This window comes from Impatiens glandulifera, chromosome 8 (assembly GCF_907164915.1).
Source record: "Impatiens glandulifera chromosome 8, dImpGla2.1, whole genome shotgun sequence".
Taxonomy (NCBI): Eukaryota; Viridiplantae; Streptophyta; class Magnoliopsida; order Ericales; family Balsaminaceae; genus Impatiens; species Impatiens glandulifera.
The window spans coordinates 9,191,544-9,335,722 of NC_061869.1; the positions used below are offsets into that span (position 1 = coordinate 9,191,544).

The 144,179-nt window shown below is 29.6% G+C and overlaps 15 protein-coding genes and 2 long non-coding RNA genes across 22 annotated transcripts; 14 read left to right on the forward strand and 3 right to left on the reverse strand.

The window, feature by feature from the left end:
- The first annotated feature begins 8,640 nt into the window (after window positions 1-8,640).
- On the forward strand, window positions 8,641-20,010 carry LOC124911177 (GDSL esterase/lipase At1g28600-like). 3 transcript variants are annotated; one of them, XM_047451626.1, is made up of 5 exons: window positions 8,641-8,982; window positions 10,355-10,582; window positions 10,664-10,815; window positions 10,909-11,188; window positions 11,261-11,643. In XM_047451626.1, the coding sequence occupies exons 1-5, from the start codon at window positions 8,727-8,729 to the stop codon at window positions 11,488-11,490; spliced, it is 1,146 nt and encodes a 381-aa protein (XP_047307582.1). In that variant the 5' UTR covers window positions 8,641-8,726; the 3' UTR covers window positions 11,491-11,643. The 3 variants fall into 3 exon arrangements, with proteins under 3 accessions (XP_047307582.1, XP_047307580.1, XP_047307583.1); XM_047451624.1 differs by lacking the exons at window positions 10,355-10,582; window positions 10,664-10,815; window positions 10,909-11,188; window positions 11,261-11,643 and adding exons at window positions 18,738-18,965; window positions 19,049-19,200; window positions 19,282-19,561; window positions 19,636-20,010 and having other exon boundaries at window positions 8,648-8,982; XM_047451627.1 differs by lacking the exons at window positions 8,641-8,982; window positions 10,355-10,582; window positions 10,664-10,815; window positions 10,909-11,188; window positions 11,261-11,643 and adding exons at window positions 16,318-16,613; window positions 18,738-18,965; window positions 19,049-19,200; window positions 19,282-19,561; window positions 19,636-20,010.
- A 1,071-nt stretch (window positions 20,011-21,081) lies between these two features.
- On the reverse strand, window positions 21,082-22,808 carry LOC124912561 (adenylate-forming reductase 06235-like). The gene is made up of 2 exons (XM_047453202.1): window positions 21,477-22,808; window positions 21,082-21,422 (listed from the first exon to the last, which is right to left on the reverse strand). Exons 1-2 carry the CDS (start codon window positions 22,806-22,808, stop codon window positions 21,186-21,188), a joined length of 1,569 nt encoding a protein of 522 aa, XP_047309158.1. The 3' UTR covers window positions 21,082-21,185.
- A 15,429-nt stretch (window positions 22,809-38,237) lies between these two features.
- LOC124911443 (chlorophyll a-b binding protein of LHCII type 1-like) lies at window positions 38,238-39,148 on the forward strand. The gene has a single exon (XM_047451925.1). It carries the CDS (start codon window positions 38,266-38,268, stop codon window positions 39,061-39,063), a length of 798 nt encoding a protein of 265 aa, XP_047307881.1. The 5' UTR covers window positions 38,238-38,265; the 3' UTR covers window positions 39,064-39,148.
- Window positions 39,149-41,151: 2,003 nt separating this feature from the next.
- On the forward strand, window positions 41,152-42,102 carry LOC124911444 (chlorophyll a-b binding protein 1B, chloroplastic-like). The gene has a single exon (XM_047451927.1). The coding sequence runs from the start codon at window positions 41,228-41,230 to the stop codon at window positions 42,008-42,010; it is 783 nt and encodes a 260-aa protein (XP_047307883.1). The 5' UTR covers window positions 41,152-41,227; the 3' UTR covers window positions 42,011-42,102.
- Window positions 42,103-43,411: 1,309 nt separating this feature from the next.
- Window positions 43,412-44,387, forward strand: LOC124911417 (chlorophyll a-b binding protein of LHCII type 1-like). Its single transcript, XM_047451896.1, has one exon. The coding sequence runs from the start codon at window positions 43,485-43,487 to the stop codon at window positions 44,280-44,282; it is 798 nt and encodes a 265-aa protein (XP_047307852.1). The 5' UTR covers window positions 43,412-43,484; the 3' UTR covers window positions 44,283-44,387.
- A 2,022-nt stretch (window positions 44,388-46,409) lies between these two features.
- LOC124912910 (agamous-like MADS-box protein AGL29) lies at window positions 46,410-47,033 on the reverse strand. Its single transcript, XM_047453547.1, has one exon. The coding sequence runs from the start codon at window positions 47,031-47,033 to the stop codon at window positions 46,410-46,412; it is 624 nt and encodes a 207-aa protein (XP_047309503.1).
- A 2,059-nt stretch (window positions 47,034-49,092) lies between these two features.
- On the forward strand, window positions 49,093-50,073 carry LOC124911418 (chlorophyll a-b binding protein of LHCII type 1). The gene has a single exon (XM_047451897.1). The coding sequence runs from the start codon at window positions 49,150-49,152 to the stop codon at window positions 49,942-49,944; it is 795 nt and encodes a 264-aa protein (XP_047307853.1). The 5' UTR covers window positions 49,093-49,149; the 3' UTR covers window positions 49,945-50,073.
- A 2,047-nt stretch (window positions 50,074-52,120) lies between these two features.
- LOC124911391 (chlorophyll a-b binding protein of LHCII type 1-like) lies at window positions 52,121-53,092 on the forward strand. The gene has a single exon (XM_047451867.1). The coding sequence runs from the start codon at window positions 52,193-52,195 to the stop codon at window positions 52,991-52,993; it is 801 nt and encodes a 266-aa protein (XP_047307823.1). The 5' UTR covers window positions 52,121-52,192; the 3' UTR covers window positions 52,994-53,092.
- A 6,851-nt stretch (window positions 53,093-59,943) lies between these two features.
- LOC124911390 (chlorophyll a-b binding protein of LHCII type 1-like) lies at window positions 59,944-60,988 on the forward strand. The gene has a single exon (XM_047451866.1). It carries the CDS (start codon window positions 59,993-59,995, stop codon window positions 60,791-60,793), a length of 801 nt encoding a protein of 266 aa, XP_047307822.1. The 5' UTR covers window positions 59,944-59,992; the 3' UTR covers window positions 60,794-60,988.
- Window positions 60,989-62,248: 1,260 nt separating this feature from the next.
- Window positions 62,249-63,250, forward strand: LOC124912013 (chlorophyll a-b binding protein of LHCII type 1-like). The gene has a single exon (XM_047452567.1). The coding sequence runs from the start codon at window positions 62,317-62,319 to the stop codon at window positions 63,115-63,117; it is 801 nt and encodes a 266-aa protein (XP_047308523.1). The 5' UTR covers window positions 62,249-62,316; the 3' UTR covers window positions 63,118-63,250.
- Window positions 63,251-65,441: 2,191 nt separating this feature from the next.
- Window positions 65,442-66,433, forward strand: LOC124912012 (chlorophyll a-b binding protein of LHCII type 1-like). The gene has a single exon (XM_047452566.1). The coding sequence runs from the start codon at window positions 65,513-65,515 to the stop codon at window positions 66,311-66,313; it is 801 nt and encodes a 266-aa protein (XP_047308522.1). The 5' UTR covers window positions 65,442-65,512; the 3' UTR covers window positions 66,314-66,433.
- Window positions 66,434-67,927: 1,494 nt separating this feature from the next.
- On the forward strand, window positions 67,928-70,408 carry LOC124912531. 2 transcript variants are annotated; one of them, XR_007096682.1, is made up of 7 exons: window positions 67,928-68,077; window positions 68,608-68,912; window positions 68,995-69,084; window positions 69,166-69,228; window positions 69,301-69,536; window positions 69,594-69,748; window positions 69,867-70,408. It is a non-coding gene; the product is annotated as an uncharacterized LOC124912531 (long non-coding RNA). The 2 variants fall into 2 exon arrangements; XR_007096681.1 differs by having other exon boundaries at window positions 69,594-70,408.
- An 8,115-nt stretch (window positions 70,409-78,523) lies between these two features.
- Window positions 78,524-82,318, forward strand: LOC124912163 (carboxyl-terminal-processing peptidase 1, chloroplastic). Of its 2 annotated transcripts, XM_047452725.1 has the most exons (12): window positions 78,524-78,920; window positions 79,039-79,158; window positions 79,240-79,377; window positions 79,473-79,577; window positions 79,658-79,826; window positions 80,800-80,876; window positions 81,051-81,095; window positions 81,186-81,269; window positions 81,361-81,399; window positions 81,498-81,560; window positions 81,633-81,762; window positions 81,946-82,318. In XM_047452725.1, exons 1-12 carry the CDS (start codon window positions 78,543-78,545, stop codon window positions 81,999-82,001), a joined length of 1,404 nt encoding a protein of 467 aa, XP_047308681.1. In that variant the 5' UTR covers window positions 78,524-78,542; the 3' UTR covers window positions 82,002-82,318. The 2 variants fall into 2 exon arrangements, 1 of the variants encoding a protein (XP_047308681.1); XR_007096638.1 differs by lacking the exon at window positions 81,946-82,318 and having other exon boundaries at window positions 81,472-81,560; window positions 81,633-81,682.
- Window positions 82,319-83,545: 1,227 nt separating this feature from the next.
- On the forward strand, window positions 83,546-90,992 carry LOC124911494 (pre-mRNA-processing factor 39-2). Its single transcript, XM_047451990.1, has 12 exons — window positions 83,546-83,670; window positions 83,990-84,087; window positions 84,183-84,412; window positions 84,741-84,908; window positions 85,461-85,821; window positions 85,893-86,036; window positions 86,118-86,270; window positions 86,347-86,463; window positions 86,560-86,640; window positions 87,187-87,336; window positions 87,607-88,920; window positions 90,656-90,992. Exons 1-12 carry the CDS (start codon window positions 83,613-83,615, stop codon window positions 90,827-90,829), a joined length of 3,048 nt encoding a protein of 1,015 aa, XP_047307946.1. The 5' UTR covers window positions 83,546-83,612; the 3' UTR covers window positions 90,830-90,992.
- A 4,506-nt stretch (window positions 90,993-95,498) lies between these two features.
- Window positions 95,499-97,690, reverse strand: LOC124911126 (nucleolar transcription factor 1-B-like). The gene is made up of 4 exons (XM_047451569.1): window positions 97,353-97,690; window positions 96,023-96,981; window positions 95,848-95,953; window positions 95,499-95,757 (listed from the first exon to the last, which is right to left on the reverse strand). Exons 1-2 carry the CDS (start codon window positions 97,420-97,422, stop codon window positions 96,371-96,373), a joined length of 681 nt encoding a protein of 226 aa, XP_047307525.1. The 5' UTR covers window positions 97,423-97,690; the 3' UTR covers window positions 95,499-95,757; window positions 95,848-95,953; window positions 96,023-96,370.
- Window positions 97,691-105,577: 7,887 nt separating this feature from the next.
- On the forward strand, window positions 105,578-108,690 carry LOC124911611 (SH3 domain-containing protein 3-like). Of its 2 annotated transcripts, none has more exons than XM_047452114.1 (10): window positions 105,578-105,801; window positions 106,202-106,330; window positions 106,426-106,495; window positions 106,583-106,728; window positions 106,819-106,920; window positions 107,042-107,239; window positions 107,325-107,387; window positions 108,048-108,137; window positions 108,218-108,292; window positions 108,383-108,690. In XM_047452114.1, the coding sequence occupies exons 1-10, from the start codon at window positions 105,742-105,744 to the stop codon at window positions 108,506-108,508; spliced, it is 1,059 nt and encodes a 352-aa protein (XP_047308070.1). In that variant the 5' UTR covers window positions 105,578-105,741; the 3' UTR covers window positions 108,509-108,690. The 2 variants fall into 2 exon arrangements, with proteins under 2 accessions (XP_047308070.1, XP_047308071.1); XM_047452115.1 differs by having other exon boundaries at window positions 105,579-105,801; window positions 106,208-106,330.
- Window positions 108,691-140,066: 31,376 nt separating this feature from the next.
- Window positions 140,067-141,053, forward strand: LOC124912649. The gene is made up of 3 exons (XR_007096704.1): window positions 140,067-140,142; window positions 140,807-140,896; window positions 140,977-141,053. It is a non-coding gene; the product is annotated as an uncharacterized LOC124912649 (long non-coding RNA).
- Window positions 141,054-144,179: the final 3,126 nt, after the last annotated feature.

The window sequence follows — 144,179 nt, forward strand, 5'->3', positions numbered from 1 at the left end:
TATATATATATAATATATATATATATATATATAATGATGCTTAATTTTTAAAGTGTCCGGATTGCCGGGTCGAGAGCTATAATTAATTTGGATATATATGTGAGAGTAAATAGATACTTGGGTCGGATTGTGGGTTGACCCACCCATAAACTTAAAACGGTTAAAAATAAAAAAAATATTACAGGTATGGTTCGAATTGCAACCTAACAAAACAAGTATAACCCTTTAACCAAATAGGCTAATAACATTTTATATTTTAAATTCAACACCAAATTTGATGAACGCGGGACATTTTAACAATATAAGTTAAACTTTTTAACTAACTAATTTCTCTATATATAATGATGCTTAATTTTTAAAGTGTCTGAATTATCGGGTCAAGAACAATAATTAATTTGGATATATGTGAGAGTAAATAAACTAATGTAATTATAATTTATTTTTGTATTGTCACTCATTTTCCTTTTAAAAAAGCAAACAATTTTCATAATTTCATAAAATCCTACAAATATGGTGAATCCTATAGTCAAAACAATTAAAATTACACCTGACATAATTTGTCATAAATTATAAAAATTATCGATAAAAAATTTCAAAACAACAAAATAATTATCACTCGTCACGTAGAGGAGTCAATGTTGACTTTCCTATTGCACTGTACATATATGTGTAACCTTTTTCCGAGAGTATAGTTTACATTGGTATGAAGTGTACAATCTTTTATATTATTTTGATGTATGAAGTTATTTATTACGTTTCAAATATAATATACTGATCACCTACCAATGTAGTTCAGTGATCAAAGTTATGTTAAGAAACTAAAAGATCACGGGTTCGTTTTCATCTAAAACACTTTGAGTTTAAGATGTCATGCAAGTTATTCTTTAATTCAAAAAATAAAATAATGATCAAACATTTCATGGTTAAAACTTGTTTAGAATCTCCAAACCACTGATACAGTCCCCTAAACGTCGCCAAACCGAGATTCTATTCAAAGACCTGGTATCGACACCATTTCGTTCCGTGTCTGCTGCCCCAAAATACAACCAGACACTCTAATCAATAATATCCTCCCCAATCCCCATAACCTACAACATCACAATGCAACACATTATATATATATATGTAAACCTTACTTCAACCATAATCATTTTGTTATTTGTTTATTAAAAAATAAATTAACTCTAATAATATACAATAAATTATCGATTTTATGAGTTTTAATCTTTTAAAAAAGTATGGATCTCAATTTTAACTATTTGTAATGACCAAATTATTATGTGAGTAAACAATTTTTTTAAGAACTCGGATCAATGCTTAGTCTTGTACAAAACTGATGAGATTTTTTTTAGGAAATGATTAAAATTATTTCAATAAAATCTCAAAAGTGAGAGTGTTAAGAATCAAAGCTAGACAAACTCTAGCTATGATTAAAAGATGACAATCAAACGACTCTAAAAAATCTGATTAGTAACAATCAAACATACGAGAAATAGAGATTACAAACAAATATTACAAACTTTATCAAATCATAATTATCCTAATCAGGATTTTTATTTCCATACTAACATGATGTTTAAATAAGTTGTCTTCCTCTTTCCATTCTCCTTCCTCTTCCAATGAAAGGGGGATGAACTGAAGAGATTGATGAATACTGTATATTCTCATTTTAATTTTTTTCTTTATATTAACCCGTTCTAATTTGATACTAATAATTATTCTTTAGGATTTTTGGGCTCTTCACCTTGTTTTTCTCAACTTGAATTTCAATATTATTGTCTTTATTTTTTCTTCCCTTCCGCTTTAATTAAAAAAAGAAGTGATATGCTATCTTTAATATATGCATTATCTAAATCCTAAGACATACCCAACTTCTTTGTGTTCAAAGGTTACCTACTACCTAATCATGTTGTAGCTCATCACACGTACATAAATCAAAAAGAATTTATTTAAGATTTAGGGTTTAGAATTTAAGATATTTTTTTTTAATGGGCTGCAAATTCCCTATCTAGTCATGATTACGAGTGTGAGATTCCATTTAAAATAAAATATATTAATTAGATGATAGATTATTGTTGACTCATTACATAATATATAAAAGGCAAGTCATATAAGAGTATTTAATCTAAAACATATTTTCATTTTCGATCTCACCATATCTACTTTATCTTAAACTAGACCTTGATCCACTATATTCGTTTGTTAGTAAACCAAACTAGGCCCACTTGGACTAATACAGTACTAATCCAAGATTCTGATTTTTAATTAAAAAAAACAAAAGGGTTGATCATGAATCATGATCATGATCATGGAATGGAAAGGTTCCTCCCAAGATAATGGTCAAAGTCAGAATGATAAGATTAATTATCTAGGGCATATCAATTCACCACATTCCCAACCTAAAAAAAAGTCAACTTATTTGGAATCAGAGATTTCGATCCATCTCCACTTCTTGACACCCAATGTAAAATATGTTAGTTATTTTCTTAGTTCAGAATCATTACAACTTGTTAGAATTTCCTTTTCCAATATCTAACCTGCATCATGAGTCATAAATAAAATCATAACTCGATCTTTAGGTTCATAAGTTGAGATTCTATCTTGTCATGAATCATAAACAAAATCATAACTCGATCTTTAAATTCATAAGTTGAGATTCTATCTTGCTTCTCTCTAACGATGGAAGTTCTCTCTAACGATGGAAGTTACGAGAATATTAAACTTACGCCTATGAATCGATGACCACAACTTATTTATAATTCCCATTTATTTATTATTTAATCCATCATAAATAATAAATAAATAACCGATTTCTATACATAACAACCTGTATAATACCAATAATCAAACGTGACTTTAACCCAATAACTAAAATACTTTAATAAACAATTGCTCAAACACATTTATATATATTAGTCCAATAAATCTAACAAAATACTCAACTTAATAACCTATGTTTGTAAATTTTATCTTATGCATGATTTAAAATAGTTTGAAATATAATTATATAAGTTTAAATGAAATAATATTTGAAATATAATTTAGTTAGACATATAATTTATAAAACGGATTAAAAAAGAAAAAGGGCAAAATTACGTATCCTAAAAGCAGGGTCGGCAAAATTTTATGTTATGGATGAGTTTTAATCCTTTTTTCTGCAACTTTTGCAACAAGGAAAAAAGATTAATAAAATTGTTTTACATTTTAAAAATATTTATACATCTGTGTGTTTAGTTTTACGTTCATACACTCATATCCAACTCTAAAGTATTTGAAATGAGTCATTCTTTTAAACCAAAAGAGAAAAGAAAAGGAAAAGTAATTAATCAATGTCATTAATTATAACTAAAAGACAAGACCGTGGCTATATATATATATATAGAGGCTGACGACCAGGGCCACGACAATGGTGGTCACATTAATTTTGCCCCCATATATGTCCTAAAGTGGAGACTAATTTAAAATAAGGGTTAAGATTATATAACAAAGATTAATTATAAAATCAATATTGCTAATGAAAAGTCACACCTTTTCAAAATAAAAATAAAAATAAAAATTGGCAAGCACCCATAAGTTAAAAAATTAGGAACGAAGGGTTGTCTGTTTGTATGTTTTATTTTTATTTTAAGGTATTAAAAAGCAAATTGATTTTAGAGACAATGACAATATTTGACAACCAACCATGTTGGAATTGTTTTTTTTAATGTAGCGCGCCACCTTAGCCATGATAGAATGTTTGACATTAATCTTTATTTTAACAATTTCTAACACCTTAGCGACAATGGTTAATTAAAATATTAAATCTTGCTTCTTTTTTGGCTCATCATTCATTTGCCTTTATATATTGACTAACTTGGATAAACATCATGTTTTCTCTTTTTCTTATCCTAATTAATCTTCTTTTGCATAATGAACAAAAATTATCTGTTAGGATCTAGGTCGCGGCTGGAGGACCGGGGTTAATCCGGTTAGAGATTAACACCGAGGTTTCAATACTACACAAACTGTCACAAACCTTTGAACTAGGTTCAAGCGCGGGAGAGGTTTGTTTCAGGTTGAAGTAGCACACTTGTATGATAGGCAGAATCGGTTTCGGATGATGAAGGTTTGAAAAATTGATGAGTCGGTTTTTGTAACCTGGCGGTCCGGTTTGAATAGAGTTAAATAGGTTAGAGCGGTGTCAATCGGTTAGAAAATGGAACCGACAGAAAGTAAGTAACAAGACAGATTTTATGGATGTTCGGAGATAAAGCTCCTACGTCACCCCTTCCTCTCGAAACCGCGAGAAGGATATTCACTAAGGAATACAAGTACAATCCGATCGAGACTTATTTTCTGCTCGATAACACTCTTACAATTTACACCAAAATTGTAAAACACACACTTCAACTTTAGCACTTAGGCTTTCTCTAGAGATAGAACACAACCTTATCACTTGTGAATTAAATGCTCGCTATATCACTTATGTCTTACTGTATATCCCTCTTAGAATCTCTTGTTGTGCCACTTATGTCACATTTACTCTTCTTCAACTGCTCCTTTTATAGGTGAAATATGCCAACGGTCATATTTCACTTCCTTGAATCTGATTGGCTGAGCAGAGGTTCAGAGGTTCAGTGGTTCAGTGATTCAGACCCTGCGGTCATCTTTTCAGACCTGACGATCAATCTCAGACCTGGCGGTCAATCTCACAGACTTGGCAGTCTGTTCTTCCGGTATGTAAGACAAACCTACTAGGTTTGTCTTTTACTCAATGTGGACACTGTCTGTTAAATAGTTGTCTGTACTTGGAAGATCTCCTTTCTGACTTATCCTGAAGTGGAAAGATCCTGTAGGACTGTCTTCTGCAGCCTGCAGACTTTCCTCAAACTTGTATGGATATGGAAGTGTTCAGTCTGTTCCTTTGGTATCATTCTCAACAGATACCCGAATTGTCTTCTTGTACTGGTCGGTCATTCGACTTAACCGGATGGCTTCCGGTGTAAGTGGTTTAACCGGACAGCTTCCGGTTATTCCTTTGCTTTGTGGTTGATCGGCTGTCTGATGTTTCCGGTTTTTAGCTTTGACCGATCCTTTCTTTGTGCGGTCATGTTCCGAATGTTCCTGGTCGGTTTAGTAGTTTGACCGGCTAGTCTTCTTAGCCGGTTTATTTGTTTGACCGATCCGGTTCCTTGTTCCTGCATGAAAGGTTTATTTAAGTTAAGTTCTGTGAACCGGTCTAATTTTATCTAACATTATCCTATTCTAAGTTTGAGAGGATAGACAGTTAAATGAATTATGCTAAGCAAAATTAAATGTTGAGTATGTGATATTGTACACAATGTCAACTCTTCTGGTTTATCGGTTTTTGAGCCAGTTGTTATCGTTAATGGACGTATACAAGACAGGGCAGTTGTAATTTTATTTGTTTACCCTAATTTTTTTTTGTCGTAAACGCCTTCCAATTGGATTACATCTATCTTCACTTCCAAGTTAAAACCAACGTGTGAAGTGTTTTTTTTTTGAGTTAAATCTTAATTGATGTGAATTATATGAGATTATTTTTAAACAACTTATAATTTTCAAAATTTAATCCAATTTTTTTTTTTAACTCATAGCATTTAAATACTTAATAGTGACTTATTTTTTACTGTGTTCATTTATCCTATAAATATCGCAGTGACAAAAAGATGTTAATATTCTCAAAGGTATATATATATATATATATATATAAATTAACGGTATGACATCTAACATTTTTATTATTTTTTCAACCTATTTATTTATCTAGTTATTAAAAATTGGGTAAAACCTACGTTTATTCACTTGTTTTATTCATAAATTTTTCGTTAGATTCTTAAACTCACCTCAAATATTTTTCAAGTCCACCCTGTTAGAATTATCCTAATTAAATCCTAATTTAATGTATGAGAAATTAAAATCTGAATGCGGCGGAAGCGTACCTTAATTAATTGCATGAATCTTTTCTTTCTTTGTAATAGAAAAAGTCATTAATCTCTCTTTCTTTAGACTTTTTTATGTGGAATGGTTCTTCCATTTGATAAGTAAGTCAATAGGTTTCTCACTCTGTTGATGGGGACGCGAAGAAGAATTGACGTTTCTTTAAATGGGAACCATTACCATTACATATAACCAACAATAAGTTAGTTATTATGGTTTGACAATTTCTAATTTAGCCCCTTCATTAAATTAGAAATGTCACTTAGGTATCCTCACTTTATATTCATGATAAATACACTCATAAGCCATAAACTTAATTTCACATTAGATCACGTTATTTTGGCTTATATTAAATATGACATATGCACAATTATTTATTATACAAGTGACCCTACAAATTCTAACACACCCAACTCAAATTTCTAGATCCGTCCCTAGTTATAGGTGAGAAAAAATCAATTCATTTTATCCATTCATATTAAATCCAAATATTTATCAAATTCGTAATCTAAACAATTATATTGATTATCCAAAATAATTTTTTTTTATCTCATTGCTTAATATGTTTATTTTATTTTATTTTGCTAGCTAATGTTTAATATGTTTATTTTTATTTTTATAAACCACTTTTCAACCCAAAAAAAATATTATTAAATTAATTTTTTTAATAATACCTTTTGTTATAATTAATTTTTATTTATTTTTAATAATAATTATAAGATGAGTATGGAATCAATCTATTTTTTTCAATAATAATTATAAATTCATTTTTTACTAAAGTAATACAATTAATGAAATATTTTTAATTTAAATTCTTTAATTCATTAAACAAAAAAATGGATGGTTATACCAAAGAAAAACTGCTTGTGTTGATATATATTTTAGTTAGCTATAATATTAAAAATAATGAAAAATATAATTTTGTTTGGATAATCCTAATTTAGTTTAACACGAACAGTGGCTTCTAAGTTTGGGATGCCCTAAACTAAAAATAAAATATTCTTATTTTTTATTTTATATTTAAACATACACTAGTATATAATAATTTTGTATTTAAATTAACAAAATATTTTAATTTAATTAGTTAAAAAAGTCTGTTAAAAAATGTTCCGATGTAGTTATTGTTATCAAACTTATATATATATTTAATTGGAAATAAATATTAAATTGCTATGGTCCCTTTATATATATAAATTTTTTTATATTTATTTTTTTCCAAATAATATTAATATTTTCAGTTAATCACTCTAATTTATTTACATATAGTTCAATAGCTCACAGTTCAGCCCACTTATTTTGGTCTGATTTGAATAACTTACCGTTGGAAATTGGAATGGAAGCAATATATTGGTCCATTTAGGCATTTATAAACAAATTTTGCATCTGAATTTATGTTATATCTAAGTTTCAATAATTTATTTTAATAAACTTATTACTTTTATATTTAATTTAATTATGCTTGAAAATATTATTTTTTAAAAATTTATCTATAATTTATCAACTGGACTCGGAAATTATTTTCAAATTGGATCCATTATAACAAGTCCAAAATCGTGTTTGACAAAAAATAAATTAACCATAATTCAGTTTGTTGTATTTGAGTTGATATGAAAGGCTTAATTTAAAAATATAAAACAATTCTCTTATATAATTAAGTTTTTAAAACAAAAATATAATACATATTATTTATTTTTACAACAAAATTTAGGTATAATTATATTAGGAATCCATTATATTATTTTAAATAATATTTTTGTATCTTAGTGCAATCATAGTCATGAGTGACCAACCCTAAGAATATGAGGCCAATTCATATAAAAATTTTGTGTCAATTTTGGGCCTATGAATACTAACTAATTCAAAATATATATTTATTAATTAAATATATATTAACATTTTGGGCCCATAAATATGGACCTATCACCTATGTAAATTTTGCATACCTTTCCTTCGATTAATTTTGGATGTTACCCATACAAGTAATGCCGATGACAACCCACATGTATAAAGTGAAAAAAATAAAAATAAAATAAAAGTGTAATGTTTTACTTTTGTGTATACGTGTCATTGTATGAGCAGAATCGAAAAAATTGTCTTCTTCCCTAAATTGGACCGGGTGAAGTGATAAGTATTTAGAGTTTTCTTTCAAAAAAACATTTTTTGGTAAATGATATTATATCTAAGTTTGTTAGGAGGATTGAATAGATACAGAAGATATGTGAAGACTAAATTATTGGGTTCTATCCAGGGACGAATCTATGTAGGGCTCGGGTGGGCTCAAGCCTACCCCAAGAAAAAAAAATTGTTTTTTTTTACGGTAGAAATATGACATCACCCTTAATTTTTAAAAAAAATTAATATAATTTATTATTATTTTTATCTAATTATTAAAAAAAATGGTAACTTTACTTTTATATACTTACTTTTTTTAAAAATTTCGTTATTATTTTAAGCCCACCTAAATTTGTTTCAAGCCTATTCCCGTTCGAAATTCTGGATCCGTCCTGGTTCTATCTATTTTATTATTTTATTAATTATATTCTACCATTTCGTTTGAAATCAAAAAATTTATTCGAGTGTGAATTTTCGAAAAAAACGATTAACATTCGTTTATCTCTAATTCAAAAATTCTTAAAGATAAGTTTACAAATGGTCACTATCTATCTCCCTTCCAGAAAAATCTTCAACAAGCTCCACTCATCCATCCCATTATACAAAAACACAACACACTATTATATTCCATTTCTTTTCTCTCATCTCTCTCACACACACGCGCACTGACATCTATGATGATTCCTTCTTTGGAGAAATCTTTATTCGTCATATTTCTACTTTTCTCAACGGCTTACAGATCTACAATCGGATGTTACACATCAATCTTCAGCTTCGGCGATTCGTTAGCTGACACCGGCAATTTGCTTAGTATCTCCCGGAGCTCCGGCGGAATAACTACTCAAATCGGCTTCCCACCGTACGGCGAAACCTATTTCCACCGCCCTACCGGCCGTTTCTCCGATGGCCGCATCATCATCGACTTCATCGGTACGATCTTTCAATCCTAACCATATATATATAGAGAGAGTTGAACCCTATTTCAAAAATGCATTAAAAAATAATCATAAAAAAATGTTTCAACATAAATACATAATGTATTGTAATAATAAAATATATTGTTTATAAATAATAAATTAAAAATAAAATTTAAAAAAAAAAATAGAATTTAGAATAATAAAATGATTGATTTAAAATTTATTAAAATTTATAATATTAAATAGTTAATAATTTCACTCAATAAGACTTTGTTTGGATTAGAATTTTTTAAAAAGTTTAAATAAAAAAATAAATAATGATTGGTGATGATTTTAAGGAAGTGATAATATTTTTAATAAAATGACTTAAAGTTATTGATATATATAAATAAAATAAAAATAAAAATTTAAAATAAAAAGTATTTTAATATTTTAATTAATAAAATGAGTAATTTAATGGTTAGAAAGTGATTGGTTAAAAAATTAATTTTTATTAAGTTTTTTTAAAAAACCAAAAGAACAAGCCTTAAAATGTTTATCAAGGCTTTTTTTTAGTTTTGACTCATGGTATGCTGCTATGTAGGCCTTGTTTGATTTGACTATCTTGGTAAAATATTTTAAAATATTTTTATTATTTAATATTTTAGATCTACTTAAATAAACTAAAGATAGTTTAATATTTTAATATTATTTGAATGTTCCTAGTTAATAAATTGAATAAAACGAGATGCTTAACCTTTTTATGTCATTTTTAAAATAAAATTTTACATTAGGCACATTGACATTAACATTTGTTTAATATGTTATATATTTTTCTTTTAAAAACATTTAAATGTGAAATCGTCAAATTATAGTTGTATTAAATATTTCTCTTTACTTTAGTGGTTAGGTGAGATCTTGTTGGATCATAAGTATTTAGTTTGTATATTTTATTAACCTAATACAAACTTGCCTTAGAAGGATTATTTAAAAATAAAATAACCACACATCTATACCAACTAAAAATGACTATTTCTTGGTAACACCGAAATAATAACAAATTTTTATTTAACAATGAAAAAAAATTGTAATATAATTTTAATAAATATGTTTTAATATATATATATATATATATATCAATTTTATTTTATCAACATTTAATGATTTTTTGGTTTAAAATTTGGTAAGTTTAACTATTTTGATCCGTTTGAATGCTTATCGAGAAACCATAATTTCAATTTATTGTGAGAACTAAAAAAATTCCTTTTGCGACTAAAGTTGAATGTAACAATTTTACAAGCCTTGGTGAATTTTGTTAGATCTTAATTGAATATCTCAATATATGTGCTTAGTCCATCATGTAGGTTAGTTTAGTCTAGCTAATAGTGTCAAGTATTTTGATGCAGCTCAACACCTAGGGCTTGATTTGATCCCACCATATTTCGGTGAACATAATGCCGAAATCTATCACGATTTTAAGCAAGGAATGAATTTTGCGGTTGGCGGTGCGACAGCATTGGAAAATGATTTCTTTGAGAAAATGGGTATTCCAGTTCCCTTCAATAATTCATCTTTGCTTGATCAGCTGTCATGGTTCAAACAAATACTACCCTCTTTTTGTGACTCAAATTTAAGTAAGTGAAGAACTAATTAACTATTAACTAGCTATATATGTTAAATGTGCATAATCTTCATTAATCTATGTCTTTCTTTAGGTTGCAAAGAATTCTTAAAGACTTGTTTGTTTTTGGTTGGAGAGATTGGAGGGAATGATTACAATAATCCACTCCTAATTGGTAATATCACCCTTGAAGAAGTAAAAACTATAGTTAATCCTGTAATCAATGTGATCGGATCTACAATAACAGTAAGCATTTTGAATGGCTAGTTTATATTGTTTTGTTTTTGTAAGTTTAACTTATCTTTTAAGTAATATTTTCTCTTTTAATTTATTAATTAGGAATTGATTGAGATTGGTGCAGTCACACTTGTAGTACCTGGAAACTTACCAATTGGGTGTGTACCCGTCTATTTGAATCACTTCAAGGACTTAGCCAAACAATCTGATTACGATCCCAAAACAGGATGCATCAATTGGCTAAACGAGTTCTCGCAATACCACAATGAGAAGTTGCTTGAGGAAATCAACAAGATTCGCGAATTTCATCCCCATGTTACTATTATCTATGCTGATTATTACAATGCTGCAATGGCGCTTTTCAAATCACCTAGCAAATACGGTTAATAAAATGGTTTTTTTTCTTTGACAACTTGTTGGGTTGTTGTTAAGTTTTATTTTGGGTGCATTTCAGGTTTAAAAGATTGGCCATTGGAAGCATGTTGTGGGGGCGAAGGACCGTATAATGTGAACTCGTTGGTTAATTGTGGTGATCCTTCGTCGAAGATTTGTGCCGACCCTTCTACATATATTAATTGGGATGGAATACATATGACTGAGGCTGCAAATAAATGGATTTCCAAAGGTTTATTAGAAGAATACACCTTTCCTCTCATTGAATCCAAATGTATTTCATCATCTTAATTTTTATTTTACAATTTTATGTCTATTATAATTAGCTCTTAACTTGTTTTATAATTAGTAATTTTAATATTGACTATGATGTTTTTTTTTATTTGGTTTGTTTTTGTTTGTAAGATTGTATATTAGAAAATGTATAAATTGGTTTTATTGTAAGTGTTTTAATTTGTTAAGCATTTAATCAGAATATAAATAAAATTTTAAACCTAATTTATTTAAATATAAAAATTATAAATTTATTATTATTTTTATATTATAACTCAGATATAAGTTAAATTCCAAAAATAATTATATATATATTATTTTATTTATATTCAATCCAAAATTTATTAGATGTAGATGATTTGATGTGAATTATTTATATATATTTTTGTTGAGGAATTATTTATAATCATTTCTAAATAAATTTTTTTAATTAATTATTAAATCATTTTTAAAAATATTTTGATCATTTTATTCCAGTAATCTTTTTCTAAAATTATATATATATATATATATATATATATATATATATAAATAATATTTGGCTTAAAGCCTTGTTAGTTACTTTAGATTCTCTATCTTAAAAATAAACTCTAAAAAAAGTTTAAACAATCAATATATTTCTTGACATTTCTCATTTGATGGCTATTTGAGCAGATGAGGTTTTTTTTCCCTTTTTTATATCAATGAGATTTGAATTGAGGTTGAGTTTGGTTGGTTGACATTTTGTTTTGTTGAAATAATTCTCTCTCGTTGGTAAGTCATTTGTTACTCATATTCTTCGATTGTGTTAGTAATCATTTTTAGAGTTTGTATGTCCCCTTTTTAACAACAACCAAAGAGATGAAATAATCGGATCTAAAGTTATTTATTATTTTTTTTTAATAAAAAATACTCATATCTTTTCTATTAGTTTATTTTTTAAGGTAAGATGTTAACATGCCTCCGCAATCATAAAAAGCAACTCTTACATATATCTTTCCATGATTTATATGAATTTTTCATTAGTGTCATATATATAGATGGCTTATTTTCACTTGACATAACATTTTCCTGCGTGTTTATCGATCAACGTTTAAGGATAATTTTAATTGTCACTTATAACATTTAGTAGTGATTTTTTCATCACCGTTTTATTGGTTCGTTCGACTTTTTTTACTTCAACACTCATGGTTCGAGAAATTAAATGAATTCGTCTTTGAAGAAATTCTCCACAAATTACATATTCGTTAGATTTTTTCTATTGGGAGTATTATTTTTATAAACTATTTTTACAATTTGATATTTAGATAATTAATTATTTATGTTGATTTTTTTAAAATATTATCTTATATTATTTTCTAATTAATTTATATATATATAACTTCTATTTGAATTTATTGAGAATTAATTCCTCTTACAAAAATTAATATTTAATATTTTAGTTCTGTAATCTCCGGCAAAATCCTTTATTTTAGTTTTGCAGAAAAACTCGAGGTTTGAGAATTTTAACCTCGCTTTGCATGTTAGAAATTCTCGGTCAAGGTAAAGATTATCCGGTTCTAAGTTTGGACCTGTCAGTCCTAGGTTAGACCTCTCGGTCTTAGATATAAAAATTCTCGGTCAGACATTTCGATTCTTGTTCAAGAATATCGATCGGACTTGTCGGTCCTATCGAATTTCTCGGTCCTAGGTCCGGACCGATGGTTGTCGGTCGGACCTGTCAGTCCTCAAGAACACCAAAGTGCAGGTTTTGTAATTTTTGTTTTAAGCTTGAATTCTTTGATCCAAAGCATGGGTAGCTTCACAAAGCTCCTAAAAATATGTTGATTATTATCACAAGGTATCAATCAACCTAGATGATGATCAAATCACTCAAAACAGTTTGTGAAAAAAAAAAATAGATTTTTGGTTTTAAAACTATTTTGAGGAGAAATGAGTTATCAGTTATCTTCCTTATATTTCATATACTTGATTGGTACTAAAACAAGAACATTGGTTGTTCGTTTTGACCAAATAAATAACTCAAAATTTTCAATTATTTTGAAAATTTTGATTTTGATCAAACATGACCGTGATGAATCTAACATGATCCAAACAGTTTTCCAACATGATTACAATCATATTGGGAAGTTTTATGGGTTGTGATTCAAATGAATTAGCCAAGAACAATAAATCTATTTTTATTTTATTTTAAAAATACAAATTTGGGTTTTTATGTTTAAGGTTGATTGATTATTTTTAACATATACAGAAAGTTTATAAATGATCCCAAGATTGATTTCCAACTATAAAACACAATAAATAACAAGCATACAAGCTTATGCAATTTGAAATATAAAAATTTCAAATTCAAACTGTAAATATGAATTAGAGGGTGATTGAACTTTACCAAGAATTGGAGAATACTCCTAGATCCTTAGGGAAGCTTTTGAGATGCTAAGATCCAAGTTTTAAAGTCTTAAATAGAAAATTCGAAAAATCCAAAAGCTTGAAGCTTTAATGGCGGATTTCTGTTTTTCTTTGATTTAGAGCTTGAGATGTTATCCAATATTGGCTTCAGAATGATTCAGGGGCTATTTATAACACCCATGAGTCAGTGGAAGCTTCAAGTGGATCGAATCAGCCAAAAGTCATTAATGGCGTTTTGGCTGTTCTTCGGGCCACTTGCTGAAATAGGGATGAATCACTATTGATGTAGGAGAAATGATCACCGTGACAGGGTTGACTGTAGGTTATATTCAATCTTTGAGAAATCAAAGATGGGACTGCATCATTATCCCTCTAGTGATCGCGACGAAGAAGATGGTGGTGATCAAAACGACGCCGTTTCAGGCGTATTTTGGCGTTCAGGGCATTCTGTCAGTGATCCGTTAAAATACGGGCATTCCGTGTTTTTATGGACGGTGCAAATGTTCGCGTTAGTGGATCAGGTGCGATGTGGGCGCGCGTTCCCTATGTTGCAGCGGGCTATGTGGTCCGCCTGGGAGCGTTGGATGACAATACATCGCTCATCCGATGACTCTAGTTTCGGCTATAGCTATTCTATAGATTTTCGGCTACACCTGAATACGAATTTTATTTTATTTTTTTATTTAAAACCTTAAGGGATTGTTTGAAATTGGTTTTCTTTTACCCTTTTGACTTTAATTTTGATATTTTTAAATATACAAAGTATTAAAATAAATATGACAAATATTTTACCATATATATATATATATATATATATATATATATATATATATATATATATATATATATATTAAGACTAAATAAATAATTTTGAGGGATGAAATGAGTAACTCATTTTATTCTAAATTATTTATTTTAATTCATTGATTTTTTCTAAAATTATCTTAAGATAAATGAGTACAATGTTTATCTCAAATAAATAATTTTTTTTTTACCATTTTCTTAATTAATTAGGTTTTAATTATTACAATAATTAATCTAATTAATTGTTTTAATTAGGTTTTGACAGGATAATTATTTTAATTTTATTTATTCAAAAATAAATTAAAATAATGATTTTAATTTTATAAATTACTAAATTTTTAGTGCTTACAATTTCATATAATCGACATAATTTTGTTATAAAATATTAATATATATATATATATTAAAACAACTAATTTAAATATTGATTTATATAAAATAATATTTAATATAAAAGTTAATTAATTAATTTCTCATAAATTTATTAAAAAAAAATTGGGAAACATTTATTAAAAATATTAATTCTGAATCATTGTCTTGCCCAACCAACAAATTTTATATCTTAAATAATAAGTTCATCTCCAACCTAAATATCTATTCTCAAACCCAAAATATAATAAACATTCCATTGTTCAGTAATTTATTTCCAACAAAAAAATAAAAAATAAAAAGAAAAACTCAAACTCAAAAGAATATTTTCAGAATATTCTTTTTTATAATAATTTTTAATTTTTTCAATATTATCTATATATTTATCTAAAATTATAAATTGAATCCATAACAACTTATTAATTACTTTTAATTTCTTATTCAATTACAGAAAATTTTAATAAAATTAATTAGAGCATTGGGAGATTCGTACTAAGAGATCTACGCAGTTCCGATTTGAAACTATCCAAAAAGCAATAAGAAGACGTCATGTATGTATAAAAGCAGTTGAAAATATGCGTCAAAGCGGTGCTTCAAATGAAGATGTTGTGAATATTAAGGCATTATTTGATTTAATTTTCAATAGTATTATTCTAACAAGTTGTAATTAATTATTTGAACTCGACATATATTCAAAGCTAAAATGTTGTTCATAAAAGATTCAAAGTTCAAAGCAGATTTGAAGTTCGATTACGTGTGGGACATCGTTAAAAATTTCGAAAAATTTAAAGATTGTTCAGCAAGGAGCAGAAGAAATCAATCTTGCTATCCCTCTTCCGAGTCTGACTATCCAACTTCTGAAACGTCGAGCAAGCATCTCCTAGGAACAAATTAAAATTATCATGAATTAAATATATAAATAATTTATATAAATAAATAAAATAGGTAAACAAATTAAAATATAAATTAATTATATAAATTAATTAAAAACAAATTAAAAGGACTGAAAATGAAAATTTTAAAAACTTTTTGAGTATATAAACCTGTTCCCACATATTTGGGTTTGAATGAGAGATTTTACAGAAAAACTAAAAGATATAATTGAGTTTAAAGTGGGTTTAAGGTTAAAAGATATAAAGGAGTTGAGTTGAGACTTGAGATAATCCAAGTCTAATAAGTAAATTACATCACTTTTTTTCATTCACTTTTTCTTTTTTTCTTTAATGCAATCAATTTTCTTTTATAAATAAAAAAAATTATAAAAATTTATATATTTCTATCTATTTTCTCTCTCGTTCACACACACTGGCGCACTAACACAATTATAATGATTCCTTCTTTGGAGAAATCTTTATTCGTCATATTTCTACTTTCCTCAACGGCATACAGATCTACAATCGGATGTTACACATCTATCTTCAGCTTCGGCGATTCGTTAGCCGACACCGGCAATTTTCTTTATATCTCCCGGAGCTCCGGCGGAAAACCTACTAATGTCGCCTTCCCACCCTACGGCGAAACCTATTTTCACCGCCCTACTGGCCGTTTCTCCGATGGCCGCATCATCATCGATTTCATCGGTACGATTTCATCTATTTATATTTATTTTTCCGAATATAATATAGTTATAATTATACATATTTTGCGTTTCATAAAACTTAATTATATCGAACTTAACTAAGAATAATGTGAATTAGTATAAGCTAATCAAACTTACTTGATAGATGTGACATTGAACCTTTCCCTAAGGCTAGTTTGATCTTTAATTATTTGGGCTTTTATTGGTTTCTTTTCTAAAAAAAATATGTATTAAATATTTTTAATAAAATTGATATTTAAATAGATAAAAGAGAGATTAGATGGTTGAAAGATTAGATGAAATGATGTTTGAATTTTAGGATAAAAAAAATACTAAAAACTTGTAACAATTAGGTTATTTAAGGATTTTTTTTTAGATTTTATTCAAAAGATCTTATTTGATGTAAAAGTAAGTTATTTGGGTTTTTTTATTTGTTAAATTATTATAACTTCTTTTTTATTTAAAATAGTTTTTTTAAAGATAAAATAAAGGTATTTTAATATTTTAATTGATGAAATTAATAATTTCATATTTATGCTATAAATATAAAATTGGTAAAAGATGAGATGAAATATATAAAAAAAAAATCCAAAATAACCAAGACCACTTCTAAGCCTTGTTTGAGGAAGTGGTTTTTTGAATTTTGTGGTTTTATCCAAAAAAAAAAAAAAAAAAAAACTCTTGTTTGATAAAAAGTAGGAAAAAATTAATTTTTAAAATTTAAAGACTAATTTGTCTTTTGACTTTGGAAAATATGGTGTAGGTGAAAGAATGATGGGTTTAGAGAGAGAAAATAAAATTAGAAGGTAGTTTTGATATTTAAATGATAAAATTATTTGATTTGATGTTTAATAAGATGTTTGGGTTTTGGGATAAAAAATGGGTTTTATTCAAAAAAAAAAAAAAAAAAAAAAAAAAAAAAAAAAAAAAAAAAAAAAAAAAAAAAAAAAAAAAAGGCCATAAAAAAAATGGTATTTGAAATTGAAAATGAAGTAGTGGATAATCGTGTGCTATGTTTAGGCCATGTTTGATACCAAAGAATCTTATTGTAGATTTATTAAAATAAAATAAAAATAGTTTAATATTATTTGAGACCTGATTTGAGTAAATATCGAATAAGGACGGAAACAGATGTTCAACATTTTTTTAAATAAAATATTTTACATTGGGCCGATAACATTATTTTATTCTATATATTTTATTTTTTTTACTTGAGTAGTTGGTGAGATCAAGTTGTAATATCATATTTAGCTTTGATGATGCATATGTATTTTATTTTATAATAATTATAATTTACCTTTTAAATTGTCAAAATATAAAGTGATATTGATTTTTTTTTTTTTAATTTGATAAAAGATATGATTGAATTAATTAATATTTTTTTAATAAAAAGTGATTTTTTTGATAAATTTTTAAATCAAATGATTAAAAAAAAGTTTAATCAACTTTTTATACCTACCAAGATTGGTTTTAATTTTTTTCTTTTTTTTTTTCACAAAAACCAAAATTTTACTTTCTCCTAATAACACAAACTTGCATTAATGAATTCTTTATAAAAAAAAACACAACCATATCTATAACAAATAAAAATGCATTTATATTTAAAATAATTGAATACTTGGTCAAATATCTAGATCTAAACCCGGATTGAGTTGGTTTTAATAATAAAATTTAGTCATTTTACTTACCCTGAATTAGTTGGATTAAATGTATCATTTGGTCGATTTGATAAAAACTTTTTTATAACATTCTCGACTTCGATTTAAAATACTCGACCCGATCATTAGATATCCAGGGTATACGAGAATTTATTGTCATTCATATCCTTATATCTACTCTTATATACATATAATAAAATAATTAATCAAATAACCTGGCCATTAGAGTAACTTAAATAACTCAAATTACAAAAATTGTGTCTAAAATAACTCAAATGATAAAAATTGTGTATAAGAAACCACACTAATTTGATTTTTAAAAGTTGGGTGCATGAGCCAAAGATGTAACAATTTTACAAACCTTTGTTTGATTTGAATTGAATATATGTGCTTAGTTCCTTCATGCAGGTTAGCTTTTTAAGGACTAACTAATATGCTAGCTAATAGTGTCAAGTATTTTGATGCAGCTCAACACCTAGGGCTTGATTTGATTCCACCATATTTCGGTGAACATAATGCCGAAATCGATCATGATCTTAAGCTTGGAATGAATTTTGCGGTGGGCGGTGCGACAGCATTGGATAATGATTTCTTAAAGAAGATGGGTATTCCAGTTTCCGTCAATAATTCATCTTTGCTTGATCAGCTGTCATGGTTCAAACAAATCCTACCCTCTTTTTGTGATTCCAATTTGAGTAAGTGAAGAACTAATTAACTATTAGCTAGCTATATATATGTTAAATGTGTAAAATCTTCATTAATCTATGTCTTTCTTTAGGCTGCAAAGAATTCTTAAAGACTTATTTGTTTTTGGTTGGAGAGATTGGAGGGAATGACTACAATAATCCACTCCTAAATGGTAATAGCAGCCTTGAAGAAGTAAAAACTCTTGTTAATCCTGTAATCGATGTGATCGGATCTACAATAACAGTAAGCATTTCGAATTGCTAGTTGATATTGTATGTTTTTGTAAGCTTAAGTAATCTTTTCACTTTTTAATTTATTAACTAGGAATTGATTGAGATTGGAGCAGTCACTCTTGTAGTACCTGGAAACTTTCCAATTGGTTGTCTACCCGTCTATTTGAATCACTTCAATGACTTAGCCAAACAATCTGATTACGATCCCAAAACAAGATGTATCAATTGGCTAAACGATTTCTCGCAATATCACAATGAGAAGTTGCTTGAGGAAATCAACAAGATTCGTAAATTGCATCCCAATGTTACTATTATCTACGCTGATTATTACAATGCTGCAATGGACCTTTTCAAATCACCTAGCAAATATGGTTAGTAAAAATGTTTGGTTTTTTCTTTGACAACTTGGGTTGTTGTTAAAAAATATTTGTTGGGTGTATTTCAGGTTTTAATGAATGGCCTTTCGAAGCATGTTGTGGGGGCGGAGGACCGTATAATGCGAACTCGTCGGTTAGATGTGGTGAACCTTCGTCGAAGATTTGTGGGGACCCTTCGACATATATTAGTTGGGATGGAATTCATATGACTGAGGCTGGATATAAATGGATTTCAAAAGGTTTATTGGAAGAATACACCTTTCCTCTCATTGAATCCAAGTGTATTTCATCAGCTTAATTCCTTTATTTTTCACAATTTGATGGGCATTATAATTAGCTCTTATCTATGTTATGTTATGTATTTCAAATCATTAAAATAATGTTCCTATTTCTATTTTTCATTTCATATTTTAAAAGGTGAGAGGAGACTTTTTATTGATCCACATTATGAAATCACTTATTATTTTTATAGTGGAAAATTATTTTGAGAATATCTAGAGTTGTTCTGCAGGAGTTTTCAGAAATCGAATTGGTACAGAAATAATAATAAAATAAATCATAATAAAACAAGACAGGAATTATAAATTACCTTCCCATCTAACACATTGTCCTGTCTCTTTGTAATTCTTGGGGATTGTTTCATTAATTATTTGGGAATTTTAAAAAAATTCAACTATCATGTCTCTTTCTGTTTAAATACTAAATTACTTTTATTTAAATATTATTATTATTATTAAATAAAATAAAGATATTTTAATATTATATATACTTAAAAATAATTTTTTATTTTTTAAATCATATCAAACTAGATTAAATAATATTCAGAACATTATTTTTTTTTTAAATTAATATTCAAATAAGATAACTGAAAAAATAGTTTTGAAATAAATAAAACTTTTATTTTTCAAAACCAGATGATTTAAATTTATCAGGTCATGTAAAGGAGAAGTTATATGTTTAAATTATTATTATAATTATTCTATATAATTTTTTTTAATAAATATATATAATTATTTGACAATTAAATAAAATTATATAAAAATATTAAAACATATATGTTTAAATTTGTTTTATTATTATAATAATTTTATATAAATAATTAAGTTACTGAATATTATAATTATTTGATAATTAATTAAAATTATTTAAAAATATAAAAGAATAATAAATTAGAAAAGAGGAGAAAAAATGAATATAAAAAATTGAGACTATAAATTTAATCGCTAGAGAAGGATTTATAAAAAAAAAATTGTGTTTAAACGCAAAATTATTTATTTAAAATTATCGATTATTTACGCAAAGGTTCGATAATCTCATCTTATAGTGTAAATCAAACGAGCTCTATATACAATAAGATTTTCTCAAATAATTATAATGTAAATGGGGCTCAAAAGTCAAAGTTCACTTATTTTAGTGTGATATTTTTTTTCCTTGTACATGATTATTAAAGTTTGACAAAAAGAAATATCATTCAAGACATGATATATATAAGATGGCAGACATACATTATTATTATCAAAGTTTCAAATTGAGAACTAACTATTTATACGAACCTAGCTAGTTGTGAATTTAAATTCTTATTGGGATATTTTAATTATGCAAATTAAGGGTTCAAGACTCAAGAGTCCCAAATTGGACCAAAAGCTGGAATTCCATGAGCCTTGCATGCATTAACCACGTCTCTACTACCTTGTGGATTGCTAGTTACTATCACCACCTCCGCCCTAAACTTCTTCGCCATCTCCACACTCATCTTCGAAACGTCGGGTCGCCCTAAAACCATCGTGTCGTGCACTATAATTCTCTCCTCGGGGAATCCACTTACCATCTCCATTATTTCCCTCCCGAAATTTTGCTCCACTCCCTTTGTCACCCACAACAAGCACACATTCGCTTTACTTGGTTGCACGAGGAATGACAAAAAGACACAAATCCCCGAGCCGGTTGCCACGAGTAGGACACGGTCGTACATGTTAGTTAAATACGGAAGGCCTGCGAAGTGGACTTTCCTTACCCAAAGGTGGCTTGGTGGGTGTGAAACTAGGGTTTTGGTGAAGTCTCCCACTGCCCCAGCCAACATCATGTGCTCGTTTATACCATCGGATATGATACCGAATGCGTGCCACTCAGAAAGTGGAGACGGGCTTATACGTCCCAATATCCCGGGCTTCACGCCACCATCGAACTTGATTAAGGTGGCGTGGCCTGAGGGAGATGATACGCGAACCGGAACCCTTCTTACGGTTATCCATGGGATAATTATTGTTATAGACACGGCTAGAGTCAGCCAGAACTCGGGTTGGTTAAACAATCTTTGTGCGATGTGATCGGAGTAACTTTTGGTTAGTGGATCGTACGAAGTGGTGAGGATGATGAAGAGCCAAAGGAGGATTAAGGCTGTCCATCCGGCTAAACGATGAGTTCTTTCGAATAAATTGTGATGAAGGTGGCGGAGGAGAGGAAAAGCAGCCAAAGAAGACATGCAAAGGAGCACGAGAATGGCGGATGCGACTATAATGGCTTCGGTCGAGGTTTTTTCTCTATTGTTTATGGTTAGGATTATTGCGTAAACAAGCCAAGCTATGGAGGAAACTCCGCAACCACTATGAATCCCACCAAGAGACTGCAAAAGAGATGTGACAGCCGTCTTGAGTCTAAGTGGAACACATGAATGGCCAAAGAGTTTCACCACTAGCCAAAAGACAACTCTAAGGAAGGCCTCACTTCTACACATAGTTAGAACAAAGATGTTGCTTATAGAAAAAAGAGTAGCTCTTTCTCTAGCATAAATAAAATGGCCAGTGGCTGCGAGGATCAAGCCGATGAGGTTCAAAGCGAAGGAGACAGCGAATAGACGTTTGTAGACCGTGAAAAGACCTTGGTCTAGTAAAATGATTGAAAGTCTCGATTCTTTAGCGATTTCGCGCTTGATTGGCTCTTCTAAGTTAACATCAATAGTAACATGTCCAAGATCATTGTCTTCATCGAGAATATCTTGATCAAGGTCAAGATCAAGATCACAGAAATGACTACTAGGCTTGCTGAGGGACCTTTGAGATAGGCTTGCTATAGAATTAGAAGCAACCTTAAAAGAAGGAACCCATGATTTCAAGCCGGTTCGACTTTTTTCATCGGCTTGAAACGGGGGAGATGTGATCGCGAACAAATTCGAATGAGATTTGATTTCGAAGGTCACCCCTCTACAACTTGTAAATTTGTCAACTTTCTCTAGACTATGCATTTTTTCTAGTCTTTTTCTCTCTTGTTAGATAAATGAAAAAGAGAGATTGGATATATAGCAATATTGGAAGAGAATGTAGTAGTTTCATCAGCTTTAATATTGGCATTTCATGTTGAAGAGAACTATGCCATTTATAGAAAAGTGAGTATAATTATTAGTTGACTTACTTAGAAGTTGCATGTCTTCTAATTTATTTATTTATTTTTAAAGTATTTCTTTTTATTGTCTTGTTTTTTTAATTTATCTTAAAACTTAATTTAATGTTTCTTAGGTTAGGAAATAAAATATCTTCAATCATATTATCTTATATGGTAGATTATATTTTCTTATTTATAATTCCTTCCTTATGACTTTAACCAAGATCTCTACATATATGGATTATAATTTATTGTAAAAAAAATTATCTTTTGTTTTTGTTAATAGTTTTCCTAAGTTTTTTTCTTTCTCATCTGATGAGTTATTATCAAATTTTCATCATTATATATACCATTTAAAAAATGGTATACAATTATGAGCTTAATTAGATGGAAACAATTAGTTGTTAATTAAAAAAAAAGATGGAAATAATTATTTTCTCTATTTTATTAAACACATATGCATATACAGGTATTTGTATGAGCTGTTTCTATGTAAATTGATTTAAATTATTACATTATAATGTGATTGTTTTTAAAATAAAAAATTTAGAAAAATAAAATAAAAATCACATGCAACAACTATAAAATATTTAAGAAAGAAATATATTATTACTATTATATATAAATGTGGTTAGGATCATAATATATTTGCATACATAGTTTTATTTTTGTACATTCCTTGCCAAATATTGTTTTTACCTTTTTTTTTTTTTTTTTTTTTGGTTATCGCGACTATGTTTCTTATTATTTAAGTTTCCTTCTTATTTTGGTTATTGCGGATATTTGTGATCTTTTAATGACTCTCAAGTTCTGTTTAATTTGGATAACTTTTACTTAATTATTTTTTATATTTATATTTTACAATTTAGTTGTAATTTTCTCGATAAAATTAATCAATAAAATGAATTTTATCATTTAAAAAACCTATGATTTTCGTGGTGATGTTTAGTTAATTCATTTAATAAAGCTGTTTATTTATGTTCCTCAATTCCGGTTAATGTTGTTACCCATAATTTCATTCTTATAACTATTTTTTTTCTCAAATAAAATGCAGATATTTATTCTAAATACAGGTAAATGAGTGAAAAAATTGATTAATATATGACTGAGAAAAAGAAGAAAGTTGATCAAAATTCTCTACAAATTTAAATGCTTATTCAAAATTAGTCTAAAATTAATGTCAATTGGCTTCTCTAGAAAGAATTCCACAACTATGAAATTTTATAGCATTAATTAATCTAATAAGTTTTTTTAGTTAATTAGGATGTAACATATCTTCTTAATTGTGAGCTAGTTATGCTTTTATTTCATACTATAATCATACCTAAATTACCTATTAGCAACTTAAAGATAGTAGGTTAGTTAAGAATCCATATTTTCATCTTTCTTTATATTTACAAGTGTTTTTACTAATTTTTCTTCAAATTTTATTCTTTTGTGTATTAACATAAATATTGGTTAATATTATTAAAATACTCACATGTATCAACACTAGTATTTTATATAAAAATAAAATTGAGCGTGAACATGACGAAAGTTTTCGTTTAATTCTAAATTAAGAATCATTTCGCATAGTTATATAACAAAATAACTCATCATGTTTATAAGTCCGTTGTCTTTGTATCTTTACTATTTAAAAGGAGAAAGATTTTGTTTAATTCAACTTAGATGTCTCTAAACGAGTATTTCATGTATTCAAAAGAAATTACCTAGGTGTATCTCGATAAGGCGGTTTAAATGTATATCATAATCATTAATATTTAAAATATTAATGTTGGCATATTCTAATCAAGTGATTAGTTTGTATGTAATCATATTTTATTTATATAGTTTCATAAAAAGAATTATTTTCTGATTTTTATTATAGTTTTTCAATAATTTTATAGAATTTTTGTTCTTACCAAATGATATTTTTAGTACTATTATTGTTTAATTGAAATTTCTTAAAAAACTTGAATAGAGTTCAATTCACATGTTCAATATTTTGTTTGAATATCATGTTATTAAAATTTGATAAGGGAGCTAGTAATATGTTTATAGAGTTTAAAATTTAAAAGATATTTTGGAGTCTATATTAGAATAATTTAAATAAGAAAAGTCCTGAAACTTTTGTTTTTAACTGATTTTGTTCGGTTCATTGGATGACTTGGGGTTGTTTTTTGGCGTGCTAGTCGAACATGAGCATATTTTATGGGTGGGGTTTGAGTTTTGTGCTTGTTCTATTGGGATTTTCAATTTTGGCTAATCGGGTGTGGAATATATGTTGAAATCAAACAACTTAAAGAATTTGAACATATTTGAAATAACTCAATTTAAACTTTTGTTTAAATTTATGAAAAATAAATTCAATTTTATTTAGTGGAAGAATTAAGTTATTTAAGCTACGGTCAATAGCCGGTGACCAAATTGCTGCGTCAACTATGCTAATGCTTGACTTGGAATTTCATTACCGATTATTTGGAAAGACCCATTTTCCTTTTGTTTTTTTTTTTTTGTTTTTTTTTTCTAAAGACTCAAAGTGAATTCACATAACTTAATTGACTATTTTTTTTATTATTTTTTTTTATAAACTCACCATACATAGTTCACTATTATATTTAAACTATTCTCACAACTAAAGAGAAAAAATTGGATTAAAGGATCAATTATCTCTCCATTTAATCAGGAGAATTATAACCAAATTGTGAAAAACTCATAAAAACAATTCAATATAAGTTATGATATAACTTATAAGTTGTCAAAAGGTTTCAAATATATAAAAAAATTCAATAATATCAAAAACAAATGTGATCATCATAAACAAATAATCGTTGTTAGAGTTATAGTTACTAAACTGTGTTTTGATCGGGTTTGTGCCTAGACTTGCTGTCCCCGATAAAAGAAATTCTAACTATTTGATATTTTGGCCACTAGGTCCAGTTATGTGACTTATAAATATAAGATCTTAGTTTGAGTTTAATACACATAATAATTATAAAGTTGGGCGCAGACCGTTGTGTTTCTGTTTCCTGCATATTGTGAGTTGGCTATTTATTTCTGTGCAATAAATATTAATTATTATTACTATCTCTAAATTGTACTATAATCTTCGCAACATATTGACAACATAGTGAAAGTTTCATCATTTATTGGTTTTCTCTCATTTTGAATTTCGACGTAAATATTGTGTACATACTACATTTAATTATTACACGCATCTTTTGTATATCTGAATATCTATTTCTTTTTAACAAGCAACTAATAATTAACCACAAATACATTAATCAAGACAACTTACTAGTCAAGATAATATCAAGGCAAACCCTTGTCACTTTTCCATGTAATACATTTTCATATTTGTAGGAAGCAAATAAACTAGCTAATTGATTAATTAGTCAAGCATTTTGATGGACATGTTTTGTCCCTAACATTATCATTTTAGTTCTAGAATCTTGAGTTTTTGTTTTCATAAAGAAAATGCTTGATCAATTTGTATTTTTTTTTTTTCACGATAAGAAGTTTCAAAATGATTTTAATATAAAAATACCATCTAAAATACACCCTCAAAAGGATGAACAAGGAAAAACTAAATCTAGAGAGCAACCAGATATGTCTTAAATAACCCACTATGATATGATTTATTTTGGTTCAATTGTGATGTATAATTAGTGTCGCTAAATCCACATATATATTAATCCCAGTGAAATAAAAATATGGAGTTTGGAATTTAAATAAGAAAAATGTTAATAAGATGATGTTAATCTAGTAGTAGGGTGGTAAACGAGTTGAGTGCAAGCCGAATAGTTTCAGGCTCGAGCTTGACCCGTTTAGCATATATTCGGCTTCGAGTTTTTATATTAGAGTTCAAGTATTTAGTTGATCTCATGTGTTGGTCGAGCTGGCTCGTTAAAAGTCGTTAAGAGCTCGTTAAGAGAGCTCATTAATTCGTTTACAACTTAGAGTTAGGTTTTACGTTAGGGTAAGAGCTTTACCTTTTATTGTTATTAAATATTAATATATTAAACGATGTTTTACTTCTAATAAAATATAGTCGTACTCCCATAAACGAACTTCTAAATGGACATTTTCACGGGCTTCTAAACGAACATGATCTAAGTCTATTAACAAGGCTCTAACCGAAAATATGTGTTGCTTGACTAACCGAATATCTAAAAGCTATACTTTGATTATTTTAAAATTTTAAGCTTCGAACCCAATTTGTTAAGACTATAATTGAGTTCAAAACCGAAATTCGAATAGCACAAACAAATCTGTTTATTTATCTTCATACCTAAATAATTTTGCAAATGTAGATATTTCTTGAAACATTAATGAATATATATTTGATCTATTAATAATAGACTATTATACCCTTTTTTATTTTATCTCCTTACATAATTGGTCATCATTAACCTCAAGTCAATAGTTGGGAGACAAATTAAATAATGCAGATAAGACAAATATATGTCACATATAAGATCCTTCTATATATATCCAAAATCTGATATGAAAATATATATTATAATTTAAGAACTTTCCATATAAAATTTATTTGAACCTACAATTTCTGACCGTCGACTTACAAAAGACTTCGACCGATCCACTCTCATGTTAAGTTGTCTTCTTCAACAAAATGGCTTGATTTGAAAGCTCAACACATTTTCTTAGTAAAATTATTAATAATGGTGGCAAAACTACAATAACAAAAACAAGTTTTATGAAGAGCACATAAGAAGATAAAAAAAATTGAGTTATAAATCGAAAATTCAACTTTAAATGAAAACATTGACGAAACGACTATCATTAATAAAAGATAATGGGTTTGATTGGTATTGAACCGATAACGATCAGTACCAATTGTCATTTTCTCGGTTGATGTAACGGTTAGTTTTTAATCCGATATTTGTGGTTGAAATTGACTATTTTTTTTTTTTTTATTAGAACGATACTTTGATTTGGCTGCAATTGATTTTAAATATACAGTTGGTATATGGGTGTCACAAATATGATTTAATAGTGCCATATAGAATGAGATGATAAAATATTTTGATTCTATTTTAGTTAGGATTTGAAAATAATTTTTGAAAACCTTGAGTAAAGAAAAGTCATTGTGAATACATTATTATATAAGGAAATAAATAATAATATGTTGTTGTCTTGGTGGTCAACTTCCAAAATTCCAATAAGTTTTTTGAAATTCTTGGAATTCTGACGCATGTCCATCGTCATCAAACAAAACTTAAAACATATTTAAAGGACATAATTAATTGGTTCTTGAAATTGAAATTATATTTATATTAATAACTTCTTGAAATAGAAAATTAATAACTAGGAGGGGTTATGCTAACTTACTTAAAATTATTATTTAAGAAAATATATATTTATTTCCAAAGAAAATTTAGGATCATATATAATTTTATTTATCAAATAGAATGTACTAAATAGCTGTGTTTTATATATGATGTGCAACCACATTAATTTTGTGGACAATTATTAAGAGAGTGACTTATGAAAATAAAATATATAACGTAATTCTTACAAAGAGGATGACTTTGAATAGGAGATGCATTATAACGATTTATATCACTTTCCCTATTTTCATATTTATTATAAAAAAAATATTATAAAATATATCACTTTCAATATTTTGGCTAAGATCTTGTTTTGGGCATTATAAGATTTATTTTCTTATGGAGGAAAGACGATAATAAAATGTTAAGATGCTTAGATTAGAACGATTATAGATACACTGAAAAATAATTGGTTATCATCGATATAATTTCTAATAAATTTTAAGCTTTTGTAACTAAATGCAGTCTTTATTATATCAATCTAAATTATCTAAATACAGACCGGAAAATTCTGGTTTGATCGTATCTTTGTTGGTTAGTAATAAATTGTTAATTAGTTTGTGAATTTTAGTTAGGAAAAACACAATTTACTAGTGAACTTGTCGAAATTTCATTTCTTAATCGAAGTTCTTACTTTACCGTGTTTTGAACGATAATCCATGTGAATCGATTATGTTACAAAACAAATATAAGTAGATTGTTCTCTCAAAAGACAATTATTGCGACGACAATTTTGATTTACATAGCCGTGTCTCTTTTAACTCATGATTAAAATCAATTCTAACCCAAATAATTTTCATTCTCTATCATTTAATGATTAATTATATAATTTCCATAAAAAAAATTAAAATGCTTCAAAATATTTACGATCATCTTGGCAAATTAAATTTATAAATATCACCTCATAATGTAGGATTCAAACAGGGAAATGACTTTTGTCTTGCACCCTGCCTCTAAATTTCGAACAATTATGCAAAATTTTACAATATTTTATCTTCTTTTCTGAGAAAAATTATTCTTCTCAGAAATAAATATATATTACATTTTTTAAATTATATCTTAACACTATAATTAAAAGGTAATATATAAATAAATAAATTATTTCTTTTTAATTCAGAATTAATTTGAAAAGGTATATATTTATAATTAATTATTTTAAAATTGAAATGATATGTTTCCATTATAATTAATTTTAATGAATATTAATAAATTGTAATGCCATTAATCTTTCTGAAAATTAAAACCTAAATTTTGTTTTTGTTGTTATTTTCTTATTTTCATTTCCACTTAATTAGAAAAAGACAAATTTGTTAACAATAATATTTTATCAATAAAATATTAATACAAACTCATTTATGTAATTATGTAAATTAATAATATTGAATACATTTAATTTGTTAATTGTCCTTTAAGTCATTAAATATTAATTATATAATTAATAAATTTAAATTAATTCAAATTATACATTTGATCAAATTTCATCATTTAATTTACGTTTAAATTTATGTAAATTTTATTTGATTTTATTACCTACATTCTCATTTTTATTAGTTAATAAAATTTATTTAATTAATTTAAAATTTAAAAAAAATCATATTAAATTGATATGTTCGACTGAGACTTAGTAAACGAACTTAATTATTATGTAAAAATAACTTTTTTGTTTTATTCCCACATCAGGTATTGCTTTATAAATATTTTTTTCAATTACGTTAAACTTTAACAACCTCATTTTATGCCTGACTAAATTTATTTTATAAAGAAAATATGTTAGGAGACCAACTAAGAGAAATAAGAAATAGAAGATATTTTCTTTTAAAAAGAAACTGAAACATCCTAAACAAATACAAATTAAAAATAAACATCTCACATTATAAAATGACAAAGCTTAACTTCTAATGTCCGAAGAGCGGGGCTTGACATCGCCGCAAAACACGTCTAAAGTCTCTTTTTGGGCATAATTCATATTGCTACGCTTTCTAAAAGCTTTCGTTTTGAAGCATTTTTCTTGATTTTTCATTCATTTTAAGAAATTTTATTTGTTCATCAATAAACTCTACTAGAACGATAATATTCCACCTTCTAACTAGACCTCGTAATTAGAAATCTTAATCTACTTCTAAACAAATGAGAATATCATTATGCGCTATCGCCAATTAAACTTGATTATTTACTTACAGTAAATATTCGTTAGTAGTTTATTTATAATTTTCTCATGTCATCTTTTATTGTGTTTTTAACAGCTTTATCAATACATGTATTCAATAATAATAATAATAAATCTTTCTTAGAGTAATTTACTAAGAGAGTTGAAACTCAAACAAGTTTACTTTTCATAACAAAATAATAATATTAATAATAATAATTGTCTTAAAAAATATGATTGTCTTATTGAGTTAGGCCAAAAACCTGTCATAACATACTAATTAAAAAATGGTTTACCTAAATGTATATTAAGTGTAACTAAATAATTTGGATAAAAAACTAACTCAGTTGGTTCAAATTTTGACCCACCACTATTAAAGCCCAACTGGTATATATATAATTTTTTTTAAAAAAAATTATATATTTGTATTAAAAAATGATAAACACACCTATAAAACATGACATAAAAGTTAAATATGTATAATATAAACCTAAATGAATTCAAAATTTTCAAGAATAAAGTTAAATTATATAATTATCTAAAAAGAATATTTTAAAAGGATAAATACTTGTTTATAATATACAATCAAAACGATATACTTATAGATGTAAAATTATTATCTATAAACAAAATGATTAATTGGTGTAAGTTAAATTATATGAAGATTAATATTTTTTATTTTAGTATTAAATTATTTATTATTTGATAAGTATAATTTGTTTTAAATTTTATTATTGAAAAATCTTAATATATATATATATATATATGGAGATGGCTATCAAATACTTTAGTAGAATAATTAGTGGAAAAATATGAATTATAAATTTGATAGAAAAAATAAATTAATGTTTGATTACACATATAAACATATAATATAGAAATAAATCTCATTTAAAATATAAACTATCAAAAGTTTATTTACATGTATTTACTATTCAAAATTGACATTTAGTCTCTCATCCGATTAGAGTTATTAAAGATGTTATTTTTTCTTACATATTAAATAAATATTATAGTCTTTCTCATATCTTCCATTTATTCTTTTCTTTTCTTTTTCTTTTTCTCTTTTCTTAATTGTTTAAATTCAATTTATTATTTATTAATAAAATAATTTTATTTTTTATTTATAATATAATCAATGTTTTATTATTATACATACAAAACAATTAAGAAAAATGACAAATTTATTATTATTTTATTATTATTATTATTATTTATTAGTTAATTTTTAATTAATTTATTTTCAGTTACATAAATCATTTACATTTATAAATATATATATATATAGGGGAATTTATTTCCATTTTCTTCCCCAATCATTTCTTATATGTAAATTATAATTATTAATATATATTTATATTTGTGAAATAATATATTATATAAGTTAGGTATATATATTATAAATTTAAATGAGCAGAGTATCACTCAACTAGGTCAAATTGATAAATCATGTCTCTTTATTTAACATTATTCTGACCATTTCTATACTACTATGATCATCAACAACAACTGTAATCAAAATTTGATTTGAGTTTTCATTTCAAATTCAAATAAACATATATGAAATGTTAATCTACTTAAGATCAATTTAACTATATAGATAAACAATATATAATCCAAAAACAGAGCATCATTGATTCATGATTAAGCACAATCTAGCTTATCACATAATACTCTTCCATTGGACTCTCTCTTAATATATAATCTCTTCTCTCATACAATGAAAATCTCATTCTTCTTATACAAAATTTTCATGTACCTTCAAGTATGAATCATTTATTCATCCTTCATTCTCCTATTAGATATGGCAACCGCAAAAGAGGAAATAGAGACATAGAGTCGATACGAGTACAATTGCTTCAAGGAACGATACGATTTTGAAGAGAATTTCGTCGACGAACCATAGTTGAAAACTCATCTTCTTCCAATTGAAACTTGAGTTCTTTAACTTCCACCATTTTCCTGAAATCTTGTTGAAGAACATTCGCGGCTTTTTATCCATTTTCTTTTTCTCTATTGAAATATAAGTGGGAATTTGAGTTAATTTGTTACCATATATATAAATAATATATATAGAGAGGTGGTATGTAGTAATATTTGGATTTGGACGAGGGTATGTTTGGAAATTTTATATTTTGTGCGCGTTTTAAGGAACAACTGCTCCAGCTATCCGTTTTAACAGACAACGTGTGGGACCACTCTCTCCATTAGCCCCTTAAATAGAAAAATCGTGTTTATTAATTAATTAATTAATAAAGCTAAATAATAGTATTAATTTTTAATAATCTATTTTATTAATGCTCTTATCTATATATATATAATGATGCTTAATTTTTAAAGTGTCCGGATTGCCGGGTCGAGAGCTGTGGTTAATTTGGATACTTGGGTCGGATTGTGGGTTTACCCGTTTTTAAATTTAAAACGGTTAAAAATAAAATTAAAAATGCTAGAGGTATGTTTCGAACTTGCAACCTAACAAAACAAGTACAACTTTTTAACCAACTAGGCTACAAAGACTTTATATTTTAAATTCAACACCAAATCTGATAAACGCGGGACGTTTTAACATTAATATAAGTTCAACTTTTTAACTAACTAATCTATATATATATAATGATGCTTAATTTTTAAAGTGTCCGGATTGCCGGGTCGAGAGCTGTGGTTAATTTGGATACTTGGGTCGGATTGTGGGTTTACCCGTTTTTAAATTTAAAACGGTTAAAAATAAAATTAAAAATGCTAGAGGTATGTTTCGAACTTGCAACCTAACAAAACAAGTATAACTCTTTAACCAACTAGGCTACAAATACTTTATATTATATATATAATGATGCTTAATTTTTAAAGTGTCCGGATTGCCGGGTCGAGAGCTGTGGTTAATTTGGATACTTGGGTCGGATTGTGGGTTTACCCGTTTTTAAATTTAAAACGGTTAAAAATAAAATTAAAAATGCTAGAGATATGTTTCGAACTTGCAACCTAACAAAACAAGTACAACTCTTTAACCAACTAGGCTACAAAGACTTTATATTTTAAATTCAACACCAAATTTGATAAACGCGGGACGTTTTAACATTAATATAAGTTCAACTTTTTAACTAACTAATCTATATATATAATGATGCTTAATTTTTAAAGTGTCCGGATTGCCGGGTCGAGAGCTGTGGTTAATTTGGATACTTGGGTCGGATTGTGGGTTTACCCGTTTTTAAATTTAAAACGGTTAAAAATAAAATTAAAAATACTAGAGGTATGTTTCGAACTTGCAACCTAACAAAACAAGTACAACTCTTTAACCAACTAGGCTACAAAGACTTTATATTTTAAATTCAACACCAAATTTGATAAACGCGGGACGTTTTAACATTAATATAAGTTCAACTTTTTAACTAACTAATCTATATATATATAATGATGCTTAATTTTTAAAGTGTCCGGATTGCCGGGTCGAGAGCTGTGGTTAATTTGGATATTTGGGTCGGATTGTGGGTTTACCCGTTTTTAAATTTAAAACGGTTAAAAATAAAATTAAAAATGCTAGAGGTATGTTTCGAACTTGCAACCTAACAAAACAAGTACAACTCTTTAACCAACTAGGCTACAAAGACTTTATATTTTAAATTCAACACCAAATTTGATAAACACGGGACGTTTTAACATTAATATAAGTTCAACTTTTTAACTAACTAATCTATATATATATAATGATGCTTAATTTTTAAAGTGTCCGGATTGCCGGGTCGAGAGCTGTGGTTAATTTGGATACTTAGGTCGGATTGTGGGTTTACCCGTTTTTAAATTTAAAACGGTTAAAAATAAAATTAAAAATGCTAGAGGTATGTTTCGAACTTGCAACCTAACAAAACAAGTACAACTCTTTAACCAACTAGGCTACAAAAACTTTATATTTTAAATTCAACACCAAATTTGATAAACGCGGGACGTTTTAACATTAATATAAGTTCAACTTTTTAACTAACTAATCTATATATATATAATGATGCTTAATTTTTAAAGTGTCCGGATTGCCGGGTCGAGAGCTGTGGTTAATTTGGATACTTGGGTCGGATTGTGGGTTTACCCGTTTTTAAATTTAAAACGGTTAAAAATAAAATTAAAAATACTAGAGGTATGTTTCGAACTTGCAACCTAACAAAACAAGTACAACTCTTTAACCAACTAGGCTACAAAGACTTTATATTTTAAATTCAACATCAAATTTGATAAACGCGGGACGTTTTAACATTAATATAAGTTCAACTTTTTAACTAACTAATCTATATATATATAATGATGCTTAATTTTTAAAGTGTCCGGATTGCCGGGTCGAGAGCTGTGGTTAATTTGGATACTTGGGTCGGATTGTGGGTTTACCCGTTTTTAAATTTAAAACGGTTAAAAATAAAATTAAAAATGCTAGAGGTATGTTTCGAACTTGCAACCTAACAAAACAAGTACAACTTTTTAACCAACTAGGCTACAAAGACTTTATATTTTAAATTCAACACCAAATCTGATAAACGCGGGACGTTTTAACATTAATATAAGTTCAACTTTTTAACTAACTAATCTATATATATATAATGATGCTTAATTTTTAAAGTGTCCGGATTGCCGGGTCGAGAGCTGTGGTTAATTTGGATACTTGGGTCGGATTGTGGGTTTACCCGTTTTTAAATTTAAAACGGTTAAAAATAAAATTAAAAATGCTAGAGGTATGTTTCGAACTTGCAACCTAACAAAACAAGTACAACTCTTTAACCAACTAGGCTACAAATACTTTATATTTTAAATTCAACACCAAATTTGATAAACGCGGGACGTTTTAACATTAATATAAGTTCAACTTTTTAACTAACTAATCTATATATATATAATGATGCTTAATTTTTAAAGTGTTCGAATTGTCGGGTCGAGAGTTGTGGTTAATTTGGATACTTGGGTCGGATTGTGGGTTTACCCGTTTTTAAATTTAAAACGGTTAAAAATAAAATTAAAAATGCTAGAGGTATGTTTCGAACTTGCAACCTAACAAAACAAGTACAACTTTTTAACTAACTAGGCTACAAAGACTTTATATTTTAAATTCAAACACCAAATTTGATAAATGCGGAACGTTTTAATATTAATATAAGTTCAACTTTTTAACTAATTAATATATAATGATGTTGAGTAAATGGATACTTGGGTCGGATTATGTGTTGACCCACATATAAACTTAAAACGGTTAAAAATAAAATTAAAAATGTTATCTGTAATTTTTTTCACGGTTTTTTATATTATTACTCGTGCAAATGCACGGGCTAAATGCTAGTTCTACTTTAAAACAATATATAGTCGATTCAAATTTTTATAATAATTTTTTTTTTTAAATTATTTGATTGTGAACCATTATAAACATGGTTAAACCCAATTATTTTTTATTTATTTTTAACATGTAGAGCTTGGTTTATGTTGATTTTTTTAATTTTTTTTTTAAAATTTTGTTAGATGAAAAAATAGTTTATTTTAGTTTTTAATAGTTTGAATTACTGTAATAATTTTTTATTTAAAATTTACAGTATTTTAATATTTTAATTTATTAAATGAGTTATTTAACTGTTAGAATAATAACAATATATGATAGAGAAATATTTATAAAAAGAGGAATGATTGGATGGATGAAAATAAAATAATTTCTCATCCTTTTTTATTTTTTTTTATCCAATGAGGAGATGCCATTTATTTCTTTTCTTGTTTCTTTCTAAATTCTCCTAATCACCCCTCCTATAAAAATTCAAGCAATTTTTTAAAAAAAATCTATCAAAAGTCACGCATCAAAATTGAATTCGAATTTTATGATAATTCTTTGAAAAAAAATGTAATTTTCATAAACATAAACATGGTCAAACCCATTCTTTTTAAAATTAAATTTGTTTGATAATGACTAAGTCAATTGGTTATTATATATATTTTTTAAAATATGTAGTTAGTTTTTAAAAATTTATTCTGATTTAGGTAAATTATAAATGAATTAAATTTGTATGATTTTAAATTTATTATATCAAGATTTTATAAGTTTATAAATAATTTATAGTTTACAATTTTATATAAATAAATTATATTTATATTTATAAATTTAAAAATTTTAAAATTTTAAAATAAATTATTAATTATTTAAATAAATAAACATGATTATTATATTTTAGTGTCATTTATTTTTCATTATTTTAAAATAAATTCTTAATTTTTATGGTCAAACAATTATTAAATAAACTTATAATTTGACTAATATTTTATCAATAATAAAATTAATATATATTTTTATCTTATTTAACAATAATTACCTAATATAATATAAATATATAATTTATAATTTCATTTATACACTAAACTAGGTGACTATATTAGACTATACAAAAATGTTGCAAAAACAATTGACTTTAAATTTGAAACTCAAACCTTTTGAAACTATTAGTCAACTTTTAGTTTTTAATACTTGATATAAATAATATTTTATTTTTAAAGTCATATTCTTAAAAATATAATAAACTGATTTTTAATGAGAATTTGTACAGCTATAGTCCAAACATCAATCATGAAATAATTAAATAAATAATGGGTTATGAGTTGGTCATTCATTTTGCAAGAACATGAATTCCTCAACTTTAGATTGCTTTAACTATCTTTATAAAAAAGTATTCTATTAAATTTTATGAACGAATTTATAATTTATTCTTATTATCTGTTATCAATGTGTCACTTTAATAACGGTGGCCCTCTTTCTTTTATTTGTTAGTATTAAAAATTTAGAATGACCTTTTATAATTTATGTTCTGCACATACAAATATTTTCTTGATTTTGTAATTGAATTTTTAAATGTTAAAATAAGTTATAGAGAATAAAATATTCATAAATATTTATTTAGATAAAATTATATTAATATTTTCTATTAAATTTTAAAATATTTATAATAATACAAATTTTAAACACATGGCCCAAACATTACCGGCGAATAAACAACTCAATAATAAAAAAATTATTTCTTATGTCTCTTGGGCCTTACTGCCTCAGTAATTATTAAATGAGTTTCCGGGATGAGTTTTCTTGGGCTTCGGAAAGGCCCAGTGGTTATATACTTTTAAATTTAGATAAATTAAATTAGTATAATGTTTTTTTATTTATTTAAAATTTAAATTTTAAAAAACAAAGTAAATATATTTTAATTAATGAAATTAGTGATTTGAGAATTAGAATATAAAATTATGATAGAGATAAATTTTTTAAAAACTGTCTAAATTAAAATAAAATCTAAAAAAAACTTATATAGCTCTAGGGACTAAGGTATATATATATATATATTTTTTTTTAAGAGTAATTTTTCAAAGATAGAAAACTAGTCTTGTAATAAATATTTGGGCCGGTTTAAAACCCCAACTCTGTAACTAAAGTTGAGTTTGAACAAAAAATTTTCATTTTTTTGTAAATTTTTTTGTTTTAAATATTAATTTAGATTAAATAATATTCTGAAATATATTTTAATTAAATATATATTAACTATTGTTTCCATATATGCCAGTATAATTCTTAATTTTGTTAGATATGTATAGTTTTTTTATTCAAATTTTCAAATTCCAGACTGTCAACTGTTATAAAAAAAAAAATATAAACTTGTGGCTTAGACATTAAATTCCAAAACAAAAATAAAATCAATGTTAACCAATAAGAAGGGAGATGGAGATATCTTGAAATATTAGATAAGGACACATTTACCCCCAAACTTTCTATTAATGCCCACCAAGTCCTCCATCAATTCCACAACTCTTTACACAACCAAAAAACCAACCTTTCTTCTCCAGCTTCCATGTCTGCTTCTACAATGGCTCTATCCTCCCCTTCCTTTGCCGGAAAGGCAGTGAAGCTCTCCCCAACAGTCTCCGAAGTGCTCGGCTCAGGCCGTGTCACAATGAGGAAAGCAACCTCCAAGGCCCCAGTGTCCTCGAGCCCGTGGTATGGCCCAGACCGTGTTAAGTACTTGGGTCCATTCTCCGGTGAGTCCCCAAACTATCTTACTGGTGAATTCCCCGGAGACTACGGGTGGGACACTGCTGGTCTCTCTGCCGACCCAGAGACATTCTCTAAGAACCGTGAGCTCGAGGTTATCCACAGCAGATGGGCCATGTTGGGCGCCCTAGGTTGTGTCTTCCCCGAGCTCTTGGCTCGCAATGGTGTTAAGTTCGGTGAGGCTGTTTGGTTCAAAGCTGGATCCCAAATCTTCAGCGAGGGTGGACTTGACTATTTGGGCAACCCAAGCTTGGTACATGCTCAAAGCATCTTAGCCATCTGGGCTACCCAAGTTGTTTTGATGGGAGCTGTCGAGGGTTACCGCATTGCTGGAGGGCCACTTGGGGAGGTTGTCGACCCATTATACCCCGGCGGTAGCTTTGATCCATTGGGTTTGGCCGAGGACCCTGAGGCCTTTGCAGAGCTTAAGGTAAAGGAACTCAAGAACGGTAGACTTGCAATGTTCTCAATGTTTGGATTCTTTGTTCAAGCTATTGTAACTGGAAAGGGACCATTGGAGAATCTTGCTGACCATCTTGCCGATCCGGTTAACAACAACGCTTGGTCATATGCTACAAACTTTGCCCCCGGAAAGTAAGAATCGATTTAACTTAGAGAGTGTAAAATTACTGATGAATGTAAATTATTTGCTAAAGGTTGGATTCATATAAAATTTCTTTGCACAATTCAAACTTTCACTATAATTAAGTAGTGATCAAGAAATTGGCTATACGTACCACATATGTTAAGAGTTTTAACGTAGAAATATAAACAAGTTAAAAACTGAAGGAAGCCCCAAGAAAAATAAATAATGAATGGTGACATAAAAATTGAAGTTGAACAAAACCAACAAAATGCACTTCTCTCAATGTAAATGTTTTTATCGACACATAAAACGTCACTAATGATTTACGACGCTTAAATCATAATTGCAAGTACAGCAGTACTCCGTAAATACTTTAGCGATGTTTAAATTAGGTCGGTGGAAATATTTTTTGATAGCTGGTTTAAGTAGTTCGTCACACGATTATCTTAATTTAGTATACATCAGTTATTTCAATCCACCAAGGTAGCTCGGTGGTATAGTTAGTTTAAGACACCAAAATTTCAGGGGTTCAATTTTATTTTGAAACACTTTGAATTAAAGTGCAGGATATGAATGTCGAGTATTATTATAGTTTTTCTTATAAAATATATATATAAGAAAAACTATAATAAAAAATTGCGTCACGCAATCTCAGCAACTGGGGCATTTTCGTCCAAAAACAGTAAAAAAGGTCACCAGCACTTTTTTTTATCCGTACTTTCTGCAATTCACCCATTTTTTAGGGTCATCTCCTCAAATTTCCAGATTAAACAACTCAATCATAAAAATATATATATATATATATATATATATATATATATATATATATATATATATATATATATATATATATATACTTGGCTCTTTCAAAGTTTAAAATTATTTTTCAATATTAAATACAAATCTATTTATATTTTTTTATAACCACTATAATAAATTAATACCACTTAAAATTTATGCTTTAAATGTTTAAATTTGTCAAAAGGTGACGCACTTATAACTTTCCTTTACCTAAATTTATAGTAAATCTCAATATATATATATATATATATATATATATATATATATATATATATATATATATATATATATATATATATATATATATATATATATATATATATATATATATATATATATATATGGAATATAATTTCTTATTAAAAAAGTATTATTTTATCATATATTCAAAGATTAAATTTACATAATAGGGTATCTCAAATGCTAAGAGCAAATGCTAAGAGCGGGTGTTTAAGAGATAAAAAAAAAATTATGAATTCAATTTTTATTTAATATGCTTTAAGTTTATTTTGAGTTCATTAATTAGGGTGCAAATGAACTGAATCGAATTAGATAATAAAATATTGATATTCGAATTCGAAAGCGAAAAATATTAATGATATTCAAATTCGAAAGCGAAAAATATGAATGATATTCAAAATCGATTTAAAACTAAAAAATTCAATAAAACATTTATTTTTTGGGAAATTTTTTTAATAAAATTTGGCTCGAGCTCAATTTGAAATAAAGTTCGAACTCGAGTTTCATTCGAATTCTTCGAACCTTGATTCAACCACTATCAAACTATACATCGAAATAATTCAATTCACAATCGCAATGATTATATTTACATTTTCATCTATTAATCGCAAATAAGAATTACTATAAACGTGAATATTAGATTCTCCTTCGATTATCAACTATTAAGCTATCAGGAATAAGAACAAATGAGTGAAGACTAAGGGAGGAAGATTAGATCATGATTTATTTACGAGAGACATTGCAGAAGCAATTAAAGAAACTATTCAAAATATTATATTTAAAAAAGGAAGTGTGATATTTTAAAATTTATTTAAAGAAAGATGGCTAGCCCTGCTCGGTTTGTTTGCTACCCTGTCATTACTATGGGTCATTTTAACTTATAAAAAAAAATCTAAGATAGTGGCTTAAAAATTTCCATGTGGACATAAATAAATAAAATCAAACAATAATAATAAAATTTATGTAGCCAATGAGAAGAGAAATGTAGATATCAATAGATAATAGATAGGGGAAGATGTGCCCCCCTATTATCTATTAAATGCTCTCTAATCCATCATTACAATTCACAACCCAATTTCCCCAACTTTCAAAGTAGTAGCCAAACTATACCCTCCCTCCAAAGGCTGCTTCTACAATGGCTCTATCCTCCCCTTCCTTTGCCGGAAAGGCAGTGAAGCTCTCCCCAACAGCCTCCGAAGTGCTTGGCTCAGGCCGTGTCACAATGAGGAAAGCAACCTCCAAGGCCCCAGTGTCCTCGAGCCCGTGGTATGGCCCAGACCGTGTTAAGTACTTGGGTCCATTCTCCGGTGAGTCCCCGAGCTATCTTACTGGTGAATTCCCCGGAGACTATGGGTGGGACACTGCTGGACTCTCTGCCGACCCAGAGACATTCTCTAAGAACCGCGAGCTTGAGGTCATCCACAGCAGATGGGCCATGTTGGGTGCCTTAGGTTGTGTCTTCCCCGAGCTCTTGGCTCGCAACGGTGTTAAGTTCAGTGAGGCAGTTTGGTTCAAGGCTGGATCTCAAATCTTCAGCGAGGGTGGGCTTGACTATTTAGGCAACCCAAGCTTGGTACATGCTCAAAGCATCTTGGCCATCTGGGCTACCCAAGTTGTTTTGATGGGAGCTGTGGAGGGTTACCGTATTGCTGGAGGGCCACTTGGGGAGGTGGTCGACCCATTATACCCTGGCGGTAGCTTTGACCCATTAGGTTTGGCCGAGGACCCGGAGGCTTTTGCAGAGCTTAAGGTAAAGGAGCTCAAGAACGGTAGGCTTGCGATGTTTTCTATGTTTGGATTCTTTGCTCAGGCTATTGTGACCGGAAAGGGACCACTAGAGAACCTTGCAGATCATCTTGCCGACCCTGTCAATAACAACGCATGGTCTTATGCTACAAACTTTGCTCCCGGAAAGTGAGAATTATTTTAGATTAGAGGGATGTAAGATTATCTATGATGGCATGTAAATTGTTTGTTAAAGTTGGGTTAATATGAAAATTCTTTACTCAATTCATCCATTTACAACTTTCACTATAATTAATAGTAATAAAAAAACTAGTTAATTGACTTAGAATCGAATATTAGATGGTTTGCTTGAATTATTATATACTATGAAATTATTTGTTTTTTTGTAAGTTAATAGAATACAATAAAATCATACAAATTTTAAAAATATTATTAATTAGTTGTTCTTCTTGTTTTAAAAAATAATAATGAAATAGACACTTTTTACCGTCGACAAGAATCTAGTGAAAAAAACAAATAATGAATAGTAAAAAAAATAGGAATATTGAAAAAAAAAAACATTTGAAAAAGGAAAAATATTACCGGCGCATAAAGTATGTCACTAATATTGTACCGATTCAATTGTAAATATTTTAGCGACGTTTAAATTAGGGTCGGTAATTAGAGTTATAAGCGCCGGTAAGTAATATGTTTTTGTAGCTGGTTTAATTATTGACAACGTTTTTCTTATTTTAGAAGCTGTTTTATTAAACCATGATTTCATCTAGTTTAATTGTTTTTTTAAGTGATCCTAGGATGTAGATTCGATAAGCTCTACCACTGAGTGAGTTATGAGTTCACAAAATTAATTAATATAAAAAAATGATTTCAATCTCTTCTCAAGGATTGATAATAATACAAACAAAATAATAATGAACAAATAAGTTTTTTTTTTTTTTTTTTTTTTTTTTTATAAATTTCAGTTATCAATAATCAAACTTATTTTATTAATTATCCACCAATACATAGTTTATATAGCTATTTAGTAAACTTAAATTTAACATAATCAAACATTAAAATTAAAATACTCAAGAAATGCATTAATTTCACTATAATTGAAGTTTCTAATCACATCATCTAACTACACACATATTTATATTTTTACACCCACTTCAATAAATATCAATTGAATGTATGCTAAAAAAAAGATTGGAAAATATTTCATATAGAAAAAATACAATAAACTGCTTCAAATATATTATTAATCAATTTAAACCAATAATAAGATACAATGTATTTAACAGTAAATCACAAATCTTATATATCAATAAGTAATTTAATTATATTTTTGCGTATTTCTTATTAGATAAAAGTATTATTGTATATGTAATTAATTTATTAGAAAATTAAATTAGTTACTATCAACAAACAATTGTATAAAAAATCTAAGTGGCTGAAACATTGCCAAATGGACATAAATATAAAAACAAAAGTAGAACCTAAGTAACCAATGAGAAGACAGATTTAGATATCATTAGATAATAGATAAGGACGCATTTGCCCCCTTATTATCTATTAATGCCCTCCAACCCCTCCAAACAATTCACAAATCACAACCCAATTTCCCCAACATTCAAGTTGTAGTACTCAAACTAACTCTCCCTTCCATGGCTGCCTCTACAATGGCCCTTTCCTCCCCTTCTTTCGCCGGAAAGGCAGTGAAGCTCTCCCCCACTGTCTCTGAGGTTCTCGGTTCAGGCCGTGTCACAATGAGGAAAGCAACCTCCAAAGCCCCGGTGTCCTCGAGCCCGTGGTATGGCCCAGACCGTGTTAAGTACTTGGGTCCATTCTCCGGTGAGTCCCCAAGCTATCTTACTGGTGAATTCCCGGGAGATTATGGGTGGGACACAGCTGGACTATCCGCCGACCCAGAGACATTCTCTAAGAACCGTGAGCTTGAGGTCATTCACAGCAGATGGGCCATGTTGGGTGCCCTAGGTTGCGTCTTCCCCGAGCTCTTGGCTCGCAATGGTGTTAAGTTCGGTGAGGCTGTTTGGTTCAAGGCTGGATCTCAAATTTTTAGCGAGGGTGGGCTTGACTATTTGGGTAACCCAAGTTTGGTACACGCTCAAAGCATCTTGGCCATATGGGCTACCCAAGTTGTTTTGATGGGCGCTGTTGAGGGTTACCGTATAGCTGGAGGGCCACTTGGGGAGGTGGTCGACCCATTATACCCTGGTGGTAGTTTTGACCCGTTGGGTTTGGCCGAGGACCCAGAGGCCTTCGCAGAGCTTAAAGTAAAGGAGCTAAAGAATGGTAGACTTGCAATGTTCTCTATGTTTGGATTCTTTGTTCAAGCTATTGTAACCGGAAAGGGACCACTTGAGAATCTTGCCGACCATCTTGCTGACCCTGTTAATAACAACGCTTGGTCTTATGCTACAAACTTTGCTCCCGGAAAATAAACGTTGTTTGAGACATTGATTTAACAGAAATGTACAATTATCGATGAAGCCTTGTAAATTGTTTTGAATTATTTATTGAGTTCATAAATATATGTTGCTAATTAATCCAACTAGTACCTCTACTTTTCTATAATATGTATATCCTTATTAAGAAAGGCTCAAATGCAATGGAATTGGTGTTGTAAATAGCGTCGTTATTGCTTTAATTAGTGTCGCTAAATATTACTAGTAACAATAGTTAGATCCTTCTATAGTTGTTGTTTAATTGTTCGTCGTTAATACTTAATTATTCGTTGTTATTCTTTCCGTCGCTAATTCTATTTCTTCTTTTTACACTAATATATATCAAGTTATTTGTTTTGAGGTTATTTTTAAGATTTATTTATTTAAAAGAGAATGTTGTATCGTAGAAATATTTTGAGTACTTTTGAAACAAGTATTTTCTCACTATTTTCTTTATCATAACATTAAATGTTTTTAGAAATTAATAAGTAAACTTAATATTTTATACATTAGTATGAAGTTTTTTTTAAGCTTTATTAGTGAAAAATGTTGTAAACTTTACTTCATTTAATAAAAAAAATATTACAAAGTTGACAAAATTTTGGATGGGGATTTTCTTAATAATACATTTTATTTCCAAAAAATAATTAATACACTCTCTACCAATTTTATTTCTCATATTTTTTTTAAAATGTGACAATATGATTTGGTCATACCAAAAGGCTCTAAATATTCATAATCATACATTCCAAATTCTCTTGAATCACTATAATTGTTAGTCAAATTCTTGAGTCAAACCTCTAAATCTAATATTTTGAACTTTTATTTATCACTTTTTGAGATTTACATGATATTTTATTTATGTTTTTGAGGTGTAATTAATATTATCCTTTTATATTTAGATATTTTGTGAACAAAATAATATTAGCAGATGCCCAAAATAGTTCACTTTTGAAGACTAATTTTTTTAATATTTTTCTTTTTAATCTAAGAACTATTTAGAGGTTGTGGGGGTATATATTGTGATGTGTTTAGATTAAAATTTATGATGAACAATAAGGTTAAATAATAAGAAAGTGAAAATTAATATTGATCAAAACTCAAAAATGTCTTTATTTTATTATATATATATATATATATATATATATATATATATATATATATATATATATATATATATATATATATATATATATTTCTCTAAGGGGTTATGAATTTGATTCTAGACCACTTACAAAAACACACCAAATTATCAATATTAGTCATTTCTTTCTAGAAAATTTAAAAAAAAAAAAAAATTGATATACACTTAATACTTATTGTGCCTAATTTTTATTTTAGGCATAATAATGTTCAATTTGAAAAATTACTATTCATATTTTTAAGAAAGATGTCAAAATTTAAAATTAAAAATAATTGTTTTCTTACATAAGATTTCTTTTAAGATATTCCTTTTATTTTTTTTTATAAAAGTAATTGGTTTTTATATAAGATTTCTTTTGGATCATCATACAAATTATAGTATTCCAATTTCTTATTTGTATACAAGTAGTTTTTATTAATCATCATTCATATTATTTTGTAAACATCATTTATTAAATAAGTACAAACATAAAAATGTAAAATTTTCAAATTGTAATTCAGATCTTAAAATGTAATAACAAATAGACCTATATTATTTTAATTTGGACAGTTGCTATTAGACTTGAAAATGGTAAAGATTTTATATTGTTTAAAATTAAAAGTACTATACTTTATTTGTATTTTTCTTTTTACTAAGAACATGCAACCTAGTTCAAACAGAAGAACTCATAAATAGAGAAAAAAAATTTGAAAAACAAACTACTATGCAAGAAACTGACCCAATACACAAAATAAATGCACTAGAGAAATATAACAAAAACAAAGATCCATATATAGTTGATTGGTATTCATTTTAACTTAAATAAAGTCTTTCTTCAACAGACACATTCCAAAAAAAAAAAAAAATACAAAGTATGACTCCTTAATTTAAACCTAATTCAATCGAAAAGGAACTACAAAAGGCACATTCATAATCTTAGTACTAGTTTAATAACTTGAACCCACATTCATTAATCAAGAAGTTTGTTTTCATTTTAAAGTTCACAACTTTAACCAGTCGAGCGGAATAGGAGATCTAGGATTCTCAATCGTTGGTGTGTTTGACGTCATTACCTCTTTGTTGTTCCGAGACGATGAAACTTCTGAGATGCCTCCGAGTTTATTAACGCGGAGCCTGACTTTCTCCCTAAGCTCCTCCATAGTAGTCTTAAGTCTCTCCATATCTCCTAGGTCAAGCTTGTTAATGTATGACCTCAAATCATCGCATTCGTGATTTGGAACAATTTCCCCAACTTTTAGGTCGCGAGACTTCTCATCATCAAGTTTTTGGCTCAACAATTGAAATTGTTGGCTGAGTTGTTTGACTTGGGACGCATGATAGTCTGCGATGTAGCGGGCAGAGTCACAACCACTAGACCCCGAGGCACAATTCAAATAATGGTTTGTGACCATATTCACACTCGGGCTTCCAAAGGAATACGCTTTTCCGCCATTGTTTAGAAGGACAACGGCCATGTTTGCACCACATAAAGTGGAAAGCTCGCTCGCCTTCTTGAAGAGGCCATTACGTCGCTTGGAGAAAGTTATCCTTCGCGAGGTCTCGTCCTCGATCATCTTGATAGCGATCTTCTTCCTCCCTTGAGTTTTCTTATGACTCCTCTCCATGACCAAAAAAAATATAATGAAGATTAAATCTTTTGCTTAGGAAATGGTTGAAGTTGAATGGGATTAAATAGATGGCTTATTACCCCCAATAGTTGTACTTTTTCTCCATGAGATCTTCTCACTAAATATTGGGATATATTATGAATTTTGCTTTATTGAATTTGCCAAAAATTTAAAAAGAAAATCTGGACTATGTTTGGTTAGACATGATTTTAAATTTAAATTTATTGTTTATTTGATGTCTTAAAATAAATAATTGAATTGAAATGTATATTATTATTTTAAAGTTTACCCTTATTTATTTTAGAACTACAATTCAAATGATTTATAATATATAAAATTTGAATTGTAATTCAATTCCAAATCACATTTAATTAGAATTAGATTTCTTTATACCAATCTGGGGGCTAAGATTAGAAAAGTTGAATTATTAAGGAAAATAATTTTTAAAAAATCCAACACTTTGAATTCTTAATGAAATCTGAGTACATTTAATTATTCATAAATTAATATAAGATATGGATAAAGACAATATGTGTGGATGTGTTTGAATTGGTAGAATTAAAGTTTTAAGAACTGATCTGTATTTTAGTTCAAATTAAATTTTATGTTGTAAATTAAATATTTATAATTATTAAGAAAATGTATTGAAGTGTGTTATGTTCTTTTATTAAATTCATTTTTGTTTTAGGCCTAGCTTAATCTCAAGTTATTTAAATAATCAGTAGATTATTTCAAATTAAATTTGGTATAATTATTCAAAATTAAATTATTTAGATAAAAGTCATTATAAGTATAATAAATTTATAAGGAAGAAATGTTTTTTTTTTTGTAAAAGAAAACAAGTAGACAGTGTTTTATTATTTTAATTGATTATTCGAATAATATAAATGATGAGACTGTAATTGAATTGTATAAAAAAAATTAAATTCACACATTTCACTAGAATTATAATTATATAATTTATAATATAAAAAGTAAATTATACATTTCAAATAGGAGTATAATTATATTTATTTATCTAATTCCAATTATATTTAACTTTATACAAATCTGGGGTAAGATTAGGAAAAGAGAAATGATTTTAGAAATCTAATTCTGAATATGAGACAGAGATTGTGTGAAGTTATTTATTTGATTTCCTTTTTTAAAATAATTTAATATCTCATCATCTATATATTACTTTTTTTTATTAAATTATTTATAAAAAATTCAAAATATATTTTTATTTTTATAGTATTTTAAAACTTTAAATACTAAAGTAATTTGATAAAAATGTACAAATAAACTATTTTTTTTAATTAAAATTATGCTCATCTTTTTATCACAATCATAATATTTTTTTATCAAATATATTTTTGAGAAATTGTTTGGAATAATCAGTCTCTTTCTTAAGTCAAATTTTTTATTTGAAAACATTGTCACAATGAGATCCAAATACTTTGGAAAATTATCAAATTTATTAAACATTTTAGTTCCAATTTAAATCAACCAATTCATGATTCTTTATAACCAAAAACTCCTCTCAATTTTCATATTAATCTGTACAACAGTCAAAAAAAAAATAATGAGATTGAGCTATTTTTATAGGTTATGGTGTAATTTAATTGAAATTTATTGTTTTTTTATAATTTCAATAAATTACATTTTGAATTATAATTATAATGAAACATGTGTATAACTCTTAAGTTTTAATATTAATCACTCTTCCCATTTTAAAATATAACTAAATATTTTATTTTTGTTATATTTATAACTTTAATATATGTAAATTAATGAGAGAGTACATTTTTAATTAAATGTATTTACCTGTATGCTTAATATTTGGCATATATCATTTATAGACTTTTTTTACTCCTTTTATATTTTATTTTTCTTACCCATTGTTTGGAATCTATTTACATTTCACAAAACATTATAAAAAAAAAAATCTAAGTTGGTGGTTGAAACAAAAACAAAATCAATGTAACCAATGAGAAAAAAGATGGAGATATCTTGAGATATTAGATATGGACGCATTTACCCCCAAGCTTTCTATTAATGCCCATCAAGTCCTCCTTCAATTCCACAGCTCAATTTCCACACTCCAAAATCAAACCTTGCTTCTCCAAATTCCATGGCTGCCTCTACAATGGCTCTCTCCTCCCCTTCTTTAGCCGGAAAGGCGGTGAAGACCTCCACCGCCTCCGAGGTTTTCGGCTCAGGCCGTGTCACAATGAGGAAAGCCACTTCCAAGGCCCCAGTCTCTTCGAGCCCATGGTATGGTCCAGACCGTGTTAAGTATTTGGGCCCATTCTCTGGTGAGGCACCAAGCTATCTAACCGGTGAATTCCCAGGAGACTACGGGTGGGACACTGCTGGACTCTCAGCCGATCCAGAGACCTTTGCCAAGAACCGTGAGCTCGAGGTTATCCACAGCAGATGGGCCATGTTGGGTGCCCTCGGATGTGTCTTCCCCGAGCTATTGGCTCGTAATGGTGTTAAATTCGGTGAGGCTGTTTGGTTCAAGGCAGGATCTCAAATCTTTAGCGAGGGAGGACTTGACTATTTGGGTAACCCGAGTTTGGTACACGCTCAAAGCATCTTGGCCATATGGGCTACCCAAGTTGTTTTGATGGGTGCTGTTGAGGGTTACCGCATTGCTGGAGGGCCACTTGGGGAGGTGGTCGACCCATTATACCCTGGTGGTAGCTTTGACCCGTTGGGTCTTGCCGAAGACCCGGAGGCCTTCGCAGAGCTTAAGGTAAAGGAGCTCAAGAACGGTAGACTAGCCATGTTCTCAATGTTTGGATTCTTTGTTCAGGCTATTGTAACCGGAAAGGGACCATTAGAGAATCTTGCAGACCATCTTGCTGATCCGGTCAACAACAATGCTTGGTCATATGCCACAAATTTTGCACCTGGAAAATAAACATTTATTAAATTGAGAGAAATATGTAAATTTGTCGCTAAAGCTATGTGAATTATTGTCAAATTTGTTACCGACGCTAAAATACCGGCGCATGCGTCGGTAAATGTGTTAATAAAAAGAGTTCTACCCCAAGCTTTCTCGACCCTAAATTATTCAACTGCTCTGTAAATCCAAATCATCAAATACAATAAACAACTATTATAATGAACCCTAACATCCAACTACTAAGTAATCTTGTTTTCCCAAACAAAAACAAAAAAAAAAATACTAATTTGTTTGCTTTAAACTAACAATCTTATAAGAAATAGATCACCATTTACAGAGGTTATAAGAATCTAACAATCTTGTAGACTATTTTTCTGACCCTTTCAACAACAATGCTGGGTCATATGTTACAAATTTTCCCCCGGGAAAATAAAACATTTATTAAATTGGAGAAAATATGTAAAATTGTTGTTAAAGCTATGTAAATTGTTGTGAGCTATTGATTGGGTTCATTAATATATGTTTTCTCCAATTAATTCAACATTAGTTTCTCTAATTTGTTAAGAGATGATGCATATTTTGGTTATATTTATTATTTACCCTTTAAATGGATGTGAGAGATGGTGTGGAAGTAAAAAAAAGTGGTTATATTTACATATTCATACCAAATTTATACAAGAAAAAAAATCTTAATTATAGTTAAGTCTTTAATGGTTATGGCAAGTAGGCAACACTTCTTGTAAATTATGTAGGTTTGAGATTATTTCTTTCTTTTTTTGTATTGGAAAATTTTAATTAATTAAAATAACTTGAAACACAAAGATGGTAAAATCCACAAACAATTATATAATCAAATTTGGAGAGTACTCTCTTGGATGAGTTTTTGTTAGAAAATTTGTCAACTAATATTCTAAAAAAAATGTATAGTTACACTAAGTAGGTCCGAGCATTAGGATAAGCCTGTGCATTAAAAATAGTTATATTATGATAAGTAGGTATCAAATATGTCTCATGGGAGTGAAATCAACGTTGTCTTACTTTTACATTGTCGGGTGGGTGGGTGATTGGTACTTGGAATCTCAAGTAATCTCATTTGAAGTATGACTAAAATTCACTAAGTGATGCTTGAATTCGTGAGTGATCGATGAGAAATTTGAATATAGTTATAATACTTTAATTATGACGACTTTTTAAATTTCTTTTAAAACGCAGGTGAAGTCGGTTGGGACTTGTCACACTTCTCAAAAATCTCTGTACTCGACAATCTTTTGAGGGCATGTTTTTATTTTTATTTTAATGGTTTGTGAAAATTTTATTTTATTTTATTCTAATGAGTCATGACATATTTTTATGTCATATTTAAAAACTTATCATTTTTATTATTCATGAAACATTTTTTAAAATATATATATATATATATATATATATATATATATATATATATATATATATATATATATATATATATATATATATATATATATATATATATATATATATATATATATATATATATATATATATATATATATATATATATTGAGAGAGAGAGAGAATTATTGAAATCAACATCATCTAAGTCCTAATATTTTCAACTTTCCTTGATAATTGAGGCAGCCATTAACTGTCAAAAACATTTTTACTGTTTTTCCAATAAATCATGCCTAAGACTTTTAGCGACAAAATATTAACTATTTGTGGCGGATTCAACTCTACTTGTTCATGGTGTCAAAAACATCCATCTATATCAAATTTTAATAGTATAACTAAAAAATATGATATTTGAAAAATGTAAATACTTACTCATTCTTTTGTTAATAAAATTTCAAACTTCATAGTATATATGTCACATGATTTTTAATTTTACAACATTAATAAATCTCTAACTTGTTACCTCTTTATTAAATTTCATAAAACAGGACAAAAAAATGTTTTTGTGCTCATTATCTATATATATTATCATCTATTCATCTTAATAAAATTATTTGTTTATGCGCATCAATGGGAAAGCGAATTAATGCAACGTTAAGAAAATCTAAGCTGGTGGCTTAGACATTGCCACGTGGACATAAGTTGAAACAAAATATTATCTATAGCCAATGAGAAAAGAGATGGACATATTGATATAAATTGGATAAGGACGCATTTACCCTCTTACTATCTATTAATGCCCACTTACCCTCTTCCTCATTTTCACATCCCAATTTTCTCAACTCCAAGTTAGCATCCGAGGCTAGAGCAAAACTTTTTCTCACACTCTTCCATGGCGGCTGCCTCTTCAATGGCTCTTTCCTCCCCTTCTTTCGCCGGAAAGGCGGTGAAGATCTCCCCAACTTCCTCCGAGGTTCTAGGCTCAGGTCGTGTCACAATGAGGAAGGCCACCGCCAAGCCCCCCGTCTCCTCGAGCCCATGGTATGGTCCAGACCGTGTCAAGTATTTGGGTCCATTCTCTGGTGAGTCCCCAAGCTATCTGACTGGTGAATTCCCCGGAGACTATGGGTGGGACACTGCTGGACTCTCTGCTGATCCAGAGACTTTCTCCAAGAACCGTGAGCTCGAGGTCATTCACAGCAGATGGGCCATGTTGGGTGCCCTCGGATGTGTCTTCCCCGAGCTTTTGGCTCGCAATGGTGTTAAGTTTGGTGAGGCAGTTTGGTTCAAGGCAGGATCTCAGATCTTTAGCGAGGGTGGGCTTGACTATTTGGGTAACCCTAGCTTGGTACATGCTCAGAGTATCTTGGCCATATGGGCTACTCAAGTTGTTTTGATGGGTGCTGTTGAGGGTTACCGTATTGCTGGAGGACCACTTGGGGAGGTGGTCGACCCATTATACCCTGGAGGTAGCTTTGACCCGTTGGGATTGGCTGAAGACCCGGAAGCATTTGCAGAGCTTAAGGTGAAAGAGCTTAAGAACGGTCGACTTGCCATGTTTTCAATGTTTGGATTCTTTGTTCAGGCTATTGTGACCGGAAAGGGACCTTTGGAGAATCTTGCAGACCACTTAGCTGATCCTGTCAACAACAACGCTTGGTCATACGCCACAAACTTTGCTCCCGGAAAATAAACTTGTTTGAGTTATAAAGATATGTAAAATTGTCGAGTAAGCCATGTAATATAATTCGAGCTATTGAGTTCTATAAGAAAAGATGGGTGTTTCTTTGTTCTTTACTTAATGTGGAAGTTTTTCGTCGAATCATCGTAATTGTGTTAACTTTTTAGAAAAGGAAACTTTAGAATTGTGTTAACTACATTTCCATGAATAATCTTTTATGAATAGAAGTCCTGATTTATATGTGTATGTTGATAATATAACACATAGAATAAAGTTGCAATTTTCTTGAAAAAAAAATGGTTGCCAAATATACATTGTAATAGGACTATTACAATTGGTCAATTATGCAACATTTATTTTAATGGATTGAGTATTATTTGTTACAATTTCATCATGTGTTTCAAAATCTATCGTGAATTGTTGTGAACGTTACTGTTCGTGTTGCTATAAAAGCGTTTGAATTTATTTTTTATAGTGATAGTAGTACATATAAACAAAAATAAGATTTGTTTGAAAATTACCATAATTAAATGAGATAGTAAAATATTACCATAGAAGTGTTGTTCCTAGTATCATATGGACTATTTCGATTAAACCGAACTAATGCATTTTGTTATGGTGAAGTGGTTTGCCTAGTAGATGATGTATATAAATTTATTTAGTCACCTTAAAGGAAAATGAGAATTCAGTGTTCTAGTCCATTTACAAATTATTATTTTCTTTTATTTATTTTCATTTGTAAAAATAATTTAAAATGGTTATTTTAAGTGAAAAGAATTTAAACTTAAGTTTGAAGTCTTAAATTTGATTATGGTCTAAATTAGGCTGATTGAATGAAGTGAATGATGTAATGATATTAGTTTCTCTAAGGAATTATAAACTCTAATCTAATTAAAAAATGTGTTAATTGTTTATTCAAATAATAAATTATCTAAATAAATAACTTTTTTTTTTTTTTTTTGTCTTAAAACCCTCTTAAATTGAAGATCTTGAGATATTAAATTAAATTTTTCAATAAAAAAAAATATCTGGATTGAAAATGAAGTGTTGGAGAAATCGAATAATAGCACATATTTAGCAATTCAGAAATAAACAAACTACAACAAGGCCTAACAATTCTTTTTCCCTTTTGTGTAATCAAATAGGCACCCAAAACAATTAAGCATCAAACAATCAAAGAAACAGAGAGCATGACACCAAGATTTTACGTGGAAACCCCAAATTAGGTAAAAACCACGGGACACTTCGGCCACTTAAATCATCCACTATATCAAATGGGTATACAATGTAGTTCAATACAAGCCTAGAGGTAATCTAACAGAAGTTATCAATTGACCTCATCCTAACTTGTCATTCACATACATTATCATCATCACTAAAGATGGCTAACCAAATGGAGAAGAGATAAAGGAAATCAGAAGAAGAACCTGCTGCTTCAATGGAGGAAGAACTACTGGAAGAGAGAGAGAGAAAAATCAACCCCAAAAAACTACTGTGTTTTTTTTCCTTAATTAAATATGCTCTAATGGGCTTTATTAATTTGTTAGGCCCAGCTTCCAAATGAGCTGACCCAACAAATCTCCCCCGTCAGCGCAACTTCGCGGGCTCCAATAAACCCGCTCTCTCCCGACAATCTTCAAACTTGTCCTTAGGCAATGATTTCGTAAACATATCGGCATCATTCTCACTTGTATGAATCTTCTCCAAGTTCAGCTCTTTTGCCTCAAGCACATCACGTATCCAATGATATCTCACGTCGATGTATTTGAATCTCGAATGAAAAGCTGAATTCTTTGAGAGATGAATGGCACTTTGACTGTCGCAAAACAAAGTAAACTTCTCTTGCTTTTGACCCAACTCTTGTAGGAACTTCTTCATCTATAACACTTATTTACATGCCTCAGTAGCTGCAATATACTCAGCTTCTGTAGTAGACAAAGCAACACACTTTTGTAATCTTGACTGCCACGAAACAGCACCGCCTGCAAAGGTAACCAAAAAACCTGATACAGATTTTCTTGAATCAACATCACCTGCCATATCTGAATCTGTAAAACCTTCCAAAATAGGAGTATCACTTCCAAAGCATAAACGTGCTTTCGAAGAGCCTCGAAGATATCTGAGAATCCACTTAACAGCCAGCCAATGTTCTTCTCCCGGGTTAGAGAGATACCGACTAACAACACCAACTGCGTGTGCTATGTCCGGTCTTGTACATACCATGGCATACATAAGACTACCAACTGCAGAGGCATAAGGTACATTCTTCATTTCATCTTTCTCTTTCTCACTTGTAGGACATTGTTTAGAACTTAACTTGAAATGACCTGCAAGTGGAACTGAAACCGGTTTTTCATTTTTTATTGCAAACCTCTCAAGTACCTTCTCAATGTACTTCTCTTGTGATAGCCAAAGTGTTCTGTTCTTTCTGTCTCTTGTGATTTCCATGCCTAGGATCTGCTTCACTGAACCCAAATCTTTCATTGCAAAAGACTTGTTCAAATCCCTTTTGAGCTTCTCAATTTTCGCAATATCTTGCCCAACAATCAGCATATCATCAACATAGAGCAGAAGAATAACATAATCATCAACACCGTATCTCTTGATGAAAACACAATGATCAGAAGTAGTCTTACTGTACCCATTTACTTCCATGAAGGAGTCAAATTTCTTGTACCATTGTCTAGGCGCTTGTTTGAGCCCAAACAAGCTTTTCCTCAACCTGCAGACAAGATCTTCTTTACCTTTAACTTTGAAACCCTCAGGTTGTTCCATATAGATCTCTTCCTCCAAGTCACCATGGAGAAATGCAGTCTTCACATCCAGTTGTTCAATTTCCAAATCTTGACTAGCGGTCAATGCTAACACAACTCTGATGGATGACCTCTTCACAACCGGTGAGAAGATCTCTTCAAAATCAATCCCCTTTTTCTGTCCAAAGCCCTTCACAACTAGTCTAGCTTTATATCGAGGTTGTGAGCTATTCTCTTGGTGCTTCAACTTGAATACACACTTGTTCTTTAAAGTCTTCTTTCCTTTTGAAAGTTTCACCAAGTCATAAGTTTCGTTCTCTTGCAAGGAATTTATCTCTTCTTGCATTGCCACCGACCACTTGTTCTTGTTTTCATGAGACAATGCTTCTTGATAGGTTTCTGGTTCTCCCCCGTCAGTCAACATCACATACTCATTGGGAGGATACCTACTAGAAGGTTGTCTCTGCCTACTAGATCTTCTAATATGCTGATCATCAGGTGGCTCTAGAGAACTATCATCATCTTGTTCAGCTTCCTCTGTTGGCTCAGCATCAACTAGAGGAGTCTCATCAACTTCAACTTGGGCATTCTCCACATCATTGGGCTGTGATTGTGGTGTACGAATCCTACCATTGTCAGGCAATTCATTCTCTGTAGACTTCGGCTTTTCCTTTTTCTCAAAGTCTTCAATGGTCTGATCTTTAAAGAATACCACATCTCTACTTCTAATGAGTTTCTTGTTAACCGGATCCCAACATCGGTACCCAAATTCTCCGTGACCATACCCAATAAAGATACATTGTCTCGTCTTGCTATCAAGCTTAGCTCTCTCATCTCGAGGAACATGAACAAACACTTTACAACCAAAAATTCTCAAGTGATCATAAGAGACGTCTTTACCTCTCCAAACTCTTTCTGGAATGTCGCCATCTAAAGGAGTTGAGGGTGAAAGGTTTATCAGATCAAACGTTGTCTTCATTGCCTCTCCCTAAAAGGATTTTGGCAACTTAGCATGAGACAACATACACAAAATTCTCTCATTGATAGACCTGTTCATCCTCTCTGCAACTCCATTATGTTGAGGTGTTTTTGGCACAGTCTTCAAAAGCTTGATCCCATGACTTTTACAGTATTCCACAAATGGTCCTCTGTATTCGTCACCATTGTCCGAACGAACACATTTCAACTTCTTCCCAGTTTCTCTCCACTTCAGCATGAAACAACTTGAAGTAATCAAATGCTTGATCATTAGTCTTCAAGCAATATGCCCACACCTTCCTTGAGCAATCATCGATAAAAGTTATGTAATAATGAGCACCACCTAAAGTCAAGGAATCCATAGAACATATGTCTGTGTGAACCATATCTAGGATATTGGGCTTCCTAAAAGGAGAGAAACTTTTGAAGGAAACTCTATGTTGCTTACCAACTAAGCAATCTGTGCATGTCTTCAAATCTGTGGACTTTAAGCCCTGGAGATCGATTGTCTTGGAGAGAACTTGCATGCCATTCTAACTTAAGTGACCAAGTCGTTTATGCCAAAGTTGTGCTGAACAATCATTAACTGCATTTGCTTCTCCCCCGTAAGACTTAGTCTCTGTCACATAAAGAGAACCGACCTTCTTTCCTTTAGCTATCACCAAAGACCCCTTAGTGAGTTTCCATTTTCCTTCACCAAAGTAACTATGATAGCCCTCATCATTAAGAATACCAGTAGAGATCAAATTCATCCGAATATCAGGAACATGTCGAACATTCTTCAAAAGTAGCTTGCATGAAGTGTTAGTATCCAAACAGACATCTCCTTTTCCAACAATCTTACACGTAATATGGTTTCCCAACGTCACTGAACCAAACTGTCCACTAGTGTAAGAAGAAAATATATCACAACGATTGGTGACATGATAAGAAGCACCTGAGTCTACCACCCATTGTGTATCTTGAGAAACAAGGTTGATACTATCATTGTCGTAAACAATATCGATGTCGTTTTCACCCACATCTGCAACCTTACTACTTCCATCTTGTTTATTCTCCTTTTGTTCCCGCTTCAAAGATCTGCACTGATACTTCTTGTGTCCTGGCTTGCCACAATGATAACATGTAATCTCTTTTCTCGAGCTGGATGTTCCCCGTGACCTGTCTGAACTGCCACTGCGATTCTTTGGAGTTTTACTTTTACTTCTACCCCTTTTCTCAGTCACGAACACCTGACTTGGAGTCGAGAAGCCCTGTTCTTTTCTTCTAGCCTCTTCATTCAGCACGCTCTCTTTCATCATTTTCAAAGTGAGCTTACCTTGTGGAACAGAATTGGTAATTGAAACCACAAGTGTTTCCCAACTATCAGGCAGGGAGTTAATCAAACACATAGCATGAAGCTCATCATCAAATTTCATTCCTATCGCAGCCAACTCATTTAGAATCCCCTGAAAAGCATTTAGATGCTCAAACATAGAAGACCCATCTTGATATTTCAACGAGCAAAGCTTCCTAAATAGAAATGCTCTGTTTTGAGTGTTGTTCTTCTCATACAACTCACTCAAAATAGTCCACACCTTATAAGCATTAACTTCAATAGCCACATGCTGATACACACTGTTGTCAACCCATTGCCTGATTTTACCAACTGCCTTTCTGTTCAGCTTCTTCCAATCTCCATCTGTCATAGCCTCTGGTTTGCCTTTATCACCCAAAATAGTGTCTTCATAATCATAATTACACAATAAGTCCTCCATCCGTGACTTCCAGATTGTGTAATTGGTAGCTGTGAGTTTGATCATCGTTCCATTACTGCTCAACGATTATTCCATTTGAATTATACAAGAATCACCACCAAACGAACTCAGCTCTGATACCACTTGTTGGAGAAATCGAATAATAACACATGTTTAGCAATTCAGAAATAAACAAGCTACAACAAGGCCTAACAATTCTTTTTCCCTTTTGTGTAACAATTCTTTTTCCCTTTTTCCCTTTATGGTGATGAGATTGTATTAGTGTCTAAAAAAAGCCTATAAAGAATATACGTTTTGTAGAATTCAAAATATGTCACAAGGGTTAAACATATAGTCCACAAACACATTTAAAATTTAATCATGCGCAGAACTTACCGTATGACGGGCTCAAACCTATGACCTCTCAGGGAGGCTGAGAATATCCACCTTTATTGCCGTTATGTTAAAATAAAAGATTATAAGGAAGATAGGTTATAAATAGATAGAAAAAAATACATTTGAAGTTAGATAGAGTAATTTTCATATTTACAAGTCTTTATAAATTAATTCACAGTTAGTTTAAGTGACAAGAGTAGGTGGTTAAGAGATCAAAAATCGATAGTTGAATTTACACTTAAAACATTTTAGAAGTATAATTCATGATAATGATAAGTTGTACCGAATTATATGTAATAAGTTTTTATTACTTTTTTCTACCTTAAAAAAATATCAATGAAATAGTGTTGTTCTTTCAAACAAAAATAGTAAAAATGCTTGAACAAACAGAAGATTCAAAAGTTTTAGAACAAAAAATAAAGCTTGAATTCTAATGTTTTAAATTATATATTCTTGTACATAAATGTGTTGGTAAGAAAATTATTAATCATTAAAATATTTCAAGGTTTTCTAATAAATCATTACCTAAGACTTTAGCAACAAAATACCTTGATTGAGAAAATGGGTTGAAGATTTCTTTCTATTGTATTACTTAGAGCAAATTGATCCATTTTTTTTTTAGTTCTTTAGTGAAAATTGATACATAGTAAATTTTTATTTTTACTTTTACTAACTTAAATAATGTTTCTTAATAGTATGTCATATTTTATATATATATGATTTTTAATTATAAAAATAAACCTCTTAACTTATTACCCCCTTCATTATTTTTTTATAATACAGGACAATTAAAGAACATATTTTTGTGCTCATAATCTATTACAATAAACTATTAATGAGAATATTTGTTTCTATGCATAATAAATATCAAGTGATGCATGTCAATTGCAATGCATTAATGCAACGGTAAGAAAATCTAAGCTAGTGGCTTAGACATTGCCACATTGACATAAGTTCAAACAAAAATACTAAATCTTTATCCAATGAGAAAAGAGATGGAGATATTGATATAAATTGGATAAGGACACATTTGCCCCCTCACTATCTATTAATGCAAATCCACCATCTTCCTCAATTTCACATCCAAATTTTCCCAACTCTAAATTAGCAATCAAGGCAAGAACAAAACTTTTCTCTAACACTCTTCCATGGCGGCTGCCTCTTCAATGGCTCTTTCCTCCCCTTCTTTCGTCGGAAAGGCAGTGAAGCTATCCCCAACTGCCTCCGAGGTTCTAGGCTCAGGTCGTGTCACAATGAGGAAGGCCACCAGTAAGGCCCCTGTCTCCTCCAGCCCATGGTATGGTCCAGACCGTGTCAAGTATTTGGGTCCATTCTCGGGTGAGTCCCCAAGCTATCTGACTGGTGAATTCCCCGGAGACTATGGGTGGGACACTGCTGGACTCTCTGCTGATCCAGAGACTTTCTCCAAGAACCGTGAGCTCGAGGTCATTCACAGCAGATGGGCCATGTTGGGTGCCCTCGGATGTGTCTTCCCCGAGCTTTTGGCTCGCAATGGTGTTAAGTTTGGTGAGGCAGTTTGGTTCAAGGCAGGATCTCAGATCTTTAGCGAGGGTGGGCTTGACTATTTGGGTAACCCTAGCTTGGTACATGCTCAAAGCATCTTGGCAATATGGGCTACTCAAGTTGTTTTGATGGGTGCTGTTGAGGGTTACCGTATTGCTGGAGGTCCACTTGGGGAGGTGGTTGACCCATTATACCCTGGCGGTAGCTTTGACCCGTTGGGACTTGCCGAAGATCCGGAAGCTTTTGCAGAGCTTAAGGTGAAAGAGCTCAAGAACGGTAGACTTGCTATGTTTTCGATGTTTGGATTCTTTGTTCAGGCAATTGTAACCGGAAAGGGTCCATTGGAGAACCTTGCGGACCACTTAGCTGATCCTGTCAACAACAACGCTTGGTCATACGCCACAAACTTTGCTCCCGGAAAATAAGTTTGTTATGGTTGATAGTGAGATGTAAAAGTGTCTATTAAGCCATGCCATGTAAATTGTTAATGTGCACTATTGGTTCTTATAAAAATGATTAAATTTCTGTTCAAATGAGAATATTTAGAACTGTGTTATTTTTTTACAAGAAACTTTAGAATTGTTTTAATTATGTTTCATGATTAATCTTTTTATGCATAGGAATCATGTGGTTTTTATCTGTTTGTATTCTCAATAGCCTATTAAAACTAAATATCTGGATAAACTAAATAAGATTTAATTTTATTATTGAAATTGAAAAGTACCATAATTAATTGGACAACACCTAATTTGAAGCTAATAAGGAAATCGAGAGAAGAAGTTGGGTAAGTTGTAAATCTCTTAAACAAATTGTGCAGTGTATTTAGAGGTTTCTATTATAATCTTGTGATGACAAACCGAGGAGGCCTAATATGTTGAAGATCGTATCACGAGTGATTCTAACAAATTTGAATTCAAATAAATTCACTTTTGTGGTACTTCATATTGATTAATATTTAAGTACTACACAAAACCGGTGATTTTGAATTGTCGAGTGATGTATGATGAACCCAGCAACATGATTCATGGTGCTTTGTCTTGTGAATTTTGTATTGAATCTGTTTCAGTGGGCTCAATATCATTTTTTATTTGAAATAATTTCATTACTCCAAGACAACAAATGCTACTTTCGTCGCTTACATACCGGCGCATATTAAGCGTCGGGAATGGTAGAAAAATTGAAAATTCCCCATACAGTCAGTCCTCTACCCTCGACGCTTAATGTTTTTTTTTTTATTTTGTTATATCCGGCTTCCCTTTCAGAGTCAAGCTGCTTCCACGACCCTTAATTTTTTTTAATAAACCCTAAAATGAAACAATTGAGATATTGTCTCTACTTCTATATCCATACATATATAAATTAATTAGTTTGATTTGGATCAGACTGAATTGAAAAAATTTACCTTATTGTGTATATAGAATTCTATTAATTTTATTCATTAACATTTAACACACCACTATGAACAAACCTTATTTGGAAGCATCTTAACTTCCATTTAATGAAAATTTTATGATATGGACTAAGGTATAAGGATATAGTAGTAATCAATTATTAAATTAGTATACAAATAAACAAAAATATGAGATTTTGTATACATTTTGTATATTATACATTATTCAGTTATGGATAAACAAGATGCTTCCAGTTCATATGTCACATAGTGAAGCATATATTTCAAGATAAACAATAGGAAAGCATAATACAACGGTAAGAAAAATCAAAGCTGGTGGCTTAGACATTGCCATGTAGACATAAGTTCAAACAAAAAATATTATCTTTAACCAATGAGAAAAGAGATGAAGATATTGATATAAATTGGATAAGGACGCATTTGCCCCCTTACTATCTATAAATGCCCATCCATCCTACCCATCAATTTCACAACCTATTTTCCCAACTCTAACTTAGCATCAATTGTAAGAGCAAAACTTTTCTTTTTCACTCTTCCATGGCGGCTGCCTCTTCAATGGCTCTCTCCTCCCCTTCTTTCGCTGGAAAGGCGGTGAAGCTCTCCCCAACTGCCTCTGAGGTTCTCGGCTCAGGTCGTGTCACAATGAGGAAAGCCACCAGTAAGGCCCCGGTCTCTTCGAGCCCATGGTATGGTCCAGACCGTGTCAAGTATTTGGGTCCATTCTCTGGTGAGTCCCCAAGCTATCTGACTGGTGAATTCCCCGGAGACTATGGGTGGGACACTGCTGGACTCTCTGCCGACCCAGAGACCTTCTCCAAGAACCGTGAGCTTGAGGTCATTCATAGTAGATGGGCCATGTTGGGTGCCCTTGGATGTGTCTTCCCCGAGCTCTTAGCTCGCAATGGTGTTAAATTCGGTGAGGCTGTTTGGTTCAAGGCTGGGTCTCAAATTTTCAGCGAGGGTGGACTTGACTATTTGGGTAACCCAAGTTTGGTACACGCTCAAAGCATATTGGCAATATGGGCTACCCAAGTAGTTTTGATGGGTGCTGTTGAGGGCTACCGTATTGCTGGAGGGCCACTTGGGGAGGTGGTCGACCCATTATACCCTGGAGGTAGCTTTGACCCGTTGGGATTGGCTGAAGACCCAGAGGCATTTGCTGAGCTTAAGGTGAAAGAGCTCAAGAATGGTAGACTTGCCATGTTTTCTATGTTTGGATTCTTTGTTCAAGCTATTGTAACAGGTAAGGGGCCATTAGAGAACCTAGCAGACCACTTAGCCGACCCTGTTAATAACAATGCATGGTCATATGCTACCAACTTTGCCCCGGGAAAATAAGTTTGACTGAGTTGATAGAGAAATATAAAGTTGTCCATTAAACAATGTAAATCTTTAATGCTATCTATTGAGTTCTTATTATAATGATGAAGTTTCTTTGTGTAAATGAGAATCTCATTTAGAATTGTGTTAATTATGTTTCATGATTATTTTATACATGCTCTAATCATGTAATTTTTTTTATCTGGATTTAGTATCAATAGCCTAATAAAGCTAAATAAAATAACAATTATTGTTGAAATTGAAGGTACCACCATTTTATAAAGGCTTATAGTAATATTATAGTGTTTCTGACATATTTGGATTTATATAGCATTTTGAATGGTGGACTGACCATGGGTTAAAACTATGTTGAGATGTAGAGTTTGATTTTCATAGTTTGATTTCCACTTAATAAAAAGTGGATCATGATAGTAAGATGGTATGTTAGGAAAAACAAAATCATGCTTTAAAAGAGACTTAGAAAATTATGTTAACTAGGAAGAAGGATATACAATTGAATCAAATTATCTTTTTTATTCAGATAATTCAAATTATGAACATGATTATCTATTTGATAGGTTTATTGATTTTTTAGTTGATTTATGAACCCTAATTTTATTGATTTTGGTGTGTGGTTAGAATTACATTACCAAACTCTAACTTAATATAGTCTTTATAAAATATTCGGAACAATTTGATGATTAGTATTTCAATACAAAAAAGAATGAAAAAAAATGAAATCTTATTGTTTATAGTTTCCCTTAAAAATGAGTTGGTCGTATATTTACTCTTTAATTTCAAAGTGTCTAGATTATCGGGTCGAGATCAGTGATTAATTTGAATATGTATGTGAGAGTAAATAAATATTTTGGTCAGGTAATGATTGACCCGTCCATAAATTTAAAACGATTAATTTAAAAAAATAAAAATAAAAATACAAAACAACATTTTTAACAAAATAAGGTAATAAAACTTCATATTTTAAGTAACCTAAATTTTGCTAAATGTACAACATTATTAATAATATAAGTTAAATACTTTAATCAATCTATATATCTTTTATATATATATATATATATAACTACCTATTTAAAACTTAATTTGCAATATGTTTAAATAAAAATAAAATTTATTTATTTTTATTATTTGTCTTCCTTTTATATTTAACACGAAATAAATAAATAATATTTTTTACACTTAAAATTTAATTTTAGCTTATTAATAAAGAAGGAAAATTTTCATAAAAAAAATCAAAATTTTGATATTTATTAGGTTACAAAAAAAAAATATATATATATATATATATGCATACATACAACTATAAATAAAATTCAATAATCACAAGTGGTCTAATGGTTAAAGTGATCATCTTTCACCCTTGAGACTATAGTGAAATATATGTGTTTAAGATAATAGTGTGATTGTGGTATATGTGAGTGCAAATTTAAATAAATTATATGTGTTTGAAGGGATAGTGTGATGGTAATATATATGGGTACAAATTTGAATGAACTATGTGTTTGAGAAAAGAGTGTGATGATATATATATATATATATATATGGGTGTAATTTTGAATGAATTATATGTGTTTGAGAGAATAGTGTGATGGTGGTATATGTGGTTACAAATTTGAATGAATTATATATGTTTGAGAGAATAATGTAATGGTGGTATATGTAAGTGCAAATTTGAATGAATTATATATGTTTGAAGGAATATTAGTCTAAATAATGTGTAATGGTAGTATATAAGGGTTATAAATTTGAATGAAATATATGTATTTGAGGGAATAATGTGATAGTTGTATATATATTATAGAATGATTAACGTCTTAAAATTTGGTTATATTTTTTTCATATACCATGTACAAATATCTACATAGTTATATATATATATATATATATATATATATATATATATATATATATATATATATAAATAAATAAATAAATAAATGAGAGTATAATTAACGCTGTAAATACTAAAATTTATACAGTTTTTACAATAAATCATGTAACCTTTAGTGGAAATTACATCTTGTTCCATCTAAAACTTATTTATTTTAGGTAAAGGTTTATATTTTAAAATTGAAAATCAGATATACAATAAAAATAGTTCTTTATAAACATAATAAATCTAGTGATGCATGTGAATGGCAAAGCATAATGCAATGGTAAGAAAAAATCTAAATTGGTGGCTTAGACATTGCCACATGTACATAAGTTCAAACAAAAAATATTATGTTTAGCCAATGAGAAAAGAGATGAAGATATGGATATATATTGGATAAGTACGCATTTGCCCCCTCACTATCTATTAATGCCCATTCACCCTCTTCCTCAATTTCACATCCCAATTTTCCCAAACTCCAAATCATCATCCAATCCAAGGCAAGACCAAAACTTTTCTTCCATGGCTGCTGCCTCTTCAATGGCTCTCTCCTCCCCTTCTTTCGCCGGAAAGGCAGTGAAGCTATCCCCAACTGCCTCCGAGGTTCTAGGCTCAGGGCGTGTCACAATGAGGAAAGCGACCAGTAAGGCCCCTGTCTCCTCCAGCCCATGGTATGGTCCAGACCGTGTCAAGTATTTGGGTCCATTCTCGGGTGAGTCCCCAAGCTATCTGACCGGTGAATTCCCCGGAGACTATGGGTGGGACACTGCTGGACTCTCTGCTGATCCAGAGACCTTCTCCAAGAACCGTGAACTCGAGGTCATTCACAGTAGATGGGCCATGTTGGGTGCCCTTGGTTGTGTCTTCCCCGAGCTCTTAGCTCGCAATGGTGTTAAATTCGGTGAGGCTGTTTGGTTCAAGGCAGGATCTCAGATCTTTAGCGAGGGTGGGCTTGACTATTTGGGTAACCCAAGTTTGGTACACGCTCAAAGCATATTGGCAATATGGGCTACTCAAGTTGTTTTGATGGGTGCTGTTGAGGGTTACCGTATTGCTGGAGGACCACTTGGGGAAGTGGTTGACCCATTATACCCTGGAGGTAGCTTTGACCCGTTGGGTTTGGCTGAAGACCCAGAGGCGTTTGCTGAGCTTAAGGTGAAAGAGCTCAAGAATGGTAGACTTGCCATGTTTTCTATGTTTGGATTCTTTGTTCAGGCTATTGTGACAGGTAAGGGGCCATTAGAGAACCTAGCAGATCACTTAGCCGACCCTGTTAATAACAATGCATGGTCATATGCTACCAACTTTGCTCCTGGAAAGTGAGGATTGTTTGTTTGTTTGAGATGAAAGAATTGTAAAAAATTCATCATCATACCATGTAAATTGTTTATGAAAAGATGATGTTTGTTTGTGAAATGAGAATCTCTGCTTCAAATTATGTTATGTTTCAATTGTGATTTAGGGTATTGCAAAATGAAGTATTCTAGAAAGTCTTTTACATGACTTGTATCAAAGACAATAAAGAGGCTCACTCGAAATCACAAGATATTCTAAGATCTGTTAGCATAGAAATCTTAGCTAAAAACAGAGAATCCAAATGAAAGAGGAGACAAAACATGTCATTAATTTATCAACATCATTCTTCTTCATGCAAGAGTATAGTCAAATTGTATAGGATTAACTAACCATCTTGAAGGTGTTCACTCTATGATTGTCAAGCCACGGCGGCCAACCGAATATTTTCAGGTCGAACTGTCAATTGCCGGAAAATCTGCAGTTGCCAGTCTTTCCATCTTCATGTCTAACTATATTGCATCTAATTAACTTAAAATATTTTTTTTATATGTTGTTTTAGATTGCTTGTACATCATTTTTATTTAAAATTGTATTTTATATTTTTATTTGAATTTATACCTTAAATATCTAGAAACATTTAAAAGGTTATAAAATCGTTGAGAATGTGCATGGATTCTTCTTATACTCATATATAAACTTTTTTATGTTTTAAATCCTATTGTGGGCAAAACGTTCACCCGTCTTCAGATTATTTCTTTAATTTTATTTTTAAATGACGACGTATCTGTTATGTTTCATTTTTAAACAACGATATTGCAGACTAAGACGACAACGAAGTTGTTACTAATTCGTCTCCTCCATATTTAGTTATTGTGTGCCCCAAAATATGGGTGTTTATGTGTTCGGGTTATTAGAGTTCCTCGGTTTGAGTTTTTCGAAAGAAAAAAATCACTACAAAAAAACGCTTCATTAGCGACGCAAATTTACCGACGATTATGGATTGTCGGTGATGTGCGACGAATATTGCGACGGTATTTTCCACTCAAAATATAATCCGTCGCAAATATTAATAAATGAAAGAATTTTGGACGAATTTAACCACGAAATTTACCATGAATAAATGATCGTCGAAAAATCTGACAGAATAAAATATTACATAATTTTACATAATTTTATGTTTAGCAAAAGTTTGATTAGTATTTTGAATTATCCCAAATTTCGTAGCAACTTTTCATATAATTCTTTTTCACCTGAAATCATTTCCTATGTAATCAGCCTTAGTATAGGTAGATATTTCTATCAAAGTTTAGCATAATAATTTTAAAAGTATAAAAATTTGAAGGACTTATATGTTAAAATACTAATTACCGTCGAAAATTATGTCAGAAACATTAGATATTAAAGTTGAAAATAATAAATTTATGAGTATAAAACCATTAGTATCTGTATTACAAAATATTATCGTCAAAAAATTTATCGAAAGATTTGGATAATATAGATCGTAGTAGTGACCGTCGAAACATTTTATAAAATTATTTTACTTTTACAATATTTATTCATTTCTTGAGAAGAATAAAGCAGTTTTGGATCTGATTATGCGATATTTCTTCAGCATTCTCCGATTTTTCCTCCGATATAGTTTTTTTTCTCCGACGATATAGTTCTCTACTCCGCGATATTTCTTCAGATTTCGCAGTTGAATATCCTCTATTCTATCACAATTGAAGCTTCTCTTGAGACGAAATTGAAATCGATGTACGCAGTTGTAGATCTGATTATGCGATATATGAGGTAAAATCTTCATGTTTATCCTCCATTGATAAACTTCGCTTCCATATTACCATGCCTCTCTCTCCGACATCACATCGCCTGCATTTGTACGCGTTCTAATTTATATATGAGCTGAATATCACTTTTATTTTTGCAAATTAGTTGTTCATTCGGATCAGTTTGGAGAAATTTCCCTTTTACAGTTCTTTGTGAAGATTCCGCTGATGAAATATTGAAATTCAGCCGCCATTTCTTTTACGGATAATTTTGTTTATTAAGTCTATTTTGCTTCGATTATCAATCCAATTATTTATGATTAAATCTGTAATTGTGTTGCAATAGTGTTTAAATCTCACTATCTATGATTTTGACTGACTTTATCTAGGGTTTATCGCATATGTTTGATGATCGTTGTGTACTACTATTTGATACATGAATTTGTGCAATTATTCTTTATATGTTTTGTTATGTTGAGCGTAAAGGTAGCAGAAAGGGATCATAAGAGGATATAAACCTTCATAATACAATTTATATAATTATATTGTTTGTAGGGTTGAGTTATGGGGCAGACACTTTGTGTGTTCAGGTGGATCAGTCCACTGTTGTTGTTAAGGAACAATTCATGCAGTTTTGGTTATTGGTACAGATGGAATCATGGAATCGTCATTGTTGATGGAATATTGCAGTTTGTGAACTATATAACAAGTTCCCATTAGTCACAATACTAACTAAATTGAACTCTGCTAAAGTTTACTCTAGTTTGATCAAACTCTAGCTTTATGTTTTTGTAAATGAGGATGATTTTAAGAGCTTAGTTGAACCCCTTAGAGAGATTGCGAGATAGTTCAGATCAGAGGTATGTATTTTTTTAGTAAAAAACGATCACAATTAGAGATTAAAGAGGTTTTCAATATCATTTAGTTTGGTTTTGGTTGCAGATAATGTTTATTTACATCGATATAAACGAGGACAATCTTGTTAAGCCATTCCTTACTATGCTTGGGATCGAAGGCTCGGATGAGACTGTTGTAAGTTTCTAGTTTCCACAAATTTCAGAAACTTTTGATATCGTTTTTATGTGAACAAGTTCTATCTATATTGAAATACAGGTGGCTGCTTTTCAAAATGAAATTAGCTCAAAACATTTATTAGAGGCAGATCCAACACTAGAAGTAAGTTGAAGAACCATATTTACATACTCTTCTTCTTTTCAATTTTATCAATCAATTGGCTTTTCTTGCAAGAATTTTGCGTGAGGCTTGCAAAAGGTAAACAGTCGCATTATTACAAGTCCCAACCAATACCAAGAAATGTGAGTACTCAACTATATTGGTGTAGAAGTCGGATTGAATATGTGGTAACGAGAGTTGTCTATGAAATATGTATATGATAGGAAGGAGAAACCGAAGCCATTCAGGTCATCGTTGGAAAGACTTTTACCGAATTGGTTTTAAGCAGTCCAAACAACATTGTTCTTGAGGTTTGGTTAATTCATGTGATTCAACAAATCTCTCATGTGAAACCAAATTACACATAGGTACACACGCCTTGGTGCATGAATGGTGATGCCGTGATTTTATCTTTAGTGCATTCTTCATTTTATTAGTTAGCACAAGTCAAGTAAGATCTGACATGTATAATCTATATTTTTATTGATTTCAGTATCAACTAGCAGATCAGAAGAAGATGGAGGTCAGTTAACTCAACAAATACTTTTACAAATTAAAATGAAAATATAATTAACTTATTTTCATCATCGTTACAAAGTAATATCAAATTTATGCAGATTATAGCTCTCTGTTATTTTCAGGTGATTCAATATTGGGCTTTCAATATGCTTAAAATGTTGTGATTTGTACATAATCATATGCACACATATCTTAATATTGAATCAATTCGTTAGGTTATGTTAATGATAATGATGTATTGATTAATTTGTTTGTTTATTATATGATGTATATACATTGAAACAATCTGTTATTTGACTTTAGGATGTTCAATTCCTTTAGTGTTCTATATATGACTATGTTTCACTATCTATTGGTTCCTCATTAATTTGTTTAGTTGGCTATGTTGCCATGATCAGATACCAACTGAATCTAATGTGCATACTCAACGGTAACGTTTTATTTGAAAACAGATATTTCATTGTATGAATAATACAAGAGACAAGGTTATAGAAATTTGAAAGAGATTGATTGATTGGTTGATTGAGCAGGAAGAAGACAATGCAAGATTAATACCAGAGACAGAGTTACAGTTACAGTTAAAGCAAACCAGAGAAAGAGGAATTGGGACATCAATCCTTCAAGCTCAATAGTGTTGAAGAGCAGAAAGAAAAGGTAATTTAGTTCAATTGAATTAAATAATTTATATATAGAAATGTTGGATCTAAGTAATGCATACAGAAAATACATGAAACTTTGCATAAATGTTGAATGAATAGTTCATTTTTCATTTATCTATAATATATAAGATTCGAAAAGGTGAGATCTACTATTATTACTACTATTAATAGGTCTATCAAAACAAAGTTAAACAAATTACACACTTCAATTGTACAATAAGTAAAACATCATATATCAAGATTTTTCATCAATATTTATATCAATTGTGTTGCTTGTGACGTCATCCTTTTTTTAGCTTATTTTAGTTATCATGGGAGTAATATTTTTCAAATGTGATGTATTTCAAACAATAAAATGAAATTCTCAATGTGGGGATGATTCAATAATTTGTCAAAGAAAGGTATTGATTGCTTATTTATGACATAATGATTTAAATGAGTTGTATATCTTTTGTGTTGTTTCAGGAAATTGAAATTTTATCAGAGATGACTAAAAGATATTGGACAACAATGGCTCAATTTACTTGGACAACATCCTTGTTCATTAGTAATATAATTTTTTAGACATTGTTTAGTAGTAATAATATTTGGATATGAGTAAGAGAGAATTTGATATTTCTTATGTCTTTTATATTTAATTTAAAGGTACTTTATTTAGGTTAGGAATTTTTGTAAATATGTATTGTTTTGTTGTTTTGTATGAAATTTAATAAATATAAAGTTATGTTTTAATTAATTTAGATTGAAAATAAATTTATTTCTTATTATATTATTAATAAATATGATATAAATACAAACTCTAAAAGCTGAATAATTAATTAATAAAAGATTTAAAAATAGTTTTTTTTTCCGACGAATTGTACAACATATAATGTTCTCACTGTAGGTAAAATCGTAGGATTATTTTAAATTATATGTCAAAATATATATGAAAAAATTCGTCGTAAATACTATATCAAAATTCGTCGCAAATACTATGGAAAAATACCCCACATAAATCGTCGCAAATTTTTTTACCGACGCATATAAAAGACGTCGAAGAGTTACCGACGCTTTTATTTGCAAAGTTTTCTTGCTGACAAAATGACCGTCGCAAATTACTTATACGTCGGAATATCAGTCGCAAATGAGCGTCACAAATCTTCCATTTTCTTGTAGTGAATTTAGTCAATTCAAAAACCGAACTAAATTCAAATAAATTCTATAACCGAATTCAATTATTTTTAATTTTATTGTCGAATCAATTTATCTACTAAAAGTCTAAAACTATATATAAAAAAAGGAGTAAAAATCACTCAAACTATTCTTAGTGACTTACCGTTGATCTTCAATGTCCGTCAGTTGAACGGCGGAAGTAAAACAATGTTGACGACTACTAAGATATTATTTGTGAGATAGCTAGCTAGATAAGTGAAGAATTTTAGAGATTTTTAGAGTTAGAGATGAGTGAGGACATGAAAGACCAGAAAAGTGGACCACGGAATGAAAGATTATAGTTTTATTGGTCTTGATAAGAATATTAGATATATACTAGAAGGCCTAGTTTAATATATAATTATATGTAATAAATTATATAATAGATAATAAAATAAATAATAAAAATTGAATTCGGTTTTTGGTTTGATTTTATAGTTGAAACCCAAACTTGAAAACCAAATCGAAAACCTTATTTGAATTTGAATCGATTTAGAATTCGATTTGAAAATCGAAAATTAAATTAAATTCGGTTTATTCGAATTCGGTGAATTTAAATTCGATCGGATATTCGTTTCAAACCAAATATTGAACACTTCTCCCCCAAAATCATTTCTAAGTAGTAAAGAATATTGATGCTAAATTAGATTAAGATGTCCGATAGTCACATGGTTCAAATGTAAATAATATGATAGAGATTACGAAATATAAATTATGATATCGTAATACAAAACCCGTAATAAGTTTCAATCAGACAGATAGACAAAAATTTACACACAAAAACGCGACTATCCTTTTAGTGAGAATAAATGTAATTCGATTTTATAACAAAATAAGTTTGTTAGTAAAAAATAAGTTATAATCTAAATATGAGAAATACACCAACTTAATTGAAACTTCAGGAACAATTATTTTAAATTAGTTATTAAAAATATCCAATTTTAAACTATAAAATAAGAATAATTTATATTTGGAGTTAGATTGTTCTTTTTTATTAGTTCAAATAACCTAACTATTTTAAATAAAAATAAATATATAACAATTTAAAATAAAAATAAATTTATGATGAACAATTTCAAATAAAATAATATAAAAATATTTAAAAGGAAAAAAAGTTCATACAGTGATATAATTAGCTCACTTAGATCGTATGAACTAGTAAAATTACCTTTAAACATACTTATCATAAAAATTAATTCATTTAGCCTAGGGCTGCAAATGAATCAAGCGTGAGTCGCTCGCAAGCTGCTCGGTCAAAGCTCGACTTGAGCTTGACTTTGACCGAGTTCGAGTCGAGCTCGAGCCGACTCGTTTATTGTTCGAGTCGAACTCGAGCCCATATAAAGCTTGCTCGATGGCTTGTCGAGCTTTTTTCGAGCCTCAAAATAATTAAATTTTTTTTTATTTAATATTAAAATTTTACACAATATTTTTTTATTTCTCTCTCTCTTCAAAGCCCAATATGAAGGTCCATAATCCTTAAAGTAAAACCCTAATTTCTAATATATATTTCATTCATCATATTCTACCGTCACTCTTCTTCTTCATCGGTTACTCTTCATCTTCTTCATCACTCTCATCTCTTCATTCATTCATTTACTCTTTTTCTTCAATAACTCTTATGTCTTCTTCTTTAGTTATTCTTCTTCTTCTTTAGTTATTATTCTTCTTTTTCTTTAGTTATTCTTCTTCTTCTTTAGTTATTCTTCTTCTTTGTCACTCTTATCTTTTCTTCTCTTATATTTTCTTCTTTAGTTTTTATATACTTCTTATTCAGTTTTCACAATTTTTTTTACTCTTCTTTTTCTTCTTCTTTCTTTAATCTTCACGTCTCATTAATTTACAAAATCCTATTGATAATTAAATTTGTTTTAACTTATTTTATAGTTATTGTTTTTGCTTTTAGATAATTTATTCATGTATTAGAAGAAACTTATGTTTATATAGATAGAGTTGAATAAATATAAAGAACATTGATTTTCAATTGATTGAGGATAGAAAAAAATCGACAAACAATATTTAGAGATTTATGATAAAAAATGTTAATATATTATATATATAATAAAAGTATATTATAAATAATATTGAAGAGATAAATAAAAATTAATATATTATATATAATAAAAATAAATATTAGGGACATAATAACTAATATGTTATATATAATATTAAAAAGATAAAAAAATATATTAATATATATATATAATAAAAATAAATACTTTATTATATATAATAAAAGTATATAATATAAAAAAATTAAAAAAATTAATCTATTATATATAATTCAATTTTTGTTCAAGCTTTCGAGTGGGTAATATAGTCTAGTATAACTCGAGCTCAAATTTATAAGCTCGTTCGAGCTCGAGTTCGAGTCGAGCTAATAAATACTTAATCAAGTCGAGCTCGATGTCACGTCCCATTTTTATGGGGTGCAAACATCGAGCCACGAGGTGTACTTCCATGATATTCCAGAATGCAAGTCTATGTAATCTGTGCTCAAGAGACTTGTGCACAGATACGAGGGACCGTGTGGGGAATGTTTCAAGGAAGAGGTTGAAGAGTATCATGCCAAGGTCGAACCGAGGACGGCCACGACTAAGGTGGGGGAGTATGTCACGGCCCATTAGAGTCACGACCCAATCCGGGGGATGTCGAGGCTCATTAAAGTCTTGGCCTGATAGTGCGCTAATCTTCTTAGCCAAGGAGAGGCCCAGTTACCTACGTGGGCCCAGCGAATCTTCTAATCAAGGAAGAGATTGGAAGATAATCTAATTAAGGAAGGGATTGGAAGATATATTCTAATCAAGGAAATGATTATAATATATATTCTAATTAAGGAAGAGATTACAAGAGATATTCTAAATTAGGTAGGGATATTCTTGCTATGGAAGGAATATCTTAAATTAGTGTAATTAAATTGTAATTAGACGTAATTCCTAATTTAATGCGTGTAAGTCCTATAAATACCCTGAAGGTATTCCATTGTAATTATCAAGCATTCTTTCAATATATTCTTATTCTCAAGAGTTTTCTCTCTCTAAGTTCTTTCTTTCGTTTGAGTTCTTCTTGCATTGTGTTTAGAAAGGCTTTCTAAGCTAGAATCAGGGTCGATTTAGCTTAGTGCCGCACGGGTCGAATTTTAGCCCGTGACAAGTGGTATCAGAGCAAGGTTGAATTTCCGCATTCAAGCTGCAAGAAATGGATTCACGAACTACCGTCACTAAGGTTCCGACCGGCCAACATAAGGACAAGGGATCCAAGAGGGATAAGTCCGTCGAGAGAGGTGTTGCCATGGAAGCGCGGGTGACCCGGCTTGAAGAAGGCATGAGCGATCACCAAGAAGCTCTCGAAGTGTTTAGCGCGGTGGCCGAGAAGGTGACGATGTTGGACGAGGGTGCTGAAAAGTTGGAGAATGAGTTAATGGGGATCATTAACAGTTCGAATCGTAGCATTCGTGACGAAGTGCTAGGATTGGTTCGAGGGGAGGTTAATGACATCTGCCAGAAGGTGCTTGATCCAATCCGGGGAGAAGTCCATGCAATGGTTGAGACTCTCAAGAGGGAGATCTTGGAGAGGCTAGAATCGATGGAAAGACGGATTGCGAGGAATGGAGGGGAACATAGAGGTGCGGCACCTCAACGGATGGATGTTCCTAAGCCAACTCCATTCAAAGGATCGAGGAGTGCAAGGGAAGTGGATGACTTCCTTTGGAACATGGAGAGGTACTTTCGAGCATCAAACATACTTGATGATCGTGACAAGTTGGAGACAACACCTTTCTTCCTACAAGAGATGGCATTGCTGTGGTGGAGGAGGCGAGAAGGAGATATTGAACGAGGGACCTTGAGGATGGAAACATGGGAAGACTTCAAGACCGAGTTCAAACGCCAATTTTTCCCAGAGAATGCCGAGTACGAAGCTAGGAAAAGGTTGAGTCAACTTGTGCACAAAGGGACCATTAAGGAGTATGTGAAGGAATTCCAGGAGTTGATGCTCGAGTTACCCAGTCTAACGGAACAGGAGGCACTGTTCGCGTTTGTTAACGGCCTAAAGACTTGGGCACAGTTGGAGCTGCAAAGGGCCAAGGTGCGGGACGTTTCCGAGGCAATAACGGTTGCAGAAAGACTGATAGAGCTCAAAGTGTCTGTGGACAGGCCAAAGTTCATCAGGTATGATGAGGAAGAAGGTGGGGGAGACCGCCCACAAGACCAGGAGAAAGGTGGGGGAGACCGCCCATCTAAGAAGGGGCATGCACATAAAAACTCAGGGAGGCAAGCCGATGACTCGGCAGTTAAAGGAACTGAGTCATCTGATGAGAAAGAAGAGACTCAAATAGGATCCTTAAGACTGCTCAATGCTGTGAAGACTAGTGTTGCGAAGCCGGACAAGAGGACAAGGAGGGGCTCTTTGTTTGTGGAAGTTTGGATCGGGGAAAAACGCATCAAGGCACTAGTAGACACAGGGGCTACGCACAACTTCATGCGAGAAGGAGTAGCCAATGCGTTGGGTCTGCGGATCAGCCCAACAAGAGGGACGGTGAAGTCCTTCGATGTAGCCAAGCCGGTAAATGGGGAGGCTAGGAGAGTGCACACCAGGATCGGAGGCTGGAATGGGACAGTCTCATTTACCTTGGTCCCAATGGAAGACTACGACGTAGTGTTGGGACTAGAATGGTGCGATCAGGTACGCGCTTGCATAATGCCTTATTCCGATTCTTTAATCATTTTGGATCACGGGAAGACTAGCGTGATTCCAACAAGGAGAGAATCAGAGGGAATAAGCAGGTTCTCAGCGATGCGATTCGTTCGAGGTCGCAAACGTGGTAAAGAGACATTTGCCACTTTTGCCAAGATGGATGATGGGGACGGGTCCAAGGGAAAAGAGGAAGTACCCGAGGAAGTCCAGATAGCGTGTGTCGAAGCCTTCGAGGGGCTCAAGGCCAAAGACAACGCACAACCATTAGAACCACAAGGTTTGGCCACAGGCAACGTGGGCCAAAGTCAGTCTGCCTTCACTCGCACCAAGTCTGTGGGAAAAGAAGCAGATCGTGCTCAGGCATATTCAGAGGGAGACACCAAGAATATGAAGAGAAGGGCAAATCTAAGAGGGTGTGCAGTTAAGGAAGGGGACGATGGAAAGAGGGAAGTTTCCCCCGCAACTGTTGAAGTCTATGCGGTATGTGCTCAAGGGGCTTGTGCGCAGATTCAAGAGACTGTGTTAAATCGAGAGATGTGTGGGAAACATCTTATATCGGTTAAGTCTGGCGACCATAAGTGCACCCAATGTCGTGACGTGCAAAGGGGGAGGAAGAGCGCTCAGGGGACGCCAGAAAGAAGATCACCATGCACCGGTCTAGGGTCGTGCCGAGGACGGCCACGACTTAGGTGGGGGAGTATGTCACGTCCCATTTTTATGGGGTGCAAACATCGAGCCACGAGGTGTACTTCCATGATATTCCAGAATGCAAGTCTATGTAATCTGTGCTCAAGAGACTTGTGCACAGATACGAGGGACCGTGTGGGGAATGTTTCAAGGAAGAGGTTGAAGAGTATCATGCCAAGGTCGAACCGAGGACGGCCACGACTAAGGTGGGGGAGTATGTCACGGCCCATTAGAGTCACGACCCAATCCGGGGGATGTCGAGGCTCATTAAAGTCTTGGCCTGATAGTGCGCTAATCTTCTTAGCCAAGGAGAGGCCCAGTTACCTACGTGGGCCCAGCGAATCTTCTAATCAAGGAAGAGATTGGAAGATAATCTAATTAAGGAAGGGATTGGAAGATATATTCTAATCAAGGAAATGATTATAATATATATTCTAATTAAGGAAGAGATTACAAGAGATATTCTAAATTAGGTAGGGATATTCTTGCTATGGAAGGAATATCTTAAATTAGTGTAATTAAATTGTAATTAGACGTAATTCCTAATTTAATGCGTGTAAGTCCTATAAATACCCTGAAGGTATTCCATTGTAATTATCAAGCATTCTTTCAATATATTCTTATTCTCAAGAGTTTTCTCTCTCTAAGTTCTTTCTTGCGTTTGAGTTCTTCTTGCATTGTGTTTAGAAAGGCTTTCTAAGCTAGAATCAGGGTCGATTTAGCTTAGTGCCGCACGGGTCGAATTTTAGCCCGTGACATCGAGCTCCAACAAGCTTGAGCTCGGCTCATTTGCAGCCCTAATTTAGCATAGGTTAATAAACAAAGTTATTTTTTTTTAAATGTATTAATTACTTAATTAAATATTCATTTTTTTTCTCTTTCTTTTTATTAATTAATTAATCAATTTCTATTTTTTTAAATTTATTAATTAATTAATTTTTCTATTTTCATTTATTGTTTTTGTAATATTTTTGTGAAGATTTTTATTTTTATTTTTTTAATATAAACAAAAAATAAATTTAATAGTCTTTCTATTTAATATTTTTATTCAAGTTTATAATAATAGTAAAAAAATGATTGAGTTACTATTTATTATTTTTTTATAATTTTAATTATTACTCTTTTAATGTTGGATAATATATATTATTATTTAAATTTAATTATTATTATTTTTTTTTGTTAAAAGGATGCCTCATTATAATATTTAATTAATAATTAATGTTAATATAAAAAGAACGCAAAATAATAAAAATAAAATAATTAAATATTAAATTCTAACCTATAAATACATAAATTAAAGAAAATAAAAAAAACTTCCATAATAAATATTTAATAAAGAAATATATAAATTTAAAAAATATATATAAACTCTGTTTATTAATTAATAGAAGTTAAATTTATCAATTTTTGATAATACGTTTAAATAAATTTTTATTAGTTATTCTTGTTTTTTTTTTATTATCGTATTTAATAACTTATTAATAAATAAATAAATAAATAAATAAAATAGAGATAACCTTAAATACATGTATTCTTCCATCCATACAAGAATATAAGAGAGAGATGAGTGTCCTCTGCAACTTCTCTCTCTCTCCTCCTCCACAAACAATACTCACTTCTTCATCTCCTTCACTTTCATCACTCAACAACTACAATCATACTTCTCTAAAATGGCCTCAAAAAACCCTAATCGGTGCCCTAACCGGAGTTCTCTCCGTCGGCCTCCTCATCTCTTCCCCTTCCTCTCCGGTCCTGGCACAAACCTCCACCCTAGACCAGTCTCCTTCATCCGAGCTTTGTACTGATGATAAAACACAAGAGATTCCTGACACAGCTCCAGATATAGTTTCTAATGAAGAGATTGTGAAGGAAGCTTGGCAGATTGTAAATGATAGCTTTATCGATTCCGGCCGCAATCGATGGTCCCCTGAAACTTGGCTTGTAAATTCTCTATTTTTCTCTCCTTTTTTGCATACCCATATCTCCATTTTCTGTCTTATCTATCATATTAAGAACACTCTGTTTCATTTATAACATGTTTAGTCTTTCTCTAATTCAGAAAAAGAAAGAAGATATTTTGTCAACTTCTATCAAGACAAGATCAAAAGCTCATGATATTATTACCCGGATGTTGGCTAGCCTTGGTGATCCTTATACAAGATATCTTTCACCACCCGAGGTAATCAAAATCAAAATTTAAGCATTATTTCAAAAAAAAAATAGTGTTCTTATTCTTCCATAATCCCATTATGAATGAAAGTTCTCGAAGATGGGGAGGTATGACATGACTGGGATTGGAATCAATCTTAGGGAGGTGCCTGGTGAGAATGGAGATGTCAAGCTTAAGGTGTTGGGGCTTATTTTAGATGGTCCTGCACATTCTGCTGGTGTTAGACAGGTTTCTTGTTTTATATCATGAATCTGTTTGTCTTAGTTCAGTTAGTATAAAAATTGTAGTGTTCTTATTATGGAATTGTGTCTTGATTTTGAAAGGGAGACGAAGTTTTAGCTGTTAATGGGATGGACGTCAGGGGCAAATCTTCTTTTGAAGTATCGTCTTTAATACAAGGCCCTAATGAAACATTAGTGAACATTAAAGTTTGTCATCCATCCTCCTTAGATGTCATTTGGTTCTTATATTTCAGATAAATCCTCATATGAAGTTGTGATTTGAATAGGTGAAACATGGAAACTGTGGCCCGGTTCAGTCTATTGAAATCCAAAGGCAGTCAATTGCAAGGTCCCCAGTTCTTTATCGGCTAGAGAAGATAGACAATGGTGCTACTTCTGTGGGATATATTCGCTTGAAAGAATTTAATGCATTGGCTAAGAAAGATTTGCTTACAGGTTTGCATATTATTTTCCACTATTAACTGTCTTCTAGTTAAAAATTGTCTGTTAGGCAGTGATTGATAATAAAGCTTATCACTTATTTTATAGATTTAGTTCAGATTAAGCTATAAAATTTAGCTTAATTAGGTAAGTTATGAAGGACTTAACTGAGTAATCTTATAAAAGCGTCTACAAGACAACTTTAACCCATCAAATTTAATCAACTCATGTGAAGGATAAAATAGTATTTACTTACTTTTCCGACATTAGGTCTGCATTTGATCAAACTAACTTACATTCCATGCACTTAAAAGTTAGATATTTCATTTGGTTTATTCAACATTTAATTTCTAGACACTTAACTCATTCAACATTTAAAATTTGGTATTCAACCCTTACTTTTCAGTTTCATCGAATGCTCACCTGATAAGTAAGTCTTGGTTGATTTGGTTTTACTTCTAAATGAACTATATGATTTGTTTTAATTCTTGGTTTGTACTTCAATGGCTACCTATTGCAGTCCTCAATAGAGCTCACCTCTCTTAGGCCTTGTTTGATGTGGGTTATTTGAGATTAATCCCATATAACCCATTATCCAATCAACAATCTATTCAACATTTGAATCATCAACCAAAATACCATCTATATAAAAAAAATCATTATATATTTATACCCCTAATGTATTTTACCCAAATAACCTTTTTTTTAAATGGTCCGGGGCGAAGACTCAAATCCATGATTTTACCCAAATAACCGTCATACAAGGTTATTTGAAAATAACCCTAGATCAAACAAGGCCACTCACTTTGCAAATTACAGTTGGTTTGTGGCGTGAAACTCTTAAATGGGAGAATGCAAGAAATCTAAACTTCTAAAATTTGTGTCAAAATAGTAAAGATGAAGAAATATGCTCAAATCTTGGGATCTCTAACATCTATTTTGGTTTCCATATAACAAAAATAAGTTTCCCTTTCACAAACTTTTGCAGCAATGAAGCGGCTACAAAGTTCGGGTGCCTCGTCTTTTGTACTTGACCTTAGAGATAACCGTGGTGGATTGGTGCAGGTTTGTGTAGTTACTAATCATGTTCATTTTTAAATGTTCACTTTTGCTCCAATGGGAAAATGAGGTTATAGATTGGTTAGTTTTCTTAAACCTCTTCCCTTTTTCATTTCACTTTTCTGCTTACACACAGTTTGAATTTGCTTGCCAGTGATTTTCTTTATTTGGTCCATTCAGGCTGGAGTTGAAATTGCTAAGCTGTTTCTTAATGAAGGAGAGACTGTATGTAAATCAATTCTTCAACAATATACCGAACTCTGTAAAAGATATATAAATTCTGTCATTCATTTTCTTAGATTGTTCTCTGGGCAGGTGATTTCCACTGTTGGAAGAGATTCTCTTGACGAAAGAAGTATTATCACAGATACTAGACCTTTAACCACAGCTCCCACCATTGTAAGTAAATTCAATCTAGTTCCAATTACAACATTTACTAGCATCAATTTCACTATGAATTGAAACAGTCATTTGTTCCTATTTAATGCAGGTTTTGGTAAATCAAAATACTGCTAGTGCAAGCGAAATAGTAAGCGAATAATGATAATTATAAAACCATTTCAATTTTCTATAATGACTGATATTTTGATTTTTATGGGAGAGAGGATAAAAAAAATCCATTTTCAGGTTGCTAGTGCACTTCATGATAACTGTAAAGCTGTTCTTGTTGGAGAAACAACATTTGGCAAGGTTTGAATCCCTATTTTGACTGTTTTGGGAGAAAGCGGTTGTAGTGATGATAAAATGTCTGTTTCCGAATAGGGTCTGATTCAATCTGTGTATGAACTTCGGGATGGATCCGGTGTAGTGGTCACAGTTGGGAAATATGTCACGCCAAATCACAAAGATATAAACGGAAATGGGATAGAGCCTGATTTCCAGAGTATGCCTGGTGAGTATATAAGTTGAAAGTCACTGAAATATAAATGTTGAATAAATCAAATGAAATTATCTAAAGTATGTGATAAGTTAATAAATAGTACTAATGTCGGAAAAAATACCCTTATAACGACGTATATTGGACGTTCTTACCAATTTATGCGTTACGAAAAATATAACGAATTCCTATCTGCAGCTTGGAGTGAGGTCTCAAAACGCCTTTCAGAATGCTCTAGGTCGCGGGAAGGTTAATTATGGGTCTTTTCCGCCTTCGACATCTTTTACTTGGCGATCTTTGGATGCTGTGAAGCCTTTTAAGCATATCCCTATTTATAGTTGTGCCTTGATTGCCTGATGATCAAAATCATAATAGTTTTTTTCCCTTATTTCAGCCTTAAAACATTCTATGTCTTGTGGAAATTGTATTTGAAAGGCATATAAAATATGGAAGAACTTCATAGTTAAATATATTAGGGCCCAATTGCTATCAAGGGTGGTGGTGCAATTTGTAATTTCAGGAATCTAGACATAAAAACTGTTTGTAGTGAAAAATCAACATTTTATCTCAATCATTTCTTTGTTTAAATAATTAATTAAAATATTAATATTATGTATTAACCCAATTTATGTTAAGTTTAAATCAATAATTAAAATATTAATATTATTCATTAACCCAATTTAAACAATTAATTTTCATTGAGATCCACCTACACAAAGTAATTATTATATTTCATGTAAAATTTGATGATTTGTAAAGATAAAAGAAATAAAATTAATTATACATACTCATTTCACAAAGAAAACTTAAAAGATATAAAGACATGTTATAGAGGTTTAGTTAAGATGGTCAAGCATTTTTTTTACACAAAAATAAAAAATAAGTAGATAAAATAAAATCTATCATAACAAAAGAGTATGATTTTTTTTTTTTTAATTTGATTCTTACATTTTATAGGTGGGTAAGTATGGCAATTTGAAACTGTCTCACGAAAACCGAATCGAATTGTCTCGTTTAAACGGGTTTTTTTTGTAGTTAACCGTGGAGGGTATTTGTGTTCCCATCCCGATTATGCCCCGAACACTATAAACACTCTTAAATATATAAAATCATAAAATATTTATTTATCAATTATATTTTATAAGAGATTTAAGTTTATTTTTTTAAATATATTATAATATATATTATATTAAAAAATCAATTTATATAATTTTATTATATAATTTTTTTTTAGAAAATATGATATAAACGGTACCCCGCGGAGATTTTCCAAAACCAAACGGGACGTGAATGGTAGTTCCGATTTTTGAAGTAAAACGACGATGACAAATGCATACTCCACCCAGATCGGTCTCATTGTCATCCCTATCTATGAAGGTATCTAACAATGTTTAAATTTAAATGAACAATACACTTAAAATTTCTATTTAATTTTTAAATTTTTAAAAAATGTTAAGATTTCTTTAGAAAATTAGTAAGTATGATTTAGATAAACTAGTTAAAATGTACCATTTTAAAATTTTATAAATTAGATTAGTTTTACAAATTTATAAAAATAAAGTATTTATATTTATAAATTTAAAAAATAAACGATTAATTATTAAAATAAATAAACTTAAATAATTAATTTTATAACTATTATTTTTGATAGGATTATTTATTATTTTAAAAATAAATAGTAATAATATATAATAAATTATATGACAACTAACTATTTTAGGTAAACTTTCCTACTATAGATTATTTAAAACATAAAACTAGTAAAAATACTAAAAAATAAAGCCCTACTCGTCATAAAAAAAAAAATACCGTTTTTCAGCCCCTTTGTCTCTCTCAATCTCTTGGTGGATTGATTTCCTCAAGTTATGGAGATAGATTCTTACGATACTAGTGAAGATAATCCAGTTCTAGTACTACCTCAAGGTACCTCTCTTCTTGATTCTCTATATGTATCTACAATTTCTTCATATGTTATCCGCAAGTTGTTCTTTTTAGCAATTCCCAGTTCTTAAGTTCACTGAGCTAGCATTTATAGATAGAAAGTCTGAATCTTTATTAGAAATGTTTAGTTACTAGTTAATTAATAGACTTATTTCAACTTTGGAGCTCATATTCTCATCTGGGGTGATGAAATCTGCCTTTTTTAAACAACCCTTTTGAGCTCATGTTATAAGATAGTCAAACTTTTTCTTTTTTTTTCATTATGAATCAATTGATAATTGATGTGTTGTTTTTTGAACAGTTGGTTCTGATGAAGAACTCTTTGAGGCGCTTCGTAGAGGTTCATTTGATTTTGATTCGTGGATAACAGTTATTTCAGAGATTGAAGAATCATTTTCAGTAAGATATAATCTTGTTCTTTTGAATTTTGTTGGAGAATTTTATATTTGATATAAAGCTTCTTGAATTTCAGTTTTTTCCATGATGACTTGCAGGATAATGTTGAAATGATTTCTGTAGCATATGAATCATTTTTGTCAGATTTTCCTTTGTGTTATGGATACTGGAGAAAGTATGCTGCACATGTTGCTCGTTTATGCACTGTTGAAAAGGTTATTGAAATCTTCGAGCGGGCTGTGCAATCTACTACTTACTCTGTTGGCATTTGGATTGAATACTGCAGCTTTAGTATATCTGCTTTTCAGGATCCATGTGATGTTCGTAGGTAATTGCAATAGTTTCTTTTAGATTTTCTACCACAAATTTCTTTACCAGCCTTGCATGATCAATTGGGGATGAAAATGATAGATTTGAAAGCATGTTGTCATATTCCTTTTAACTCCAATAAAAGCGATTATCTTGTTCAACTATGATTATATTAGCTTTATACTGTGCTAAATCAGGCTGCACCAATGTACCCTTTCATTCATAATTATATTCCATTGCTACACCTGAAAGAGAAAACTTTGTGAACGCGATTATTAGTCATGTTATTACCTAAGAAAATGTGGTGCTAAATTTCTTATCAATTCTGCTTCTGTATATGTCTGCAGATTATTTAGGAGAGCGTTGTCTTTTGTTGGGAAGGACTTCTCATGTCATCCTCTCTGGGATAAGTTCATCAAGTTCGAGCTTTCTCTGGAGCAGTGGAGCTCACTTGCTCATATCTATATTGAGATTTTAAAGTTCCCAACCAGAAAATTGCATCGCTATTATGATAGGTAATGCTTCAAGTGTTTCACATGCTTTTGGTTCAATATTGGTAACCTTTGCTGTCGGTATAAGTAGGAATAGGAAAAACATGTAAAACCATCTATTGTTCCCCTAAAATTTGGAAAGCCATTTTATTGGCTGGAATTTGTGACTATTATTTCTAAGTTTTGGTGATAACTTGATGAACTTTTTAGTTTGATCATTTCATTGAGCCTATCTGGAAACTTGTATTTTGTCACAACGTGTGTAAAAATCGCTAAAGTTAAAATTGAAAGTTACAGTTGATTTATGTTGCTCCATTTGAGATACAAATTATTTTATAGATCATGAACCAAATAATAGTGTAACTTTCCGCTTCATTTGGTATAATTTTTTTTTCCAGGATTATGATGTGATTTTTGACAAACATAACAAATATATTTTTTGGGGAATAATGATCAACATGTAAAAAAGTTGAATACAAAACTGTCCTTTGATCATTTATGAATACATGATCCTATCTACATTTGCCTGCTTCTACAACAGTATTTGCAGTCATACTTTTTTTTTCTCACTTTCAGTTTTAGAAAGTTCGCTGCCATGCTTGAAGAAGAGATGCAAAACAAAAATCACTGCATAGTTGAATCACAAGCAGAATCTGTCACTGATAGTGATATCACCACTCTAAAAGAAGAAATATCCTCTGTCATTGCAGATCTTCTGAATCCTTCTGTTATCTCATCTTGGTATAAGACCTTACAGAAATATATTTCCATAGGAGATCAGTTCTATCAAGAGGCATGCGAATTGGAAAAGAAAATATTATGTTTTGAATCTTGCATAAGGAGGTCTTTTTTCCATGTTTTGCCACTGGAGGACAGTCAACTTAGGAATTGGCATCGTTATCTGGATTTCATTGAGACGCAAGAGGATTTTGATTGGGTAAGCCATATTTCTTGTGTTCTTCTGATCCCGTTATTCTTCTTCATACTTAGAAAATCTTTCTCTTTTAGGCTGTGAGAATTTACGAGAGATGTTTAATTCCCTGCGCCAATTATTCAGAGTTCTGGATGCGTTATGTTCAATTTGTGGAAACTAAGGGAGGGCGAGAGATTGCCAAATCTGCACTTGATCGAGCGACAAATACATTTTTAAAGGTAGGATTTTGAAGGAATGTGATCGTGTTAACTGCTTAGATTGTCTTACAACCAGCATTGATGGTTTTATATTGGTTGAAGAATTCTACAGAAATGCACTTCTTCTCTGCCCATTACAAGGAGCAAATTGGAGATATTTGTGGAGCACATAATTCATATTTGCAGAGTAATGATGAATTTGGTTCATACTTCATTGACCGAGTTGTCAAAGAAGCTAATATGGAAAAACGACTGGTATGTAGTAAATGTAGCATTTGTAGACATGAACTATTGGCTATTGTTGTTGGGTCTGCTTACACCAAATTGTCAGGGAAATTTTGCAGCCGCTTCCACTGTATATGAGAAGGCACTCAAAATGGCAGCAGAAAGTCAGTTGATGACTAAAGTTCCACTCCTCTATATTCATTTTTCACGTCTTAAACACGTGGTATGCCTGTTATATGGGAAATTTCTTGTTGGAAATATTTATTTCACCACTTATTATTTATTTTTATGTGCTTGTTTCTTATTTGGCTTCTTGAAGATCACAGGCAGTGCAGATGCCGCACTAGATGTATTATTACAAGGCATACATCAAGTACCTCACTGCAAATTGCTTTTAGAGGTAATGTGTTCCTGTTCTAATAATAATAATACTATATTGTATTTACTTAAGATGTGGGAAAACTCCATTGGAAAGTCTCATATTCTTTTTCTTTGTGACCCCGGTTTATTTTCGAGGGTGGCTATAATGACCCCCACAGTCACAACCCCCTTTAAATCAGAGTGTTTTTAGTGGGAATCGAACATGAAGAAAGTCTCATATTGTAACAGTAATATAATATTGTAAATCTATTGTCAATCGATGAGTTTGGTCTTCATCCAAGCAGCCTTTATTAATGAATAAAGAAGAAGCAATTGAACCTTGTAACCCAACTATCACAAAGATGGTAAGAGTCTTGAACTAAGAAGTCTGAGGTCTCAATTTGATTCTCAAAAGTACCTTGATTGAAGTGGGGGTCATATCAGTGGGATATTCTGCAAGACTCTTTTAGGGAAAAAACCTGAACTAAGAAAAATAAAAATAAAATTAAAAAGAATCGTTGAACTTGGAGGCCTTGAAACAAAAAGCTGCATATGCTGATGAATTAAACTTGTTCTTCTTTAACAGGGGCTGATAAGCTTTTCAATGACAAATGGAGGTCAAGGACATCTAAATGTTGTGGGTAGTGTTATTTCTAATGCTATCACTCCTAGGCCAAAATCTCCTGATGGTTTGAGTGATAAAGACCGTGAGGATATTTCTGCATTATATTTACAGGTTAAGTTTCTGTCCATCCTGTATATGCTATTAGGTCTTATTATCTCTTCAATTTAAGGCCCCATTTTGAAACACCTGGATCCACAAATGTATCTGGATGAGATTTGTTTGGAAAAAACTAACCTTAGTCGGAGACAGATTCAAAAATTTATTTGTGTTTCTAAATGGAGCCTCGTCGTCTTTTTATGACACTTATTGACAGTTATTTTGAGGTCCTGTTCATTCTCCCATCTTAAAGTAAATTTGGAGATCATGTTTTTGTAATTGCAGCTTGTCGACCAACATGGAACCATTCTTGATATAAGGCAGGCATGTAATCGTCATGTAAAATTGTTTCCCCATTCTTTAAGGACAATTTCCCAGGACAAGCTCCATACTTCGTGTACTCAATTGCTGGATATGCTTGCTGAAGGACGACAAAGAAATTCTAACCAAACTACCCAGCTTGAGTTACCCAATCAAAATCTACCATTGCCATCAGAGAACCATATTGACAAGGAACCGCAAAATCAGTTTCAGGAAGAAAATGATGGGAAAAAGGCTGATTTAGGATTAGATTTCTCCCCCAAAGTGACAGAAACCCTAATGGAAGACATTCCACCTTTATCAATTGATCCAACTCATTTGGTGCACGAGGAGTCTGTTCCTGATCCGGTAAATCAATCTAGTGAATCTGAAGAACATCTTAAGCAGCCTACTGGTGAAGATAATAAGGAAACGGGGTCAACTAGTTTACTTTGTCTAAAGAATCTTTCTCTTGATTGTCCATCAGTTTCTCAGGAGATAGGAAATCCTGATCATTTATCCACGTCACATCATCAGGAATCATTAACCTTCACTTCCGAACAAGAAATCCGTGAGAAAGATAATGAAAACAATAATATAGATACAAGCATAACCAATGATTCTGTACTCATTAGAAAGGAATTAGAAGAAAATGAGTTGAAAAACACTTCCCCTTCAACAGAACATAGCCAAATTTACCCTTCTATCAACAGCCAATCCACAAAATCTGGGCAGATTCAGCAAGTTGAAAATCAAAGCCAGACAGTTTCTGCAAGGAATGACCAGCCAACCACTGATTCCCAGAACACAATGCAAAGTAATGTGCCGTCTGGACAATCAGGACCGTACGATCAAATGTACAATCAGACTATGGGAAACTACTTCACGAATCAACAGCAGCAGCAGATGATGATTATGCAGCAACAGTACCAACAGGAACTTTATTTCCAACAGCAACAACAGCTATCACAAATGTATTACCAAAATTTACCTCAAATGAAAGACCAGCAAACTCAGCTAATGCAGCAGCAGCAGATGATGTATTATCAACAAAACTATCAGCAATATATGCAAATCCAACAGCAACAGCAACAGCAACAGCAGTATGGGTATCAACAAGGATATCCGCAAGCTCAACTAGAGGCACAACAAGGATATTCGCAAGCTCAACTAGAGACACATCAACAAGGATATTCACAAGCTCAACTAGAGGCACATCAACAAGGATATCCACGATCTCAAAATCAGATTGATACTTCTTCTCAAGTTCAAGCCTGGAACTATGGCTATTATATGCAGGTTCGTTTTCATACTGCTCTTTTTTGTCTAATCAATAATACTGCATAAGCTGCCATTGTAGTGTAGCTCAGTCGTTAAAGTATCTGCTTCTTTAATTGGAGGTCAAAGGTTTGACCCCAACTTATTGCGTTTTCACCCTTCCAAGAAATTTTTTTTTTTTTTCAAATACTGCATAATCTTTTACTGCTTTAGGTATGGAATTGACAAGGAAACTAGTAGCTTGTTTGATGTAGTTATGTTTTTGAAATAAATTGATTTTTTTGGAAAAGAAACTTGTGCCTTGTTCGGTTTAGGTTATTTGAATAATCTTCAAATAACCCACCATCTTTTCACCTATCCTCTCATCAATCAAATTATCAATCAAAATACCCCCGGTTTATTTGTTTTTTTAAATCATTTTTCCTGTATATATTAATACAATTTTAAGTATTTTCACCAAATAACCCAAATTTTCATAATCTTGATCTGAACAAGGTTTATTTAAATAACCCCAATCCGAACAAGGCTTTTCTTGATGAAAAAGTGGATTATTTGGGTTAAATAACTAAAATACTTTCGTATTTAAAAATAAAGAGTAATTTAGTATTTTGGTTGATGAGTTGAAATGGTTTTTGATGGATGATGAGATAAGGTAAATCCAAATAACCCTTCATCAAACAAGGCCTAGATTCCATGTTTTTCTGAAGACTACTCACAGTCTTTAAAAGCTAGATCAGGAACAAAAGTATCAAATTGATAATGAAAATAGGGGAAAGAAAGTCAAACAAAATGAAAAACTTTATTGAAAAACTAACTGCATATCTTCTAGAAAGCTATCATGTTATAGGCCACATATTTGTACAAAGGCAGTGCTAATTATTGCTATTAACCTAATCTGTCTAGCTGTGGATCTTTCTGGAGATTATGTGTGCACCAGAAATATGTTGTTTAAACAGCTCAATTGAGTCTAATAAAAAATCATCATATCTATTTGTTGTTTTAGAAAGAAAAAAAAAAATCTCATCCTATATACAATTGGTTTTTGCTCAGGCTGGTCAGAAGGTTGTTCCTTGGCCTGTAGCAAAATGAAATGGGCCATTATTTATGTGAAATATGGAAAGATGTTTTGACACCCATTTTGTATAAATTTTGGTTGTTAGAACAAATCATGCCTAAAAGTATCAATATAAAAGATTAATAAACATGTATTAACACCCAAATGACATCATTTTGTATGTAGCATCTGTTTGGTTCAACTATATATTTCGTAAATTTCAGTATCTTTTATCCACATTGTGATAGTTGGGTCGGCTTACTTTTGTAACCCAAGTGGTTTAGGGGCATGTGCTCATTTGGCAACACTTAATAACTATTTTTGTTTCTGCATCCGGATTTAGATCTAGATGAGAAACAACTAATAAATATTTGAAATTGTCTTTGACAAAGTTTAGTTTCCAAACACATCTGAGATTCCGATCATGATACAGAAACAAAAGTAGAAATATGTTTCTCACTTTGGTGGTTTTAGATGCAACTTAGGAAATTATCAGTTTTCCCCTTAAGACCATCTAGGAAGATAAAGTTAGTTTGATCTAATTCAAACACTGAATACAAGAGAAATTTGGACAACTTATTCAAAAACAGCAATTTTCTTCTCTATTTTTCTCTACTTCAGTAATGTATAAATTGTATCTTTAATAGTTACCAGCGAGGCTCTTAAGAAATCGAAATTGACTGCTTTGTTTGTTTTCTTCAGCAAGGGGAAGGAGTTTTACCAGAGCAGAGTATGCCTACTACTACAACTGCAACTGGTTCAGTTGAATCTTCAATGCCCCAAGAGAAATCCCCTCAAGCGGCAACACTGTTGCGTTATAACCAAACCTTATCAGCGTCGCCAAATCAATATCAAACACCTCCCCGAAATGTTTGATTCTTCTGGCAGAAAAAAGAGTGATTATCATTCTAATGTGGACTTGTGAATTCGCCTCAAATTGTCTTCTATTTGCTTAGACAAACTGGATGATATAATCATTCTTAAAACAATTGTTGTTGAAGATATTGATTCTTAGTTGAAATGAAAGATGTTTTAGTTTAGTAACTGGATGGAGGCTTGTTTGATGAAATAGTATATTATCTGGGTTAAATAATTAAAGTATTATTTGTTAAAATTTTATAAAAATAAAGTTAAGTGTATTTTGCTTGATAATTAGGTGATACGATTTGATGATTAGACAAGAGGTTAATTGAATTCATCAACCAAGGTCAATAAATTAGGGCTGTAATTAAATATTGATCTGTTTTTAATAAATAAATTAAGGTATTATCAAATCTATAATAAAAATAATCCATATGTTAAAGGAAATCCATTTTACATTGGTTGAGAAATAAATAAGTGGTTAATAAAGAAGAGAAAAAAATATTGTATTAATAATAAAGAAGATTACAATTTTAATAAGGGTTTGAATCAACTCTCATTTACAATTTGTAAGTATAATAAATATCATAAATTCCATTGGTCAAATTAGTCTAAATACCTACATTGCAAACATGCCTCTGCCTCCCCAACTTTGTCCTTATTCTTTACATTGAATAACATATTTTAATAAATCTATTTTTCATACATTATCATTTTATCTCCCTGTCGAAATGTGCTTTGCGTCGTATGAAAGATTCAATGAAAGGTGTCCATTGCTATGAATCTTCCTAGTATGTTTTTCGTCGATAATGTTTCATTAAACGTAAACCAAAGGATGAACTGAAGCATAAGAATCACATTTATCGATCATACTCCTCGTATTTTGAAGCAATTTTGAAATAACTTATTTGTTTAATTGTACACAAAAAAAACAATTTTTGTTTAATAAATGTCTATACATTATTATGATGTAAAAATTAATCATCCACAAAATATAAATAAATTAATAGAAAAGACTTAAAAAAAATACAAGAATAAAGCATCGAGAAAAAACTGAAGTTATGACTATCAAGTCTTTCGAGAGGGCGATAAGATTCTCAATGAAATCATAGTCAACCCACCTCACAAACCTCGGGTAAAAGAAAAGAAGATGACGATGTGAAATTGAGTTTGACGGAGTCGACAAAAATCGTAGAAAAATCTATGATTTTTTTCTAACTAAGTGATTAATCAACGGATAATGAAAATATTATAGAATATTAACATATGAAAATACAATGTTGTGTTAGCTTTCATCGGAACTAAACTCTAGTTTTATATGTTATAGATAGATTAACAATTTAATATAGCCAAATTATTATTATTTGTTGGAGATGGAAGAAGTTATTTTGGTTTTCCATGATGACTCGGAAGGTAATGAGATTCAAACGACAAGATCATGTGAATTTCTCTAACATGCTGAGGGTGGAGGACACGGAAATAACCCAAATGAGGAATTATTGTGAAAGGCCAACAATGGAGAAGATGTGACTGTAGGAGTCCTGATTCAGAATAAATATTGAAGATTAAGTAAATAAATAAATATAAGATTGTAAAAGTTGAAAAAGAGACTGAAAACATTATTTAGTTGCATAACTATATAACTTAAGTTGAAGAAGATAGAAATTAAAGACTTGAACTCTTAAAGTAAGGTTGAATGGAGATATATGAGAGAGAAACATTTATTACAAATTAATGAAATTATGTTAAGCGTGTGCATGATGTACTTAGGAAATGAGGTTAAAAGTAATGATAAAATAATTAATATATTTATTTAATGATAGTTAATTAATTAGTAGTTGGAATTTGATAAGTCATTTAAATTTTATTAATATATATTAATATTCAATATATTTGGGTATCGGTTTGGGTTTACTTCCCATCCCTGACCCGATCGGGTACCATTTTTCACTCTTCATCCCCGACCCCGATTTAAAATATACGAACTCGATCATCGGGTACCCACGGGTATCGGGTATCCATTACCATCCCTAGTCCTGAATACTGGTATATTCTTAATAATTCAACTTAATGAGTATATGTCAATATATATTAAATGTATCGAATGAATTATTATTGAGTACTCGTCTATATGTTTTTATATATATTTTAAATTTATCGTAATGAATTATATAACATATACAAGTAAATGGTAAGAATCAGCAAGTTTTGATGATAGTGGGATGGAACCTGTGCCAACTTCATGGAAAGGAGTGTGTGAAACTGATGTTGTATTTAATAAATCTTTTTGCAGTAGGTAATTAATATTATAATATCTGTGTATTTAATTGTTTCGTTATTTTATTTAAAAAATGATAACATAATATTTAAAATTTAAAAATTATAATATGAAAGTTTGGCAAAGACTACAATAGAAAAAGTAAGTGTTTAAAACGCTGGTTGAAATGCACAACTGAATCGTTCCCTTAAAATACCAAAATGTCATGAGTTTGATTTCATCTGAAAGCGCTCTGAGTTTAAACATAGTCATAACAGTGGGGCGTCATGCTAGTTCTCATTTAATTCAAAAAAAATTGTTTTTGTCTCTGTATATTTCGGTATATTAGTCTATTATAAGATGAGTTCATCAATTTGATTGCCAAAAATTATTATTAAATAATATAAATATATTTAAATTTTTCTATAAAAAATAGCAATAATAATATTAATAATAAAATATATATATAATTGGTTTCCTGTAAAAAAAAATTACCTTTTCATGAAAAAATATTTTTTATTATTATAATAATTATTTATTTATTTCAATTTTTTATAATTTAATGATTGAAATACTTAATTAATTATATATATATATATAAATATCAATAATAATATATAACTAATATTCTATTAAAACAAACTGTAACTCAAATTTACAAGTTTATAACTAAACAATGATTCTAAGTAAATTTTATGACTATAAATCTTCTTAAATAACTAACTTATAATACGAAATTTATGTAGTTGAATTCAAATGAGAGAAACAACCAAAAATTGAATTTTAGTTTTGATTAAGTTTAGTTTAGAATACTTATCTTGATAAATAAACAAAAATAAAAATTGTTTTCAAACTTATATCTAATTAATACTTTTCATTTTGTTCTAAAATTAAACAATTTGATGGAGATAAGTCTCTTGATTGTAGGACAACACGCTGAAATCAATGGCACCACTAATGTCAACAACCACCACAGGATAACATTTGCAATATTTTGAGTCAAATAAAACCCACATAATAGTTAAATTTATTTAATTTTCATGTATTTACATATTTTAGAAAATGATGTTTCCTCACTTTGCATACATATTTTTTTTCTTTAAAATGAAAATTATAACTATTATTATGTTTGTTTTATGACTCCATGAAATTAATCATACAGGCTAGGTGTTTCGGACACTCTTTTGTTTAGCCTTGTAAAAGGAAAATCGTAATTTGTCGTGGTGAGTTTTTAGACACGGCTTTGGTGGTATTGAACGCTGGAGGTGCGGGCATCATTCAAGTAATTTTGACACACCCTAATATCACAGAGTTGTTCTTTAACCCTTTATTGTTGTCAGATATAATAATATTGCAAGAGGATGCCTTAAAGTAATCAAATACCCACACGTGGAAAAGAATCCTATGGGACTCTAATTCGAGGAAATACTCGTTTAGGTGCGAAACCTGCACCCGAGATGGCTTGGTTCAGCTCGGTTGGAGCCAACATATTCTCAAGGTAAAATGACAAGCCGATGTATGTTTCTAAGGGGTGGTTTTGAGTTGATTGAATAACCAACTAGATGTAATTTATTGAAATAAAAATAAGTAAGGATAACTTTGGTGAAAAATGTTTTGTATAAGATAAACCTTGAATTCTTTCTAAAATTAGTATATAAATACATAATGATTTTATAATTTTTGTTTATAAAATGTATTTTAATTGATTTATTTGAGATTATATTCAAATAATAAACAAGCCCAAGTGTGGCCTAGAACATTTTATCTAGTACAATTGATTAAAGTATTTTCAACAATTTTCAGCCAGATATTACAGCACCAGGGTTACATATATTAGCAGCATGAACTAAGGAAATTCTGTGACACCAAGAATAGAAGGTCATTGTAGTTAGTTAAGTAAACCTTAAATTCTACGATGGTCACGTCATGATATTAGGTCAATATTGTCTCGAAGAGGTTGTTTCGAACCTAAAGGGAGAGTACTCATTTTAATGGAATTCATTATGTTAGGAGTTCGATTGCAATATCGTCACATAATACTATTATCTCAAACTTGTATTTTACTAGATTAAAGATCAAATTAATAATGTACAAGTGTACACCACAATTCAATCATATGATATCTCTCCAATTCATTGTCATGTTTAGGTCACATCTTACAAAGTTTTAGTTAAGGTCATCATACTAAGCTCTATTTACAAAATGTAACCTTAATTCACATTTATTCTTGATATTTGATAGAAAGAAAAATACATTTTCAAACAATTTATTAACAATTTTTCATTAAGGCACATACCTAAAACAAGTATTTCCAAACCAACCCAATTATCGTAAATCTGGCCTTCAGATTCAATGAAACTGCAGAATCAAGCCCAAACATTAACTAACAAAAAGATTGTGACAAACTTATATATATATCAAGCAATAAACTAAATAGCTTCAACTAATATAACCAACCATATTATATATCAATCACACCATACAAAATGGAAAATAACACTGTCTATAGTAAACCACAATTCCTGAGTCGAACCAACCTTCGTATTAAAGCAAAAATAAAACGCTACAAAAAATAAAAATTATAGATTTCTCGTGAAATAACCCGTATAGGGTATTCTCTCCATTAAAGCAACTACCATCTCCATTCTCAAAAAAAAGTTTAGCACAAGTCTTCATAACACTCATTCTGCAAGGCAATGCAGAAGTCATGAAGACAACTTACAAACAAAAACGAAGAACAAAACCAGTTTTGGACAAATAAAGAGTTGGAGCGTACCCAACACATTTCATCGATTGGAGCCTGTAAATAGCTCAAACAGTCCACAACAGCTCGCCATTGAAGTTCTTTGTGTCGGTTTTAGAGTTGTAACCACCGCCTGTGGCTGTAAACAATATGAATAGAGTAAACATTGTGTATATGCAACAACCAAAAATCAATTTTTTTAAGGTACCTGATCATTGACATTGTTTGTAACAGCAGTAGAGACGTCGGTTGATGATGGAAGAACCGTAGCTGTAACTGTTGTCGTCTCTTGTACTGTGGTTGAAACTTGCTTGTCCACTTTGATCTCATTTTCTTTTAATATGATTTCACCATTGTTGTTGTTAATGATCGGGAATATCTCTACTTTCGAGATCTCAACCGATTCATCACTTGTCAATGGAGTTGTCTCTAGGTCGATAACATTGGATACATCAGAAACCGGTTTACTCTGCATTATAAGGAATTTAACAATAGTTTGTTTATCAATCTTATGCAAGGAAAGGAATGAATGATTCTGAGAATTAAGAGCAAATTTTTAATTGCTCAATCGAACCTGAGTGATTTCAGCAGGCAAATAATCTGGTTTAGACGACAGATCAAGATCAAGAGGTGGTGATTCAGCCAATTCTTCATCTTTTTGTTCAACAAGCAGCACTGGATTAGACAGTTCCAAGAAAGCAGCCTTGATTTTATCTTCCATCCCTATGTTCTTCTTCTTCTCAATGGCATGAGATTCATCATCTGAACATTCGCAACTGCTGCTACTACTACTACTGTCACTGCCATCATCATCATCAACATCACCACCACTAGGGTTTTCAAGACTCTCCGGATCTTGATTTGTTGATTTGTTTTCAAATTCACTGTTTTCAAAAGGGATTTCCTCCTCAACCGTCACTTTGACTGTTGATTCCCCATTTTCAACCAAAAGTGGTTCATTCTCAACAGCAACATTCGATCGAACAGATGAAGGATCTTCTTCTTCCTCTTCCTCCTCCTTATCATCATCATCATCATTATCATTATCATCATCACCACCCACAGAAGCCGCATGGAGATCATCATCTGGATGCTGAGACAAAGGAGAACCAACATCACCACCATCGCTATCTTTTCCATCATGAACAACCAGATCATCATCTTCTCCTGCCATAGTCAAACAGAATCAACCCACAACCCACAACCACAAGAATTCCCAAATTGCATAAAAATCAATTACAGATTATAGAAAACAACAACAACCCATCTCTCAATTAAATAAGAGATTGTAAAATATGAGAACTTTAACAGCGAAGCGAATGAAATAAAGCAGTGGGTAGTACATTAACAGACGTATGATAGACGTTAACAGTTACATAGACAAGTAAGAGAAGCACAAACTACATCTGGACAATCAATAAAGATGATAAAGTGAATGGGGACATAACTATGAAGCCAAAGTAAGTGATTGACAGATGGGTATCGTTGAATTTGTCGAGAAAAAGAGAAAAAAGAGAGAAGAAATGAAGTAATAATACCATGAAGTTGAGTTCCATTGGTCTTCTTTTTCTTTGCTGCTTTCCTTCTCTTCTTGGCACCGGAAGGCATGATTGAATAGTGTGGGGGAGAGTAGTGGGGGGACGGATGGAATACGTAGAGATCGTGATTCGTGAGCTGTTTCTGTAAATCTGATACTAATTAACTTCCTTCCTTCATTCCTCTCTCTTTCTAGATTGAATGAAGAAGAAGTGAGTTATTGATGATCGTACGTGGCCTTGTTGGATCTTTGAGATTCCATTTTCTTCTCCGATTTTATCGTCTCTTCTTTCACACACACCCGTTTCAGCTACACCTAACTCTTTCGTCGAGTTCTTTCCACTTTCTTCCCTTGGCCCGGATCTAATTAATTATTGTTTTTATTATTTTAACTCTAAATACAATTATTACCTTAATATTATTGTTTTTTCTTATGTTTTTATACCATGTTATCCTAATTATATCTCTCTCTCTCAATTATTATAATTAATAAAATCTACTCACATTTTAGTAATGTGTTTCGAATGAAAATAAAATATTACACTTTAAAATTATATATGTCTAGTTAAGAGTCTTAACTTAAAACCCATATTAATAAAAGGTTGTTTTTTTGGGTAAGCGTAAATTTTCACAGTCATATCCCACCAAGATAGTGAGTGTATTGCATAAGAATCGTCTTAAAATATTAAAATTTTTGATATGTTGAAAATGCTTTGAGTTTAAGTAGAGAACATGACTATGAGGTGTCATGTAGTCATGTTAGGGACGGACTTAAGATTCGGTAGTGGGTGGGTTTAAAAAAATTTTAGGGTGAGCTAAAGTAAAAAACGGATTTTTTTTTGGATAAAACAGGTAAATAAAAGTAAGTTTTATTATTTTTTAACAATTAAATAAATAAAATAGTGAATTCTATTGATTTTATTTTAATAATTAAGAGGTAATGTCACATCTTATTTTTACCGTAAATTTTTTTTATTTTCAACCCTCGTCCATGAATCATACTGGTTATACTTTAATTTCAAAAACAAAATTTACATGACATCCTGAATCAATTAAATTAAATTAAAAATATAACATAAAACTTGTAATATTTTAGATAAGTGATTAAAAAAATTATGTATAAGAATTTAAAATTGTAGCAAAAAAACAATATTTTTATGAAAGAAAATTTAATTAAAATTTTTATATTAATATATTAAAGAATTTAATTTTACTTTTTATTTGAACCATTTTTAATAATAATAAACTATGACAAAATGCAATATTTTAAAAAAGGCTTGGAGTTTATGACACCTATAAATTTTTTAATAGTCTATTTTAAAGTTTAATTACAATTTTTTTTTCTATGAGTTAGTTGTGATTTTCTTATTAGCTTATATATAATTAAGCTAATTAATTGTATGCATATACCAATTCTAATTATTTCAATATTATTTTATGACTAAAAAAATATAAAATGTTTGTTACATATATTAAGTATATTTAAAATCTTTTCTTTTCATAAAATTATCAATATAAATTTATATAATGGTGTTTACTGTTATAAAATGAGAAGGGATATAGATCATTTATATTTAAAATTGACTGTTTAATATTAAATAGAAACATAATTAGGCAGAAAATTAATAATTATATAAATAGAAGTTGAAAATATAAAGCCTAGCATGATTTTAATTTTAATTATAATTAAAGTTAACATATGGGATGAGAAGTCATAAAGATGGTAATTAATACCAATTAATAACATAAACTAAACCTTTAACTTTTGAGTGGGTTGTTTGGTTCAATTAAAAGTTGTTGCATGAGAAATGTGAGGAGTTAAGGTTTATTTGTGAAAGGCAACTTCTAGAACCAAACCACACCTTATAAGATTCATGAATGTAATTTATTGCCTAGTAGATGAGAAGTTGGAAATGAAATATTGGATGATGGGCTTGAATCTTCCTTCAAAGGCAACTACTAAGACGGTTGAAGAGACACTTCCATAAATGTCACACATTTTATAGATAGGTCTGCATTTATTTTTGACTTTCATGAGCATATGATGATTCTAGAAGTTTTGTTTCACTTTTTAATCTAAGATAGTTTATTATTTAAACTCTATTAACTTATTTTATTTGATTTATATATTTTAATATTTTTATTAATAATTTTATTTATTATAAATACATTTTAAATTTAAATATTTATAATATATTTATACATTTAAACTATTATTATTACCCAAACAACCTATTACGTCACCAAGTGCTTAGGAACCTATTACGTCACCAAGTGCTTAGGAACGTTTAATCAGCGGAACAAAGTTTGTCGTTGAAATTATGATTTTTGGTGTTATCAAGTTTCTAACAAGGCTACATAATTTGGGGCTACTTCGTTCGGCCTGGATGATTTTGCTCATGGTAGCGGTTGTTTAATGTTGAAACAACCAACTCACAATGGCATTCATGAGACTTATGAGATATCGATAAAAACTATCGGTTTGGAACGATTATGGAGTAAATGTTAGACAATGAAATTTCGGTAGAAGGGAGAAACATTGTTGTCATTGTAGATAGAATGAAACAAACTATTCGATAAAAAAAAACTCAAAGAAAAACATCACCTCCTTTAAAATATGGGGAAGAATAATGCAAGACCATTTTCGATCTACTCGGAAAAAAAAATCAAAGTGAAACCCCAGAGCGACATAGAATAATATTTTCTTCATTGACTTCAGGAGAGTTTATCGATCACCTTCTCGATCACGGTTAGGAAAAGATGTCAATTTTTTTGAGATTTCATTTTTCGGAGATTAAAATATTATGAATGTCTGAAATGTTGCTTACATATTTACATTAATAAGAATAAAATTGACATGTATGACCAAAGGAAAAAAACTAGATTGGGTTGTAATCCCAAAAAATTTTGGTCTAAAAAAAATTCAAGGTTCGAAAAATTTTAACATCGATTTTGTATGTCAAAAATTCTTTTAATAAAATATTATTTAAAAGATCATAAAAAAAATTGTATTTTAACATTTTAAAATTAATTATAATAATAATTAATTGTTTGATTAATTTTAAATAATAAAAGTTTTGTATACAAACGTATGTTTGACTAGAGATTCTTTTGAGTTCAGTGTTTGGTGATACTCGGGAAATGTCTTTCACATATATCCTCCGTATCGTTAAAAAATGATCTCTACTTTATAAAATTTTGGCTTTTATAAAATTTGTTTTATTACGTTTTATTTAACAAATTATTTTTCAAATCCTAGACATGCACAAATTTTTCTTGCATTTAAAATTGTAGAATAATATTTAAATGATAGTACTTGTCATTGATGTTAATGACGGTTGAGGAAAGTACTATAAGTTGAAGAACACTCCGAACTCATTTAACAGCTTTGTGAATGCACATATCCGAATTTTACATCCTTAAACAATGTTTTGAATTTTTCAAGAAAAACTTGAAAATTTTAATAGTGGATTTTGTATGAGATTGATTGAGGGCTTGGGAATGTGTTTCTTACTTTCAGTTTGCCTAGAGAAGTCAATTTATAGCCTCACAAGGTCAGTTGATCGACCAAGTGAATCGAATTTCAAACAAAACGCCATCAATGACTTTTGTCTATTCTTCATTCAGCTGATCGATATATGCGATGATGAATCCTATGATCGTAGGTGAAATGATCTCTATGTTAGGGTGATCATTTTAACTTTTGAATAATCCATTTTGATTGAGTATCGGCCGAGTCCCACTTTTGAAAAATAAAAAATTTCGTCTGATCATCATGGTTGTTCGTCGCGAGGAAGAGGACAAACCAGAGCGGAAACGACGTCGTTTCGGGCTAGAATTCAAACGCTCGGGAGTTTTGTCAGCGTTCTGTCGCGGTTGGGTGTTCCGTCAGCGTCGGGCTTCCACTTCTTCGTGACGTGGCTAATTGATGAGCGTTGGATGATAATTCAGCGCTCATCCAATGGTGTTAGGGTTTCTTACCCTGAATCTTTCCGATTTCGGTTGTAGCAAATCACGCTCCTTTTCCAACCTTAGGACTTATTTGAAATTGATTTTTTTTTAATTCATTTTTAACCTATAAGATATACAAAATATTTTAAATAAATATGACATTATTTTGTCTGTGTTATATTTTTATTTTGAGGTTTATAAATTATTTTTAGGATAATGATACAACATTTATCCTAAATTATTTATTTTAATTTCTTTAGACCCTTTAAAATTAACTTGAGATAAAATTTTTTATCTATACAATATTTCTTTTGAAGTTATTTTATTTATTTTTCTTGGTCATTATTTTAATCAATTGGAGTTTAGTTATTATAATAATTATTTTAATTAATTATTTAATCATGCTTTAATTTTAATTTTAATTATCTTAAATTTATTTATTTAAAATAATTATTTTAAAATTTATAAATTTAATAGATAAAATCGTAATTACATCATAGGATTCCGAACAAAATGTATCTTCAAATTATCATATAAATGAAGTATCAATTGACTAAAGAGTCATGTGATCATATAAGTGGAATCCAATTATACAAAATTGAAAATAAAGAAGAAAAAACACTATAATATTATTTGAACATTGAATTTGTATATATTTCTTTTAAAGAATAAGTCGGAGCTATAAAAATATGATTATTAAACTGGTAAATTCTATCGCGCATATTAAAGTATAAATAAAATAAATTTAATAAAAAATAATAATAATATATATTCAATAATTAAATTTTTTAATAATTACGAATAATATATTACAATAAAAAATAGAACGCTCTCATTCCAGATTTTATTCACTTCGATAAAACAACTTATTTTCTCACATATTTTTTCTGAATGAACATTTATCTCGTGATCTTACACTTTCACTTTTGTCAATCAAATATTTGATTAATATTTTAATTTTTTAATATTTAACATCTTGACCTCACACTTTGGTCAATCAAATATTTGATTCATATTTTTTAAACCACTTTTAATTGATACCGGTCTATTATCTCTCACTAAACCACATCCAATCACACTTAGTTAAAGAGTTGTATTTATTTTGTTAGGTTGCAAGTTCGAAACATACATATATCATTTTTAATTTTATTTTTAACCGTTTTAAGTTTATGGGCGGGTCAACCCATAATCCGACCCAAATATCTATTTACTCCCACCCGGCAATCCGGACATTTGAAAAAGTAATATATATATATATATATATATATATATATTAGTTGATTAAAAATTTGAACTTATATTATTTAAATGTCACGCGTTCATCTAATTTGGTATTGAATTTAAAATATAAAGTGTTATTATCCTAGTTGGTTAAATGGTTCTACTTGTTTCGTTAGACTGCAAGTTCGAAACATACATATAACATTTTTAATTTTATTTTTAACCGTTGTAAGTTTATGGGCGGGTCAACCCATAATCCGACCCATGTATCCATTTATTCCCACATATATATCCAAATTAATCACAGCTCTCGACTCGATAATCTGGACACTTTAAAAAGTTAACATCATTATATATATATATATATATTAATTAGTTAAAAAGTTGAACTTATATTGTTAAAATTTCCCGCGTTCATCTAATTTGGTGTTGAATTTAAAATATAAAGTGTTATTAGCATAGTTGGGTAAAAAGTTGTACTTGCTTTGTTAGGTTGCAAGTTCAAAATATACATATAATATTTTTAATTTTATTTTTAACCGTTTTAAGTTTATGGGTGGGTCAACCCACAATCCAACCCAAATAACCATTTACTCTTTTATATATATATATATAGAGAGAGAGGAGTGACAGAGAGAGGGAATTTGGTGAGGAAATGAATTGACATCACTGATTTTGGAAAATATAAAAGTGGGAGAAAAGAGAGAAAATAGAGAAATTATTTAATTTTTTAGCGAATAAGATTATGCCAAGTCATTCCCCTCTATCAAATTTCTTCACCAAATTCTCTCACCTAATCATTTCTCATATATATATATATATATATATATTCTTATTTTGATTAATAATGTTTGAAATTATTATAGTTAAATTATTTCTATTTATTTATAATCGAAATTAAACTAGTATTAATATTTCAATATATATTTTATTTAATTAAAAATATAAAATATTATTATTTTTTATATCATAATTTAATAATATATAAACACCTAATAATGATAATGACTTCTTAAGACAAAAACACCCGCCTAAATATCTATGTATAATTTAACAACAATAATTTCAACTATATATTCCGTATAACTTTAACTTTAAGAGTCACTTAAAAAATAGTACTAATTTTTTTTATTATTTTAGTTCAATTTATATCTATAAATTTATTTGAATTAATACTTTTAATTTTTTTATATAAATTCAACTAAACAAATACTCATTAAAAACAAAATAAGATATTAATTTTAAATAAAACATATCATTAAATATTTTTAATTATTTATTATAAATCAAACACTATTTTGTATCAAATATTTTCAAAATATGCTAATGAAAAAAAAGAGTGATAATGAATTTATTAATATTATTTTAATTATTAATAAATTTTATTATTATATATTAGTTTATACAAGAAAATATTAATTAAAATTTCATAATTAAAATTATCTTGTATAAAGTAATATATAATACGATGGAGGAGGTGAGTCGGATTTAAGATATACTTTCTCAAGTTGGATACATAGAAAACATTGTGTACTGTATCAAGATTCGGGGTTAGGCTTGTTTATAAGCCACTTCTTCTATTTTTTCTAGGATTTCAAAGGGTCCAATGTATGTGGGATTCAACTTGCCTTTCTTCCCAAACCTGATAATACTTTTACAAGAGATACTTTCAAGAAAACGTGGTCACCTTTGTTGAAATTTAGATCCCGACATTTCTTGTCAGCGTAGCTTTTTTGTATGCTCTGAGCTGAGCTGCTAGCAACATTTCTCTGATCTTTCCTACTAGTTCCACAGTGTTAGATACTATCTCTGGCCTAATAACAATTCTCTCTCTTATTTCATACCAGTGTAGGGGAGTCCTACATTTCTTCCCATACAAGGCTTCAAATGGTGTCATTCCAATTGAAGACTGAAAGCTATTGTTGTAGGCGAATTCTATCAAAAGAAGTCTGGGTTCCCAATTGACTCCGAAATCAATTAAACAAGCCTACAGCAGATCTTCTAGAGTTTGGATCACACGTTCGGATTGACCGTCAGTTTGTGGGTGAATTGCAGTACTGAAGGATAATTCGTGCATAGACCCTTGTGAAGACTTTTCCAAAAGTGTGAAGTGAAACGTGGATATCTGTCTGATACTATCCTTGTTGGTATGGCATGTAGTCGAACAATTTCTTCCAAGTACAACTCCACATATATATTGTGTCATTAAAAGGGTGTTCAAACCGGTAGGAAATGAACAGATTTGGTGAGGCGGTCCACTATAATCTATTTCCTCTAACTCTAACTCTCTCCTGTGACTACAAAATGTCTAACTCACCAGCCACTTGCTGCTGCGACCATTTTCTCAAATGGCTCTCCGTCATTTTCCGGCGGCAAACAAACAAACAAACAACACCTACTCCGACTACTCGGATTAGCCCCCCACCCAAATGAAATTATGTATAAATGATGTGGAAGTGAGAGAAAGTGAAAAAGTAATTTTGATACATTGAATAACACTCTGCTGTAGGATATGCTAAAAAGTGAGTGTTAAAATAGGTGTTAAGCTAACGTGGTAGGGTATTAAATAAAAAAATTTGATACCCTGCTGTGGATAGTCTTAATAAGGTTAAAAAATTAGTGTAAAAAAAGAATATTCTTTTAGGTTTGGAAATGAGTTTTTAGGTTGAAGATGAATTACTATTTGATGTGAGTTTACTGCATTTTGAGTTTGAGAATAAGTTTGTAGGTTGGAGGTGGTCTTAGATATATAACGTGATATTTAAATTTTGGAATAAAAATTAAATAAAATCTTAATAACTCATTCTTCAAACAAATTCTTAAATTTAAAGTGTTTTAGTAAGAATATTATAAATAAAATTATTTTAATTTATTTATATTTCATTTAATAGTAATAATAATACATTTCTCAATTGGATATATATATATATATAAAAAAAAAACACTTTCATACATTTTCAACCGAATAGAATCACACTTTTTCATATCTAATTAACAAAATAGTTTAGATTTTAATTGTGTGTATTTTGATAATGATGGTGTGACAAATACCAGTAAATTTGTAATACTAGGAATGCGAGAGAGATAGAGAGGAAGGGACTGAAGAGCTAAGCAAGTTAGATCTGATATACTGCTCTCCATCTTCTAGAGGTCTGCACAAGGTTCATACAGACAAATTTCGACTTGCTCAAACTCAATCTCGGTTGAATTACCTACGCCATGGATGTATTCAGGAAGCAGGCCAGCAAGATCCGGGAACAAGTCGCCAAACAACAACAGGTACTACCCATCAATTACCCTTTCGGTTTTACCGCAAAAAGGGGAAGAAATCTAGGTCCTTATGTGGGTTTCTTACCCTGTAACTGGGCTATATTCTTAACTGGTTCCATTTGAGCAAGACAACATTTTTAGTTCTATTTCTCAGTTTGATGCTACATTCTATGGTCAAAGTGATAGCAATCGATTTGGGGATCTTTGGAGTTTGGATAGATTAGGGCTGAGGTTCTTCATTTTCCTGTACTGGGTTATTTGGCCCTTTGATTTATGTTTCACTAATTTGTTAAGTTTTTGTATGTGGATTGTAGATTGTCTTCCTCTGTTCATCTAGAGTGTTGATTCTTTAGTTCTTCATTGGACTTGTATGAAACAAAGTTACTGATGAAAGCCTTTTCTTTCTAAGTTCCAGGCTGTGATAAAGCAGTTGAGTGGGACTGGATATGAAAGTTCTGAAGTTATGGTCATTGATGAGGTTGAAATGCAAACACATCAGCAGTTAGACAAACTTTATAAATCCACTCGTTCAGGACGGGTAAAGTGTCTTATACATAATATGGTCTACATTTTCGAAACCAGTCATTATTGATTGAAGAAAATGAATATCAAATTGGACCTTTTACAACGCAGGATTTTCAAAAAGATGTTATCAAAGCAGCAGAAGCTCTTACAGCGGTTGGATATAAGCATATTGAGGCAGGTAAGCGATTTATATTCAAATTTAAGAGAATTCTGTAGGTAAAACACATTGGTTTACGAGCATTTTCACGATTTCATATGGTTTCAGGAACAAAACTGTCAGAAGATTGTTGCAGATATGGAATTGAGAATGTTGATGACAAGATTCTAGCTAAGGCTGCTTCTCTCTATGGCGATGCTCGTAAACATGTGGAAACGGAGCAAGAAGATTTCAATAAGCTCTTATTTTCTCAGGTTATTATTTTGCTTTACCATTTGAATCCAAACTTTTACACAAATAACTTTATTTATTAAAAGTTTGTATCTTTTACTACATTTTCGCAGGTTTTAGAACCTTTGAGAGCAATGGCTGCTGGCTCTCCATTGGAAGATGCCCGCCACCTTGCTCAACGTTATAGTCGAATGAGGCAAGAAGCCGAGGCACAGGTAATTTCATTTTGCTCCAACTAAAATGAAAACATAAGCATTGTCCATCTCCTTTTTGTTTCATTTTTTGAAATTGCCACGATGTTTCTAAATTACAAATGGGGCTGTAAAAGCAAAACAGGCTGCAGAAATATACAGACGACAAGCTCGGGTGAGAGAAGCTCCGATTCCAGAAAACGTTGCTAAGCTGCACGTAGCTCAAGCTAGGATGCAGGAAATCAAGGCTAATATGGCGGTTTTGGGTAAGGAAGCTGCATCTGCATTAGCAGCAGTCGAATCGCAACAACAAAGATTAACATTCCAGAGATTCATTGCAATGGTAATTCATATTGTTTATCGGATCAACGCCTTCTTCATCGCTGTTGATCACACAAACACACACTTATACGATTTTCCATTGTTAGGTGGAAGGAGAGAAAACTTATCATGAGAGAGTAGCCACAATTCTTGGCAATATCGAAGCTGAGGTAAGTATTCATTATCTTCTTATTGTTATCTTTTTAGATCCTTAAACTCATTAGGTTTGATGAAGGGTTATTTGGATTTAATCCAAGGCCTTGTTTGATGAAGAAAATAACTCTTTATCCCATCATCAATCGAATCATCAACACAAATACCAAAGTACCATTTCTGTATTGTTTATAACATTTTAACATATTAAATAGTAGGAATATTTTAGTTTTTTTATCCACATTAGCCACTTTTTACATCAGGCAAGTTTCTTTCTTTATATAAAAAGAAAATACAGGGTATTTTGGATTACTTGGATAACTGGTTTGGTTATTTCCAACTGAACTTGTGCGGTTTGGTTGATTAGGAGTTGTATGATTGGATGGTGGGTTATTTGAGATGAAGCTCAAATAACCCAAACTGAACAATGCCCATATTATTCCAAATAATTCTAAATCAAACAAGCTATAAACATTTATCTCATCATCAAATCACTTCATTAATCAAATCTTCAACTAAAACTCCCTTAGTATAAATGATATTTTATCTATCTCTTTAACCCAAAGAACTCACCTTTTCATCAAATAAGATTTTTTTAAAAAACTTCAAATTATATTTTAGAAAAAGAAAACTACATCATCAAGCAAGCTCTAATTCTGGTTTGGATTGGATAATAGATGGTATCTGAGAAGCAAAGAAAAGAGTCTGCTCCTCCTGCAATGCAATCAACAATCGGCCCAGAGAACAAAAAGTATTTCTTAGCGGAGGTAACATGTAATAAATCTTATATATAAACTAATTTGTTAGGAAATCCAGCCTTGTACAAACGAGTGTTAATCAATTGTAGGCCATGCATGGATTTGAGGCCTCATCTGATAAGGAGCTGAGTTTGAATGAGGGTGATTATGTTGTTGTCAGAAAGGTTTCCTGATCTCTCGGATTCCCTGTCTTATAATTCATCATAATTTTCATTTGTTTGACGATGCTAGTTAAGTTGCTGCTGCTTTCACAGGTGAGTACTTCTGGATGGTCGGAAGGAGAGTGTAAAGGTAAAGCTGGATGGTTTCCGACAACACATGTGGAGAAACGTCATCGCCTTCCCACCAGCACTTCACCTGATCATGCTGAGGTTTACTAAACTAAACATGATCAGTTTGAATTTGTTCTCTCAGTTCGTTGGTTAGTTTGGCGAAATATCAGTTTGTTTTCCATACGACGTTTATTTGTATTATCTACTAGTACGATGAACTAGTTCAATGTATTGATTGTGTTTATTTGTGCTCGAGATCACTATTATAATAATAATATTTATTATTTGTATGTTATTGAAACTAAATGAAGAGTTATTATGGCAGTTACAAGAAATTTGAATTTGTTAAGTATCTAATTTAATTATTAATTTAGATGAGGTAATATTAAGAATATAGTTTAGTTAGACATTTTTTTCTGTCTAGACTCAACTTTAAAAATTATTTTCAAACAGACCTAGATTAAACCTAATCAAGTTGAATTCCACAACATCAAATCCTTGTTTTAAAATAGATCCAATAATATCTAATGCTTAAACCTAATCAAGTTAGATTCCACAAGATGCAATGGTATTTTCAAATAGATCCACCAATATATATTAAGTTGATTCAACATCATGAAATTCAAAAACATGAGTGAAAAAAGAGATCACAATTTCTGTAATCATGCCCTATGTGAATGAACTAGGAAGAAAAAAAATATTTTTAAGGAGAAATAATATCTTCCATATTGTTCATTTACCATGGTTAAATGTTTTAGGATGGTGAATAAATGCAGATAAAATTGACCCAAATGGTTAAAATGAACAATCAAATTATTTAATTATACAATCTTTATTCAAATTACAAAAGATTGTATAATTAAATAATAGTTATGTATTTAGACATAGGAGTATGTATGCATCTTATTATCTTCGTTCCAATTTCGGTGACATATACAGATGTGTGGTTATTAAATTTATTTTTCTTATACTGGTGACTCATGATAGATTTAGTTATAAGTTTTTATATAATTTATATAAGAATATTGTAGCATATATTATGAGTGTGAAATACTATGAAGAAGTGTATATATTTCATATTTAATTATATAAATTTTAAAATAATTAATTTAAATTTATTTAAGCATATCATAAATTAATTTTTAAATATGTTGTTATATATTTTTATATTTAATAAATAATTATATAAATTATAAAATGATTAATACATATAAAATAAATAATATATATAATTATTTATTAAAAATAATTCATAAAAAGGGAGATAAACATTCAAACAACTTTATTTATTTTTATTTAAATATATCACCAATAATATATTAATAAAATTATTAATACAAGTAAAATTATTAATATATTTATAATTATTTATTAAAAACATCTTTAGTTAGGAGACAAATAATAAAATAAAATAATTTATTTTTATTTAAATATATCACCAATAATATATCATAATTTTTTTTTATAGATTGTTATATATAAATATTATTAAATAGATTATAAAATTATTAATATATATATATATATATAATTATTTATTAAAAAAATATAAAGTATAATTAAAAGGGAAGACTTTTCATAAATTAATATATATTAGTTATTATTTTAAATATATAATTAAAAAATATTTGGTATACTTATAACTACCCATTAATTTAATTTTTAATGTAAAACTGAAAATATTGATTTTTTTTATATTTTAGAGTGAAGAGATGTGTTTTTGAATTATATAGAAAAAGTTGGATAATAAAATATTTTTATATTTTATTATAAGATTGAGGTGAATATTAACCAATTAAAAAATAAATGTTATAATCATAAAATTAAAACAAATATTGGATTAAAATGTATATTACACCTACTAATTTATTTATAAAAGGAGACAAGCCCAAAGGAAACCCTCACAATGATTTACCCTAATTATTCTTTTCTGTCTTGCCGCACAACCTTTTCTCCTATTCCGCCGCCGTCCTAGTTTTCATCTTTCTTTCATAATTTTCCATTAACCAATTGCTATCAGAGTGATGAGAAGATTCAAGTATCATGTAAGCCGTAGCTGCTAAAGAAGTCGATATCTACGATGGTGCATATAGATCAACGGGCTTTGCTGATGCGAAAGCATTTTCAGCAACAGCCGCGTCTTCTGCCCGACCCCAACGGGTTTTTTAGTATATTTGGTTTCTCTTTAGTTTGTTGTTCTAGTAGGATTTTCTTCTTCCTAAAAATTAAATTGTCTTATTAGTCTGTTCAGTTCATGAGAAAGAGCTGCTACAATCTTATCAAAATGTGTAGATCTAGTTTTTTTTAATGTATCTGATGAATGAATGTAAACTGTGAATGCTTGATGAAATAAAATAAAACTTATAAAATGTTTATTATATTTGTGTAATGACAGTTTCTTTTAATTTGTTAATATGTTTTGTTTTTAAAATTTACAAGTATTTAATTATCGATATAAAACTTTTGAGAAGATATAATTTTTTTTAAAGAACTAACTTAGAATGGGAAACAAGTCATGAAAAAGAAAAATAGATTGATAAATCCAAAAGAAGCTCAAGGAGAAAGTAGACAGGTTGTTATTTATGTTTTTTTTCATTTAGATTCAATTTTAATGTGTTTTCAAATATAGTCAATTATATATAATGTTTAAATAAAAAACAATACTGAAATCCTATGTTAGCTTAATTCTAGACACATTAATCGCAGAATGACTAGAGGTTTCAAAGTGTTTGAATATTGGTTTGTGTGCTATACAACTTTTAAAATGAAGTATTTAATTTTTAAAAATTTATGGAAATAATGGAAACTTTAGAAATTTATCATGTACAAATAATTAATTTTATTCAAATTCTAACAAAACAAATGGGAGTTATATAATAATTTAACTAAAACCCGATTTAAATTAATCAAACATAAATAATTAAAAAAATTATTTATTTGAAAACAGGCCAAATGATTTTAAAAAAATAAGTAAAAATGTATGTATATAAACGTATTTTATAATAGAGTTTCTATAAGGGGTTCGGTTTTAATTAAACTCGAGAAAGGGCTTTCGCGCTATGTCCTCCGCGCCCGTCAAAAGACAGTTTTATTTTTAAAATAAACAAAAGTCTGGCTATTACAATATTTATTTATAATATTTATTTTAATTAGTAGCCCGGAAGTCCTAAACTAGGATAAATTTAGATTACGTAAATAAATGTACAAATTATTTAAAAAGCGTACCTACGATTGCGTTGATATAAAACTGAGTAAAACCATTGAAAAATATTAGAAAAGTGTTAGAATTTAAAAATAAATTCCAAACAGGGCCTTATCCAAAACATTTGTATATGAAATATCCCGAAAATGTTTAAATATCATTTTCTAATCTTTCGAGATTATTTGAAAATGGATTGGGGTTACAAAATTACAAAAAGAATTTTGGATTTTGAAAAGTGGAACCAAACAGGTCATAGGATCGGAGTCCTAAGGTCTGGGTCCAATTTTGCCAATCTAGGCTCGGACGGGCTTAGTTTAGACTAGGGTGGTCTAGATCAGGGCTCGGGAGTATGTGTCCGTGGATTTGGAAGGATCGGTCCTAGGTTCGAGAGACTCGGTTTGCTCGGTCGAGGAATCAGAAGGCTCGGTCCTGGGGTTTAGAAGGCTCGATCCTGAACTCAGGTTGTTCGATTCTAGGTTTGGGAGGCTCGGTCCCAGGTCTAGTTTATCAGTTGTGGGACCTGGGAGGCTCGTTCCTAAGTCAAACTTCTCAGCCTGAGGTTAGAAATCTCGGTCGGATTCCTCGGTCCTTGCTCAAGAACATCGGTCCTAGACCTTGGTCCTAACTCAAGAACACTAGTCCTTGATCTCGGTCTTAACTCAAAAATATTAGTCCTTGGTCTTGATCCGGCCCGAAGATCTCGGTCCTAGTTCTTGGTCTCGGTCCTAGTTCTTGGTCTCGGTCCTAGTTCTTGGTCTCGGTCCTACAAGACTCGGTCGTCGGGGACTGAGTGTTCTTGAATTGGTCAAGAATTGCAAGTCTTATAACTTTTGATACAGATCATGAAATCATGATTTATAAGTTGCAATCAACTCATACGATTGTAGGGAATAAAAACACTAACCTAATCACGATCAATCGATTTCTACAAAGATCAATTTTTCAAAACCATTTTTAAGTAAAAAATTGGGATCTTTTGAATTAGGTCATCTCAAGAACTAATTCTTGTTCCATTAACTTTGAAATGATAAACATACTTGAACACAACCAAAACAAGAACATCATTAGCATCACTATAACAACTTTTGAAATCAAAATTCAAACTTATTTTTTCCAAAATTTCAGTTTGATCAAACATGATCGGAATGATACAATGATCTGAAAATCATCCTAACATGTTTACAAACATGTTTAGCATCTATATGAATAAAAAATTCATGATTAAATCTCAAGAACATGAATTTCAAAAAATCCAGAATTTCAATCCAATATTTTGTTTTTTTCGTTTAAGGTTGATTTGATCAAAACTTTTTCAACAGAAAGTTTATATAACATCTAGGAATGATTCTAAACAAAGAAATCACATATTTGAACCCTATAATAGATCAAACCCTTAGAAAAATATATTTTTCAATCACAAATTGAAATTTAATGGATTTGGAAGCATTCCAACAACTAGAGAACACTCCAAGGAGTTGTTGAAAACTTTCTCAAAGCCTAGATCGAAGCTGTGATCACCGGAGAAGTTTTTACAAAAAGATGTTCTTTACCGGAATTTGATTTCTTCAATTTGAGCTGTAATATGTGATTTTTGTTTGATGGATTGGTAGAGGATCACCTAAGGACTATTTATACTAGGTTCGGTCGGTTGAGGATGATGAATTTAAGTTCAATTTGATTATCGGAGTTCTTATCCCTAAATTTAATTTTATCTTCGGCCCCTTAGTTCTAGGGTAAGGTGGCGATCCTAAGTATATGAATAATGATGGAGAGGTTAAGGAGATCACGCGGGAGAAAAATGGAAATCCTAAGTATATGAATAATGATGGAGAGGTTAAGGAGATCACGCGGGAGAAAAATGGAAGGATAATGTCGACTAACGAAGAAGGTAGACCTTCTGGAAGATCACTGAAGTTCGTCAATCACATTTCCGGCAACCTCCCTACTGATTGGGAATGATGAACAAAACAACGTCATTTTCTTTAAAAACAAAACGCGATGTTGCGTTCCGTTTGAGATCCATCCACGTTTGGGCGTTTCAGCTAACGGGCTTAACGTCTCGTTAATTGATTTAGTGTGGCCCCGGGCGCGCGTGCTCCTTTACATCCGGATGCGTGGCATCTTCATGGGCGCTGAATGTAAATCCAACGCTGATCCGATGACTGATATTCTGGATGCAACAATTAAACATAATTTCGGCTACACCAAATTATCAGTTTATATTTCTAATAAAATAATTATTTGAAATCAAATTTTAATCCCTTTCTTGCGTTTTTCTTCACCAAAAATTCCATTTTTTTTAGAAACATAATAAAAATTATGTTTATTATTTTTATTTTTGGGGATTTAAAGATATTTTGGGTAATTAGTTTAAAATCATAATTAAATAACTCCAACCCCTTCTTGGGTTTAATTTGGGTAAAATAAATACAATATTTTAACCTCAAATTATATTTGAACTTTTATTTAATTTTCTTAATTAGAGTTTAATTACCATAATAATTAACCCTAATTTGATTCTTAAACCCTCATTTGAATTATTTTAAATATAAAAATTCAAAATATTATTTTAAAATTATAAATTTGAGTATATCAAATTTTCATGTTTACAAATACTAACTTTATATATAAGTAATTTTATTAAACTTAAAAGTAATATTAATATTTAATAAAATTAATATTTTTTTAACAGATATTTTAAATTATAATTTGTTAACTTCATATAATATATAAATAAGAGACACTAATTATATAAATAAAAGAGATAATAAAAGATTTTTTTTTTTATTTTTTTATTTTATAATTAGTTTATATATAATTATATTTTTAATTTATAATGTTTGAAAACAATTTTTTAAAATTAATTAGATGAACAAATAAGAAAAAAATTTGGTTTTGTTTTACTTTTATTTATACAAAGGTAATTTTATTAAATTTAACTGTTATATTAAATTATAATTTATTAATACATAAATGAGAATAACTAATATATAGGGAAATTTGACGGAATGGCCTTAAAAATTGGGGTAAATGAGTGCATAATTTAAAATGCGCTGGTGACCATTTTATATTTTTTTTGACTAAATTGTCCCTATCGCGTGACACGTCTCGCAACCGGATGCATTGTGAAAAATACACAATGCCTTGTCAAAAGTGTACAATCGCGAGACGCAACCGGCAATCGCGAGACGCAATTTATTTTTTTTGAAAAAATAAAATAAAAAATTGCGTCTCGCGATTGTCGATTGCGTCTCGTGAATGCCAGTTGCGAGACGCAACCGGGGTTCCGTCTCGTGATTATAGGACCTTTTACAATACATCCAGTTGCGTTTAGCAACGGGGGCATTTTTGTCTAAAAAAATGTGGTCACCAATGCATTTAGTTTTATGCGCTGGTCAAAAACTCATTTATCCCAATTTTTAAGATCATTTCGTCAAATTTCTTATGGAAGGAAATATATATATATATATATATTTCTTTTTGTTTTACATTTTATAATTAATTTATATATAATTATATGAAAAGAAGAAAAAAGTTTGTTGCAGTAATTTTATTAAATTTAGAAAATTAAGATGATCTTTTTTTTATTATTATTATTTGTTGTAGAGGAATTCGTTTAATTTTTTTTTCATTTCTAATTAAAATAAGATTAATATTTAACTTATTATTTTTAACATGTTTTCATTTAAATTTATATAAATAAGTGATTATAAATATAAATCATTAAATATACTTATTTTAAATAAGTTTTTAATATATTAAATAAACCAATTGAATTCGATAACATCAAATCTAATCCTAAAGAATCTTATATAAAGACATCACAATTTGTTTAAGCATGACCATTGTGAATGCAATGAGAAATGGAAAATATAATTGTAACAAAATTATTATAGTTATTTCTCATTTAATGTTGTTAAATGTTTTAAGTTAATGAATAATTCTAATAAGAAAATAAGAAAAAAATTGACACAAATTGTTGGTCAAATTTACTTTCTCATTATTATTTTATTTACTTATATTATAAGTATGACAAAAGTTGTTACATATCATTATAATCTTGCAAGAATGCACAAGTCTTTTAATAATTTCTATTGATTTTTGTGTAATTAATTAATTTATATATATAGTCAACAAAATTTCAAACCTCTCACTTTAAAATACCAAATAAAGTAATTTATAGACTTTGAACTAAAATAACAATCTTGTTTGAAAAGTTCATGTATCTAGGTTTAACATATTACTTCCCCTTAACAAATTCAAGGTTTTTACAAAGAAATAAGAGAATTAATCAAATTATTTAACATAGGCCTATAGTGATGGGTTATAAACCAATCGCCGTTGCCTATTAATGCAACAATGAGGAGACTTCTGTCGATTGAGAGCGATTGGTATATGACCAATCGCTATAGGCCTATAGAGATTGGCAAATCGCTATAGGCCTATAGCGATTGACAAATCGTTATAGGGTCTTTGTTTACTAGTGTGAACTATCACAGGGTTTCAACGGAAATGTCGAGCAAAGAACTCGAAGATTACTCACAAAATAAGGAGATGACTTTTGGAATTCTAGAGTGAGAAATGATGAGATGATGTGTAGAGAGGAATACGTGAAGGGATATATATAGTTAAAAATTAAACTCATAATCAATTCTTTAATCTAACTGCCACTAATTCATCATTCATTCATCCAACGGTTATCCTTGCTTGCCTTTTCATCATCCTTCAAGTTACATCCAACAATAAGTATTTTGTAGTTACAATAACAATTAACACCATTTGTTAATTGACTTATTCAAGGCATTAATGTTAATTATAACAATTACAAAATTAATTTTTATTTGGATTACATGACACCATAATTCACATTTAAATTTGATGTGAATTTAATTTGAGGTTAATTTCACTTTAATTCACGTTTGAATTTGATGTGAATTTCATTTGGATTAATTTCACTTTAATTCACATTTGAATTTGGTGTGAATTTCATTTGAATTAAATTTCACAATTAATTCACATTTGAATTTTATATGAATTTTATTTGGATTAAATTTCACCATTAATTCATATTTGAATTTGGTGTAAATTTCATTTGTCCAAATATCATTTCCATTTAATTATTGAAATTAGTTTAATTCCAACATGTATATTAGAAGAAAAAGTGAGTCTTACATTCAAAAGACATATCTTTTTAAGTTATAATCCATTAATATTTATATTAGGAGGGTTTAACAAAATTCTGTTACTTCTAATTATTTTTATTAATTAATTTCAGTTATTATTTATATTAATTATTAAATGATGACAGGTGGCATATGATGGATAATTTCTTATAATGAATAGCCTCCAGTTTTGAAGATCTTCATTTGAGTTTATATGCTATTAGGATTCACGACATTCCCCATTCCTTAAAAGCCTCCTTATAGAACGAGGTTATTTGCAGAAATCGTTCACAGAATTCTAGAAACTGGGATTGGAAGAATGTCCAGTCTTCCCAAGTTGAATCTTCTATCGTTGTATGAGTCTACTAAATCAAGTTTTGTGCCACGAGGTGACTTCTTCTTTTAATCAATCTTCTTTCTAATACTGATTCTGGTTGTAATTGTATCTCTCCAGCTTCTTCGATGAAAGATAACATTGTTTGTACCTCTTGAAGTATTCCTAACTTGGCCTTGAGAAGAGAAACATGAAAAACAGGATGTATCTTAGAGTTCTCAAGTAATTTTAATTTATAAGCAACTTGACCTAACTTTTCCAAAATGATAAATGGGTCGAAAAATTTGTTGCTAGTTTAATGTTTTTTCTTGCTGCAACTGTAGTTTGTTAACAAGGCTGCAATTCAGAAATACCCAATCTCCCACGATAAATATGTTGTATTGTCTTTTGCGATCCGCATACTGCTTCATTCTGTTTTGTGCCACAACTAAATTATTTTCATTGCTCGACTCATTTAAACTCTTTGCTTTAGGAATTCCTCCACTACTCCTACTAATGTCTTCACCATATTTCCCATTGGCAAAGGTATTGGAACAACTCCATATAGTGCTTGATAGAGAGTCCGTTTCAACGATGAATAAAAAATTGTATTATACCACTAATCAAACAATACTAACCACTTGCTCCAAATTTAGGTTTATATTCGCTCATGCACCTTAGGTAAGCTTCTAAACACTAGTTCATCGTCTTTATTTGTCCATCCATCTCTGAATGATAGGTAGTACTTAAAAATGATTTTACTCCAATAATTTTTAGCAGCTCCTGCCAAAAGTGACTGATGAATATGTTGAGTTGTGGAGCACACACTTATAATAAACTCTACAATAGTCAATTAAAGTTTATTGGGTTTGTATTTGAGTTTGAGTTTGGATCTGACCAAAAGTTGTTTATGTTTTATTAACTGAATGTTTACCCTATAAATATGTTATTATTAAGAGTTTGCGGAGATCAGACATAATTATAGAGAGATAAAGTGTGAGACAAAATTCTGTATTTCTTCTTCTTCATAGTAAAATCTGGTGGCGGTTGAAGTGGACGTAGCTCATTTGAGCAAACCACTATAAATTTGTGTTTTCTTTCATTCTTTTTTTTTTGCGTTTTTATAGATCGTTTCAAGCAGGTCGGATTTGAGAGATCCAAATCATAACAACTGGTATCAAAGATGCTAGGATAAATCAAAGCATTGGAAACGATGAAAAGTGAGAACAATATAGGTCACGAGATTGGAAGATTTGATGGAACATATTATGTATTCTAGAGGATGCAGATTGAGGATTATCTTTATGGAAAGAAGCTTCATATTTCTTTGAGTGAGAAATTAGAGAAGATTGATGAATATGAATGGAAACTCCTTAATAGACAAGTTTTGGGAGTTATCCAAACGCTAGCCAAAGCTATTGCTCACAACATAACAAAGGAGAAGACCAACATGGGTCTGATGAAAGCTCTCTCTAATATGTATGAGAAATCATCCACTAACAGCAAAGTATATTTAATAAAAAGACTCTTTAATTTAAGAATAATTGATGGTACTTCTGTCACTACTCATTTGAACGAATTTAATACAATTGTGAATCAACTACTACTAGTTGAGATTGATTTTGGGGACGAAGTTAGTGCCATGATTTTGTTAGCATCTCTACTGAGAACCTATGATGGAAACAATTAGTAACTCTGTTGGAAATTCTAAGTTGAGATTTATTAAATTTAGAGATCGAATTCTTGCTGAAGAAGTTCGTAAAATTGATTCTGATGAAACGTCAAAGGTTTTGCTTTAAATGTTGAAAATATGGGCATATGTAATAATAGAAATTTACATATGAGGTAAGAGAAGATCTATATAGAGGAATAGGAGGAGTCAGTATAAGTCTAGCGAACATTTGATTGTTGGAATTGTAGTAAGCAGGGTCACTTGAAGAGGAACTACAAAGCACCGAAAAGAAACGGTGATGATAAAAATAATGCAACTAATGCAGTTACATAAACTATCACTAATGCGTTGCTCCTATTTGTTGATAACCTGATAGATTCATGGGTTTTGGACTCAGGGTCGTCTTTTCACACAACTTCCCATAAAGAATTAATAGAGAATTACGTGACTAGAAATTGTGAGAAAGTTTATCTCACAGATAGTGAACCATTAGATATTGTTGACATGGGGACATCAAATTAAAGATGACAAACAATTATGATTAGAAAATTAATAAAGTGAGACACATTCTAAGTTTAATGCGCAATCTAATTTCTGTTACACAACTTGATAAAGAAAGTCACATTTTCAGTTGTGAAAATGGTGCGTGGAAGGTGACTAAATGAGCAATAGTTGTTGCTCGAGGTTACAAAATTGGAACGTTATACACGAATTTAACTTGTAGAGAAACCTTTTTTATTGTAGTTGATGACTCAAAGAATAGTGAGTTATGGCATTTCATGTTGGGTCATATGTGCAAAAAAGTGATGAAAATTATTTTAAATAATGGAATGATTCCAGAACTGAAGTCTATTGAACATCAATTATGTGAAAACTGCATTTTTAAAAATGACATCATGAGTGAGTTTCTTAAAGATTGGGAAAGATCGCAAGAAAGAAAGACTAGAGTTGGTACACACTGATGTGTGGGGACATGCACCTATTTATTCTATTGGAGGATCACACTACTACGTGATGTTTATAAATAATTCGACGAGAGGGATATAGGTATATTTTATGAAGAATAAATCTGATGTATTTGTGCTTTTCAAAAAGTGGAAGGCTTTGGTTGAAAATAAAACAATTAGGAAGATTAAATGCTTGAGATCTGACAACGGAGGCGAGTACATCCGTTCAGATTTCAGAGAATATTGTGTTTTAAATGTGATCAGTATGATGAAGACTGTTCCACAAATGCCTCAATAGAATGAAGTAGCTGAACGAATGAATTGAACATTAAACAAGCGTACTAAAAACATTGAGATTGCATGACGGGATGCCTAAAACCTTCTAGGAAGAAGCTATCAATATTGTTGCCTACTTGATAAATATAAGACTCTTTGTTCCTCTTGAATTAAGAATTTCAGAAGAAGTTTGGAGCAATACAAAGGTAAACATTTCTTGTTTGAAAGTGTTTGATTGTTTATCATATGTTCATATTAATGAATGTGATAGGAGCATGCTTGATCCAAAGTCTGATAAATATATTTTTATTGGTTTTGGGGATGTCGAGTTTGATTATCGTTTTTGGGATAATCAAAATCAAAAGATTATTCGTAGCAGGAATGTTATCTTCAATGAACAAGTTTTTTACAAAGATTGTGTTAGTAAGACATTATATGGTAATTCCAAGTTTGAAGAGACTGGTACGATCGATTTGAGAGATTTTTAACTGAATAATACCAACTGTCAAAGAAGACCAATGTGTTGATGAAGATAAAATCGTTGAGAATGTGGTCATAGAGGTAAATCAGCAAACACCAATTATATAGTTGAGAAGATCGTCAAAAATCGAAAAGTAGTCAAGAGGTGATCCCCATCTCTAAACTATATCTTGTTAGCAGATAGAGACGAACCAAAATGATACGAGTAAGTAATACAATATTATTAATCAGTTAAGTGGGAGTTTGAAATGAAAGATGAGATGGACTTTTGACATCGAATCAAACTTGGGAGCTCACTAAACTACCAAAGGGAAAAAAATTACTTCACAACAAATGAATCTTTAGGATTAAAGAAAAATATGATAAAACCATGAGTTATAAGGCAAGGTTAGTTGTGAAAGTATTTCAACAGAAAGAAGGTATTGACTACAATGAGATCTTCTCTCTAATGGTCAATTTAATGACAATCAGAACTATTTTGAGTTTGGTTGTGAAAGAAGATCTTCTTCTTCAACAAATTAATGTCAAAACTGTTTTTCTTCATGATGATTTAGATGAAGAGATTAAATGCGACAACCACAAAGCTTTGAAATCAAAGAAAAATATGAGCTTGTGTGTAACTTCAGTTGGTCTTCTTCGTTAAGAAACCAGATGGAAAGCCGCTACCGATCGAGAGATGATAGAGTTAGTCTCCAAGTGGGAGATTGTTGAGTTATAGAGCTTACACATATAATAAATTTTACAATAGTTAATTAGAGTTTATTGAGTTTATATTTGGGTTTGGGTTTGGATTTGGGCATGACCAAGAGTTGTTTAGATTTTATTACCTAAATGTTTAACCTATAAATATGTTATTATTAAGAGTTTACGGAGATCAGACAAAATTTTAGAGAGTTAAAGTGTGAGACAAAAACTATGTACTACTTCTTCTTTATAGTGAAATTTGTTGGAGGTTGATGTGGGCGTTGCTCATTTGAGTGAACCACTATAAATTTGTGTCTTCTTGTATTTTTTTTTGCGTTTTTATAGATCGTTTCAAATAGATAAGATTTGAGGGATCCAAATCCTAACATAATATTGGATCTTGATCTGTAACAATTGATTGAGGCAATCCATGTAGTCTATAAATATTTCAATGAATTGATTCGCTATATGTGATGTTGTATAAAGATGCCTCAGTTTAATAAAATGATTATATTTAGTAAATTGATCCATCATCACTAAGATTGTTGTATATCCATCTGAAATAGGGAGTCCTTCAATAAAATTCATTGAATATGTAACTATGGTGAATCATGAATATGTAGTGGTTGTAGTAATTCCGCTTTTATAGATTTTTCATTTTTGAATCTTTGATGACATATATCACTTTGACCATATCTTGCACCTCCTTCTTCATTCTAGGCCAATACAAGTTTGTCTTAATTCGTTGATAAGTAGTCTGTGTTTCTGAATGTCCTCCAATACTAGATTTGTGTAGTAATGACAATATTTCTCTTCTCATATTTCCTTGGTTGCCTATATAAATTCGATTCTTGTATTTGATCACTTTTCCTTCATGTTTGTAGAGAGGGCATTTGTCTGGATGTGTTGTTAGTAGGATAATAAGTTTTTGCATTTCTTTATCTTTTTTTATAGAAGTCTTCAACTTCTTCTTACCATACTAAAGTGACTGTGGAAATCATTGTCAATTCTGCAGTTTTTCTCCTAGATAATGCATCAGCAACCATATTTGTTTTTCCTCTTTTATAGATAATGATATAATTAAATTCAAGAAGTTTGGATAACCGCTGTTGTTGTAATACTATCGTGATTTTTTGTTCCATTAGGAACTTAAGACTATGATGATCTATCCGAATAATGAAATGTCTCCCGTATAAGTAGTGTCGTTATTTAGTGACTTCCATAAGAACAACTAACAATTCTTTCTCATATGTGAGAAATCTCAAATGTATTTTAGAAATGACTTTACTTAGATAAGCAATAGGTCTTCCTTTCTACATTAGTACCGTCCCCATAATAACTCACATCTATTTCAACTTCAAGATCTACTAAATTTTTTGGTAATGCTAATACTGGGGTAGTCTTTAAAGCTTTTTTTAAACGCCTTGAAAGACTTATTTGTTTCATTACTCCATTTGAACATTCTTTTTTTAAGGAATTCATGTAATAGTTTTCTAATAACACTAAAATTGCATATAAGTCTCCGATAATATCCCGCTAATCCAAGAATTCCTGTTAAAGTTTTTATGTTTTTTTAAACTACCAGTCTTGAATACATAATATTTTTTGTGGATCAATTTTTTATTCCGTTTACACTACTAATCAAATGGCCCAAATAATATAATTTATTTAGTCCAAACGAGAATTTTGACTATTTAACTAGTAGGCCATTTGCTGTAAGAATCTTTAATAATTCCTTAAGTTGTTCCAAATGTAACTCCATATTAGTACTATAAATAATGATATCATCGAAAAATACCAATACATTTTTTCGTAATTTTTTTCTAAATATATCATTCCTTAATGCCTGAAATGTTGCAGGTGCATTAGAAAAACGAATGGCAAAACTCTAAATTCATATAGCCCCGAGTGAGTCCTAAGTATTATTTTATGTATGTCTTCTTCTTGTACTCGTATCTATTGATAACCCGCTCTCAAGTCTAGCTTTGTGAACACCGTGGCTCCATTAAGCTCATTCAGTAATTCAGCAACTCCAGGTAAAGGGTATTTGTCCTTAATATTAATTTCTTTAGTTGTTTATAATCCACACAAAATCGCCAAGTTCCATCTTTTTTTACTAAGATTACTAGTGAAGCAAAGAAACTGCTACTACTTCTAATAAAGCTTGACTTTTTTTTTTTTTTTATTTCTGAGACTAGAGCTTCAATATCTCCCTTTTGAATAAATAGATAGCGATACGGTCTTTGATTTGGAGGAACATCATCAACTTTGAGGTTTATTGCATGATCTGTAGCTCGAATGGGAGGTAGTTGACTGAGTTCTTCAAATAAGGATTGATATGGTTGGATTAAGCGAGGTATTCTCTCATCGATGTTTTCCCCTTTTGCATATTAATCTGTTTTGTTGAGTTATTTGCCTCTATGTGATATAATTGTTCTATAAATCTCTCAATCATTTCTTGATACTTTTACCCATCGTCTCACCGCTCATAAGCCTAAAAGACCCTTTTTCTTTTGTGTCGTATAGTCGAATTTTTAGTCCGTTTATTTAGCTGACGGGTCCAAATTTTTTCATCCAATCAACACCTAACACCTAACACCATGTCACAACCCACAACTTGAGTGTTCTAATAGTGAGTGAAAACTCATAATCCTGAATCTTCCAAGTTATAAGTTAGGAATGCTATGTCAACTATATCTAATAATGTCTGTCATTGAATTCGTCTCCTTGAGATTACAACCCAATTGTCTAGCCGTGCCTTCATCAATAAATGAGTGTGTATTGTCATTGTCAATTATAATTGAAATTTTCCTCTTCTTGAGTTGTCCCAAAATCTTTAGTGAATATTTGTTAGCTATTCCGTTTAGAGATTGTACTGATAGCTCTCTCTTCTACAACCACTTCATTTGAAACTACCTCCTTTCTTAGTTTTTCTTTTAATTCATTATCAGGATCTTCTATCACAAACATTTGACTATTATTTGTGCACACATGGTCTCATGTATATTTTACATCACATTTGAAATATAAACTCTTTTTGCGTTTTTATAAGCTCAATTTATTATTGTGTGGATCTAAATTAAATTATGACATTACAAATAAATATTCAATACATTCAATCTGAAGCCTGAAGTAGGTTTAAAATGATAAGGGATTTATGAAGACTTATTCTATGATATAAAATTATATAAAAATATTATAAATTTAAAAATCTTATAAAAAAATAAATTAAAAAAATACTTTGATTTATATATCTTATTATTGTAATTGGTAAGTGATAAGTCTGAAATTTATAAAAAAAAAAAATGCAAACAGACTAAATAATTAATAGTATATCTTGAGCATAGCTAAAGTTAACCACAAATAAATAATGAGAAAAATAGAATTAAAATGTTTCATTTTTTATTATTTTAAATCACAAATTTAAGCTAGATGCTTGGTTACTTAGATTTCTATTATAAAGACTTTTATCCATTTAAATCATTGTTATTGTTATGATTGTGATATTGTATTAAATTATTGGGATATTGATAAATAAAAATGACTTATTTTGAAATTGATAAATTCTAAATAAATATTTTAAGTAGTGTATACAAATATTTTTTTACTATAATTTTTTTCTCCCTCATGAATAGGCTGGCCAAATGTCCAACAACTATAGTTAGAAGCTCTACTTATATATATATCTATTCATTCAAATATTGAGATTGATGTAACGAAGAATAACTAAAATTATAAAAAAAATAGCAATATTATTATAAGAAATTAAATTTAATTTTTTTTATAAAATATAAAATTAAATAAAAAATATTAATAACATTATATCTGTGTCTATTTTAAGTTAGTTTATATTATTAAAACAAAGGAAAATGGTGATGTTTATGATATTATTTTAAATTATTGGAGAATAATAAAAGTTGATAAATAAAAAAAGGCTTAAGTTTACCCATTTTTTTTATTAATCCGAAAGTATAAAAATCATTTTTTTAAGTTCTTAAATCATAAAAGTTTAGTTTATAATTTTGTTTGATTGAGCTGAATTATGAAATAATAATAATAATAATAAATTTGTATTGTGACTGGGCAAGAAAATTCTGGCACGATGGCACGGATGAGGCAATACTGAGCCAAATATGGATTATTTGTGGACAACTCTCTTCTCCTTACAAATAGATTTTATCTTTTTAAAGATTTTTTATTTTTTTTTGGTGATTCCAAATATAATGTGACTAAGTGCAAAAATAAATAAATAACAAGTGCAAAAAAAGAAAATAGCAATTTTTTTTTGGAGAAGGGTTCTCTATCATCCCTAAACCATTCCATAGTTGAACGTATAAAAGATCCTGGTGATTACAAGCTGATCACCAATTAGTTATGTTTTATTTTATAATTTTACATGTATTAATTATTGATTTGAATATTCAAAATATTATATTAGAGTCAAATACTTAATTATTTGAAAAAAGAAGTTTTTGAGAAAAATTAAACGGACAAAATATATATATCATTTAATAATTTTTTTTTTAAGAATTAGATAACTAATACAATAATATTATTATTTTAGATAGTCAGGGGATAATATTTATATATATATATTATATATAATAATTATAAATTATATATATTTATATATTTACACAATCTTCATTAATATTGCAGTAATAATTTTTAAATGTAAATTTTTACGTAGTAGTAGTAGACTAATAATTACATTTTATAAAATAAAATATTAATTTTGAAGTATTGTTTTGACATATTATTTAATATTAGTTGAAAAAATTTTAAGTATGTAATTTTAATCATTAAAAAAAATAATTAAATTGATGTGATTTTTTTTATATATTTTGTTAAAAAAGATTAAAATAAAAAATTAGCAATAATAATATAAAAAATTAGTGATATATATATATATATATATTTATATATCTATAGACATACATATATCTATTTATATAGACATAAATATGTATATCATATCATTGAAAAAAATAAAAATTACTTTTTTTATAAATTAATTAATTTTTTGATATATTATTAATATTTATAAAAGAGATATTAAGTATTTTTTTAATATTTAATTTTAATCATTTAAAAAATAATTGAATTGAAATTAATATAATATAATAAAATTTAAAAAATAAATAATTTTGTTTTTACTAATATTGATAAATAATTAATTTTAGTAGATTATATTGTATTGTTAGACAATTTTTTTTTTTATATCTACTACTTGTTTATTTATAAAAGGAGATGGGACTAAGGAAACCTCACAATGATTTTACCCTAATTATTCTTTTATTTGTCCAACTTCTTCTCTTATTCTTACAGTTGCAGTTTCTGACTTCTTAAGAGTTTCAATGATCAGTTAAGGTTAGAATTAAGTTGAGATTTAAATATCATACAAACGAAAACGGCTAAAGAAGTTAATGTCAGTGTTAAGTTGAGATTCAAATATCATACAAACGAAAATTGCTAAAGAAATTAATGTCGGTGATGATCTATATCGAAACTTAGGATTTTGGTGGTGTGCCGCTTCTATCACCGTGCCCACGTGGTATATTTTAGGAGTTTATGATTTATCATGATTTATACTGAGAAATTCTAAATTTTCCTTGAATCAAATCTATTTTTATGTATTGCAAATCTAACTAATAAAATAAAAATATATAGTTTTATTTTGATTTATAGGTAATTGTAATACTTTTAATGAAAGAAAATTATATTAGTTGAAATTTGTTATTTCTAGTTAGATATTAATTTTAAATTAAATTATTGAGATTATAAATAAATTTTATAATAAAACACATATATAATATATTATTTTGATGCAAGTATAAAAGTATCACAAGATTTAAGAGGGCTTAAATAATGTGTTTCATGAATTTGAGCACATATATACTCAATTCTTCTAAAATGATAAAATTATTTAAAAATTGTAATATAATAATTAAATTAAAACTAATATAATAAATTAAAAAAATAAGTAACTAATAAAAAAAATTGATTTTTTGACTCAATCCTTAAAAAATAATTAATTTGTCATGTACTATGAGATTGAAGTTATTATTGAATAATTAATAAATAAATGATAAAATTGTAAAGTGTACAAACTGTTGGACAAAAAATTATTTTATATCTACTACTAATTTATTTATAAGAAGACACGGGCCAAAGGAAACCCCCCACATTGATTTTGCCCTAATTATTCTTTTCTCATTTTTTTGTTTCTTTGCTGTATCATATTGTTATTAAGGTGGTAGGTAACCAAAGTCTGATGATTCAACACTAATGTCTCTTTATCATTGTTCAGAAATGCCTAACAACAATCTTGTTCTTCGTCTAGATATCCACTCTTTTTGGATGGATTACTACTTAAAAAAAGAGAGTAGATATTTAGGTGACGAAAAATATGAGATTGATAAATTGTGTATTTTTGCTGAAATATGTGAATAAAGATAAAGAGCTATTAACATTTTTACATTATCAGACTTTGTTACATACAACTTTTATTAAAAAGATACATTATCTAAACTAGTATTTAGCCCGTGCATTTGCACGAGTAATAATATAAAAAACCGCGAAAAAAATTATGGATAACATTTTTAATTTTATTTTTAACCGTTTTAAGTTTATGGATAGGTCAACACATAATCCGACCCAAGTATCCATTTACTCAACATTATTATATATTAGTTAGTTAAAAAGTTGAACTTATATTAATATTAAAACGTCCCGCATTTATCAAATTTGGTGTTTGAATTTAAAATATAAAGTCTTTGTAGTCTAGTTGGTTAAAGAGTTGTACTTATTTTGTTAGGTTGTAAGTTCGAAACATACTTCTAGCATTTTTAATTTTATTTTTAACCGTTTTAAATTTAAAAACGGGTCAACCCACAATCCGACCCAAGTATCCAAATTAACCACAGCTCTCGACCCGGCAATCCGGACACTTTAAAAATTAAGCATCATTATATATATATAGATTACTCTAAATGTATATAGTTGATGAAAGTAAAGATTTTTTTTGATCATATGAATATATTTAGATAAATGATAATTAAATTATTGAAAAAATTATTAATTACATAATTACTCACCATATTTAAAATTTTGTGTAATTAAAACTTATTTTTGTTTTTGTATGATGTACTTATTGTCGGGGCGGCTCTAGAGTAAGCCCAACAAGCTCACGGGTTGGCTAGAGGCAGCCATTTAATTGTAAACAATAGGATTTTAGTTAAGTTTATTAGTTTTTTAACATAATAGTGTGTAGCTTAGTCGTTTAAGATAAAAATAAGTTAATTTTATATGATATTAATAATTAAAAAAATTAATAATATTAATATTACAAATTTATTTTAAAGTAATTTTGTGATATGCTATTAATATTAAATAATAATAATAATATTAAGTATTTTTTAATATGTAATTTTAAGCGTTTAAAAAATAATTAAGTTAAAATTAATATAATAAAGTTTAAAAAATAGGTAACTAATAAATAATTAACTTTTGATAAAATAATTAATTTTTCAAGCTTTAAAATTAAAGATATTTTATTATTTTAAATTAAGATATATTTTATTGGGAAATTTGATGAAATAACCCTCATAAGAAGGTTATTACCATATATAGCATGCCTTTACTAATTTTTTCATTTTTAACCTTTTGCCAAGCCAATTTGTCACTTTTGCCCTTTATTTAAAAAAAAAAAATTTGATTTTCTTTTTCTTTTCCCTTTCCTTCTCCTTTCCCTCCCTCTCTCTCTTTTCAACTTCCCCCCGAAGACAATCGATAAAGCCGAAACATCGACGATGTCCTCTCCTCCGAACCCCGACGAGCCTCCGACGACAAATAAGAGCCTCCGACGAGAATCAGAACTCCAGAACGACGAATGTGAGTTTATCTTTCATGTTTTCCCGTTTCTATCCGAGTTTTCCCGTTTTAGGTTTAGGGTTTTAGTGTTTATTGTTTAGGTTTAGGTTATTGGATGACTGAATCGTTTTGGGTTTAAAATGCATATGTCGAAGGCTGTTGCAGACGAATGCGCATCTGTCGCAGACGAATGCACATCTATCGCAGACGAATTCGCATATGTCGCAGACGAATGCGCATTCGTCTACGACAGGATCGGGAGCTCAACCTCGGAGTTCGTTGCTTCGGAGAAAACTCACCCTCAACCTCAACCTTCGTTCGTATTGCTTTTTTCCGTCGTCGGGGGCCGGATAGTCGTCGGGGGAGAGGAGAAGAAGAAGATGATGGTGGCTTCGTTCTAAGTTGTTTCGTTAGTTCTTTCGGCTTCGTCGTCGGGGGAGAGGAGAAGAAGAATAAGATGATGGTGGCTTCGTTGGTTCCTTCAGCTTCGTCGTTATCGATCGTCTTTAGGGGTAGGGGAAGTTGAAAAGAGAGAGAGGGAGGGAAAGGAGAAGGAAAGGGAAACGGAAAAGAAAATCAATTTTTTTTTTTAAATAAAGGGAAAAAGTGACATTTTTCTTTGGCAAAAGGTTAAAAATGAAAAAATTAGTAAATGAATGCTATATATATGGTAATAACCCTCTTACGAGGGTTATTTCATCAAATTTCCCCTATTTTATTAACAAACTCAATGTCAATATATAAATATTGTATTCTCTCTTTCATAATAAGATTGGGTTAAAATTGATAAAATATCTAATTAAAATTAAAAGGTGTAAAAAATTGTTGGATAAAAATATTTTTTATACTAACTCCTAATTATCCTTTTTATTCTCTTTGTCTACTACAGTTTCAAATTTTTCAAAAAATCTCATAAACTAATTGAGGTTAGAGTAATTTGAAGATTCAAATATCATATAAAAAAACTGCTAAAAAAGTTAATTGAGGTTAATTAGAGTAATGTGAAGATTCAAATATCACCGTGCACAGCCGTTGTATACGACCATTAACCTCCTTCTCCATTCCCCTAAAGTTGTTCCTTATATATCTCCTTTTGTTATAAGTTTTTTTTAGGATAGATAATTTTAGGACCTTGTAATTTATCAAGGTACTTACTATCCTTATTTAAAGTGAGCAAAATGAGGTTTGGCATGAATCATTGATCTGAAGTGAACAAAATCAGGTTTGAAAGGAATCAACTTGTAAAAATATTTTTGTTTTGATGTATAGAATTCTAATTGTAATATCTTGACGAAATAAAATGAGTTGAATGTGCTTTGTAATTTTTTTTATACAGATTAATTCTCTGAAAAAATATTATGATAAAATTATATATAAAGGCTTTCTATATAAATATATTGAAAATTTAAATTATTATAAAAAAATAATTTAAAATCTTAATAAAATATAAAAATAAATAAAAATATCATGATATTATATATTTAATTATATTTATTACTTTATTAGTATAAAATAAAAAATAGTAATAATAGGATGCGTATCATTTTTTATTTCTTTAATTATAAACAATACATGTCACAATCAAAATATTTAATATTTTTTCATTCTTTCATTATTTAATGTTTAAAATAAAATTTAATAATTTATCTTTCTTTAATTTTTTATTATTAAATTATTATAAATAATATTTTAAAATTATTAATACATAACATTATATATATATATATATATATATATATATATATATATATATATATATATAATTTTAAATGTATTATCAAATAATGTTTGTTATTATTTATTTTATTTAAAATTAAATCAAAAGACAAATTATTAATTATTAAAATATTCAATTCAAATTATAAAATACTGATATTGAAAATAAATGTAACTTAAATTATGAATTATTAATATTTAAATAAAAATAAAAAAATAATTATTTAGAGGTAAAAGTTAACATAAAAATAAAATATGAAAAAATATTTTAAAGAGAGAAAGGAGAGTTTAAAATATATATATTTTTTATTAATTTGTAAAATAAAATATTAATTTATAATTATTGTTTTGACATATTCAAATATTAGTTAAAAACAAATATTAAGTATTTTAAATATATAATTTTAATCATTAAAAATATTTAATTTTAAATTATTATAATAAATTTTAACAAAATAAGTAATTAGTGAAGAATTATTTTTTTTAATATTTTTGTAAGAGTATTAAAATTAGAAATTAACAATAATAATATAATAAAGTGATATTATATAGTAAAAACTACTGAAGAGTCAGTTTCACTAGATAATAGTGATATGGTCATAAAACTACTATCAGATATGGATATAGCATATTATAAACGATCCTATAATTTTCTACATATAGGACTAGTGCAGGTGGCATTTAAACCTTTAACCTTAGAAGGTTTACTAGAGAGCTTTATGGCAGCCCTAAGAGATGGAAGAAACCTAAATTGGAAACAATCCCTAATGAGAATAATACAGTCCAGTTTAGCTCAAGGACCAGTTTATTTTAACGTTTTTCCAAACTTACAATTATCTTTATCTGACGCTAATATAACTGACTCCCTAACATTAAATGTTAAAACACATGGATATAATTATGCTCCCGGATCGGAAGTAATGTGTGTTTGTTATAGAATATATTATAAACCATTATTCACTTTAAATCAACTTTGTAGAATAATGGACAAACCCAATAATGAGACAATTTTAATACAAACAAATTGTGATAAATCAAACATAACTAGTAGGAGACCAATTAAATGGGAAGAAATATCGTTCCCAGATAACTGGAAAATAGAACAAGCTGTACCTGTAAAACCACAGGTCCAGAATCATAATAATATATTAGATATTTGTCAAAGTGAGGAAGGAAGTGTCGAAGTAAGATTTGACACACACCTAAAGTTATGTCCAATACAAAGACATAGCTCTATCAAATCATATATCTCACCATTAGATTATAAGGTTGAGTATCCCTCTAGGGCATCCACCTCTCAAATAAGGGAATCAACGTTTTCAGAAGATTCAACTCCAATTACAGAAAGATTATATATCAACAGACAAAATATTGTTAGGGAAAATAACACTCAAACTCTAAATGAACCTGAACCGACAATGTCGGAAATGAACTTTTCTATTTAAATGATTATTACACCCAAAATAGATTTCAATACTGGCTCTACAGCCAGAAAAATAATTTCAAATGAATTCAAAAATCCGGGATATACCCAATTCAGAAAATGATTTTTTGAAAGTTTTCACACCAACGAAATAAAACAATTCGAAAAAGAATTTTATGAGTTCTGTACTGCGAAAAATGCTTTAATTCCTTTTACCTCTTGGTTCATAAGCACCTATGTTAAAAATTATATTTCGGTAATTGAAAGAACTTTCAAATTAGAATCAGGAAAAAACTATCTAGGGACATATCCACCCCAACAACCTTTCCATATTGAAAAGGGAGAAAAAATAATAAATTTCGCGCCATACAAAAATTTAATTGAAAATGATACGCTCCCAATAACATGCAAGCATATCAATAATATGTTTGAACAACAAAACTACACAAGTCTGTTCCTAAATATTCTAGGAGAACAGTTACAATGCATGGAAAATAAAATTGAAAAATTAATAAAATCTTTAAATGAAATCAAACAGGAACGTCAAAAATAATTCCAAAAGAAAAAGAAGCTTTACCAACTTTCCAACCACCTCCAATCATATCTGATTTCAAACTAAGGCCAATGCAAGAGTTTGAGAAAATTCTTGAAGAAAAATTTAGCAAGCTAAGCATTAAAACCTTAGACAAGGAAAACAGAGATCATATTAATAAAATAGATAAATGGGCTGATAAACCTATACAAAGTAAATTTTACTACAATAGACCAACACCAATGGATGTTTTACATGAAGAATACACAGATACAATTGATATTAATTATTCAGGAAACAAAATCTATGAATGGAATATTGATGGATATTCAAACAAACAAATTTATAACACAGTACATAGGATGCTAATGTACTCAACAGTTTGTAAAAATAGTAAAAATAGTGATAAAACAATAGCAACAATGATTATTGCCGGATTCACTGGACAATTAAAGGGCTGGTGGGATAATTATTTTTCCCAAGAAAATAGAGATTCTATTCTTAACACTGTAAAACAAGAAAACAATAGCCTAACTGAACATGCAGTTTATACATTAGCAATTAACATCATTGAAAACTTCACGGGAAGGTTCAGTGATAATAGTGATACAATTAGAACATTATTACAGAACCTAAGGTGCAAGACACTCTCGGATTTTAGATGGTACAAAGATACCTTTCTAAGTAGAGTAATGGAACTACCAGAATGTAATAATGTACATTGGAAATCCAAATTTATAGATGGCCTCCCTAGCTTATTTGCTGAAAGGGTTAGAAGAAATCTCAAAAAGAGTCATTCAATGATACCATATGAAAATTATACATATGGTGTATTAATAGATACCTGTATACAGGAAGGACTAGCCTTATGTAATGAAATAAGGTTAAACCAACAAATTAAAAGACAGAGTCAAAATGAAAAACAACAATTAAGTCAATTTTGCCAACAATTTGGAATAGATAGTCCTACATCTAGAAAAGAGAAAAGGGTGAAATATAATAAATTTCACAAATATAGAAAACCATTCCGAAAGTACTCGGACATAAAAAATGAGAGGAGGGAAGAAAATGTTAAAAACAAGTCAAAAAATTTCAAAAATAGTAAGAAATGCTACAACTGTGGAAAATTAGGACACACCTCAAAATTCTGTTGGGCAAAGAAAAAAATTAATAATCTTGAAATCCCAGAAGACACAAAAAGATTAATAATACAAACTTTACAAAACTCAGAATCTGAAGAATCTGGTTCAGATTCAATACCTAGTGATTCTGAAATAGATGACCTAGATAATGAAAATATTTCGGAATCAAGCTCGGAAGACTCTGAATGTGAGCCTTGCCGATCAGGATTAAGTTGTCCTAAAAAGGAAACAAATAACCTAGATCAAAATATTGACAAATCAGAATTATATAGAATCATATCTCAATTTTCAGATATGAAAGTTAATGTTTTAACATCAAATCTTGCTTTTGAATTACTAAAAGCCATCAAAGACCCAGAATTAAGAATGCAGATCATAGATCAGTTTAATTCTGAAGAAGGAACTTCATCCTCTAAAAATGAAAAGCCCGAAGAAAAGAGATTCAATTATAATAATCATAATAAATCTTACACTATGAGTGAAGTAATGAATCAACTCAGACACAAGATTCAAAACAAAGAAGAGAATACAACACTCACAAATCTTTACAAAGAAATTAATAATTTAAAGGAAGAAATTAAGATATTAAAAAAGAAGAATGTTATACAAGAGTCTAGAATAACTAAGCTTGAGGATAACCATAACGAAAAAAATCACTATAATGACAACAAAGTAGAAATTGAAGAAAATATCTTCTCAGAAATTTTTTTATCCACAATAGAAATGGTTAAATCCCAAAAATGGCACATAAAAATATCTCTCCTAATAGATAATCATTATACAAGATCATTTACTGCTCTTGTTGATAGCGGAGCAGATTTAAATGTTATTCAGGAAGGACTAATCCCTACTAGGTATTTTCATAAAACAAGTCATACCCTGTGGCATGCAGGGGGAGATAAACTCCAAATCCAATATAAACTTCCAAAAGCTTATATATGTACTGATAATAAATGCATTCCTCAGAGCTTTATACTTGCTAAAGATATATCAAATCAGGTCATACTTGGAACCCCATTTTTAAACACAATCTACCCCATTAAGATGATTAATAATAAAGGTATTACAGGAACCTTCCAGAAACATGATATTTTTCTAGAATTTATTGTGGAACCGTTTACTAAAATGTTACATAGTATATATGATAATATCAAAGCAAAACAAGATCAAATATATTTTCTAAAGCAAGAAATAAGTCTAATAACAATAGATGAACAACTAGAAAATCCTAAATTACAAGAAAAAATAGCTCTGCTAAAAGACCAACTTTCAATAGATATTTGTAATGAACATCCTAATGCATTTTGGGATAGAAAGAAACATATAGTTTCACTACCATATGAGGAAGCTTTTAATGAAAAGAATATTCATACAAAGGCAAGACCTTGCCAAATGAATTCAGAATATCTAGAATTATGCAAAAAAGAGATAGATACACTACTGCAGAAGGGATTAATAAGTCCATCACAATCACCTTGGTCATGTACGGCTTTCTACGTAAATAAACATTCAGAAATCGAAAGAGGCGTGCCAAGGTTAGTAATAAACTATAAACCCTAAACAAAGTATTAAAATGGATTAGGCACCAAATTCCTAATAAAAAGGATCTGTTAGATAGACTGTATGATAGTTTAATATTTTCAAAGTTTGACTTAAAATCAGGATATTGACAAATCCAGATTGAAAAATCTGACAGGTATAAAACAGCATTCAATGTCCCTATAGGACATTATGAATGGAATGTAATGCCATTTGGATTAAAAAATGCTCCATTCGAATTTCAAAAAATTATGAATAATATCTTTAATCCTTATAGCACATTTATAATTGTTTACATTGATGACATATTAGTTTATTCAAAAACAATTGAAACTCATTTCAAACATTTAAATATGTTCAAAACAATAATAACTCAAAATGGACTAGTAATTTCTAAACCAAAAATGGATCTTTTCAAAACAAGAATAAGGTTTTTAGGTCATATCATTGAAAAGGGAAATATTACTCCCATTAACAGAAACATAGAATTTGCGGAAAAATTCCCTAATGTGATCACTGATAAAACACAGTTACAAAGATTTTTAGGTAGCTTAAATTATGTGGCTTCATACTATAAAAATCTAACAGAAGATACATCAATCTTATATGAAAGACTGAAGAAGAACCCTAAACCATGGTCAAACCATCATACAGAGGCTATTATGAGAATTAAAAATAAAGTAAAGGTACTCCCTTGTTTAATGATAAGTAACCCGAATTGGGAAAAGGTAATTGAGACTGATGCATCTGACACAGGATTTGGAGGAATACTAACTCAATTAGATCCAGAAACAAAACAGGTCTATCTTGTCAGATTCCATTCAGGGAAATGGAACAACTCTCAAAAGAATTATGCAACAGTCGCATAATTCTGACGATAGTCAAATGTGTTTTAAAATTCCAAGATGATTTATATAATCAAAAATTTATTATACGAACAGATTGCAACGCAGCTAAATTCATGTTCCAGAAAGATTTTAAACATGATGTATCAAAACAAATGTTCACCAGATGGCAAGCTCATTTAGCCCCATTTGATTTTGAAATATCATACAAAAAAGGGATAGATAATAATCTCCCTAATTTCTTGACCCGTGAGTTTTTAAATTTACAGGAATGAGCGGAAGGGGTTATGATTCTTTCTCTAATAGAGGAAGAGGATATATATATATATATATATATATATATATATATATATATATATATATATATATATATTATTGAAAAAAATAATAATTACTTTTAATATAAATTAATTTTAGAATAATTTTATAATATACTAGTAATATTAAATAAAAAGGTATTATATAATTTTTACTAAGTAATTTTTATGATTTAAAAAATAATTAAATTAAAATTAATATAATAAATTAAAAAAATAGGTAACTAATAAAAATTAACTTTTTGACTAAATCCTTAAAAAATATTAATTTATCATATACTAAGAAAAAAAAACATTTTAAAGAGAAAAAAAATAAGTAACTAATAAAAATTAACTTTTTGACTTAATCCTCAAAAATATATATTATATTATATTATATATATATATATATATATATATATATATATATATATATATATATATATATAAATAACAAAATATTAATTTATAAGTATTGTTTTGAATTATTCAAATAATAGTTAAAAATAAATATTAAGTATTTTAAATATATAATTTTAATCATTAAAAATTATATTTAAATTTAAATTATTTTAATAAATTTTAACAAGATAAGTAATTAGTGAAGATTTTTTTTTTTATATTTTTGTAAATGTATTAAAATAAAAAATTAATAGTAATAATATAATATTAATATAATAAAGTGATATTATATATATATATATATATATATATTAAAAAAATAATAATTATTTATATTACAAATTAATTTTAGAATAATTTGATGATATACTATTAATATTAAATTAAGAAGATATTATGTATTTTTTACTAAGTATTTTTTATGATATAAAAAGTAATTAAATTAAAATTAATATAATAAATTAAAAAAATAAGTAACTAATAAAAAAAATTAACTTTTTGACCAAATCCTTCAAAAAAAAAAAAAATAATTAATTTGTCATTTACTATGATTGAGGTTATTATTGAATAATTAATAAATAAATGATAAAATTGTAAGAGTGTAAAAAATGTTGGACAAAAAGATATTTTATACCTACGAACTAATTTATTTATAAGAAGACACGGCCCAAAGGAAACCCTCACATTCACATTGCCCTAGTTTTTCTTTTCTCTCTCCTAGTCTTCTTTTCTTTTATTCCGCCGCAACAATTTTTTGGTTTCTCTTGCTGTATCATCTTCTTAATATGGTTGTAGGTAACCAAAGTTTGATCTAATACTAATGTCTCTTTTATCATTGTTCAGAAATACACATGAAGACCTAACAACAATTTCTTCATCGACTATGTATCCTCTCTTTTTTTGATGGACTATTATTTTTGATTCAATTAAAAAAAGAGTAGATAGATGGGCGGAGAAGAAATAAGGGGTTAGTAAATTGTGTATTTCATCCGAAATATATATGTGAACAAAGATAAAGAGTTATTATCGATTTTATATATCATCAGACTTTGATTACATACAACCATATTGTTTTTGTTTTTGTATGATGTAGTTATTGTTAATGCATTCTTATTCTCAAACATTATTTACCCTTAGTCTAACTGAAGCTAAATTAGAGTGATTGAAGGTGCTAAGAGTGTTGTTGCTTCGCCTTCATCGCTCATTAGTATTCTTAAAATTGTAGTTAAGGGAATTTTTTTATCTCCTTTTTGTTCTCTAATTTGTGTTTTCATTCATAATCATCTTTTCGGTAAATGTACTTAACTAAAGTCTGATAATCAAATATCACCGACTCTTTATCATTATTTACATACTTTAGCGGATATGCACCTCAATACCAAATATGGTTTGACATTTCTACCATAATCTTTTTGAATCACGATTTACTAACTATGTATTCCTTCTTTGTCCAAACATCTAGTTTTTGTGCGACGAAGGAATACGTAGTTTGTAAATCGTAGTTCAAATTTATTGTTGTAAAAATGTCAAATCATTTATGATATTGAGGTGCATTTCCATTAAAATATGTGAACAAAAATAAAGAGCCACATGTATTGATTTTTTGTATATGATAGCTAAAAAAACATTCTCTTTAAATAATCTCAACAAAATTTCACTCTATCATTATATTGTACATCTAAAATGAATAAGTTTAATCAAATTTAAAACCAAAATTAATATAAAATAAATAAATTATAAAAGAATAAACAATAAATATATTAATATTTTTTTTAACCAAAAATAAGATTACAAATTATTTGAAATATAATTATCATTAAACTAGAACTATTAGAATCCAATAAGAAGCTATCTTACTCTTAGATCTAATAACATTACAAATCTAACCATTAAAATTAAATTTGTTACGTTTTTTTTTTCGGATATAAACAGAAAAATAGTCCAGACATTAATTTATGATAGGACACATCACCATCAACGGAGAAATTATTCAGAAAAATAGATATAACTGTTTATATCTATTTTTCTGAATAATTTGACTGTGGATGGTGATGTGTCCTATCTACTCAAGAAAATCCGTCTATCTGAATCTATGGATGAAAAAAGTTAGAATAATTTTTTTATTTTTTTTTAGTTATTTAACCGATAAATTGTCTTGAAATGAAGTGGAACAGTTGCGTCGTCGTTGTTGAGAATGAAACTAAAGAAGTAATCTGAAAATGGAGGTGAGAGATTTTCCCGGAATAAAATTTAGAAAAAAAATTGATATATCATGTATAGGAAAATTTTGTGAATAATTTTAACAAAAGTTAACCGTGTTATAACATCTTAAATGTTTAGAGTTTAAATTTAAACAAAAATAAATGTCTAAGAAGTAATTTCAAATAAGATCATGTATAAAGAAATTTCAAACTGATATAAATTTACATAAATTACTTAGTATACTTATATATTAAAATAGTGAAAATTAGAGTAATCTCATATTTGTTACTTTAACCATTTGTTTTGGGTAATTTGTGAAAAAATGTTATCTGTGGACGGAGAAAATTATAGTACTTTATTTTATTCGATATTTGTTACTTTAACATTTTCATTTGAAATATTTTTCTAATTAATTTATGACAAATTATATTATCTATTGACTTATTGACTGAGAAAATTATTTTTTTTTCCTTTATATGATATATGTTATTTTAACATATTTTCTCTAAACTATTTTTATGGTTAATTTATAGACAAATTATGTTATTTATGACGTAGAAAATTATAGTGTTTTTTTATTCAATGTTTATTACTTTAACATTTTTCCTTTTAACTGTTTTTTGGTTAATTTATCAAAAAATATGTTATTTGTGGGTAGAGAAAATTAGAATACTTTTTATCTTATATTTGTTACTTTAACAATTTCTGTATTAGTTTTTTTTTTTGTAATTGAAATTTGTTACTTCAACAATTTTTTATGAGCTGTTTTTCAGGATAATTTATAACAAATTTTGTTATTTATGGACGGAGTACTTGTGTTTATCTGATATTTGTTAATTTAACAGTTTAACTCTGAACTGTTTATGTCTAATTAGTTTAACATAAATGATGTTATTTATGGCGGAGAAAATTAAAATACTTTTACCTTTATTTTTCATCTGTCATTTCATTTTTTTGTCATTTTCCATTGTTAGGTGGAAGGAGAGAAAACTTATCATGAGAGAGTAGCCACAATTCTTGGCAATATCGAAGCTGAGGTAAGTATTCATTATCTTCTTATTGTTATCTTTTTAGATCCTTAAACTCATTAGGCCTTGTTTGATGAAGGGTTATTTGGATTTTATCCAAGGCATTGTTTGATGAAGAAAATAACTCTTTATCCCATCATCAATCGAATCATCAACACAAATACCAAAGTATCATTGCTGTATTGTTTATAACATTTTAACATATTAAATAATAGGAATATTTTAGTTTTTTTATCCACATTAGCCACTTTTTACATCAGGCAAGTTTCTTTCTTTATATAAAATGAAAATACAGGGTATTTTGGATTACTTGGATAACTGGTTTGGTTATTTCCAACTGAACTTGTGCGGTATGGTTGATTAGGAGTTGTATGATTGGATGGTGGGTTATTTGAGATGAAGCTCAAATAACCCAAACTGAACAATGCCCATATTATTCCAAATAATTCTAAATCAAACAAGCTATAAACATTTATCTCATCATCAAATCACTTCATTAATCAAATCTTCAACTAAAACTCCCTTAGTATAAATGATATTTTATCTATCTCTTTAACCCAAAGAACTCACCTTTTCATCAAATAAGATTTTTTAAAAAACTTCAAATTATATTTTAGAAAAAGAAAACTACATCATCAAGCAAGCTCTAATTCTGGTTTGGATTGGATAATAGATGGTATCTGAGAAGCAAAGAAAAGAGTCTGCTCCTCCTGCAATGCAATCAACAATCGGCCCAGAGAACAAAAAGTATTTCTTAGCGGAGGTAACATGTAATAAATCTTATATATAAACTAATTTGTTAGGAAATCCAGCCTTGTACAAACGAGTGTTAATCAATTGTAGGCCATGCATGGATTTGAGGCCTCATCTGATAAGGAGCTGAGTTTGAATGAGGGTGATTATGTTGTTGTCAGAAGGGTTTCCTGATCTCTCGGATTCCCTGTCTTATAATTCATCATAATTTTCATTTGTTTGACGATGCTAGTTAAGTTGCTGCTGCTTTCACAGGTGAGTACTTCTGGATGGTCGGAAGGAGAGTGTAAAGGTAAAGCTGGATGGTTTCCGACAACACATGTGGAGAAACGTCATCGCCTTCCCACCAGCACTTCACCTGATCATGCTGAGGTTTACTAAACTAAACATGATCAGTTTGAATTTGTTCTCTCAGTTCGTTGGTTAGTTTGGCGAAATATCAGTTTGTTTTCCATACGACGTTTATTTGTATTATCTACTAGTACGATGAACTAGTTCAATGTATTGATTGTGTTTATTTGTGCTCGAGATTACTATTATAATAATAATATTTATTATTTGTATGTTATGTGAAACTAAATGAAGAGTTATTATGGCAGTTACAAGAAATTTGAATTTGTTAAGTATCTAATTTAATTATTAATTTAGATGAGGTAATATTAAGAATATAGTTTAGTTAGACATTTTTTTCTGTCTAGACTCAACTTTAAAAATTATTTTCAAACAGACCTAGATTAAACCTAATCAAGTTGAATTCCACAACATCAAATCCTTGTTTTAAAATAGATCCAATAATACATAATGCTTAAACCTAATCAAGTTAGATTCCACCAGATGCATGGTATTTTCAAATAGATCCACCAATATATATTAAGTTGATTCAACATCATGAAATTCAAAAATATGAGTGAAAAAAGAGATCACAATTTCTGTAATCATGCCCTATGTGAATGAACTAGGAAGAAAAAAAATATTTTTAAGGAGAAATAATATCTTCCATATTGTTCATTTACCATGGTTAAATGTTTTAGGATGGTGAATAAATGCAGATAAAATTGACCCAAATGGTTAAAATGAACAATCAAATTATTCAAATTACAAAAGATTGTATAATTAAATAATAGTTGTATTTAGACATAGGAGTATGTATGCATCTTATTATCTTCGTTCTAATTTCCAAATTCAATAGATGTGTGGTTATTAAATTTATTTTTCTTATACTTTTGACTCATGATAGATTTAATTATAAGTTTTTATAGAATTTATATAAGAATATTGTAGCATATATTATGAGTGTGAAATAATATGAAGAAGTGTATAAATTTCATATTTAATTATATAGATTTTAAAATAATTAATTTAAATTTATTTAAGTATATTATAAATTAATTTTTAAATATATTATTATATATTTAATAAATAATTATATAGATTATAAAATAATTAATACATATAAAATAAATAATATATATAATTATTTATTAAAAATAATTCATAAAAAGGGAGATAAATAATCAAACAACTTTATTTATTTTTATTTAAATATATCACCAATAATATATCAATAAAATTATTAATAGAAGTAAAATTATTAATATATTTATAATTATTTATTAAAAAAGTCTTTAAAAGAGACAAATAATCAAAAATAATAATTTATTTTTATTTAAATATATCACCAATAATATATCATAAATTAATTTTTTTATAGGTTGTTATATATAAATATAATTAAATAGATTATAAAATTATTAATATATATATATATATATATAATTATTTATTAAAAAATATAAAGTATAATTAAAAGGGAAGACTTTTCATAAATTAATATATATTAGTTATTATTTTAAATATATAATTAAAAAATATTTGGTATACTTATAACTACCCATTAATTTAATTTTTGATGTGAAACTGAAAATATTAATTTTTATGTTTTTAAAGTGAAGACATGTGTTTTTGAATTATATAGAAAAAGTTGGACAATAAAATAATTTTTATATTTTATTATAAGATTGAGGTGAATATTAACCAATTAAAAAATAAATGTTACAATTATAAAATTAAAACAAATATTGGATTAAAATGTATATTACACCTACTAATTTATTTATAAAAGGAGACAAGCCCAAAGGAAACCCTCACAGTGATTTACCCTAATTATTCTTTTCTCTCTTGCCGCGCAGCCTTTTCTCCTATTCCGCCGCCGTCGTCCTACTTTTCATCTTTCTTTCATAATTTTCCATTAACCAATTGCTATCAGAGTGATGAGAAGATTCAAGTATCATGTAAGCCGTAGCTGCTAAAGAAGTCGATATCTACGATGGTGTATATAGATCAACGGGCTTTGCTGATGCGAAAGCATTTTCAGCAACAGCCGCGTCTTCTGCCGACCCCAATCCAAATCCCATACGTGGGCCTTTAAATCGGACTCCATGGTTCAATTCTTGGAGCATTTTTTAGTATCTTTCGCTTCTCTTTAGTTTGTTGTTCTAGTAGGATTTTCTTCTTCCTAAAAACTAAATTGTCTTATTAGTCTGTTCAGTTCATAAGAAAGAGCTGCTACAATCTTATCAAAATGTGTAGATCTAGTTTTTTTTAGTGTATCTGATGAATGAATGTAAACTGTGAATGCTTGATGAAATAAAATAAAACTTATAAAATGTTTATTATATTTGTGTAATGGCAGTTTCTTTTAATTTGTTAATATGTTTTTGTTTTTTAATTTACAAGTATTTTTAATTATTAATATAAAATTTTTGAGAAGATATAATTTTTTTTAAAGAACTAACTTAGAATGGGAAACAAGTGAAAAAGAAAAATAGATTGATAAATCCAAAAGAAGCTTAGTTCTAGACACATTAATCGCAAAATGACTAGAGGTTTCAAAGTGTTTGAATATTGGTTTGTGTGCTATACAACTTTTAAAATGAAATATTTAATTTTTAAAAATTTATGAAAATAATAGAAACTTTAGAAATTTATCATGTACAAATAATTAATTTTATTCAAATTCTAACAAATGGGAGTTAAATAATAATTTAACTAAAACCCGATTTAAATTAATCAAACATAAATAATTTAAAAAATTATTTATTTGAAAACAGAGTCGCCAAATGATTTTAGAAAAATAAGTAAAAATGTATGTATATAAACGTATTTTATACTAGAGTTTCTATAAGGGGTTCGGTTTTAATTAAGCTCGAGAAAGGGCTTTCGCGCTATGTTCTCCGCGCCCGTCAAAAGACGGTTTTATTTTTAAAATAAACAAAAGTCTGGCTATTTCAATA

What these genes read in the sequence shown, in the direction of transcription:
- LOC124911391 (XM_047451867.1), top strand. Translation starts at nt 52,193, where the DNA reads ATGGCGGCTGCCTCTTCAATGGCTCTTTCCTCCCCTTCTTTCGCCGGA.
- LOC124912012 (XM_047452566.1), top strand. Translation starts at nt 65,513, where the DNA reads ATGGCTGCTGCCTCTTCAATGGCTCTCTCCTCCCCTTCTTTCGCCGGA.
- LOC124912013 (XM_047452567.1), top strand. Translation starts at nt 62,317, where the DNA reads ATGGCGGCTGCCTCTTCAATGGCTCTCTCCTCCCCTTCTTTCGCTGGA.
- LOC124911390 (XM_047451866.1), top strand. Translation starts at nt 59,993, where the DNA reads ATGGCGGCTGCCTCTTCAATGGCTCTTTCCTCCCCTTCTTTCGTCGGA.
- LOC124911611 (XM_047452114.1), top strand. Translation starts at nt 105,742, where the DNA reads ATGGATGTATTCAGGAAGCAGGCCAGCAAGATCCGGGAACAAGTCGCC. An exon ending in TTGGCAATATCGAAGCTGAG is followed by an intron (nt 107,388 to 108,047) that starts GTAAGTATTCAT and finishes ATTGGATAATAG; the next exon opens with ATGGTATCTGAGAAGCAAAG. An exon ending in ATTATGTTGTTGTCAGAAAG is followed by an intron (nt 108,293 to 108,382) that starts GTTTCCTGATCT and finishes CTGCTTTCACAG; the next exon opens with GTGAGTACTTCTGGATGGTC.
- LOC124912561 (XM_047453202.1), bottom strand. Translation starts at nt 22,808, where the DNA reads ATGCATAGTCTAGAGAAAGTTGACAAATTTACAAGTTGTAGAGGGGTG. An exon ending in GTGTCTTTTTGTCATTCCTC is followed by an intron (nt 21,423 to 21,476) that starts GTGCAACCAAGT and finishes AAGGGAGTGGAG; the next exon opens with CAAAATTTCGGGAGGGAAAT.
- LOC124912163 (XM_047452725.1), top strand. Translation starts at nt 78,543, where the DNA reads ATGAGTGTCCTCTGCAACTTCTCTCTCTCTCCTCCTCCACAAACAATA. An exon ending in ACCGTGGTGGATTGGTGCAG is followed by an intron (nt 80,877 to 81,050) that starts GTTTGTGTAGTT and finishes TGGTCCATTCAG; the next exon opens with GCTGGAGTTGAAATTGCTAA. An exon ending in CTGCTAGTGCAAGCGAAATA is followed by an intron (nt 81,400 to 81,497) that starts GTAAGCGAATAA and finishes ATCCATTTTCAG; the next exon opens with GTTGCTAGTGCACTTCATGA.
- LOC124911177 (XM_047451626.1), top strand. Translation starts at nt 8,727, where the DNA reads ATGATGATTCCTTCTTTGGAGAAATCTTTATTCGTCATATTTCTACTT. An exon ending in CATCATCATCGACTTCATCG is followed by an intron (nt 8,983 to 10,354) that starts GTACGATCTTTC and finishes ATTTTGATGCAG; the next exon opens with CTCAACACCTAGGGCTTGAT. An exon ending in TTTTTGTGACTCAAATTTAA is followed by an intron (nt 10,583 to 10,663) that starts GTAAGTGAAGAA and finishes GTCTTTCTTTAG; the next exon opens with GTTGCAAAGAATTCTTAAAG.
- LOC124912910 (XM_047453547.1), bottom strand. Translation starts at nt 47,033, where the DNA reads ATGGAGAGGAGTCATAAGAAAACTCAAGGGAGGAAGAAGATCGCTATC.
- LOC124911417 (XM_047451896.1), top strand. Translation starts at nt 43,485, where the DNA reads ATGGCTGCCTCTACAATGGCCCTTTCCTCCCCTTCTTTCGCCGGAAAG.
- LOC124911418 (XM_047451897.1), top strand. Translation starts at nt 49,150, where the DNA reads ATGGCTGCCTCTACAATGGCTCTCTCCTCCCCTTCTTTAGCCGGAAAG.
- LOC124911126 (XM_047451569.1), bottom strand. Translation starts at nt 97,422, where the DNA reads ATGCCTTCCGGTGCCAAGAAGAGAAGGAAAGCAGCAAAGAAAAAGAAG. An exon ending in CAATGGAACTCAACTTCATG is followed by an intron (nt 96,982 to 97,352) that starts GTATTATTACTT and finishes TGACTATGGCAG; the next exon opens with GAGAAGATGATGATCTGGTT.
- LOC124911444 (XM_047451927.1), top strand. Translation starts at nt 41,228, where the DNA reads ATGGCTCTATCCTCCCCTTCCTTTGCCGGAAAGGCAGTGAAGCTCTCC.
- LOC124911494 (XM_047451990.1), top strand. Translation starts at nt 83,613, where the DNA reads ATGGAGATAGATTCTTACGATACTAGTGAAGATAATCCAGTTCTAGTA. An exon ending in CGACAAATACATTTTTAAAG is followed by an intron (nt 86,037 to 86,117) that starts GTAGGATTTTGA and finishes TATTGGTTGAAG; the next exon opens with AATTCTACAGAAATGCACTT. An exon ending in ACTATGGCTATTATATGCAG is followed by an intron (nt 88,921 to 90,655) that starts GTTCGTTTTCAT and finishes TGTTTTCTTCAG; the next exon opens with CAAGGGGAAGGAGTTTTACC.
- LOC124911443 (XM_047451925.1), top strand. Translation starts at nt 38,266, where the DNA reads ATGTCTGCTTCTACAATGGCTCTATCCTCCCCTTCCTTTGCCGGAAAG.